We start from the raw sequence: 143697 nt of genomic DNA on the forward strand, positions 1-143697 counted from the left end.
TTCCTGTGCCAAGGGTATGTATGATTGTGAAAGTAAAGCCTCACAAAGTGAAATAAATTCTCTTCTATACCTTTAATGATTTCTAGACTATGCGTTAAAGAAGTCATCCCTAATAGTAAGGGTAACTCATGAGTAATTGACACAGTAGAATTGTTGAGTACATTTTTGTATTTGCCCAGTTGCGTATGGATTAATCTTTATACTTTTTTTTCTTTTTTACTATTTCAGAGTTGATCTGCTTTTCGTGTAAATTATGTATTGTGGCCTAGTATAAATGTTGCCCAACTCGAATGTGAAATAGGAGTTTGGTGCTAGCAATGAGCTATTCTGGTAACTCATGAGAAGTACATGACTCATGATTTCTTTTTTATTATTTCAAAAATATACTTGGAAAAATTTCTTAAAAAACTAGCACTATTCTCTTTTTTCTCCTTAGCTTTCTCATTTCAGTAAAAGGAAGCCCAAGGCAATTTTTTTGCTCTCAGAAACAGAGTAGGTGCAGGAAATGAAGAGTGGCTTGAGTAATGCCGTGGGCCAGCAGTTAGAAACCCCGATACTGGAACTGTCTGAGGACCACCTTTACCACAGCTGCTGCCATGAAAGTTCCAATGAAAAAATATATCACTTCTACAGAATTTATGACTAGAGGTATGGCAAAAGGATGTTAGTGGGAATTGCTGTCATAGGATGAGCTCCCAAGGAGGATGGTGTCATAGAAAGAATTTGGGCTTGACTTATCGAGTAAATAGCTTGTGTTTTCATTTAGGAGTTAAACACTTATGTATCTGTAACCGTTAGCAAATTGCTCAGTTTGTCCAACTCGGAGTTTTTTCTCCAGTACTATACAGTGTGATAGGCAGGATCAAATTAGTGTATTGTCTACTACATTGTAACAAATCACCCCCAGATTTAGTGGCTGAAAATAACACTCACTTAATAGCTCATGGTTTCTCTGGGTCAGGAATTCTGGGGCAGCTTGGCTGGGCAGTTCTGCTCAGTGTTTCTCATGAGGTTGCAATCAATGCCACCTGGGGCTGCAGTTATCTGAAGGTTTCACTGGGGCTGGACCATCCATCTCCAAGATAGCTCACTCACATAGCTGGCAGGTTGATGCTGGCTGTTGGCAGGAGGCCTCAGTTCCCCTCCACCTAGGCCTCTCTACAGGGCTGCCTGAATGAATTCATGACATGATGGCTGACTTCCCCCAGAGCAAATGATCCAAGTGTACAGGCAGAAGCAGCAATACCTCTTTATGATCTAAACTCAAGTTATACACATTCATTTCTGCAATACTCTATTAGTCACACAGAACAGCCTGTTTCATTGTGTGAGGAAACTACACAAGTGCATTAATACCAGAAGGCAAGAATCATTAGGGCCATCTTAGAAGCTGGCTACTACTGGTGTGTGAAAGCGTTTTCTTAATTGTAAAATGCTATACAGATGCTGAATGGTATCTTATATTTATACAGTGCCCTAATGAACCCAGAATATCACTTAAACATTGCCTTTGTTACCCTATTTAAAATGTCCCAATATAGGAATTTACTTGTCAGCAGCATGGTATAATGTGATTATCAATTCATATGCCATGGCACACTTGGGAACCTCAAGCCTCAAATTTAGCTCACTATTTAGCTTGTTTCTACTACAAGTGAGGTTAGATTACTGTTAACAGTGATGTCTTTTAGAAGGAACAATGACCTAAGTCACATGACACCACATATCACTAGGTATGACTTGCCACAATTAAGAGATATAAGTGGTAGAGATTGGGCTTCCCTGGTGGCGCAGTGGTTGAGAATCTGCCTGCTAATGCAGGAGACACGGGTTCGAGCCCTGGTCTGGGAAGATCCCACATGCCACGGAGCAGCTGGGCCCGTGAGCCACAATTGCTGAGCCTGCGCGTCTGGAGCCTGTGCCCCGCGACGGGAGGGGCCGCGATAGAGAAAGGCCCGCGCACCGCGATGAAGAGCGGTCCCCGCACCGCGATGAAGAGTGGCCCCCGCTTGCCGCAACTGGAGAAAGCCCTCGCACGAACCGAAGACCCAACACAGCCAAAAATAAATAAATAAATAAATAAGAAAATCCTTTAAAAAAAAAAAAAAAAAGAGATATAAGTGGTAGAGATGGTATGTTTTCTGCAACATAGGAGAATTTTGCTTAATGAATATATCAACGCTCAATAAAGACCCAAGTAGTGACAAAGATCTGGAAGGTGACCAGTAATAGTTATGTGATGGCTAATATAAACTGCACAGTCAGTATGCTAAGGGTTTCTGACGTGTGCAGTCATTTAAGCCTTACAGCAACCCAGTGAGTAGGTCCTATTACAGAAGAAACTAGCAACAGAAATGTTAAATAATTTGCCCAAATCATAAACCTAGTAAATGAATAGTGGTGGGGCCAGTATTCATATGCAGGTAGCCTAGATCCAGAGTAAGGACTCAGCCTTTACACTGTATTACCTTGAGTAAGTTATGAGTTTTTGTATTTTGCTGCCTTCTTCAACCTAACTCTGAAAATCAGGATTCTCAACTCTTAGAAGCATCAAATGCTCCAGCTCAAAACCTTAGAATTATCCTTTTCTTCCCCCACAACCCATGTCCAGTCTGTCAGCAAATCGTATTGGCTAGAAGCCAAACTGGTACCCTCAATACAACCATCTGGATTCCTGCACTAATTCTTTAACTGGCCTTCTTGGTTTTCCTTGCCCCTCTAAGTTTACAGTGTAATCTCTCACAACAGTCAAAGGGCGAGTTTTAAAACATTAAGTCTGATATCACTTGTCTGCTCAAAACTCTGCAGTGGCTTTTCAGTAATGTCTTTCTGGTACCACCCTATTGAAAATCACAAACCCTACTATCTATCCCCTTTCCCAGCTTTATTATCTCTGTAGCACTTATCACTATGTATTATAGCATATTTTAATTATCTCCTCCCATTGGAAGGCACTGATATTTGTTTTTCCCCTGCTGATTTCTCAGAGTCTGCAACAGAGCCTGGCATATACTAAGCATTCAATATATATTCGTTGAATAAATGAATTAATTGTTTGTTGATTTGTATGAAAACTTATGAGAATCAAAGTTGGGTACTGATCACAGTTAACCATTGAGCACTATGTCTAAACTTTGTGCAAGTTTCATTTAATTCTCGCAACCACCTATGACGTAGTCTGCTAGTTCCACCTTACAGGGTAGAAAACGGATGGCCAGAAGTCTGTTCCACAGCACAAAATTGTTCAGTTGACTTGGAACTTGTTTGCCTAGACGTGCTTCTTCATAAAGGACTAAGAATGCCTCTTGATCAGCCCTTAAGAACTGGGCACTCGCTTAAGTAACCTGAAATTGTCGGCTTAGGCGTCCACAGTAACCATGGTGACAGGACACCCTTGAGCAAAAACTAGAGAGCGAGATCAGAGACAAGGCCGAGCCTTCCGCCCTCATACACACCTATTAAATCGTGAACACAGAGCATCGTATCAGAGCGCTGATCTGTCTTCGATAGTGAAGAAAGTATCTAAGTTAAAACGGTAACAGGGTGACACAGTTAGCCACCACCGAGAGCACCCCGCTTCCGGGACAATCTGCGGTCACGTGGTAGGGCGGGGTGCTGCGCAGAAGAGCCCTCCAGCCCTGCCTCTTGCTCCCTTAGGGCGGGCTCTGGCCGGACCTACTTAACAGCATCCCCGCCCACCCCGGAAGTGGGGCGGAGCTAATGAAGCATCGGTGCTCAGTGGGCGGAAGTGGCTGTGGGAGGCTTTAAGGTGCTTTAAATTCTTGCTGTCTGGGGAGTTCCCCCGCTTTTCAGTTGGAGTCGAGCTCAGCGCGACAGATGGCTGTGGACGTGAAGTCGCGAGCAAAGCGTTATGAAAAACTGGACTTCCTCGGGGAGGGACAGGTGAGATTCTCGGGCGGGGCTCGGAGGGCCCTGAGCAGGGAACGCCGGGCCGCCTCACACCGTCACGGGTTTTCTTGTGGAAGCCAGGGGACGGGCCACGCTACTCGTTCTGCTTGCGGGAGGCTGCCCAGACCCCTCCTGCGGCCCCTCCGTCCACCCTGGACATGAGACCTTGAGCGGCCTTCTCCGAAGGATAGACTGGAACGGGACGTGGACGGCCCCACCACGTTTCAAGCCGCCGCGAGTTTTTTTCCAAGAACCCTGGGTTCCTTGCTTCCCCAAATCTAAAAAAATTAAAAGGCAAACACAAACCAAAAAAACTCTCACCAACTTAACTTTATTCCTCTTCTTCTCTCTAGTTTGCCACGGTTTACAAGGCCAGAGACAAGAACACCAACCAAATTGTCGCCATTAAGAAAGTGAGTTGCAGTTTGTTTTTCCTTGAGTCTCCTTGAAGATTGTGTATATGGGAGCTGGCGCCTGACCGTTTTACTTCTCTTGACCGTGCTCTGCTAGTGAGGAGTTACTTAGGTCATTTTCAAAGAAACTAGAATTTCTTAGTGTCTTGTGTTCCAAGGTGGAACTCGTGTTGAACTTGTGTTTCGTTGCATTCATTGAAATTGAAATGAAGAGGAAGCTGTGTGTTATGTTTGTTTTGTAAACGCAGACATTGGCAAAGGGGACAAATACTGCTCGTCTGTTGGGTCCTCAGAACACCTGACCTTTCCAGGTCCCTATTTCTGCCTCACCTGCATCCACTTTGTATATCTGTATTTCCTGAGTACAGGTTTACCATGAAAGGCTTTTGCCAGCATTAATGACATTGCTGTGGTGCGGGGTTTTTTTTTAATGGTGTTAGTAGCTTTTTTACTCACATTCATTCAAGAAACTTCGGTCATATTTAGCTAACTTTCTATATACAAGCATTTTCACCCTCGTTTTTTCATTTAATCCTCATAAGAGCCCATGAAGTAGGTAAAGTATCTCTATTTTACACTTGAGGTGGCTGAAGCTGAGAGAGATTAGGTGACTCATCAAGATGGCACAGATAGTAATTGCTAGAGCCGGGATTTAGATCCAGGTGTCCTGCTCCCAGGTTGATTGCCTTTTCCCATACTACGGAAATCAGTAACCTTCTCAAGAGAAGCTTGGTTTCTTCACACCTCAGGCCTGTTGGTGGCTTAGGTGACCACCTTCCTTATTATTCCTGTTGCTGCTTTGAACCTTTCTCCTTGAAAATCCCTAATTCCTTTGAAGCACATCCCTCTCATACTCTTAACACCTGCTTCCCACTCTTCCTTTCCACAATCATTCCTGCCATTGTTATCTTTTTTACTTTTTCTGACGTGTCTCATCTCCTTTTCCAGTTTATGTTCTATAAACCAATGCCATAGCTACTCCCTTGTGAAACCCTTAACTTTGTTAATTCTTTCTAAAGTTATTTTTCTGATTCTACCCCTGGTTCACTTTATTCTAGCCACATTGACCTTTCTGTCCCTTGAATACATTAAATTCATCCCAGTCCCAGTATCATTGCATTTGCTCTGCCTTCTGGTTAGTATATTTTTACTCGAAAACTTGAGTAATCATGTAATCAGGAATCATGACTGATTCCTTATCATTTAGATCTCAGTCAAATATCTCCTGTACATACATGCCTTTGCTGGTCATTCTAGCTAAAACAGGTGTGCCTCCCTTCTTACCTGGTGTTCTTTGCATATTTCTCTATTATTATTTCATAGTGTTTATCAAAATCTAAAATCTTTTACCTATGAGTTTATTTTCTATTTACTACCACTTGAATCATATTTAGGACTGTGTCTAGTACATTTGCAGGCACTCATTAAAAATGTATTGACTGATATAGTCTCTTCAAATTGGTATAATCTCATTGAATTCTGTGGTTTTCTGAAAATCCTAGTGGGTTTTCTTGTTTGCTTACTTTTATCATAAACTAGGATTTAGAATTCATCCTATTTCTCAGTGATAGACTTGTACCCCTTTAAAGTGACCCATAATGGAATATTCTTTTTTTTTTAAATTATTTAATTAATTATTTATTTATTTTATGGCTGTGTTGGGTCTTTGTTTCTGTGCGAGGGCTTTCTCCAGTTGTGGCAAGTGGAGGCCACTCTTCATCGCGGTGCGCGGGCCTCTCACTATTGCGGCCTCTCTTGTTGCGGAGCACAGGCTCCAGATGCGCAGGCTCAGTAATTGTGGCTCACGGGCCCAGCTGCTCTGCGGCATGTGGGATCCTCCCAGACCAGGGCTCGAACCCGCATCCCCTGCATTGGCAGGCAGATTCTCAACCACTGCGCCACCAGGGAAGCCCTGGAATATTCTTTTACATTTAATTTTTATTTCAAATAGTACATCTTTGTGGTTTTATGCAATATAACCTTTATATAAATGAATATATAACCTTTAAAAATTGTGAATCACTATGTTGTACACCTGAAACATATAATAGTGTATATCAACTGTACCTCAAAAAAAAAAAAGAAGCAGAAATATTTCTCCTTCTACCAAACCAGTTATTTCTCAAAACATTTTTTTTTTTTTTTAAGGATTTTCTTTTTATTTATTTATTTATTTATTTGTTTATTATTTTTGTCTGTATTGGGTCTTCGGTTCGTGCGAGGGCTTTCTCCAGTTGCGGCAAGCGGGGGCCACTCTTCATCGCGGTGCGGGGACCGCTCTTCATCGCGGTGCGCGGGCCTTTCTCTATCGCGGCCCCTCCCGTTGCGGGGCACAGGCTCCAGACGCGCAGGCTCAGCAATTGTGGCTCACGGGCCCAGTTGCTCCGTGGCATGTGGGATCTTCCCAGACCAGGGCTCGAACCCGTGTCGCCTGCATTAGCAGGCAGATTCTCAACCACTGCGCCACCAGGGAAGCCCTCAAAACATTTTTTTTAAAAAAGTCAGTTACTAGGCCAAGCATGCCTGTCTCCTCTACCCCTGGTTTTCACTCCTTGGAGCAATCACTTTCAACTCCAAAACTGTTTTCTCTGCTATTTACATACATTTCTTTAGATAGTATGCTTATCATTATTTCATGAGTGGTCTCTTTCCCTAGTTTTAGGCATTTTCTATACTTCATACTGTAAACATTGGAGATTTGGTGCTTGTGCACCTTCCTCTCCCAACACTCAATTTCTACTCCCACTCATTTACTGACATGTTTAATTTTACCAAAAAAATGAATAATAAGCTATGTATTCTGTATTCTTTTGCCTATTGTATTTTGGACTTTTAAGACATCATTAATCTACCTTATCCTTTTTAAACAATTGTATTGAATTTATGTTTCCCAATTTATTTAACCAGTCCCCTATGGTAGTTTTTTGGAGCCTTTCTTATTTTTCAGTATTTGTTTTGTGTATCTCAACAATATATATAATATTGCATACTTCTAAACTCTTTCTCTCCCTACACACACACACACAGGCACGCATGCAGGCGATATTCTTCTGCAGCTTGTTTTTCTGAATCAGTATTATTTCTGAAATCTTCCAGATGGACACATGTAGATCTGGTTTATTCATGCTCATCAATGATTAGATTCTATTATGTGGCTACACTAAAATTGGTCTATCCAAACTCTTGTTGATAAACATTTAAGCTTTTTTTTTTTTTTATAGCTACTTTTTATTTATTTATTTCTTTATTTTTTTGGCTGTGTTGGGTCTTCGGTTCGTGCGAGGGCTTTCTCTAGTTAACGGCAAGTGGGGGCCACTCTTCATCGCGGTGCAGGGACCGCTCTTCATCGCGGTGCGCGGGCCTTTCACTATCGCGGCCCCTCCCGTTGCGGGGCACAGGCTCCAGACGCGCAGGCTCAGTAGTTGTGGCTCACGGGCCCAGCTGCTCCGTGGCATGTGGGATCTTCCCAGACCAGGGCTCGAACCCGTGTCCCCTGCATTAGCAGGCAGATTCTCAACCACTGCGCCACCAGGGAAGCCCTAAGCTTTTTTTTTTAATGTTTTACTTTTATACAGTCCTTCTACAGACACTCTTATACATATGTGAGTTTCTCTAGAGAATGTATCTTTAGTTGAAACCAATTATGAATTGTTGCTGCATAGAGAATACACAGCAACGTCGCCAGATATTGTCAAATTGCTCTCCAAAATGGTGGGATAAGTTTAACATCCCACCACATTCTCACCATCTTTGTATTGTCAGACTTTACAACAGTTGTCAGTTAGATGGATCAAAAATGGTATATGGTTGTTTTTTCAATTAATATTTCTCTGATTACCAGCGAGGTTGATCATCTTTTCCTAGATTTATTGGCTTTCTAGACTTTTTCTGTTAGGTTGCCTACCTTTTTTTCTTTCCTGTTGATTTGGTGGGGAATTTCTTATATAGTCTGGATACCGATCCTCTATCAGAAATATGCACTGAAGATACCCTCGTTGCTGTAAACAATCAATAACCGATCTATAATAAGAATAGAAGAGTATTATTCAAACCAAACTGAGGATTATAGCCCAGAAGACAGTCTGTCAGATAGCCCTGAGGAACTGTTCTGAAGAAGTATGGTTTTCAGCATAGTTTATATCTTGTCAGAACAGAAAACACAGAAAACATCAAGCATGACAGGGTACATTCCTTCAAAGTTTCAAAAAAAAAAAAAAAAAAAAAAGATCAGCTGAAGACAGATCACCGAGTACGCAGTGAGTCAGTATGGCCTTGGCCCCTGGGTAGGGAGCCTTATCATCAAAGGAGTACTACTACTGAAGTCCCTGGAAGGGAGGCATTTATCCCTATCTTCAAAATGGACATTCTTTACTTCGGGACAATGCACCCTTTTTTTTTCAGTGGTTAAAAGCAGATGTACAATGTGTGTTTGATAGACCACAAAACAGGCTGTTCTAGTTAGCAAAAAGTTTGTTAAATCATGTATAAACCAGAATGACTTCTCCATACTTCAGTATGTAAAAATTTTTTCCATCATCATCTCCCAGTCTTTGGCTGGGCTTTTAGTTGACTTATGGTATGTTTTGAGGCACAGATATTTAAAATTTTAATCTGGTTAAATTTGTCCATTTTTTCCCTTTATTGGTTCCCTTTTTTGTGTGCTTCCCTACCTCCAGGTTATAAAGAATTCTACTATATTTTCGTCTAAAAATTTTGAAGTATTGCTTTTCACATTTAGGCCTTCATTCCATTTGGAATTAAATTTTCTTTGTTGTGTAGTATGGGGATCCCATATTTTTTCCCCAGCTCTCTCAACACTATTGATAGTATATCCTTTTCCTGGTGAGTTGTAATGCCAAGTTCCAGTTTCCACTTGGATCTGTTTCTGGGCACACTATTCTTTTTTACTGGTTGACTTTTTTTTTTTTTTTTTTTTTTAATGATATTCTTGTCTGCTTACATTCTTTTTATGTATGTATGTATGTATGTATGTATGTATGGCTGTGTTGGGTCTTCGTTTCTGTGCGAGGGCTTTCTCTAGTTGTGGCAAGCGGGGGCCACTCTTCATCGCGGTGCGCGGGCCTCTCACTATCGCGGCCTCTCGTTGCCGCGCACAGGCTCCAGACGCGCAGGCTCAGTAATTGTGGCTCACGGGCCGAGTTGCTCCGCGGCATGTGGGATCTTCCCAGACCAGGGCTCGAACCCGCGTTCTCTGCATTGGCAGGCAGATTCTCAACCACTGCGCCACCAGGGAAGCCCGGTTGACTTTTTTTTTCCCCCATCCCTGCTCCAATACAATAAGTCTATAATTACTATTGCCTTATAAAGTCTTGAAGTCTGGTAAGTCCCACATAGCTGTTTTTCTTCAAAATTATCTTGGCTTACTGTATGGGTCAGTTGAGAAATTTGAAACAGATCAGGAGAATTTGAATATGAACTAGTTATTATATGCTACTTTGGCATTATTATTAATTTTGTTAGGTATGAGAATGGCATTATAGTTATGTAAGAAAATGTCCACGTTGTAGAGGTGCCTACTTAAAGAGTATAGGGATGAAATAACATGAAGTCTGGGACTTGAAAAAGTGTATATTGTAGCCAACAAAAAGGGGAGGATGAATGAATTAAGTATGGCAAAATATTGGTAATTATTGAATCTGGGTGATGAAGTAGATGGCTTCATGAAACTAGTCTATTTTTAATTGTGTTTAGAAAATGTAATAATGTTTTAAATTATCTGTTCTTAGCTCCTTACTTTTCCATATAAAGTTTAGAATCCATTTGTCAATGTCCTTGAAAAATGCTGTTGTACTTTACATTTAGTTCCATTAAAGAGAATTGACATATTTGACATATTTATGATATTGAGTCTTTCTATCCATGAACATACTATCTATGTTTATTTTGATCTCATTTCTTAAGCATGTTTTAAGAGTGCTTTATAGTGTTCATGGAAAGCTTCATACATCTCTTGTTGGCTTTATTCCTAAGTGCCTTATATTTTTTGGTGCTATAATAAATAGCCTACCTTTAAATTAAAAGTTCTGTTTGTAGTATATAGGTGGGGGATATTTTTTAAGGTAGAATAGTTGATTTTCTGGAGTAGGATTTTTTTTTTTGTATTCTTGGTTACACTATCATTGTATAAAGTAGTTAGCTCTTGTTCTTTAACCTGGTACTTGGTTTTGTGTAAGACTGAACCTATTAATGCAGTTTGATGTGCTTATTCACAGTAACAACAGTATAACCATTTTCTATATCCATCGCAATTTGTAATTTTTCTTTTTGGAAAATGTGGTCCCTGGGAGCATATTATTGGACACATTAAGCATCTTATTTTATGTGTTACGTATTTCCTCCCAAGTAGTCTAACTTGAAGTGCTCGTTTTGTTTATTAGCCTCTATGCGTTTAATTATTTGTTCCTCATTTAATCTAACAAAGATGTGTAATTCAAAACTTAAGGGGAAAGGAATGATAGGTACTTGATCCTTTCTTATATTGTTAATTTTGCCTTTCTGATTCATGATTCCCACTCCCTTCTTGCCTACTAATACTAGCTACATATGAGTTGCTATGTATTTTTGCTATAAGTTTTTTTTTTAAGAATTTAAAAAAATTTTTAATTAATTAATTTATTTTTGGCTGCTTTGGGTCTTTGTTGCTGCGCGTGGGCTTTCTCTAGTTGTGGCAAGCGGGGGCTACTCTTTGTTGTGGTACATGGGCTTCTCATTGCAGTGGCTTCTCTTGTCGTGGAGCACAGGCTGTAGGTGCGTGGGCTTCAGTAGTTGTGGCATGCAGGCTCAGTAGTTGTGGCTCGCGGGCTCTAGAGCGCAGGCTCAATAGTTGTGGCGCACGGGCTTAGTTGCTCCACGGCATGTGGGATCTTCCTGAAACAGGGCTCAAATCCATGTCCCCTGCATTGGCAGGTGGATTCTTAACCACTGCGCCACCAGCGAAGTCCTTGAAGAGTTTATATATATGCATTGGTCTAAATAATTTAACATATTTCTAATGTGTTTGTTTTTTCCTCTGCCAGATCAAACTTGGACATAGATCAGAAGCTAAAGATGGTAAGTAACTTATTTCATGTAATCTGACAGAACAGGAAAGGTTCTAATCTCAGTGAGGAAGAGAACAAAGTATTAATTAAAGTTAACAATGGTTCTGGATAGAGTTATTGCAGGGTCCCAGAAGAGTAAAGATAGACTCAGGATAGAGATAGGATATTTGTGATTTTCACCATTTAGGTGTTCAGAAGAATATTCAAGTCATCTAAGTAGATGGAAGACAGCAAGGTTATTAGTGACTTGTCTTGATGTCTTCATTACTGCTTTAGGTGTTGTTACAAGCCATTGTTTCTTCTTCTTCTGAGCTTCTGATTACTTTGAAAATTCAGGATTCATGGAATTATACAAAGCTTACTATAGAATAAATGTATGGGGGTGGGAAGATTTTTTTTATCCCTTCTTCCAAAGCCTTATTTGCTAGAGTGCTAAGTCCTATTTAGTCATCAAGAAATAGTTCCTATATAAAGGATCCATCATCTCTGTAATAACTAGTACCAGATTTTATTTTAAACGTTGAGTTCCATCCTTCACATTGGGCAAGATGGTATCTAATCACTAGTTTGCTGTTAGCTTAAAGAATCTGCCACTGATATTCATAAGGCAAGAGAAGGGAGCCATTAACTTCTCACCTATATGCTACACACTTGTGTACATGTTTTTCCAGCAGTCTTCAGATCTGATATCTCACAGATAAAGTGAATACTTTTTACACCATTTATCATAGTCTGTGCTAAGCTATTTTAAAAATAAAGCAATATAAAATGGAAACAAGTATGTCATAAAAATTGTTATTTTTTTTCCTGAGGAATAGTCATCGCTATTTCGTCAGACTGACCTTTCCCAAAAAATATGTTTACAAGAAGGTTTGAGATTTCAGAATTATTTTTCACTTTTTTCTTTGCCTTTTTATGTAGGTATAAATAGAACAGCTTTAAGAGAGATAAAATTATTACAGGAGCTAAGTCATCCAAATATAATTGGTGTGAGTATGATCTAAGTTGTTTCTGGGATTTGGGACCCTGCCTTTCCTGAATGTGGTAGATGTTGATTGAAGGCTCAGCAAGATAAGTTGTTCTAGATGAGCCTTGCAAAAAGGCTGAAATTTATTTTCTATCCTAATTGTTCTTGTAGTCAGTGTCTTAAAAACTATACAACTGATTAAATAAATATTGGCATGCAGGCTAACTTTGTCAGAGATCATTTTGAAGCCTAGAGAGCTCTAGCATGTGTAAGACCTTTAGCAAGTTCCCTTGAACTCTGTGCCATAGCCCCTACCTCATAGCGTTGTTATGAGACTAGCTCACTGAATACATGTAAAGTACCTGGGATAGTGCCTGGCATAGAGAACACGCTCATTCAATGAATGATAGCTGCTGATGCTATTTGTAGGATATTCTTAAGTACCAAGTTTGGGAATTTTTCTAAATTGGAGACTTAAATGAGGTTTTCATTAATTCATATCTTTATTATAACTCCAAAATTTGGAGGGAGAGGTTAAGTATTTAGTGATTTTTTTTTAATAGTAAGGTTTAATATCTTGTGCTTCAAAGTACTAATTCCTAGCGAAAAAAAAGGATAAATATTAAATTTAATAAAATTATTTAAACTTTACAGAGAATTATCAACAATCCAAATGCTTGTTTAAGTTTTTTAAAATTACTTCAGTTGGTATAATACTGTCAAGTGTTTAATAGAGAATCACATGTTGATTTTTTTTAAATTTTGTTTTGCAGCTCCTTGATGCTTTTGGACATAAATCTAATATTAGCCTTGTCTTTGATTTTATGGAAACTGACCTAGAGGTAAGATTAAAATTCCTGGAGGAATTTTTTTTCTCTATTTATCAAAAGAGAATCTAAATGTTTATTTTCTACCTTTGAAGATACTGGCAGTCAAAAGAATGCTTAATTTTGTTGAAATCTAGATGTGTTCTCAAGTCAAAGATCTTCTGAATCATTTAGCCATATTCCCAGGGTTAAATACAAGAGTTGGATTTCAATAACATTGTGTCTACCAAGTTCCCAATACCTTATTGACATTACTTTTTAGAAAAATGAGTGTTTGGCTTTGGAGGATTTGGAACTTCTTTGTGATATTATCACAGAGTATCCTTTTGAAAGCCAGGTTTCTTTTTGAGAAAAATAAGATTTTATGCTTTTCATTAATATTAATTGAATCTCAATAATGGACATTCCAAGGATGTGGAACAAGTGGAGTTCTCATACACTGCTGATGAGAATGCAAAGTGATGCAGCCACTTTGGAGAACAGTTAAGCAGTTTCTTATACAATTAAATATACACTTAAGGTACAATCTAGTAAATACCACCTCTACGTATTTATTTATCCAAGAGAAACAAAAACATGACTACACAGATGTTTAGCTTTATTTGTCACTACCCAAACTGGAAACAATCCAAATAGCTTTCATTAAGTGAATGTATAATCATAAAGTGGAATACTATTTGAGAATAAAAAGAAACAAACTACTAACATATGCAACAGTATAGGTGAATCTCAAATACATTATACTAAATGAAAGAAGCCAGGCTCAAAAAGCTATTGATATTATATGATTCCATGTATGATTTTTTGGAAAAGGCAAAATTAAAGGAACAGAAATCAGATCAGGGGCTTCCCTGGTGGCGCAGTGGTTGAGGGTCTGCCTGCCAATGCAGGGGACGCGGGTTTGCGCCCTGGTCTGGGAGGATCCCATGTGCCGTGGAGCAACTGGGCCCGTGAGCCACAACTACTGAGCCTGCGCGTCTGGAGCCTGTGCTCCGCAACAAGAGAGGCCGCGACGGTGAAAGGCCCGCGCACCGCGATGAAGAGTGGCCCCGCTTGCCACAACTAGAGAAGGCCCTCGCACAGAAACGAAGACCCAACACAGCCAAAAATAAATAAATAAATAAATAAATAAAAGAAATCAGATCAGTGGTTGCCTGGGTTGGGAATCGAGGGGAGGATTGAGTAGAGAGTGGCCTGGGGAGAGTTTAGGGGGTTATGAAACTATGTCTTGATTATGGTAGTGGTTACACAACTGGATGTGTTTGTTAAAATTCATAGAACTGTGAGATTAAAAGGGTATATTTTACCTATTTTAAAAAAAGAAAATGTGAATTTTTAGCTCATATAACGAAAAGTCTAGGAATAAACTGACTGACTTGAGGCATAGTTCACAAATAATGCTAACGTAACACAGTCTTTCACTTTAACTCAGTGTTTTCTTCTCTGTTGCCTTGTTCATGGGTAGAATTTCTCAATATAGTGGCTCAGGCACTTGCAGGCTTCTATCCTTAGAGTTTAAAAATCCCTGAGGAAAGAAAGTGCTTTGTTCCCTTTGATTCTAGCACAAGTATTTGCCTTGGCTTGGCTCACATATCCATCCCTGAGCTAGTTTGGAAAGCAGGCTGCAGTGTGGTGACTGACCATGCCTGGGTCGTGTGTCTACCTCTGAAGGCTACAGGTAGTGCACAGTCCTGTTTTAACCACGTGGACTAAGCTGGGAACAGATGGAGTGTTGAATGCTGTTGTCAGAAGGGGCTGTGTATCTGGGGGCAAGTGAAAACAACAGATGTTTGCTACATGGATGCCTAAAAACAAAGCAGTAGGACATAAAGCACTACTTTCTTTCCAAACCAAAGATACTTTCCCTAACCGTATAATTGGAGGTTCTGTCAGTACTTCCTAAGGAGAGTTAGGCAATCTCTCTTGAGATTCTCCTCTATGAATAAATCCATTTTATGTCTGTAAATGATTTTATATAGTAGAGTCCATTTGGAATAATAAAGCGTACCTGTATATTGTATGCCTGCTTTACAGGTTATAATAAAAGATAACAGTCTTGTGCTGACACCATCACACATCAAAGCCTACATGTTGATGACTCTTCAAGGATTAGAATATTTACATCAACATTGGATTCTACATAGGGTAAGGTTTTTAACCAAGTAGTATTGCTTCTTCACGTTGTAGTCAGACTTTATGTAGCCAATTTATTACACAAAAGGTCTGAATATGTGAATTGTTACAAGATAGAGCTGGGCCATTTTATCCAACCTTCTTCCTCTGTGTGCTCCCTTCAGTTCCACGACGTGGTGCTGTGAGGACTCTGAATTACTATGTGAAATTTAGAAATGGAAGAGACCTAGTCCTTCGTGTTTTTCATAGTTGAAGAGCTAAGTTGCTGACCAAAGTTACATATTTTTTTTCAAGGTCAGCAGCTGACAACTGACAACAGTATTAGAACCTAGACATTTTGGCCTGAAGTCCAGTGTTCTTTGTGCTATACTGTTGTAATGGGAAAAAAATAAACAAAACCAAAAACAGTGGGAGTCTGGATTAAATTATGCAATGCAAAAATACCTTTGGAAAAATATTTCTAGTAGCTCCAAAATTCTAGGAAATAATGAAATAAAATTTCTGAAATGGCTGAGTCATTGTTAGGAGCATTCAGCTACTAGAACAAGGCTGATAATTTAGACAGGTAGGTGTTCGTAGGCACCCTATTTAGATGAAATAGCTAAAAATATATAAGTTATAGTTAGTAATTCTCATACTTACACTTGGAATCCCTTTTAGGTTATTGCTAATATATTTTTAGCATAGATTGTGAAGACTGTATTCCTCATCCTTATAAATGCCTAATATTTTTATTTACTGAAGTTCATACATAGTGGGGGTTTTTTTGTTTGTTTGTTTTTGTTTTGTTTTTGGCCTCGTGGCTTGTGGGATCTTAGTTCCCCGACCAGGGATTGAACTCGGGCCCTCAGCAGTGAGAGTGCAGAGTCCCTAACCTCTGAACCGCCAGGGAATTCCCCATATATATTGTTACTAAATTAAATAGCAGCAGCTATTTATTGAATGCTTACTATGAGCCAGTCACTACACTAGGGTTTTTACAGGAAATATTAAATTTAATCCTCACGGCAAACCTGTGAAGTAGGTAAATTGAAGTTCAGTGAAATTAAGTATCTTGACCCAATGTCTCACTAAGTAATATGGCCAATCTTATTTTGCTTTGTAGGATTTTTTGTCAATAAAAATAATATTGGTGGTTGTTTACATTTGGGGTGTTAGCCCATTTCTGCTAAGTTTAAATTTAAGCCAACTAAATGTATCATTGTGATATTCTTCTCCACCCTGCTTACTTGTTTGTTTAAAACCTCCATTATATAGGACCTAAAACCAAACAACTTGTTGCTAGATGAAAATGGAGTTCTAAAACTGGCAGATTTTGGCCTGGCCAAATCATTTGGGAGCCCCAATAGAGCTTATACACATCAGGTTGTAACCAGGTAAGGATTCCTTAACTAACTGAAACCTTATATTGTGTAGGATATACACAAATGATTGTGATTACACAAATGAGCATTTGTCTTCTCTGAAATTTTGGCAGAGTTCAGGGATTACTATTGGTATTTTATTAAAAATATAGCCCTTTTTTATATTATGTATATCTTACCACAGTGAAAAAAATATACAGCCCTTCTTTCAAATGGAGTTGAATTTAAGTCTGTCCTCAGAGATTTACCAAGTTATTTTTGGGATTAATTTATACTTCTTATACAGTTTAGTTAGGTAGGTTGGGACTGTAGTCCCTATTCTTGTACATAAGCACATGATTTGGGGGGCCTGTGTTTATTTTATTGGTCAGTCTTGGTTCCACATTTTATATCATTCAGTGTGAATGAAAATTCTCTAAACAAAGCAGTGCATTTTTATTTGGGTTTTGCATATTATTAGTTTCTTCCATTTTCTGTTTATACTTTTTATGTATAAAAACTAAAAATCACATTAAATAGATAGGGATGGTAGATTTTATCTTGTCAAGATGACATTTGTTAATTTCTCTGACTCTTTTAAGGATCTGAGAAGATCATCAGATTCTCTGTCCTTTTAAATTACTTTGTCACCTTCCTCCAGATAGATCTCACTGAGTGTCAATCACCTGAGCCCTGAGTAAAAAGTAAGGGATATAAGTAGTTGTTCATGTAATTTCTGGAAAGATTAAGCCCATCATTCAGGAACACTGGGGACTCAGGAAAACAGGGACCCACATACATGAGTATTGTGTGCCACTGCTTTTCATCTACCCATTTCTCATACTTTCTCTTCTTGCAAATCAAATGCTACTAATAGGTCAAATTAACGTGAGGACTGAGAATTAACAATTTAGATAACCTAGACAAGAGCAGTTTTGGTGGAGCAGTGGGATGAAAGCCTGACTGAAATGGGTTTAAGAGGATGAGAGAAGAGGAAATGGAGACAGTAAGAACAGACAACCAGAGAATGAGGGGTAACTGTTAGGGGAAGTAGGGTCCAAAGAAGTTTTTGTTTTTTGTTTCTTTATATTTTAGTTTATTTTTTAAGGCTAGAAAAAATAATGGTACGTTTGACATTGATGTTAAAAATCTGGTAAGAACAAAAAGTTGATGTAGGAGAAAGAAGAGAGAATTGCAGGAGCAATATCCTTGAAAATAGGCAGGAGAGTGGGGTGTCAGTGCCCAAGTTGAGGGATTGACTTTAAAAACAATCAAGGATAGTTCATCTGTAGTTATGGATGGGAAGGCGGATTGTGAGAATACAAATGACTGAAGGTGAGTCTGTAGAAATTTTTTTTCATTACTTGCATTATTTCAGTGAATTAGGAAATAAGGTCATCAGCTGAGAGGAAGGATGATGTTGAGGGTTCCTGGAGAAAGAAGGTGTTACTCATCTCAAAGTGGGAGAGTGAACGGACTAAGGGTGTATGTAATTTCCTGGCAGCAATATGGAACTTGTTGGTTTTATAGCCAATTTTTCTTGAGTTAATATATCCATAAAAGTGCATTTCATCAGCAGATGATGTTTTGCTGAGGAGTTTTCTCTAAGAAATACTTTAATTCCATCCTAAAATGACAGTATTTCTTTTTGTTCTTCAGGTGGTATCGGGCCCCTGAGCTACTATTTGGAGCTAGAATGTATGGTGTAGGTGTGGACATGTGGGCTGTTGGCTGTATATTAGCAGAGTTGCTCCTAAGGGTAAGTCTGGGATTGATGTACACACTTCAGTATTGTTATAGGAATTTGTTTTTATAATTTGTGTAATAATTATCTTCCCATAGGTAATTCCCAGAGAGGAGTACCATCCTTAAAACAAAAAGCCAACAAACAGGTTAATAAAAAAAAAAACCTCTGCCAAGTACAACCTTTTTATTAATGCTAATGCGAGATGAGATCTCCCATTTAGGACAATAAAGGTTTTATTATAGATCATTCTGTGTTCTGACATGTAACCATAATAAAACTCATTGGGTTGTAATATGGTACTATCTCTACAGTAACTAAAAGTGTTAGGATAAACTTCTGTACTTCTGGTACTTTTTTGTTTGGGCTGTTTAAAAGTACACTTTAAGAGATATGTAATACCAACCACTGCAGATGCAGCTCTGCATAACTTTAAATATTGTGTGAGAGGAGCATTTTAGTTCTGTTCAAGCAGAGCAGATGTGGTGGTCCTATAGCATTTCTCAAACTGAGACCATCTTACAATGAAACATCCTCTCCCTTCCCTCACTGTAGAGAAAGATGCCAACTTGGTAAGTTTTCTTTAGCTATGAAGTTTAGTTTAGCCCTTCTCAATGATGAAGGCAGAGGAATATTGGGAAATCACACTGAGGCTGAGTTTTTTTCCTTCTTACATTCCAGATTCCAGCCTCTACTCCCCCTCTCTTCAAGCCGTGTGTATTTAAAGAAGTGTGAACACAAAACACAAAAATACAGCTATTTATTTCCTTGAACACAGAAAATAGCTTCTGTATGCCAGAGAGAAGATACCTTCTTAAATGTCTTTTTTAGTTTAGTGTGAGTTCTGTGCATCATTTTGAGATGCTCACTCTTCTGAATGCTTGTAGAAGAAACCCTCACATTTAGGCTTTAAGATGATATAAATAATCCCTGTGCTAGTAATGGGTCCTCTGAATCACCTGGTGTGACAACTCTGCTACTCACAAAAACAGAGTTTACTGGAAGGGTACATTTGAGAATGTTAACTCTCAAAAGCCCAGTTCATTCATGACCAAGACAGAAACAGAATTCCATAGCCCCTAGTGTTACGACTGATCATTCCATTTAGAAAGTAAGGAGAGAGAGACAGCAGTTGAGAATAGATGGGTTAGAAATTGTGGACCTGGTTGAAGTCATAGTTGGAGTCTTACTAACCATTGGCATCGTTGTTGGAATTATTATTAAGGTTATGAAGGAGTTGACAGGCAGCCCTATTTGGTGAAGAATTGTACCATTTTTTTTTTTTTAATTAATTATTTATTTATTTATTTATTTATGGCTGTGTTGGGTCTTCGTTTCTGTGCGAGGGCTTTCTCTAGTTGCGGCAAGCAGGGGCCACTCTTCATCGCGGTGCGCGGGCCTCTCACTGTCACGGCCTCTCTTGTTGCGGAGCACAGGCTCCAGACGCGCAGGCTCAGCAATTGTGGCTCACGGGCCTAGTCGCTCCGCGGCATATGGGACCTTCCCAGACCAGGGCTCGAACCCGTGTCCCCTGCATTGGCAGGCAGATTCTCAACCACTGCGCCACCAGGGAAGCCCAAGAATTGTACCATTTTGCCATATATTTTTCCTACACAATTAAAGAAAAATGCTTCCTATTTTAAACTGTCTCTGCTCATTTGAAAATATCCATGGAAATGCTGTCCACACAGTTCTAAATCTGTGGTGAGATTCTGCAGTCCAAATAGATAATAGTTGAAAGCCAGGGTAGTTCAGAAGATTTGCTAATATAAGCGTTTAACTTTTTTAAAGTGTTGTTTTTTTCTATATAAATTTTATAAAAGGTTTAATAACTAGAAAACAGGAGCAATAATAAGTAAGCCTATATCCAACCAAAGTAGTCTATATAGTTTAAAACATTTTAGAAACAAATTGGTCTGCATTCTGACCTCTGAAAAGGAATTGAGAAATATTTATACTAGTGGAGTATTATGTCACTAAATAACACAAATCTACTTTTTAATTTATGATCTGTTTATGTTCTTTTTCCTTAATCATGTTATGAGACATAGTGATTAATAGAAAATCTAAACTTGGATATTACCTACTGAGCAAATGCCACTATCTGGTCTAGATAGTTTCAAAGATAACCCTTTAGTTTGTAAATAAGAAGTAGTTTGGGGGAGACACTTTATGCTTTATAGGAAGGTCACTGGGCATCCTACTGGCCTGCATTAGAGCATTCCTTAGAGATGATGTGGTGATACAAAGATTTGATCAACCAGCAGCTGCCTGCCATACTTTTACTTCATCCAAATGGTGAGTTCCAGAGCTAATGGCTTGGCCTGTGGTTGACCTTCAGCCCTCTGACATTCCAGTACTTCAGTTTGGCTGTATCAGCTCAGAACAGAGCTTCCATCAGTTTTTGCATAGGCTTCTGGATGCACATGGGTGTTAGAGGCTATAGGATATCAGATGTTCAAGAACGTTATTGTTCATGCCTATTGCATAAAAAAACTTGCTGATTTTCTGATATTTGGTTTGTGATCCCTGCCTCTCTGTGAAGACATAAGAAAGAAAAAATAGATTTCTACAATGTCATTGTTCTTAAAAAGATGAATCTCAACACAATTTTAAAAGAGAAGTCATACTGAAAAGAACCAGAGAGGAGTCCCTCTTGTGTTCCTGTACTGTTGAACTCAGTACTTCTCTTCCTTTTAGGATTAATTGGACTCTTTTTCCTAAAACTGAAAAGTTTTCATTCATATGCTTAGTCACAATTGTATTGATTAAATTCTGTTGTCCTCTAAGAAGCTGTTATAGAACAGGATAAAAGAACAATAAAGTTGGTGGCACAGTGGTTGAGAATCCGCCTGCCAATGCAGGGGACACGGGTTTGAGCCCTGGTCCGGGAAGATCCTACGTGCTGCAGAGCAGCTAAGCCAGTGCACCACAACTACTGAGCCTGCGCTCTAGAGCCCGCAAGCCACAACTACTGAGCCCATGCGCCTAGGGCCCATGCTCCACAACAAGAGAAGCCACCGCAATGAGAGGCCCACGCACCGCAACGAAAAGTAGCCCCTGCCCACCACAACTAGAGAAAGCCTGTGTGCAGCAACGAAGACCCAATGCAGTCAAAAATAAACAAACAAATAAATAAATAAATATAAAAATACTGACTAGGACCTGGGAGGCCAAATCATAAAAAAAAAAAAGATTTATTTATTATTTATTTAATTTATTTATTTTTGGCCGCATTGGGTCTTAGTTGCGGCATGCAGGATCTTCGTTGAGGCGTGTGGGATCTCTCATTGTGGCGCGCAGGCTTCTCTCTAGTTGTGGCGTGAGGGTTTTCTCTTCTCTAGTTGTGGCGCACAGGCTCCAGGGCACGTGGGCTCTGTAGTTGTGGCACATGGGTTCCAGAGTGCATGGACTCTGTAGTTTGCTGCATGCGGGCTCTCTACTTGAGGCATGCAAGCTCAGTAGTTGCGGCACGCGGGCTTAGTTTCCCTGCAGCATGTGGGATCTTAGTTCCCTGACCAGGCATCGAACCATCGTCCCCTGCATTGTAAGGCAGATTCTTTACCACTGGACCACCAGGGAAGTCCCAGACAGTGGATTTTTTTTTTTTTTAAACAATTTTATACAATTTTTTTTAATTTATTTATTTTATTTATTTATTTTTTATTTTTGGCTGTGCTGGGTCTTCGGTTCGTGCGAGGGCTTTCTCTAGTTGCGGCAAGTGGGGGCCACTCCTCATCGCGGTGCGGGGACCGCTCTTCATCGCGGTGCGCGGGCCTCTCACCATCGCGGCCCCTCCCGCTGCGGGGCACAGGCTCCAGACGCGCAGGCTCAGCAGCTGTGGCTCACGGGCCCAGCTGCTCCGTGGCATGTGGGATCTTCCCAGACCAGGGCTCGAACCCGTGTCTCCTGCATTAGCAGGCAGATTCTCAACCACTGCGCCACCAGGGAAGCCCGACAGTGGATTTTTTTAGTCAACATTGCATTGATGCTTAATACAATGAAGACATTTTAAAATAAAGTGATAATTATATCTTAAGGATTTTTAAGATGGCAAGGCAAAAATCTCCCCCCCTCAGAAATTATCTCTAAAAAGAAACAAATATAAATGTTTGAAATTAGGAGGTGCCTATAACACTATGCCAGAGGATATGAAACCAGAAATGAAGAAGGCTAAAAGTCTTCAGAAACGGATACCAACTGAAGGCAAATTTTGTTTCTCACACAGAATCCTGGAGTTGCTTAGCAGTGAGAGGCACCAATGATCATTGATGGCAATAATGAGGTGCAGGACTAAAAACAGAAGGGTTGGTTGAAAAACCTGTATATTGAGCACTTAATACCACGGTCCCCAACACAACCAGGTTACTTTCCTTCCCCCAGCTATACTTCCCCCTGACTTATTCCTCCACCAGGGAAAGGTTTATTCTCCAAAGAAACTGAAACAGGAATCTCTAGACATGGGCATCCTTAGACACAGTGGAGGATGGGGGTGAGATGCCAGGGTGAAAACACACAGATTACATGAAAGTCTGTACACTAAACAGTAAAACCTCCAACTTATTTCCCTGTTCAGCTCCCAGAACCCTGGCTGCCAGTGTAAAACTCATTTTAACTCAGGTAAAAGATTAGAGGATCCTTCACTGGAAGAACTGAACGGTCCCAGAGAATAGACCCATAGGTAACTGGCATTAAGCTACCTGTCCAATCTTTCTAGATAAAGGCCATGAGTTAACAAGCTCTTTTCATAGATAGAATGCTTTGAATCAGCTTTTTTAGTACTTTACCTTTAAATATGAATGGTTAGCCAGTGATCAGATAATTATCAAGGATTTTCAGGTATTTAATGACTGCTTCCAACATGTAAGGATCACCAGATAATTGGCAAGGATCATCAGATATTTGATGAAAGTGTCCAACATGAATGACAAACTGAAACAAACTAAAAAAGAAACTTGGAAAAAATAGAAACTATCAGGTAGCAGAAGAAAATTCATCCTCGCCTCCCCACCCACACCAAATCTTCAGAGAACTGAGAGCATATACTGCATACATAAAACAAGAACATGATGCTCTTTTACTAAAGGAACAATCAAAGAATATACTTGAAATTTTTCAAATAGGATAACTAAAAGCAAACAAAAATACTAGAAAAGTAAGCTAAAGAACTCTTTCATTAAATAGAACCAAAAGATAAAAGAGATGGACTGTAGTAGGGAAAAGATAAGAAAATTAGGAGATTGATCCAGGAGTGATCTCAGAATATAGCAAAGGAGAAGAAAGAAAATCGAGGGTAGGACATTCATAAGAAAATAGCGCAGCACTGATGGGTGTGAATAGGTGGGAGGTGCCATAAAGATTGTGCACGATGAGTGAAGGCCGCCCGTGCCCAGACACGTTGTGAAACTGCAGGATACCAGGGGATCCTTAATTAAAAGCCTTTATTTCCACAGAGAGACAAGACATGAAAAGCTTACACGGAAGCCGAAATAAAGGATTAGGGAAAAGATGGCATCAGACTTCTCAAAAGCAACATTGGAAGACAACAGAACACATTGTGAGGGATCCAAAGTCCACACATGAGGCAGCTCATTTTAATTTAAATTTCTTACATCGGACAAAAACAGCCGTCCTTAAAATCTGGTTGAATTGCAAGCTTGCTCACAAAACTCAGGCTATGATGATGAGTGTCCCTGTCTTCAGATCTCATAGTACAATTTACGTTGGTGGTTTGCAAAGTAGCAGAAAATCCTTTGAGGTATAAGAAGAAAATGTGAACATGTCTAAAAAGATTTATGGGGACTTCCCTGGTGGTCCAGTAGTTAAGAATCCGCTTTCCAGTGCAGGGGACGTGGGTTCGATCCCTGGTCAGGGGAACTAAGATCCCACATGCTGCGGGGCAACTGGGCCCGTGAGCCACAATTACTGAGCCTGCGCATCTGGAGCCTGTGCTCCGCAACAAGAGAGGCCACGATAGTGAGAGGCCCGCGCACCGCGATGAAGAGTGGCCCCCGCTTGCCGCAACTAGAGAAAGCCCTCGCACAGAAACGAAGACCCAACACAGCCAAAAATAAATAAATAAATAAATAAATAAATAAAGGAGTTCCTTTAAAAAAAAAAAAAAAGTTGGCCAGTATACCTCTTCAAAGAAAGAATTTGCCAAGAGATTGTTTAAATAATATTGGAATAGAGATGTGTTCTCTTGCCTCCCAGCCTTTGCACCTGCCCTTTTGTTAGGATAGTTTTCTTCTTCCATCTTAGACTTTTCTTCCGGCAACTCTCATCTTTATCTGTCAACTTTCATGGCCACTTCCTGTAGGAAGCCTTCCCTCACCTGTCCACAGAGTGGGTTAGGTGATGTTCCCATATGGGCTAGGATCCTATCCTGTGCTCTCACTGAACACATCATCTTGTAAATGCCACTTTACTGGTATCATCGTTGTTCACCATGTCTACCCCAGGGGAGAGCAGGGACTGTCTTGTTCCCTTGTTTAAATGCCTAGGGCTTAGTACAGTGCCTCTTACATGGTAAGTGTTTATTAAAGATGTGAGGTGTGAATCACATGGACAGTGTGGTACTCTTTACTTGGATAGCAATGGCAGGATCTAATGCCGTATCCAGTATGCCTCAGACTAAATTTTTGTTTAGTGTTTCTTATTAAATTAAATTTATAGTATTATTTGTGTAACAGCTATCAAAAACCATCTTGAAGTGGCTGCCTCTCACTTTCTTTCAGGTTCCTTTTTTGCCAGGAGATTCAGACCTTGATCAACTAACAAGAATATTTGAAACTTTGGGCACACCAACTGAAGAACAGTGGCCTGTAAGCCTTCATACATGTTCTTTGAAATTTAGTTAGAATTCTGTATAGTGTATAACGTGAATATTACTTAAAGAAATGTACTAATTGTCTTAATTTATTAGTAATATATACTCATTGCAAAAGTTATACAAAGTAAAAGTTAAAATTATGATATACCATCCAGCCTTCTGTATACTTATAGCCCTCCCCCATCCCAGTAATTCCCATTCCAGGGTTAATCACTCTTATTTTGTTGTAAAGCCTTGCTATGAGGATGCACACACAAACACATACGCACATATAGACATATAGAGTTGCTTTTTCTTTTGTTCTTTAGCAAAAATGGGATCACACCATACAAATTTTTTTTGCAACCAACTTGCTTTTTACTTAATATTATTGACGTTTTCCTTTTTAAGCCATATAATATTTAATTTTATGGATGTTCCATGTTAGTTTATCAATATCTTGATGGATTTGGGTGTATTTATTGAATTTTCGCTAACACAATAAAGATTTTTTAGTATTATAATTTTGTTGTTGTTGTTGGCCATGCTGCATGGCTTGCGGGATCTCAACTCCCCAACCAGGGATTGAACCTGGGCCACAGCAGTGGAAGCCCAGAATCCTAACCACTAAGCCACCAGGGATCTCCCTATTATTTATTTTTAAACCATTACGTGTCTATGAAAAAGAAATACTAAATCTGTGATAAAATTTAAAACAATATAAATTGCTAAATTTTATATATTACAGTTCAGTGAAATTCTCACTTGTTCATTCTTTTTTCTTATTTATTTATGTATGTATGTATGTATGGCTGTGTTGGGTCTTCATTGCTGTGCGCGGGCTTTCTCTAGTTGTGGCGAGTGGGGGCTACTCTTCGTTGCGGTGCGCGGGCTTCTCATTGCGGTGGCTTCTCTTATGGAGCACAGGCTCTAGGCGCATGGGCTTCAGTAGTTGTGGCTCGCAGGCTTAGTTGCTCTGCGGTATGTGAGGTCTTCCTGGACCAGGGATTGAACCCACGTCCCCTGCATTGGCAGGCGGATTCTTAACCACTGCACCACCAGGGAAGTCCCCATTTGTTCATTCTTAAATTATAATTGAAGACCTTTTTATTTTCCTTTCTGTTATAGCCTCATCTTCTGGGGGGAAAATAAATACTAGAAAAGAGAAATTTTGATCAGTCTCTTTATCGTCTGGTTAAAACTGTAATGAAATTATCTGAAACTGAAATTAAGGAGTTTATTTTGTGCTGTTACTTCCTCAACTTTCTAACTGAAAGTTGGCTGTATGTTCTAATTGTGAAACATGCTCTCATAGCTTTCATTTATTGAACACTTACTGTATGCCATTAATGGTAGGGTTTCATAAATTATATTTAATTCTCCCAGCAATCCTATTAAGGTAGGTACTGTATTCCCATTTTACAGATGAGACAACTGAGGTTTAGTGAGATTAAGTAACTTGCCTGAAGCTACCCAGTGTCAGAGCTAGGACTGCAGTCTGGGTCTTAGTGACTCCAGAGCCATGTTCATAATATTTATTCTGTACTATTTGACATGATTTTCTAAATAATAGTTGCTTACTGATGTTTTCCGTGGATTTTAAAAAATTCTTATTTTGATTTACATGCAGAAGGAAATAATACAGATATATCCCTTGCACCCTTTACCCAGCTTCCCACAGTGGTAACATCTTGCAAAGTTAGGATAAAAATCACAACCAGCATGCTGACATTGATACAGTTAATATACAGGACATCACCACAAAGAGCCCTTTTACAGTCATACCCACTTTCATTCCACTCCTACCCCTTCCTTAACCTCTGGTAATCACTAATATGTTCTCCATTTTTATAACTTTGTCATTTCAAGAATGTTATAAATGGAGTCATATAATATGTAAGCTTTAGGGATTGATTTTTTTTCACATTCAACATAATTCTCTGGCGATTCATCCAGATTGTTGTGTGTATCAATAAGTCATTCCTTTTTATTGATGAGTGATATGAATGTACCACAGTTTGTCTTAACTGTTCACTCATTGAAGCATATCTGCATTGTTTCCAGTTTGGGGCTATTACAAATAAAACTATTATAAACATGCATGTACAAGGGAATTCCCTGGTGGTCCAGTGGTTAGAACTCTGTACTCTCACTGCCGAGGGCCCAGGTTCCATCCCTGGTCGGGGAACTAACATCCCACAAGCTGCACGGCCAAAAAAAAAAAAAAAATGCACATATAGGCTTTTGTGTAAGCATAAACATTTATTTCTACAGGACAGATGACCAGGAGTGCAGTTGCTGAGTCATGGGTTGCACATTTAGCTTAAGAAACTGCCAAACTGCTTTCCAAAGGGGCTGTACCATTTTCTGTTCTCACCAGCAATATATGAGTAATCCATTTTCTCTGCATCCTCTCTAGAATTTGGTGTTGTCACTTTTTTACTTTAAGCATTCTGAGGGATTTTCTCTTCCCTAATGACTAATGAATGGTGTTGAATATCTTTTCATGTACTTATTTGTCATCTGTATAGCTTTAATGAAATGTCTCTTCATGTCTTTTCCTTGTTTTTTAATTGGATTGTTTGTACTTCGGCTGAGTATTGAGCACTTTATATATTTGAGATACTCGTCCTTTGATTGTATATGTGGTTTGCAAATTTTCTCTTACACTGTAGTTTGTCTTTTCATCCTCTTCACAGTGTTTCCAGAGTAAAAGTTTTTAATTTTGATCAAGTCTGTTTTTATCAGTTTTTCTTTTTATGAATAATGCTTTTGATGTCAAGTCAAAGAAGTCTTGTCCTAACAAAAAGATATTCCTGATGATTTTCTTTTTCCTGTAAGTTTCATAGTTTTACATTTAACATTTAAGTCTGTGATCCTTTTTGAGTTAATTTTTATATGAGGTGTGAGATTAAAAATGTCTTTGGAGGGGACGGTGCTGTTTATGATACCTCTCCCTCTGCCAGTACCACAGTCTTAAGTAAGTAGCTGTATATTAAGTCTTGATATCAGGTAGACGGATTCCTCCCACTTGCTGTTCTTTTTCAAAGTTGTTTTAGCTATTTTAGTTCTTTTTCCTTTCCATATGAATTTTAGAATAACCTGTCTATATCTATAATAATTTTGCCAGAATTTTGGTAAGAATTGCATTAAACCTGTATACCAATTTGAGGAGAATAGACATCCTTATGGTGTTGAATCTTCCAATACACGAACATGATAGGTCTCACCATTTATTTAGAGCTTTGATTTATTTCATCAGTGTTGTATAGCTTTCAGTATATGAGTCCTACACATGTTTAGTTAGATTTTCACCAGAGCATTCCATCATTCTTTTTGAGTGATTCTAAATGGCATTGTTCTTCATTTCAGTGTCCACGTGTTCTTTGCTAGTATGGAGAACTACTGTTGATTTTTTTATGTTTGCCTTCCTGTAACCTTGTCTGCTCACTAGTTGTAGGAGTTTTTTAATAGATTTCTTGAGGTTTTCTACATAGGTCCTCATATCATCCGTATGACAGTTTATTTATTCATTTGAGATCTACATGCCTTTCAATCCTTTACTTAAGTTTGAATTATAAAAATATTTTTACAGGACATGTGTAGTCTTCCAGATTTCGTGACATTTAAGAGTTTCCCTGGAATCCCGTTACAGCATATCTTCATTGCAGCAGGAGATGACTTGCTAGATCTTATACAAGGCTTATTCTTATTTAATCCGTGTACTCGAATTACAGCCACACAGGTATTTTAGCATATCTTTAGAATTTCTTAAGATTTTCTAACATTCTTTAGATACTGAAAAGATATGTTTCTGTTTTGTTTTAAGGAGTAACAAATTTTATTTTTTCCCTAAGCTACAAGCACTGTTCAGACTGGTATTAAATTATATGATGCACACAAGTACAGGAGGGTTTATTCTTGCTTAAAAACATATAAATACATTTCTATTTCATAATTAATTTGCTTTCAAATAGTTCACTAGAGAGGAAAAAAAAGGTTTTTGTATTTGTTACAGCACTGGTATATTTCAGTTAAACTCGTATGTATTAACTAAAATTTTGTACTAAAATCAATGCCAAAAGTGTTTTGTTTTTTCCCCATATAATGCAGTTCAAATATGCATTCTGGTCATTGTCACAGTCAGAAAGTGATAATAGGGAGAAAATGGTATAGTCTGATACAACTGTATACTTATAAGAGATTGAAAGGTATTCTAAACAGAAAAACACTGAAACTGAGTTATTTAAAGGAAATAAGAATCAAACTCAAGAAAAATGTGGAAGACCAAGAATATCTGCTCTTATAAAAGAAGAGAGAAATGTTATCCAACACAAAAATATAAGACCTATAGATTTGAAAAGGTTTCTTTTCTTTGTTTTAAAAACAAGCACACAAAACTGGGGCAGGGACAGGCAATGCAAAAACGCAACACGATACAATGATTTGCCTTCATAAAGGAAGAGACCAATTGAAATGTCACAAATCTTCATATCTCACAAAACATATTAATGTACAATATATGAGGGATACAAAGTGGATTTTTTTCGCTTAAGTTTATTGCAGACTATCAAATCATTGTTTAATGCATTTGCTTGTACAAGCCTTCTCTTTGTAGCAGTACATGCCACATTAATACATATATACTAGATATTTTACCATTGGAATTACTCTTCTAATTTCAAACAAGTAACTCATTTTTACCTTTTCACTCATGCATATATGCATATCATCTCCATCATAAGAAACTTGAGACCAGGTCAGATTATCTAGAAAGTTGTTTTCATTAATAGTAAAACTCAAAATATATAGAAAAATACTAGTTGTGATGACTTATTGGGGTTGTATTTTGATAGAATGAATTTCTTTAATGGGTTTTGGCTTGTAGATATCTAAAAGTTGGAATGAGATACTCTTCTTAGATCTCTTTGTAGCTCAAAATTAGTTTAATTTACTTATGGAACTGCTATGATTTGGAAGTAATATTTTATAAATGCAACTCTTCTGAAGTAAGAAATCTCTAAATTATTACTGCAAATAATATTATGTTGGCAAGTAGGGGGAGGTATGCTTGACAAATTTATATGACTTCTTTTTGTTCATAAGAGAATTATCCAAAAGGAAATACCTTTAATTATTGTGGCTATTGAACAGTACTGTGATGCAGATAAAGTATGAACTTGACAACTTTGTCATCTAGAATAAAACTGTTTTTATTGGAATTTTGGAACTAAGTAAAAATATCATATTATAGAACATTGGACTGGTAGTAAATAGAAGTAACCTTGGGCAAGTCCTTCCAAGTAAAATTTCTATTAATTTGTAGTGGATTGTTGGATTTTAATCCATTGTTTCCAACCTATCGCATCTTTTTAAAAGCTTTATTTTTAAGAATTTATGTGATTTGGAATTTGAATACATATAGATGTGACGAATAAACTTGGAAGTTCTTTTTAAGCAAGTCTCTGTGTTTTGAACTACAGAGACTGTAATGTGTAGAGAGATGAATTTTACAATATCTTACTAAGGATATTTTGTACTTAGTATAGGCTATTTAATTGTGGAAAAATTTGAAGGTAGTGTCTTTTTCTTATAGTAATGGAATTATCAGTCAATCTTAGGCTGCTAGATGTTTATTTGTAGTAATCTGCATGTCCAAATACTTGAAATTAAGTTTGCTTGGGGAGGGGGTGTATTCACATAGTATTTTTAATGCTCCTTACAATTTTGGAGGTTAGCTTTTCTTAAACACAGTTCAGATATTCACTTAAAACCTTACTTTCTCTGGTATCTTTTCTTCTGAAAGGCATTGAAAACTAAGTATTTCAGTAATCGGCCAGGGCCAACACCTGGATGTCAGCTGCCAAGACCAAACTGTCCAGTGGATGCTTTAAAGGAGCAGTCCAATCCAGCGATGGCAACAAAACGGAAGAGAACAGAGGCCTTGGAACAAGGTAAAACTCTCATTTTCACAAGAAATGAATTCAGAAAACTCCAGATAGCTAATATATAGCTAGTGACTGAAGGGAAGCTAAGAAATGTAGACTGTGAGCTGTTTACTTGTATAAATTTAAATTGGATAAAGTGGAGTGGAGTGTTTTAGCTATGTTTACTTCCATTGAGAATACTTACATCATGCTTTTTAAAAGGACATGGGCACTTCTGAGTATACCTCAGAGTTACAAGTACTACTATCCATGTGCACCCTACTCTTTTCATAAATTCCTACTGGTACACTGTATGCTTAATGTTTAACTAGTGCTATTGGAAAATCAAAGCGAGTAAAAATAGAGGTAGTTGGAATGCAATGACTGGTTAAAATTGCTATAAGATTGAATGTAAACAACCTCATTTTTCCCCCCAGGAGGATTACCCAAGAAGCTAATTTTTTAGTTACAGAGAACACTGGACAGTATTATACTACTGAAGGAGATAGTGAAAAAGGCAAAATAGTAAACATTAATTAAATGCTTTAAAAGAAATTTGTAAATATTCTATACATGTAAAATATGTAAAACTGGGTTATTTTATTAAATGTATTTTAAAACAAACTTAATTCTGATTTTTCTGATTAGAGTGCAACAGTAAGATAAGTTTAATTCTCTGAAATGTAGAGTTGAAAATGCATTTAAGGAACTCTTAATAAAAATAACTATCAGTTATTTTAGTGATCTGGCCCATATAGCATTACAGATTTGTAGTAAAGGGGGTATTATTTAAAAATAGAAAGATAGTAGTAATATACCAAATACCTGCTACCCTGACTTAACATATGTTAATATACTAAATAGGAAAAAAAAAAAATTACAGATAAAATTGAGCTCCCTTTAATACATCATTCCATTTTATTTTTTCCTTTTTACCCTCCCCAAAAGAGAATGACTCTCAGGAAATGAGTGTGTCCTTCCATGATTTTACACTGCTATTTTATAAGAATGCATGTAGTAGTATACAGTACTGTTTTGGGTCTCAGAATTTCAGTGGTAGACGGTACATCTCATACAGCATTTTTATTCTTACTCAAAACTTTAAAACTTAGTTCCTCGTCCTGTAGGTCAGTTACCTCTCATGGCTCAACTGTGTTTTTTTTGCATAGGCCAATATCAAGGTGTCAGTTGGACTCTGGGCTCTTCTCTGAGGCTCTAGGGAAGAATCTGCTTCCGAGTTCATACAGTTTATGCCATTTTAATGCACATGCCTCCTTATCCTTGCTGGTTGTCGGCCAGGGGCCTCTCTTAGCTTCTTAAGGCAGTCCACTTGCCTTGTTGCATGTCACTCTCCATCTGCAAACCGGCAACAGTGTCAAATCTGTCTGGCTTCCTCATCTGCTGCCAAGAGAGAAAATTCTGCCTTTTTTTTTTTTTTTTTTTTTTTAAGGACTCACCTGATAAATGATGTCAGCTTACTAAGGGCTTAATTATACATCTTAAAAATCCCTTCATAGCAGTTCCTAGATTAGTGCTTGAATAATCGGGACAGGAATCATGAGAGGGCCATCTTTAGAATTCTGTCACATGGACATTTAGGTTATTTAAAAAGGATTGTTTATATGCACATGCAAGCGTTTCTCTAATGTACATACTTAGAATTGTAATCGTGAGGTCATAGTGTGTATTTTCAATTAGTGTTGATATTGCTATATTTCTCCAAAGTAGTTGTATCAGTTTACACCCCCAGTAGCTGTTCAGTAGTTCTTAAAAATGAAGAAGCCCCTTACCTTACACTGTATACAGAAACTAACCAAAATATATCAAAGACCTAAACACCAGGCCTAAAACTGTAAAAATTCTTAGAAAATAACATAGAGGGAAAGCTTCGTGACATCAGATTTGGCAGGGACTTCCTGGATATGACCCCAAAAAGCACAGGCAACAAAAGTAAAAAATAGACCATTTGGACTATATCAAAATTAAAAGCTTGTGTGCATCAAAGGAACATAATCAATAGAATGAAAAGGCAACCCATGGAATGAGAGAAAATATTTGCAAATCATGTATCTGATAAGGGGTTCATATCCAGAATATGTGAATATATGTTGTTATAGCTCAACAACAACAAAATCCAAATAAAAAATGGGCAAAGGACTTAAAATAGACATTTCACCAAAGATGATATAGAAATGGCCCAAAAAGCCCATGAAAAGATGCCCAACATCACTAATCATTAGGGAAATGCAAGTCAAAACCACAGTGAGATTACCACCTTATACCTATTAGGATGGCTACTACCAAAAAAACCCCAGAAAATAACAAGTGTTAGTGAGCATGTGGAGAAATTGGGACCCTTGTAAACTATTGGTGGGAATGTATAAAAACAGTGCAGCAGCTGTGGGAAACTGTGGTGTTTCCTCAGAAAATTTAAAATGGAATTAACATATGATCCAGCAGCTTCACTTCTGAGTATATACACAAAAAAATTGAATGTGAGATCCCAAATGTATGCATATGTTAACCTTTATGTAAGAATCTATTTCACTTCATCATCTCTAGCATTCATAATGTTTGGGGTCTTTGCTAATTTGGTATCTCATTCTAATTTACTTTTCTTTGATTTCTACTGTGTTGCTAATCATATATAATCCGTCCTTTGTGAACTGTTGGTTCAGTTTTTTTTTAATACAATTTTTAAAGGTATTTTCCATTTAGTTATTACAAAATATCAGCTGTATTCCCCATGTTGTACAATACATCTTTGAGCCTATCTCACACCCTATAGTTTGTAGCCCCATTCCCCACCCCTATATGAACCCTCCCCCTGCAACCACTAGTTTGTTCTCTGTATTTGTGAGTCTGCTACTTTGTTGTTAAATTCACTAGTTTGTTGTATTTTTTTAGGTTCTACATATAAGTGATATCATGCAGTATTTGTCTCTGTGATTTATTTCACTTAGCATAATGCCCTCCAAGTCCATCCATGTTGCTGCAAATGGCAAAATTTCGTTCTTTGTTATGACTGAGTAGTATTCCACTGTATGTATATATACAACATCTTTATCCATCATCTGTTTATGGACACTTAGGTTGCTTCCATACCTTGGCAGTTGTGAATAACGCTGCTGTGAACATTGAGGTGCATGTATCTTTATGAATCAATGATTTTGGTTTTTTTGGATATATACCCAGGAGTGGAATTTTTGGGTCATGTGGTAGTTCTAGTTTTAGTTTTCTGAGAAACCTTCATACTGTTTTCCACAGTGGCTGCACCGGTTTACGTTCCCACCAACAGTGTATAAGGGTTCCCTTTTCTCCACATCCTCACCAACATTTGTTATTTGTGTTTTAGATGACAACCATTCTGACAGGTGTGAGGTGATGTCTCATTGTGGTTTTGATTGGCATTTCCCTGATGATTAGCAATGTTGAGCATCTTTTCATGTGCCTGTTGGCCATCTGCATTTCCTCTTTGGAAAAATATCTTTTCAAGACTTCTGCCCATTTTTTAATTGGGTTGTTTGTTTTTTTGATGTTGAGTTGTATGAGCTGTTTATGTATGTTGGACATTAATCCTTTATCATATCATTTGCAAATATTTTCTCCTGTTCAGTAGGTTGTCTTTTCATTTTGTTGGTTTCCTTTGCTGTGCAAAAGCTTTTAAGTTTAATTAGGTCCCATTTGTTTATTTTTGCTTTTGTTTCCTTTACTTGAAGAGACTGATTCAGATTCTTTGTCCATTTATCAATTTGAATATAAATTTTATCAATTTATTTGAGTTTGTTTTATATACACACATACTTCTTTCTAGTTTTTGTAATTTGATTTTTTTTACACTTCCCACTTTGGTATTATTAAATAATCCCAGATCCTTCCTTTCCCTACCTTTTATGTTAAATTATTATATATACTAGGTGTGTATGGTCTTTATCCGATTCTCATTGACCTGCTGTTACACTGTTTTAAATAATGTAGCTTTGTATTACCATCAGGACAATACATTTTTTTTTAATTTAATTTTTGTTTTATATTGGAGTATAGTTGATAGGATAATACATTTTAATATCTGGTTAACAGTAGATCCTCATTATTCCTTTTTTCAAAATGTATTTGCCAATTTTTCAGCTTTTATTATTAATGCCAACCAGTGCTGTTCCTTAACACAACTATAAATGGTTTATATTGTTACCTTATTATCCTACTGTTAGCTATCTAATTAAGTAGTAATTTCTTTTCACTAGAGATCATTTCACTAGAGATTAGATAAGTTTTATAACTGCTGACAAGGTAATGTACTTCCTTTGATATCATTGTGATGCTATTAATATAGTAATATTCCCGAAAGGTATTAAAGATTATTACTATGTAATATTTCTAGAAAGAGAAAATAATTTTAAATGGCCTAAAATTCAGCGTCAAAACCAAGAAGTTAATTCAGAGTGGCCTAAATGCCAGAATTCTGCATAGATCTGGCTACAGAATGTCACCACTCTGACAAAAAGGAAGCTATGAAATAGGTAACTAGCAATGACTTTGAATATATTGCTGCCGAAGTCCCACAATAATAACTTTTTTATTGAAGTGAAGGAAATTATTTTTAAACTTTGTATGGCAAATGAAAAATCCAGAAAAACACAAAACCAGATAAATGTATTCCAAAACTTAATATTCAGTCACTCCTGTTGTTGCTTGAGCCAAAGATCTCTCTAAGTCAATCTAAATAGTTAATTTTCTTATCAAAATCACTATTTGTTTTTAAGATGTTGGCAAATACTGAAAATTTCAAAAATATAGTAATGTAATTTATAAATGAAATATGTCAACACAGAATACTAATAAATTTCTTGTAGAGAACATTTATTTAAGCTGCTTCCCCAAATTTAGAAATACCCGGAAAACATACAACTTCTGAAGATGTAGCAACATTTACACGGTCTGTTTTCAAAGTCTTGATATAAACAGCTCTCAGTTCTAATTTCAGCTGGTTTGTCTTCAGTACATGATATTTGATGGCAAAGAATAGGATCTTTTAAGAGTTCTTGTGTAGTTTTGATCTGTTTGAAAGTGCTGAATTGAACAAATGCAGCCCACAGAATTAAAAATTTGAACACTTGAATGTACAGGATCACGTAAAACAGGGAATTCTGAAGTTTTCTGCCAGGGGTTTTTTAATGGAGAATTGTCTTTCATAGGATTTTTTCCTTTATTCTCTTTTGAGGTGGTGCCTTTGTCTTCCAAAGCCCGAGCAAGCATGTAACTAACTTTTCTTTGATGAGCCAAAGCTTCTTCTTTATCATTTAACTGCATGCACAGAAATTAAAAACGTACCAGTTAGTAAATCACAGAGTACAGAGCTATAGTCAGAAGTATTTCATGAAAATGTTCAATCTCCAATCTAAGCCAGTCAGTATGAATAAATCAATTAGGTGTCCACTGATTCCTAAGCATTAATGCTACATGTTACTGAGGATTTTTTTTTAAAGGAAAAATAGAAAACAGCGTTCTTTCTGTTGAAAAATTTTTTAAGTCATCTGATGAGAGAGGAGAAAGAAGAAAGTATATATTTACATGGTATGTGTGTATATGTGTATATATGTATATATAATACCAACATGTACTTACCTCTGTGAAAGAATGTTGAAGTTATTTATATAAAAATTGTTTTTATATTTTTATATGCAAATAAACTTTAATACTCTTCTATAGATAAGTATGTTCATATAACATGAGTTTCTTTGTATAGTCATCTATGAAATTGAGGATAACAGGACCGATTTCAGGGTTGTGGTAATGATTAAAGGATAGAATGCATGAGGAAGTTCCCTGAACACTTTAAAAATTCCTGAATATATAAGTCTTGTCATGAACTGTATATGTAACTGCAGATGACGGAGATGCCTGGACTTAATTTCAGGGAGCGTCCTCTTTTCAGAGGTGGAGCTTTAAAGCTGCACAGGAAGAACACGGATGGGAGAAGTGGGAAGCATGTGTGGGGTGTTTAAGGAGATGAAGATCATAATTCTGGAAAATGGTACCTGAAATGGGAACAGAGCATAAAAGTCAAGTATAGAGCGATAAAGAGTTGAATTAATAGGAAGGAAAAAGATAAGCTCATCCACAGCCTCTAACAAAAAGCAAAGATACTAACCAAATCTATTAGCATCTTAAAGACTTCCTGAGGATCATGCTGGTCATCAGTACTCTTAGAACTGTTTTCCAAAGGGAGCATACCCAACAGTTTCTGCCCTAAGGTCTTCTTACTCCTTTGTGATGGTAACCCTAAAATGGAACATGAAAATCCAGCTGAGACACAAAAAGACACTCACTGAAGTACTTCCAGAAAAAGAGGTAAGTGTGAACCAAGGCTAATTCATTCCTAAATCAGTCAGGACCTTGTCCTCTTCAGGTGACCTCTAGCACGAGTGAGTCAGGCAGCACAGTGCAGTGGGAAAGCAGACTTTAGAGCCAGGATGGCAAACGCAGGTGAGAGGCCACAGTGTGAGAACCCAGAGCAGCGCCCTGCCACTCTCATTGCTCAGCAGCTGCCCATGGGAGAATGCAGCCTGTGCTACCTGATAATCTCAGTCTTCCAAAGGAGCCAGCAATCCACATTTGCATGTGAAATCTCCCAGTGTGAAGGTGAGCCACCTGCCCACAATATTTGAGAACACTATTCACTCCCAACAAAACATGTCTGCAGACAGGTGGCCTCTGAACCATGCAAACTCTGCTTTAGAGCCAGAAAGACCTGGACTTGAATCCCCATTAACCACTTGCTAATGGTATCATGCTGGACAAGTTCTCTGAGCTGCATGTCCTCACTTCCAGAAGGAGAATAATAGTACCTATGCTCTACTGTTGGGTTGCTGTGCCATTAAACAATAGAGCACGGGCTGGGGGAAGGGAGTGGGCACTTAGTATTGAATGGGGGTACGGAGTTTGTTTGGGAAGATGAAAAAGTTCTGGAGATGGATGGTGGTGGTGATTATACAACAATGTGACTGGACTTCTTGCCGCTTAAAAATGGTTAAAATGGTTCTAAAGAACCCTAGGGGCAGGACAGGAATAAAGACGCAGACGTAGAGAATGGACTTGAGGACACGGGGAGGGGAAGGGTAAGCTGGGACGAAGTGAGAGAGTGGCGTGGACATATACACACTACCAAATGTAAAATAGACAGCTAGTGGGAAGCAGCTGCATAGCACAGGGAGATCAGCTCGGTGCTTTGTGACCACCTAGAGGGGTGGGATAGGGAGGGTGGGAGGGAGACACAAGAGGGAGGGGATATGGGGATATATGTATATGTGTAGCTGATTCACTTTGTTATAAAGCAGAAACTAACACACCATTGTAAAGCAATATACTCCAATAAAGATGTTAAAAAAAAATGTACCTACTTAAAAGAAAAAAGAATGGTAAGTTTTATGCATATTTTATCACAATTAAAAAAAAACAAAACAGTTGTGAAAGCACCTAGCCCAGCTACTGACATAACGCTTAAAGGTCCACATCCTGCAGTATGTACACTGATACTCTTCTTCATCCATAGAAAGGATGCAATTTGTAACAGAAAATAACAAAATGTATAGATTTATACAAAGAAAGTTTCAAGAATGTTTTTAGAATGCTCTGCAAATAGTCTAATGATCAGATAAAGTCTAAAGGGACAATTCCCTTTCCACCCAATCCTGATAAACCCCAGTGACTGGGCCGCACACCTGACCTTCTTCAATAGCAGCTGTGGCCAAGGGGAAAAGCCAGACAAGCTGACCAGCTCGCCAGTTCTGAGAGTGGATAAATCTGTCTCTATTTTCAAGCTAAAACAAACATGCTTACACGCTCTCTCTCGGAACTTGTCTAAGCAGCCATGTCAAGAAGAAAAGTTAACATAGTGTTAACCACAGATAAGAAAATGACCTGTAACAATCATCTTGTACCAGATTACTGAAGTATATTAAAATGAATCAAAGTCTTGTCACTAAGAAACTCACAAAGAGCTACTAAACCTTTTATGGACTTGTAAAGGCTTTTCAGAGATGAACTAGTTATTTTAAATTCTGCTTCCAGTCTCTCTCGGTACCTTAACGGAAAGCAAAGATTGGGAGCTGTACCTCTCAAATCATATTTTCTATGGAAAAGTTCCTGAATTCTGGAAAAAGCTAAGAAAGGCAGGAATTCTGGAATATAAAGTGAGTACAAGTGCTGAACTGAATATGAAATCTACCGCTTCTTTCTCCCTACTCTTCTCTCTACCTTCCATCAAAACAAAATCAGATTTTCAAAGGGATTTGACTTCAGTTAACACAAAACACCTAGGCTGCCCTCTAAGAGTATACCTTTGAAAATTTTGCAATCCAGCTCCTATCAAGGGCCTCACTGAAAGAAGAGGTGCTTGAGGAAGATCACCTACACATTTATTGTTCACGGTAGAACTAGATATTCTTAATGTTTTCCACCAATTCCTCAAAGGCTAAGTACATTGGACTATGTTAGCTTATTCCCCTGGCAAATCACTTACCTTGACATTAAGGTTATACCTTTATCTTTTATCAAGGAATTATTATAGAAAACAGCCACGTAAATACTAATTTTTTATTTATTATAAGTGACTGTTGAGGACTTAGCCATTATATTTGCTCACTGGCCTCTGTAAATCTCATATCAGAAAACACCTTTAGAAGTTAATTTCAGTACAATGTGGAATGCCTGATTAAGAACGAACAAGAGTTGAGGAACATTATTTCCCCCCTTTTGCCCTGACTTCCACCTGACTCTAAATACATAGCTTTTGGGCTTCCCTGGTGGCGCAGTGGTTGAGAGTCCACCTGCCGGTGCAGGGGACACGGGTTCGAGCCCTGGTCTGGGAGGATCCCACATGCCGCGGAGCAACTAGGCCCGTGAGCCACAATTACTGAGCCTGCGCATCTGGAGCCTGTGCTCCGCAACAAGAGAGGCCACGATAGTGAGAGGCCCGCGCACCGCGATGAAGAGTGGCCCCCGCTTGCCACAACTAGAGAAAGCCCTCGCACAGAAACGAAGACCCAACACAGCCATAAATAAATAAATAAATAAATATTTAAAAAAAATAAAAATAAAAAAAATAAAAAATAAATACATAGCTTTTATAATCTGCTTTCACAGTTCTTGTTTACTTCTATTTTTATTATCCCTATAAGCTGTTTCTTAACACTTCAGCAAAGAGATGGGTAAAGTTTAGTTAATGAAGCTAAAATTCACAACACTTGACCCATATACTAATGCTAATATGCACTGTTTGAAAGGAGATATTTCAAACAAAATTAGGTATCTACTATTAAAAGTTTCATTTTTAATACTATAAGATTCTTACTGGTCCTAAATTCATCTGAAAATGAGAGATACTGGAACTAGGATTATAGATTTTGTCAAATTAAAAAAGATTTAGAAACAGGGTCATGTCAGAATTTGAATACTAAAAATTTACACTTCTTAATAAACTTCACTTTAATCTTTCTTGACTGATAAATGGTTTCAAATTGGAATTTTAAATTGAAGCCATATGAAGCCTACTGAATAATACAAATGAAAATTGAGATTGACCATTTAGAGGAACTAAAATTTCTAAAAAACAACAGCTACTTTGTTTACATTGGACAGTCTACATACTTCAATGGCAATTTATTCTCTCATGCCATTTTTATATATTTTGTTTACACTAATACCATAATGACTCCAAAATGGCCATGAACTTTTGATAGGCTTGTGAACCAAAACCTAAACCTTAACTTCTGTTTCACTTTTTATAAGAATATTTTATTAATTTGTCCAATTTAAGATTATTCCTCTACTGCTCAATGTCTCCTTCCAAAGTCACACATTTCAATAAAGTTTAATTAGATAGATAAATTTAATGTTGGGTTCCACTGTTGGGTTCTAGTGCTCTTATTATAAATTTTTTCCACTAAAAATCTCTACTAAAAAAGAGATTATCCTGTTATTTTATGGTTTCATCTGCGTAAGTAACACCCAGTGACTCCTTTTTTCCCATAGTTGTTACATTTTTAGATAAATCCTAACTATATGTGAAATTTCAATTATATTCACCATATTAACTGTGCTTAACTATGATTATAACCAAAAACAACTGAAATTACACCTGATTATTACCATTATAATTCATATTTACCATCATCTTTAAGGTGCTTCCAATTTGTCCCTTTTGTTGCTTTCTTACACATTTTATCCATTTGTGTCAATCTTAGTGCCTGGTCATTTTTCCTCATTAATTGTTGCTCAAATGCAATTCTGAATGCATCTGCCATTATGTAGGCTTCTTCTTTACTCTTCTGCAGAAGTTCCAACTGGTTTTGAAAGAAAGTTTGAGAGGTGTTGGAGGCAAAACCAGAACAATTCTTGCCTGAATGCTGAGTCAGATTAGCAAATGCAGTCTCCCTGCCTAGTAGGAGTCTTCTGCCTGCCCTTGATCTATTGCATCCACTTAATCTAATTAGTACATTAGTACATGCCATTCTCTTCTGCAGTAGCTGCCCACTCTGAACTAGATTACCAGGAGTTTCTCTTGTGCCTGTCAGTTCCCTGGTAATCCTACTCTTAGACCTCATTATCCTAGACGGGCCTTGTGTATGTCCTGCCCAGCGAGGAAGAAGGGAGGATGCCAATGGCTGCATTTCAGTTCTGCCTTGGGCCATGCCAGAAAATACCACTGAAAACAATTATGAATACCATCTTTCAGATACCTCCCACAGCTGACTCTGATCTTTGTAATCTTACGCTTTTCCTGATGAATTGCTAATGTTTAGCTGTTTGCTTTCATATATACTCTGAAGACTAAATTCCAAATCTTCAATAAAAACATTTTAAAAATTATGGTCCATACTGTATTTGTTGTTAAAGCCTAATTATAATGGCAGCTATCATTTGATTAAATGCCAGGCATGGCCCTGTGCTAAACATTATATGTCTACCGTTTTTTATTTTTCACAAAAACCCTCCAAACTAGTTATCAGCCTCCATTTAACATACGCGTCCAAAGCCACAAAGCTGGAAAATGATGGAGCTGAGATTCAAACCTAGGTCTGGCTGGCACAAAGGTTCCTTCCACTGTACCTTGCAGCTTTTCTAATAAGCTTCATGTTTATCTCTCGGCTAATCAGTGTTGCACATACTGGTGATTTTAAGCATGTGTGCCTTTTCCTCTAATATCTAGTAATTTTAGGGCCACGTATAGACAAAAGAAATATGAACTTAGGAAATATTAACTAAAACACAGGCAAACAACTTTTCATGGCTGCAATATCGTGCCAAGTCATGTAAACAAAATCCAGTTTATACATTAATGTTATCATTTAAAACTAAGGATAAGTTCCATAGCCAAAGACTACCAGATTAAGCTAATTATTACACACACTTCCATTTATTCTACTTTGTGTTAATGGAGAAGCAAAACCAAAGTTTTTACTGTTTTGATAACACAATACCTCCTGTTTGACCTGAAGGAGCATTTTCCGAGTAGATGCTGCCAGTCTGGCACAGGTACAGGGGCTCCCTCTGGGACCGTGACAAAGGCAGGCTCCCAGGACTGCAAGCTTTAAATCCAAAAGAATTATCTGTTACTAAGTGTCACATTGCTCAGCCGTACACAAACACGGGGCGCACACACAAACCCATGCACATTTTATTCAAGCACCTAATTCAAAGAAGCTGCAAAGGAAAACAAAAATAGGAAGCTGAGGCCATGATTGCAGGACCCAAGGGGAAATGAACTACAAATGAGGAGAGACTGCTATTACTTGGAACAAAAATACACAGGAATTCTGCATTCCTTCTGCTCACGCTCTGAAACCTTGCACTTGGTACCAGTTTCCTATACTTCCGAGTTCTTGGCAGGAACTAGACCTAACGAAGTAAATATAAACATCCACAATATGGATTTCCTGTGACTGGGTTTGGCCTTGCTACCCAGCGTTCATTACTGTCAGGTCCTGCCAGGAGAGATGCATGCTCAGAAACGATGAGTGAATTTTAAGGAAAACAATCATCCTGCCACTCCTAAAAAAATGGTCTCTGATCATGTAATAAATTCTTATATATTTCTTGGCCCAGCCACTGTTCTGGAATTGCATATGGCCCTGATCCTTCAAAACCTGTCTTTGGATCACAATGAAGAAATGAGTCCATGTGGGTCACTCCTGGTTGACCACTGTAGCCAGAAGAAAAGTAAGAACTGTTGTACTTTTTTTTAAAACCCATTTTGGCAACTAACCACAAGTTGCTTTCCCAAAATACTCCAACAGCTTCCAATTTAATGGAGGCGGTCTATGTAACATATTGTGCCGTATCTTTTAAAGTTTCATGTGGAACATACTACAAAATTATTGTCTAAGCTTCCTGCTGCTATAAATTTCACATGGACTGCCTTAAAATAGAATCTTAGTTTAGAGACTGTTTAGACAGGAAGATTCCACGGTCTCTCTTAATGTAAAGGCTATTTCAGAAAATTCCTTCTCGCATTAATGATAACTGTGAAGTACACAGTGAACTTTCAGTTGACTCAAGTGTACAAATGGCGGCTATGTGCAGATTGGTATCTTCCCTTTTCAACTTCCGGCTCCTGATAATTGTCCCTGCGAAAGTTGCCAAAAGCAACTTAAGACCTGGGTAGGGCCAATATAAACATGCAAGGTTTCTGCAAGGACCTCTGCATCCTAATTCTATGTCCTTACCTCAGTGCTCCTTCATCAACTGGCTCAGGGCCCTTCTTCTTGCCTGCCATAAAGTTACTTAGAGCCTACTCAAGATTATAATAAAGCACGCTTTTTCTGAACTTTCTCTCCGTTCAGTTTCTTTTATTTTTCTTTTTTTTGCTATTACACTAGTTTTCCACCCAGGCAGTAGAGCATGGTGATCAAAAGCACAGACTCTAAACTCTACCTGGGTGTAAATCCCAGCTCCACCACTTAGTAGCTTTGTGACTTTGGGCAAATCACTTAACACTTCTGTGCAAAAATTACCTCATTTGTAAAATAGGGATTTAATTATACTCACCTTATTTGGTAGTTGTGAGAAATTAAATGTGTTAATCTATGTGAAGCACTTAGAACAGTGCCTGGCACTTACTAAGGACTATGTATTTGCTATTATTAGTAGTAGTTGCTTTATTTGAAGTTCTATAATAAGTGAATGGCTACCCCTTCTCACTCCACTGGTATGCTCATTTCTCATGAGTCCCCAGGACACTTGTAAGCCATTTCACACCTCAGCAAGCAATTAGCAATGCATCAGCAGATCTTTGTCCTGGACCTGGCTCAACCCCAGAGTGACTGCATCACTTTGGGAAAGTAACTAAAACTATCTGAGCCTGAGTTTCCTCCTCTGTAAAATGGGGATAATACCTGCTTTGCAGCCCTCACAAGACCGTTACGAAGATCAGCTTAAAAAATGTGTGGGAAAGTACTCTGATGCAGTAAGCCTCTACCCAGGGAAGATACTACTAACATACTTTCTGCTAAAGCTGTAGAAAAAGGAAATAAAAGGGACAGGAAGTGGCTAGCACATCCCCTAATGTCCAAGAATGCTGTGCCTGAAAGGTATGGTACCAGCAAGGCTGAAGAGTGGACCTCGGCCTCTCTCACCCTCAGTCTCAAATTGATAAGTATGGTTCTGTCCTAGAAGTGGAGCTGATGGTGACAGCAGAAAGAAAATGGAAGTGGAAAATTTCCCTCCTACTAAACTTTCATACCTGCTTACCTACCTCAAGACCTGAAACCTCTGTAAAGCCGCTTGTGTCCTGGCACGTGTTTTCCTGAGCCATCTTCTGCTGTTTGATATCAAGCAGGGCGAGGGCCTCCAAATACTGTTGATTCAAAACTAGGAAGGGCCATGTAAGAAAGTGTTAGGAGGTCTAACCCCAGCCTCACCTAATCCAGTTAAACCAACACCACATACTCACTTATTCTAAGCAAGGGATATACAACTACCCACAAAATCTGTCTCCAACCAGAAAATCTGATAGACTAGTGGGTATCAAGTGAGTTAACACTAGATAAAATGTTATTTTTAATGCGGAAATAACTTTGCAACCAAAGTCTGGTCTTCATTTGCTCAAAGAAAATTTGTAGGCTTTTCAAAAAGAACATACAAAGGCTAATTATCCACACTGTGAGACGATCAGATGATGAAATCTCATATATTGTATTAATGTCAACTGTACCAGCTCTCCAAACTCTATCAGACTTTTGAGTTAAGAGTTTTCACAAGAGGCTCTCAACCCAAATATTTAGAACAAGAGGGGTCCTGCTATTTACTGGAAAGCAGAATAACAGTAACTTTCCCCCTCTTCTTGTAGGGTGGAAGGATAGGGAGGAAAGGACAGGAGTAGTGGTTATGAGCAACTTCTGTCCTGGCACCAACCTAACAAGGGGGAAATCACTATCTGCTCAAATCACTGGTGTGGAGAAGCATATCTGTGTGTGCAGTTCTCACCCAGGGCATTGCCACAGTTCACTTACTACACTATGTAAAGTGCCGCTCTCGGGCCCATGACCTGACTGAGCACTCATTTTACGCCTTTCAAGCCACCACTTTAAAATAGTTTCTGCTAGGAATTCCCTGGCGGTCCAGTGGTTAGGGCTCCGGGCTCTCACTGCCAGGGGCCCAGGTTTGATCCCTGGTCAGGGAACTAAGATCCCACATGCCACATGGTGTGGCCAAAAAAAAGACTTCTAAAAAGTTGGTACCACCTTAATACTCTTTCATTAACTTTTGTCATATAGTGACTCATTATATAAAAGATATGCTCTGTGTGTGTGTGTATATGCACATACATCTATAAATTTCAAGTTCTTAATGAGTCAAATGATATTTTGAAAAATATTTGTATTAGTGACAAAGTCACAGAAGACACTTTTATGAGAAAAAATTATGTTGAATAACTATACAATTTTATACTTTTCCTACTAGATTCCCAATAAACATACACCTACTCAGGTTCCTCAAACATCAGGTGCTCTACCATTTTGTTTACACTGAGTATAAAAGCTAAAGGATAAAGGGAGAATCAGGAGAAACTGCTTAATGGGTATAAGGTTTTATTTTGTAGTCATGGAAACGTTTTAGAACTAGATGTTTGTGTTATGAATTGTTCACTTTTAAATGGTTAATTTTAAGTTAAGTGAATTTCACCTCAAATTTTTTTTAAATTCGAAAACCTAACTGATCAAACCCACAGCCAACATCGTTCTCAATGGTGAAAAACTGAAACCATTTCCTCTAAGGTCAGGAACAAGACAAGGTTGCCCACTCTCACCACTATTACTCAACATAGTTTTGGAAGCTTTAGCCACAGCAATCAGAGAAGAAAAAGAAATAAAAGGAATCCAAATCAGAAAAGAAGTAAAACTGTCACTGTTTGCAGATGACATGACACTATACATAGAGAATCCTAAAGATGCTACCAGAAAACTACTAGAGCTAATCAATGAATCTGGTAGAATAGCAGGATACAAAATTAATGCACAGAAACCTCTTGCATTCCTATACACTAATGATGAAAAATCTGAAAGAGAAATTAAGGAAACACTCCCATTTACCATTGCAACAAAAAGAATAAAATACCCAGGAATAAACCTACCTAAGGAGACAAAAGCCCTGTATGCAGAAAACTATAAGACACTGATGAAAGAAATTAAAGATGATACAAACAGATGGAGAGATACACCATGTTCTTGGATTGGAAGAATCAACATTGTGAAAATGACTATACTACCCAAAGCAATCTACAGATTCAATGCAATCCCTATCAAACTACCAGTGGCATTTTTCACAGAACTAGAACAAAAAATTGCACAATTTGTATGGAAACACAAAAGACCCCAAATAGCCAAAGCAATCTTGAGAAACAAAAACAGAGCTGGGGGAATCAGGCTCCCTGACTTCAGACTATACTACAAAGTTACAGTAATCAAGACACTATGGTACTGGCACAAAAACAGAAATTTAGATTAATGGAACAGGACAGAAAGCCCAGAGATAAACCCATGCACCTATGGTCACCTTATCTTTGATAAGGAGGCAAGAGTATACAATGGAGAAAAGACAGCCTCTTCAATAAGTGGTGCTGGGAAAACTGGACAGCTACATGTAAAAGAATGAAATTAGAACACTTCCTAACACCATACACAAAAATAAACTCAAAATGGATTAAAGACCTAAATGTAAGGCCAGACACTATCAAACTCTTAGAGGAAAACATAGGCAGAATGCTCTGACATAAGTCGCAGCAAGATCCTTTTTGACCCACCTCCTAGAAAAATGGAAATAAACATAAACAAATGGGACCTAATGAAACTTAAAAGCTTTTGCACAGCAAAGGAAACCACAAACAAGACAAAAAGGCAACCCTCAGAATGCGAGAAAATATTTACAAACAAAGCTACTGACAAAGGATTAATCTCCAAAAAATATACAAGCAGCTCATGCAGCTCAATATCAAAAAAACAAACAACCTGGACTTCCCTGGTGGTGCAGTGGTTAAGAATCTGCCTGCCAATGCAGGGGACACGGGTTTGATCCCTGGGCCGGGAAGATCCCACATGCCACAGAGCAACTAAGCCCGTGCGCCACAACTACTGAGCCTGTGCTCTAGAGCCCGCGCGCCTAGAGCCCGTGCTCCGCAACAAGAGAAGCCACTGCAAGTGAGAAGCCCGTGCACTGCAACAAAGACCCAATGCAGCCAAATTAATTAATTAATTAATTAATTAATTTTTTAAAAAAAATCCAAAAATGGGCAGAAGACCTAGATAGACATTTCTCCAAAGAAGATATACAGATTGCCAACAAACACATGAAAGGATGCTCAACATCACTAACCATTAGAGAAATGCAAGTCAAAACTACAATGAGGTATCACCTCACACCAGTCAGAATGGCCATCATCAAAAAATCTACAAACAATAAATGGTGAAGAGGGTGTGGAGAAAAGGGAACCCTCTTGCACTGTTGGTGGGAATGTAAATTGATACAGCCACTATGGAGAACAGTATGGAGGTTCCTTAAAAAACTAAAAATAGAACTACCAGATGACCCAGCAATCCCACTACTGGGCATATACCCTGAGAAAACCATAATTCAAAAAGAGTCATGTACCACAATGTTCACTGCAGCTCTATTTACAACAGCCAGGACATGGAAGCAACCTAAGTATCCATCGACAGATGAATGGATAAAGATGTGGCACATATATACAATGGAGTATTACTCAGCCAGAAAAAGAAATGAAATTGAGTTATTTGTAGTGAGGTGGATGGACCTAGAGTCTGTCATACAGAGTGAAGTCAGTCAGAAAGAGAAAAACAAATACCGTATACTAATACATATATATGGAATCTAAAAAAAAAAAAAGTTCTGATGAACCTAGGGGCAGGACAGGAATAAAGACACAGACATAAGAGCATGGACTTGAAGACACGGGGAGGGAGAAGGGTAAGCTGGGGCGAAGTGAGAGAGTGGCATGGACATATATACACTACCAAATGTAAAACAGATAGCTAGTGGGAAGCAGCTGCACAGCACAGTGAGATCAGCTCGGTGCTTTGCAACCACCTAGAGGGGTGGGAGGGAGATGCAAGAGGGAGAGGATATGGGGATATATGTATACATATAGCTGATTCACTTTGTTATACAGTAGAAACGAACACAACATTGTAAAGCAATTATACTCCAATAAAGATGTTAAAAAAAAAAACCTAACTGATGCATTTCTTCTCTTTTATCCTTAAAATATGTTACTTCAAAATATTAGCACTTTGTCTATTGATATTGTGTTCTTAACATAGGACATTCTATATAAAACTGATCTTTTAACATAGTATTTTTAAAGAATTATCAAAATACCACTCTACTTACTTGTATTTTTAGACTTGAGCATTTTATTATCTTCTGTTTTCAGTTTCAAAGTTTCTTTGAGGACTGCATTTTCACAGCTTAGCCTGGAAAAAAGTACCCCCTAAATAACTAAAACATTAATACTTTGTAGGTGAATGAGAACATTTACTCCCATAATTAGAACACGAAAACCATAATATAATTTTTCTTACATCAAAACAGTCTAGAATTTATATATTTAATAAAATAAAAATTTAAAGGAGTGTGGTTAGACTTTGAACTTACTCTTAACCCTTCTGTATACTCAGCTGAGAAAGTATCAGAACCAGAAAGACCTCTAAGTCATCTATTTTGAACACTCATTCTCTTTACTAAAGTTTCAGTCAAGTTAATAACCATTTGAACACCAACTACATGCTTAGGCCACCTTCCAAAATTTGCATAAAAAGATACATAGGGGGGCTTCCCTGGTGGCGCAGTGGTTGAGAATCTGCCTGCTAATGCAGGGGACGCGGGTTCGAGCCCTGGTCTGGGAAGATCCCACATGCCGCGGAGCAACTGGGCCCGTGAGCCACAGCTACTGAGCCTGCGCATCTGAAGCCTGTGCTCCGCAACAAGAGAGGCCACGATAGTGAGAGGCCCGCGCACCGCGATGAAGAGTGGCCCCCGCTTGCTGCAACTGGAGAAAGCCCTCGCACAGAAACGAAGACCCAACACAGCCAAAAATAAATATAAAACTAACTAAATAAATAAGACCCGGTGCAACCAAATAAATAAATAAATAATTAAGAAAAAAAAAAAAGATACATAGGGAGGTACAAACTTCCAGTTGTAAAATAAGTAAGTCCTGGGGACACAATGTACAGCATGAAGACTGTAGCTAACAATTATTGTACAGTATTTGAAAGCTGCTAAGAGAGTAGACCTTAAAAGTTCTCAACATAAGAAAAAAACTGTAATGATGTACGGCAATGAATGTTAACTAGATTTATTGTGATGATCATTTTGCAACATATACAAATATCAAGTCATTATATTGTATACCTGAAACTAATACACTGTTATATGTCAATTATACCTCAATTTAAGAAAAATATACATAGGGAGCTTTATCTATTGAATGAAAATTGGAATTACTTACAAGAGTTCCTAAATTGCCCAGCATCAGGACTTCCCTTGTGGCACAGTGGTTAAGAATCCGCCTGCCAATGCAGGTGACACGTTCGAGCCCTGGTCCGGGAAGATCCCACATGCCACAGAGCAACTAAGCCCACAAGCCACAGCTACTGAGTCCGCGAGCCACAACTAGTGAGCCCACGTACCACAACTACTGAAGCCTGCGTGCCTGGAGCCCATTCTCCGCAACAAGAAAAGCCACCATAATGAGAAATGAGAAGCGTGCGCACCACAACAAAGAGTAGCCCCCACTCGCCGCGACTAGAGAAAGCCCGCATGCAGCAACGAAGACCCAACGCAGCCAAAAATAAGTAAATAAATAAATTTATTTTTAAAATAAATAAATAAATTTGTTTTAAAAAATAAATAAATAGCCCAGTATCAGAGGCTTAAAAAATTGCGCTTTTGTAATTAAAAACAGTCGCCAGATCATCTGGTCTAATTTATAACTTTAAATAAAATACCTATCAAGACATGATATTCCTAGGGAATATTAAATGCTGTGCTTGGGACAGGCCTCATATCATTAAAACAGTGGTCATGAAGTTAAAGTTTCTCAATTAAAAGTGAAATGTGGTTCACATCACAAGAAAAAAAATTCTGTAACCATGTATGGTGACGGATGTTGACTGTATTGTGGTGAACATTTTGTGATATGTACAGGTGTTGAGTCATTGTGTTGTACACCTGAACTAATGTAATATGTCAGTTATATCTAAAAAACAAGAAATGTAAATCTAAGACATTCCCTTTCCATGAATTACCTACAAATTAATAAAACGTGAAATCAGTTTCTCAAGCAATGTCTATAGCCCTTGAGGAATAAAGCACTTTTTTTTCCTTTATAAATTTATTTATTTATTTATGTATTTATTTTTGGCTGTGTTGGGTCTTCATTGCTGCGTGCGGGCTTTCTCTAGTTGTGGCAAGTGGGGGCTACCTTTGGTTGTGGTGCATGGGCTTCTCATTGCGGTGGCTTCTCTTGTTGTGGAGCATGGACTCTAGGCATGCGGGCTTCAGTAGTTGTGGCTTGTGGGCTCTAGAGTGCAGGCTCAGTAGTTGTGGCGCACGGGCTTAGTTGCTCTGTGGCATGTGGGATCTTCCCGGCCCAGGGATCAAACCCGTGTCCCCTGCATTGGCAGGCAGATTCTTAACCACTGCGCCACCAGGGAAGTCCTACAGCACCTTTCTTAGCACAACCTCTTCCTAGGACTCTAGGTCTGTGATTCTCAAACTGAACTCTGAATAATTCTAAGCTTATGAGGACGTTCAGATGCTCACAAACATTTTATGAGATGCATGCAAACTACTTTATAAATTAATTTTAAAAAACAACCTACTCAGGGACTTCCCTGGTGGTCCAGTGGTTAAGACTCCACGCTCCCAATGCAGGGGGCCAAGGTTTGATCCCTGGTCAGGGAACTAGATTCCACGTGCCACAACTAAGAGCCTGCATGCCACAACTAAAGATCCCGCATGCCGCAATGAAGATCTCATATGCTGCAACTAAGACCCGGCCCAGCTAAATAAATAAATAAATATTTTAAAAAACCAAAAAACCAAAAAAAAAATCACAACCTACTCAGTCAAATGCATTAACTTTGCTGTCTGGTTAACTATTTTTGTGCAGACCTCACTATAAAGCATCCTCTGCTAGTTCTGCCTAACTGAAGAGCATCCTAAGAGATAACCTGTTGACTAAGTGTAAATCTGTGTTATGTGAATCAGAATTTTCTGGGTTCTGTGCAGCCAAAACAAAATACAAAAGAAAAAATTGGGTAAACAACACTATCACACTGGCAAATATCATAACGTATGACACATTCTCTTGATGAGGCTAGGGGGAAACAAGCAGTCTCATGAGTTACCGTTAGGAATGCAAATTGGTACAAGCCTCATAGAGAGGAATTAGGCAACGTCTAATAAATCTACATATGTATCTACCTTTTGACCCAGCAATTCTACTTCTAAGAATTTACCTTGAAAATACATCTCCAGCAACACAAAAGTATATGTCAAGGCTATTTATTCCAGCATTGTTTATAATAGCAAAATAATGGAAACAATCTAAGTGCCTATATGTAGGAGAGAGGTTGAGTAACTATTTCACAGCCACACAGTGGAGTGATTTCCAGGATATACTGTTAAACAGAAAAAGCACAAAAGAGTATCTACAGTAAACTATCTTTGATGTAAGAAAGGGGAAATAAAAAAACATACATATACCTGCCTATTTGTGTAAACAGAAACAGAGGAAGGATAAATCAAAAAATAGTAAGATTGATTATGTACAGACAGTGAGGGAAGGAGGAATGGCAGGACACTGGGAATGGGGTAGAGGGGCGAAGGACACTTCTCTGAATGTACCTGTCTGAATACTTCTGACTGTTGGAAGCATGTCAATGTTTCACAAAGTCAAAAGTAGACAAACAAAATAAATAAGTAAATTAATAAGGATAGTGAAAAACTCTAAAACAGAATACAAATGCAAACAAATGAACTTAAATGAAGAGAATAACCATACTGAAGATAAGAAAGAGGAAACTAACCAAGTAAGTTTTAAACACCGTATTTTGACCATATACCTTCAGGCTAAAAACAAAACTGTAAACAAATATGGAACTCTAGTTAATGGGTTTGATTTTACAATGGTATGTATTAGCAGTTCTAAAGTTACCTTCTGTATAGTCTGTGATGGAACAAATAAGTAAACATACAGGGTAACAGGAGCCAGGTTTCTCCTTGTGGGACTTACAAATGCAGAGAGGGGCAAGGCTAAGATGAACCCTGTGGTGGTGCTCTGCAATTGGAGATATGAGTATGATCTCATTGATATGTGACAGATACATACATACATAAATGATAAAGAGACAGGTAGATAGATGATAAATCGATGACACAGACAGACAGATAGATAGATGTATATATATGCGTGTCTGCATCTGTGTATTTTCCAACTCTGTCCTCTGAGAGGAACTCCACGCAGTGAACCCTCAGTAGTACTGAGCACACCTAGCACTCAGATCTTGATTTCTAAACACCATTCCCCATTAAAAGGAACTGCTGCTCCTTGCAGAAATACCTAATATTGTAGGCATACTGGCCTAGAATATCTTGTACCAGAACGCAAGAAAGTGCTCAAAGAAAAAGAGATGTCAAAAAGTCACAGGAAGGACTTCCCTGGTGGCACAGTGGTTTAGAATCCGCCTGCCAATGCAGGGGACACGGGTTCAATCCCTGGTTCGGGAAGATCCCACATGCCACAGCTAAGCCCGTGCACCACAACTACTGAAGCCTGCGTGCCTAGAGCCCGTGCTTTGCAACAAGAGAAGCCACCACAATGAGAAGCCCATGCACCACAATGAAGAGTAGCCCCCGCTCACTGCAACTAGAGAAAGCCCACAGGCAGCAACAAAAACCAATGCAGCCAAAAATAATTAAATAAATAAATTTATTTAAAAAAAAAAAAAAGCCACAGGAACACCTGTGCTTGATGGGGCTCCCACTGACCGAAGTTGGAAAATTTTAAACATCAAAAGAAATTATGGTAGTAATAGCTTTTAACCCACTGAATAATGCAAGAATCCTTGAATCCGTATTGGTATAAACAAACAAACGAGAAGGAAAAACCCTTTTTTACAGTAAAATGCCAACATACAAATGTAGAAGGAATAAGGGAATTAGAAAATTACCATTTGGCAACCATTGTAGTAATAATTGCTTCAGGTAGAATATCAGTGGATATAAAAACGAGTGGGTGAAAAGTCTGATGAGTCACAGTATACTTACATAATTTTCAAGTATTTCTCCACAAGATGCTTATTAATTACAAGGGGAAAAATAGTGACTTAATAGTGGAGAATGAGGGCAGACACCATACCTTAACCAAGTGATCAAGATTCACATCCTAGGAATAGGACAAATCAGCATCACATGCCTCCTGATATGATGCACTAAGAATACATTGCTTCAGTGGTAATATTGCCCAAAATGCATAACCCAATTCAATCCAGAAGCATCAGATACCCTCATTGTAGGATATTCTATAAAATAATGGGCCTGTCCGCCTCAAAAAAAATGTAAAGGTTATAAAAGATAAACACTGAAGAACTGTTTCAGATTAAAGGAGACTAAAATTTAGACATGACAACCAAATGCAACATGTGGTTCTGGACTGGTCCTGAACAGGGGAAATTGTTTTTTCTCTTTTGCTCTAAGAACATTATTAAGATAGTTGGTAATATAAAGAAGGTCTGCACATTAAATAATAGTATTGGGTTAAGGTCTTGATTTTTATAACTATATTATGGTTATAAATGAGAACGTCTCTTTTAAAAAAATACAAACTGAAGTATTTAGAGTAATGGGACCCTATATATGCAAAATGGTTCAGAAAATATTACCTCTATATTTATGTATTTAACTACAAAGAGAGAGAAAGAAAGGAAAAAAGAATGATAAAGTAAATGTGGTAAAGAGTTAAAATTTGGAGAATCTTGGTGAAAGATATATAGGAGTTGTTCTATTCTTACAACTTTTCTGTAAGTCTTCAATCATCTCAAATTAAAAGTTAAGAAGTAATAAATTTAAAAATTAGGTACTAAAGCCATCTATAACCCCAGATACCAAATCAATTTCTCAGTGATTAAATTATAGCATATTCATAAAGTCAAAGTTATTAAATAAATTCACACTAATACAAGAGTTGCTCAAAAGACTTTGAAAAAACAGTGCAAGGCTAAAATAACTTGAGAAACATGGCTCTTAAACTGTATTTTTTTTTTCTGTATTTTAATATACAGTTTATACTAGTTTTTAAAGAAAGAAAATTAACAGTAACGGTAAAATATGGAACTGGTAAGTGGGTAAACAATATGAATCTTATTTTATTTTATTTATTTTTTGGCTGTGCCACGTGGCTTGCAGGATCTTAGTTCCCCGACCAGGGATCGAACCCGGGCCATGGCAATGAAAGCACCAAGTCCTAACCACTGGACAACCAGGGAATTCCCTGAATTTTATACTTAGTGTGCTCAAAAAAGAAGAAAGCCTAAGCTACATTTGAATTATACACAGTTTAAAAATTTCCAAAGAAAAATTATGGAATAATAATATACAAACCTGTCATATTTTTGGATCCAAGATTCCTCTATATTTTTAAATCTATTGCGATCAAATTCTATTTCCCACTGCAAGACATTTATTTCCTATAGAAAAAAATTAGCACTTTCAAGGAAATTACTACAAATAAATCATTTCATGACTTATGAATATCTGAAATAAATCATTTAGTCACTTCACAGAAATAGGTTAAAGACAAAAAACTAATTACTGCTCAAAAAGAGTCTATGACATTTGTAAACACATATGACATGCCTCTTTAGCACTCAAAAAGCTTTGCTGAAGTTTACTTATTATAGGGAACATTTCAAATTTGCTGGCCTGAACCTAGATTTCTCACTGCCCACAACCCATGCAGACCCCAACATATACTCCTGGAAGTCTGAGCCCAGGACACTCCCACCAAGGGAGAGTAAAACAGGAACAGGAATATGACCATCTAGGGTGATTCCTAACTACCTTTTTAGTGAAGATGAGATGGTCAGAAAGAGGCAGGCTCTGCAGGGCAAGCAGAAGAAGAAAAATAGGAAAAGAAAAACAGGAAGTGTCAATTTGGCAGGCTTAGCCCATGTGACAATCTGTTTTGGATTATAAGCTCCAAAAGGGAAGGGACTGTATGAAGTTGAAGTACACCTAGCAGAGGGTATGCACAAATGACATATCCACTGGTACGGTGATTTTTAAGGGAATTCTGTTTGAAAGCTTATTGAATTGAACAAGTCTACGCTATATGCTATATGTGGTCAAATACCTTCTCCAAGGATCTCTTTTGTTCCACAGTTTTTTGAAGCACTGCCTGGGTATGACTTGTGGCTTTGCCAAATATTGCCTAAGAAAAATAAAAGATTGTATCAGTATAAATTAAATTTCCAATCACCCTTATATGCAAGGTGAAGTTCACATTTTTATTTTAAGACAGTAGAAAATTACCTTGAGATGAGATTCCCACAGAGACCTTTTGTATAGCGTTTGATAGTTCAAAAGTCAGAAGATCTTGGTTTGGTTCTTTCCCAGTGAATGTGAGAATGAATGAATGGATTTCGCACACAAAGACATGTACATGAACATTCATAGCAGTATTATTCATAATAGCCCAAAATAACTATCAAGTGGTAAATGGATAAACAAAATGTGGCATATCTATACAATGGAATATTATTTGGCAATAAAAAAGGAAGAAAGCCCTGACACATGCTACAACATGCATGAACCTTAAAAATATGCTAACTGTAAGAATCCAGAGGCAAAAGAATCTAGACATATACTGTATGATTCTATTTATGAAATAGAAAAGGCAAAGCTATAAAACAGAAAGTAGATTAGTGGTGGCTGGGGATGGGAATGGGAATAACTGCTAATGGGTAAGAGGTTCCTTTTTTGGGGTGATGGAAATGTTCTAAATTAAGTTGTGATGACAGTTACACAATTCTAAGTTTAGTAAAAATAAATTGTATGCTTAAAACGAGAGAAATTCACGACGTTAAGTTACATCTTAATAAAGCTGTTTTAAAAATCTATAGCTCAAAAAAAAAAAACTATATTAAACACTGATGCTTTTATTTTAAAAGCTAAAACCAGGGAGTTCCCTGGTGGTCTAGTGGTTAGGATTCGGCACTTTCACTGCCATGGCCCGGGTTCAATCCCTGGTTGGGGAACTGAGATCCGGCAAGCCATGCAGCATGGCCAAAAATATAAAAATTAAATTAAATTAAAAAGATACAACCATACTACCTATCATTGGAATGTGTACCTGATGAAAGTGTAAAAGTAACTTCTTACATTGCTTTGAAGAATTCTCAATGCTTCCTCTTTACCTTCAAGTTGTCTTTGAGATGCCTCAAGTTCAGTTTTCAAAATTTCTACCTCCTGAGGAGAAAAACACAATTAGTCTTCCTATCTGCGAGATATGCAACCCCAAATGATCAGTTTAGACACTTTACATTTAAGCTCAACATTCACTTTGACTCAAAGTGCTCTGACCTTACAAAATGAGGTTGGAAATTCCTCCAGGCTTTATAAGTGGACCAGAGAGGCTAAAACTGAGATGCTCACTGTCAGGTGCCAGTTATGACTAAAAGCCCAAATCTTCTGCTTTTACCCATCTAGGCCACACACACAGTTAATAATTTGGAGAAAAAGCTTTAGACCACATAAAATAAGAACATGATCGGCTACACAGTTACAGTAGCTATTATGGGTAGAACTGTGCCCCCCACCCCAAAAGATATGTTCAAGTCCTAACCCCTGGTACCATAAATTCGACCTTAATCGGAAATAGGGCCTTTGCAGATGTAATTAATGTCATACTAGATTAGAGTAGGCCTCAATCCAATGACTGGTGTGACGCAGCTACAAGCCAAAGGTCGTTGGCGGCAACCACCAGAAGCTAGGAGGTGGCAAAGGATTCTCCTGTAGACCCTTCAGAGGGAACACAGCCCACCCACATCTTGATTTCAGACCTCTAGCTTCCATAGCTGAGAGAGAATCGATCTGCTCTTTTAAGACACCAGTTTGTCAGGGCAGCCCTAGGAAACTAGTAGAGTAGCGATCACCAGAAGAGACACAAATGCACACTAAGGGACTTCCCTGGAGGTCCAGTGGTTAAGACCCCATGCGTCCACTGCAGGGGGCCTGAGGTTTGATCTCTGCTCGGGAAACTAAGATCCCACATGCTGCGGCCAAAAAAACCCAAAAAACAAACAAACAAAAAAACAAATGCACACTAAGATGGGCTTTCTGTTCCTGAAAGGACAAGCACCCTCATAGAAACTCCAACTCCCAGCAAGATGGATGGCCTCCTCAGACCACCTGGGGTACTTTCTAGTCCTCTGACTTCAAAGAGGTTAAATTAAGTCAGGTTATTCCAAGTCACACATACTGGGAAGACAGATGGAAGGGAGTGATTATTTTCTCCAGGAGGAGTTAGAGAAATAAGTTGGAAAGGAGAACAGGAGGGCATGTTTATACAAACAGCCTTTCTGAGAGATGAGGAGACGAAGCCACCGAGAGGAGGAGGCCAGTTGGAAGTTATGAGCTTGACAGTGTGGCTCAAGAATATCTGGAAAGCCAACAGTTGCCTTCCATACCATGTTAGTAATACTTACACAAAATATCTATCAGTGGACTTTATTCACATAAGAGTTTGTATGTTAGCCAGAGTACCTACCTCTAAAGTTTCATGAAGACGTTGCCTTAATTCCACATTTGACAACTCTGAATTAGAATCTATTAGAGGGAAAAAAAATTAAATATTTTCTTTAACTAGTTAAATATGGGACATTTGTTTACAAAATATCAAATACAGCCTTTCCCTAAATTGAAACAAGAAAATAACTGTAATAACCAAACGATGATAAAAACAGATAGCATAAAACATTCCACAAATGAAACAACACATACTTTTGAATCAAAAGACTCTTAAAAAAAAGGACTCTAAAATAAAACTGTTGTTAATGAATTGGTTACTTACTACATCCAAACACAGTATTAATGAATGTTGGTGAGTAAAGTAAATAAATTTTGGTGTTTGGCTTAAGCCTGATCAATATCATGATATGAATATCTAAGAAATAACCTGAATTTAATTTCTTTCCAAGGAGAATCACTAGAAGTCTCCAGTAACTTCAATTATTCTCTCCTTAATGGGATCGATCAACTGAGACATTAAACTGGGCTTCCCAGGAACTTCATTTACATTGCAGTTTCACTGGCAATAGAAAAACATTGAAGTGATAAATTACAGCAAGAGAACAGGAAGTAAAAAGAAGCAAAAAAATTTAGAAAGAATATTTTGAGGGACATTAAAAATTTCTCAAAACAATTCTTTGCTATTCTGAACTTTCATCAACATGATAGTAACCAAGGGAAAACCTAAGTCATGTTTTTACTCTGATAATTCAGGGTTCCAATGAGGGACAAAAGTGACATTGGGGAACTTCCTTGGCGGTCCAGTGCAGGGGGCATGGGTTCAGTCCCTGGTCGGGGAACTAAGATCCTGCATGCAACATGGTGTGGCCAAAAATTAAAAAATAAATAAAATTTTTAAAAAAGTAACACTGGGTTGACAATGACAAGTTCTATTCTATTAACACCTGTGGTAGGCAGAATAGTGGCCCCCAAAGATGTCCACATCTTAATCCCAGAACCTGTGAATACCTAGCAAAAAGAATTTTGCAGGTGTGATTAAATACTTGGAGATGGGAGATTATTCTGGATTACCCAAGTGGGCCTGATGTAATCACAAGGGCCCTTATAAATGAAAGGAGGCAGGGGAGTCAGTATCAGCATGAGGCAGAGGGAGAAGTGGCTATGAAGACAGAGGAAGGGTACCACGGCCAGGGAAGGCAGCCTCTAGAAGGTGGAAAAGGCAAGAGAGTGGGTTCTCCCCTAGAGCCTCCCTTCTGGAGGGGCTATGCCAACACCGCGATTTTAGTCCAGTGAAACCTGTTTCGGATTTTTGACCTACAGAACTGTAAGAGAATAAAATTTATGTTGTTTTAAACCATTAAATTTCTGGTAATTTGGAAACTGCCTATTAGCAAGAGGAAACTAACACAATATTCTTACCTAGGATCAAGTCAACTTTGATAAAAAGACAAAAGTCCATAACTCAAAAAAAATAGGAGCTCATACCATTACTATTACTTCTTGTTTCTATCCCAGTAGTTTCCTCACATTTTTGTAAAGGCATCTTAGCATAATGTTCAATTTTCAACATCTTGCTTGCAAAACAGTATCCATCCTCTATGCATGATAAGGACTTGGAAGAAAAATATATAAATAATCCCATCCTAATTTCAAGAAGGATTTTGAAGGACAGAGATCGATCCCCAGATGCACCATGTTTTCATAAATCTGAAATGTTTCTTAAATTATTTTCATGTTGTTCTAATTGTGTTTGTTCCACTTTGGTGGGGAAGTTTTACAATGTGGATTACAAAAGATTCAGCCACATCTGAGCTGTACCACAGTGCAGGCTGGGACTCATCCGCCAGTTCCGGGTCACTTCGCAGTTGTAACATTCTATCACAATAAGATTCTGAATTTTATTCTCTCCTTAGTGTACAGCACAATTTATTTTTACTTATGATAAATTAATTTTGTTTTGAGAATTTTATGACATCCCTAAAATAACCTGAAGCCTGTGTGTTCTGCCTGTAACACTCCTTCCCCAGATGAGCATCAGGCTTGCAGTGTTCCAATGTCACCTCCTTAGAGAGGCCTCTCTTGACCTGTGCCTCAAAGAGCAGCGCCCCAGGCCCTCCACTCACTCACTGTCTTTTCACTTACCACTGCCTGATGTTACATAGCTGTTGATTTGCAGGTTTATTTTCTGTCTGCTCTACCAGAATGTGAACTCCATGACATTAGGGCCTTTGACTATTTTATTTACTGATGTGATTCCCAGAGCCTGGTACTGTCCTGGGCACCTAATAGGTACCCAATAAATGTTTGTTGAATAAGACAAAAAAAGAACAAATGAAGTATACCACTACTTCACAAGAAAAGCAAGGTAAGTAATTACTTATTGATATAACTAACATATATGTATTGATGCAGAATAATTACTGTGCTTTACAATTTGTATAATACGTGGACACAGAAACATCAATTACTTTTACCATCACCAATCAACCTCTAGAGGTGAATAAAGATAAATTTCTAAAATCCACGATGGTGACCCATCTTCATGTGTTGGGAGGCTGACAGCATTGATAAAATCCACAGGGCAGAAAAGAGGAGGAGAAAGGATGCTAGGCATTCTTACCAGTGCTACTTTGTCGGCCGTGATAGGGAATTTGGGGTCCTTCTGGGTATGTATCATGCAAGCTCTTATGCTTGGAATACTGAAAAACGGCACTGTTTCTTTCTTCCCCATTTCTTGAAAATGGGGGAGGACTAAAGGTCTTTCCATCTGATCTTCTTCTAGATGTAAATAAATGTGAAACTTGCACTTCATAAATGCCGCCGGGCCTTCTTCTGAGGCCATACCCTAAATCGCCTTCTGCCATGTCATCGTCCTCTGCTTCCCAGGCCTGCCCCTCTGCCTCACTCTGCGGCCTCGCCTCCCTGCTCATCAGCCACGTGCCTTCTTTACCGTAGGGATAAACAAGTTATCTGCAGTTAAGAGAAAACAGTAGTTAAAAAGCCGTCAGTATAATCAAAGTTGGGTTTGCCAGGGAAGAAAAGTTCCTTCCTATATTTTGCAGGCACAGCCAGCAATGCACAAGCACACAGATGCCCCTTGCAATCCAACTGAAGCTGTTTAACATTTCAGGACTTTTCGGGTAAGAAAAGATCTGACTCCTTATTTCCAAGGAAATAGGGAAGATTTTTACTGAATCCAATAATCTACTGATCAGGATAAAGCAGATCAGGCTTTGCCAAGGAAAAAGAACACACCTGACAAACGAGCTTACAAAGGAAAGGGATCAGTTTTCACAAGCCGAAGAGCTGTATAAAATTCAGAAGAGTCTCTGAAAACCCAGCTTCCAATGACTAAGACCGTCTTGCCTCTGTTCCTCACAACGCTTTATCTACTTCAGGTGCTCAGGGCCCTTACGCTCTCTCCTACAGCTCTACTTGGTTCATTTTCTATTTCTGTGCAGATATGATTAGGAGAGGTTTTGTCGGGACAGTGACAGATGGGAGGGAAGAAGGTCCCCCCATCGTCCCTCCCTCTCTCTAACCACGCCACACCTGTGTTCAAAACCCTCCAGTGTTTCTCAGCACAGAGTAAAAGTCAAAGCCCTTCCAGTGGCGAGGGGCCCCAAGCTCACCTCTGCCCCATACCCTCACCCTGGGCCGGCTGCCCTGGCCTCCCCAGCCTCCCTGGTATTACTGACCGAGCCAGGCATTCCTGCCCCAGAGCTTTGAGTTCCCTCTGCCTGGAACATTCTTCCCCCAGCCAGATGCACAGCTGGTTCCTCACCTCCTTGGGTCTTTCCTGCAGTGTCACCTTCTCAGTGTGGCCTTTCCTGGCACCCTGCCTAAAACTGCCAACTCCTCTTCCCTATCCCACTTCTCTGCTTGATTTTTCTTCTTGGCATTTATGACCTTCTAACACACCCCTCCATATTTTACTCATTTTTCAAAGCACACCATTCAAAGGGGGAAGGCAATACAAATGGGAGCCTCGGGAAGCAGAAGGTGGCTCTGGCCTGCCTGTTACGCTTCTCAAAAGGTAGTGCAACCTGGACATTTCCTCTACCAGAGCCCAAACCTGCTCCCGAGGGCCCGAAGTGGAATGCAAGCTCCACAGGGCAGAGATTTTGGTCTGTTTGGGTCACACTGCATGCCCAGTGCCTACACAGTTATCTAAGACATGATCAGTGCTCGACAGTACTTTTAAATAAATGGATAAAGGGAGAAAGGAATAAACAAACAAACTGAGGGACTTCCCTGGCGGTCCAGTGGTTAAGACTCTGTGCTTCCACTGCAAAGGGCGCAGGTTTGATTCCTGGTAGGGGAACTAAGATCCTGCATGCCTCGCAGTGCAGCCAAAATAAATAGATAGATAGACAGATAAATCAATTAATTAAATAAATAAAACCAATAAACTGAAATACTTGCCTGGGGCGAAAAACAACACAGCCACCTCTGTAAGGCTCCACACCGGATAACCTGGGGCTAACTCTGGGTAAAAATGCCCTACAGAGAAATGCCCATCACTGAGCCCCCTGCCATGTGGAGCCCACTGTGGGCACCCACCTGGTGACAGTGGCCACCTGTTGGCTGGAGAGCACCGGAAATGCTCAGCCTTGTCCCTCCAGTACAAGGGCAGTGAAGAGGGACTTTCACCACCAGGCATTTCAAAACAGCTGCTTTGCTGAAGGTATTTAGAAATATTTCATCCTTTTCTCAAGACATTTTTTTTTTAAAAAAAAGGAAAATAAACACATCTGAAATCCTTTCTAAATATCCTGCTCTTTAAGTAATTGCTTACCAGGACATTCAAAAATAATTAAATCTCAGTCTTGTATTTTTGCTTAAGTCTCTCTCTTAGTCTCCCACTTTTAAAACCACACAAAGATGCCAAATAAATCTATCATGTTTGAAGGGGTTTCTGTTATTTTTAGGGTCAAGGTACCATACATTTTCAATGTTTAAAAACAAAGGCCCTTAAAAAATTAAAAAACAAAACAAAACAAAACAAACAAAGGCCCTTAAAAATTTTAGAGAGATACATCATAAAAGAAGATACCTGGAGAGTTCCCCAGTGGCCTAGTGGTTAGGATTCCAGACTTTCACTGCCGGGGCCCGGGTTCGATCCCTGGTCGGGGAACTGAGATCCAGCCACAGGGCGCAGCCAAAAAAAAAAAAAAAAAGAAGAAGAAGAAGATACATAGATGGAAAGAGGCTCAACATCATTCATCAAGGAATTACAGATTACAATTACAAAAAACTACAATGAAATTCCACCACATACCACTGTCAATTCCAGGTGTTGCCAAGGATGTGGACACCCAAATACACTGATGGCAGGAGTATAAGATGGTACAACCACTGTGAAAAAGTTTGACAGTTTCTTTCAAACAAGTGACCCAACAACTGCATTCTTAAGCTTTACCCATGAGAAATGAAAACATGTGTTCATACAAAGATGTGTGCATGAATGTTCAGAGTATTATTCAAATTAGCCAAAAAACTGAAAACAACCCAAATGTCCATCAACAAGAAAATGGACAAATTGTGGCAGTCCACACACAGAATATATTCAGTAATAAATAATAAATTTCTGATATATGCAATAATGTGGATGAATCTTACATTATGCTAACAGAAGAACCGTGTATTGTATGAAATCCAGGCAAAACTAATGTACATGACAGACAACAGATCAATGGTTACCTGGGGTGGGAACCCTGGGGAGGGAACTTTTCTGGGGTGATGAAAAAGTCTTGTATCTTGACTGGAATGATGGTTTGTCAAAACTCATCAAACCATATACTTACAATGGTACATTTTATTATATGTAAATTATACCTCAATAATATGATATTAAAATTTTTTTTAAAAAACAGAAAAAAAAATAAGAGACCTTTTAACTGGATTAGGGGAAAAGACGAGAAGTGTGTTAATCAGCTGTGTCCTCCTAGAAAAGAAAATGATTAAACTGGATGCCTTAAATTGGCAACAACTTGGGCTTCCCTGGTGGCGCAGTGGCTGGGAATCCGCCTGCCAATGCAGGGGACACGGGTTCAAGCCCTGGTCCGGGAAGATCCCACATGCCGCGGAGCAACTAAGCCCGTGCACCACAACTACTGAGCCTGCGCTCTAGAGCCTGCGAGCCACAGCTACTGAGCCCACACGCCTAGAGCCCGTGCTCCGCAACAAGAGAAGCCATCGCAATGAGAAGCCCGTGCACTGCAACGAAGAGCAGCCCCCACTCACCACAACTAGAGAAAGCCCGTGTGCAACAAGGAAGACCCAACACGGCCAAAAATAAATAATAAATAAATTAGTTAATTAAAAAAAAATCGGCAACAACTTTTAAGCCATGATCTAATAACAGCTAGCACTTGTTGCTTGCTTTCTGTGTGCTAGGCACTATTCTAAGTGCTCTACTTAGATTATTCTATTTAATCTTCACAAACACTTTACAAGACAATACTATTATTGTTTAAGTCTAGACAATTACACTGAAGTACAGAGAGGTTAAATAACATAGCTAAAAAGAGATAGAGCCAGATTCTGAATCTAGACCCTCACACCAGAGATACTGTTAGACTCTTAGCCACTGCTTTCTATCTTTCAGAGAACTTCAATGAGATTAACATCAGAGTAAACCAAGTTTCTATTATTTATGATATCAAGTAAAACTGAGAGTAAAAGTCTAAAATAGCTAGTTTGGCAACACTCAACAAAGTATATTGGACCCATTTTTTCCCAAAATTTTTATGAAATCATCTTGGTTCCTTTACAAGTTTATTTCCTAAATAAGTTTGTCTAGGGACTTCCCTGGTGGCCCAGTGGGTAGGACTCTGTGCTCCCAAAGCAGGGGGCCTGGGTTCGATCCCGGGTCGGGGAACTAGATCCCGCACATATGCTGCAACCAAGAGTTCGCATGCTGCAACTAAGAAGTCTGCATGCTGCAACTAAGAAGCCCTCACGCCGCAAGAAGATCCCACGTGTTGCAACTAAGACCCGGCGCAGCCAAAATAAATAAATACATAAATAAATAATTTTTAAAAAATGTTCATCTATTTTTATTTGTCAAGGTAGATAGGATATTACTTACTGAATCAAAGACTAATCCCTAAGAGGCTGTATGTTACCTCTAGTGCAGATTCCTGCTTATAAATGCAGCCTCCTGCCTCTGTTAAGAAGGGTGTGGTCAGGGTCTGGTAGCCAACAGTGAAGAAAATAGAATTGGTCAATGCAAAGGAAAAAAGCAATAAGAGGAAAGAGTAAGCAATCACAGGATCAGCTAAGAATATTTTTCAATGTGCCACATATATTCAGGCATCACAGGTACACCTTCCCACTGTGCAGAGTTGAACAAAATGAACTTTCACATGGTCTAATGCTCTAGTGTTTTTTAAAATGTAACTTTGGGGGGCTTCCCTGGTGGCGCAGTGGTTGAGAATCTGCCTGCCAATGCAGGGGACACGGGTTCGAGCCCTGGTCTGGGAAGATCCCACATGCCGCAGAGCAACTGGGCCCGTGAGCCACAATTACTGAGCCTGCGCGTCTGGAGCCTGTGCTCTGCAACAAGAGAGGCCGCGATGGTGAGAGGCCCGCGCACCGCGATGAAGAGTGGTCCCCACTTGCCACTAGAGAAAGCCCTCGCACAGAAATGAAGACCCAACACAGTCATAAATAAATAAATAAATAAATAAATAAATAAATAAAAGAACATGAATTTCTAAAAAAAAAAACCATTTAAAATATAACTTTGGGAATTGTTGGCTGTGTACTCTCCCACTTTTATATACTAATTATATAGTAATATTAATATGTAATGCAGTTGGGACTTCCCTGGTGGTCCAGTGGTTAAGACTTGACTTTTGGAACACATTTCTTCTAAGAAAGGGGAAAAAAGTTGAAGTTACTAACATTCCATTCAACCAGTTTTAAATGCATTCAAGACTGACAACCAAGGAGGCAGCAGGATGTGTGACAGAGAAGGGCCCTGACCCAGAAGGCCTGGGTTCAAATCTCACACCACCACGTGCTGCTCTGTGATCCTGGGCAAGTCATTTAATCTCTCAGAGCCTATTTTAGGATTTCCAAAATGGCTTTAAGCATAACTACTTTATAGGGGTATTTTGGACACTACCAATATATTTGAAATCAATGTTCATTAATATGAATTTGAGTATTAGTCTCTTCATTTGTCAAGTCAGGGGACTGGATAAGATTCTTTCGTTCTTTAGACCTCTAAAATTCTAGCTCTATAGCAGCATTTTCCAAAGTGTGCCCCATGGAACCCTGGCTCTATGGACTATTAGGTGTTGCTAGAAATAAAAAGGTCCTTTTGGTCTTATTATGGGTGTCTTCTTATGCCAGCCCAAGCATACATGACTTGCCCAAAATTACACAGGCAGTGGCAGGGCCAGAACTAGAATCCATATCCCTGGCTCCTGGCCCCCTTGGGAATGGCGACTGAATGAACAGACTACAGACTGTGAGCACACAATCTACTCTTCCATTAAAACAACTCTGAAAGTGACGTGTATCTTCCTAATTGCTAAATCTAAGATCTAGCCTCATTCCTCAGGCTCCCGCACCTCTGCAGAAGCTGTGATACTACTGACTCACCAGGTCCAAGTCCCCTGGTCCACCCTGGCTCCTCAACCCCATACGGATCCCTGACTGGCTCCTACCTGCCCACTCAGACTCTTTTGCCTCTTCCTGTCCCTTCTGTATATGTCTGGCTTCCACTCCTGAACACTCTTAAAATACACATCTCCAGCTCGATATCCTGCCAGCAATTCAAACACAGCTTGTTCAAAAACAAATGCACTACCCTCCCCACTGCCACCCCAGGTCTCCTGCTGAGTCCTCTGTTTCCACAAACCCATCAATCACGCCCCAAAACATCCAGGACCAAAACTTTGGGATTTGGGGTTTTTTTCCTTTTTCTTCTTTTCAGTGCCTTCAGTTGCCAAGTCCTCTAGGTCCACAAAATCTCCCCAACCCATGTCCTTCTTTGCACATCAACTTCACAGGCCCGGATGAACTTCTTTTACCTCTCCTGGGCTAAATCAATACTTCCCTAACTGATCCACTCCAAGCCATTGCTGCCAACTCAGTCATCTGCAAGCACAGATCCAATGATGCCCCTCTCCTGCCCAAAAACATTCCATAGCGCCCACGGTATATATGATTAAAGTAGGTGTCACCTTGTTTTCTATAATGTAACCAGTTTTCACTTCCTGTGCCATTTGCCAGTACTCCCTGGGCATGCTCTGTGCTTCCGTGGAAAAGGGATTGTACCTGCTGCTCCCAGGCCCCCTCAGCCTGGTCTCTTTAAAGCCTCTGCTGGAGCCATTCTCCACCCAGAATGCTTTCTCCTCTCAGGCCCCCCTCAGTTCATGACAGCCACTCCCTCCAGCAGCCCTCCTGACTCCCCTGGGCCAGATGTGCTTTCTTCTACCTCTGAGCCCTCCTAGCTCTGCATTGTATCTTTCTAATAGTCTGTATTTCCTACCTGACTTGCTTTTTTATCACACGCGGCCCTACTGGAGGGAATGAGTGTGTCTCATTTACTTGTGCATAACAGGTGTTCCAGAGACACTTAATGGATGGAATTGAAAAAGAAAACAGATTCCTGCCCGGAAAACTTGAACTAGAAGCATCCACACCCACTAGCCGGACAACTACTTCCTCAGCAAACAAGTTGATCAAACAGACACCTAATTCCAGTCAGGCTTGGCAAAAAAGGAACTGACTTCAGCCCTTTCTGTAAACAGTGATCTGTGGCATACCGCTGTAGGATTTTGCTTAAATTTTAATGTTAAAATAATTTTAGATTTACAGTAAGTTGCAAAGATAGTACAGTGAGCTCCTGTATGCCCTCTACCCAAATTCCTCTAATGCAATATTAGAGTACATTTATCAAAAATAAGAACTTAACATTAATACACGCACTTACCAAATACTTTATCAGGATTTCCCCAGTTTCTCTACTGATGTCCTTTTTCTGTTCTAGGATCCAATCCAGGATACCACATTGCATTCAGTGCGCTGTAGTTTTAAGGCTCATAATTAGCAGAAAAATATAGAAAAAAATAATAATAAAGGAGGAGATGAGAGAGGTAGAAAGAGTCTTTCAAATCTATTCCTTATTTCTACAATATCAGATGAGGTCATTCAACTAGCAAGAGGGGAAGGAGCCAGTTTACCAGCTTGCGCATAACCTGCCGAGTTTCTCGAATTTGCGCAGCCCCGGACCCTCTCCACTGTCCTTGGCGGGTGAGGAACCAAGAGCGGGGCTACGAGAGCTGGACCCCAGCCGCCTCGCGCCGCCCCCGTCCCTCCGCCCCCTTAGCGCGCTCACCGGACGCCGAGACTCCACGCCGCGCGAGCCGCCGCTCCTCCAGCCACGTGACCGCGCTGCGCTGCCCCAACCGGAAAGGCGGGCGTGGCGGCCCGGGTCCCGGCACCGCCCCCTGGCTCTGCGCCAGAGCCGGAGCTCACGTGATTAGGGGGCGGCGCTGGTAGCTCTGTCTGACTTAGACGCCGGTAACGTCACCAGCTGTGCGCAACGGAGTTATAAATAATAGCGCGAGACCTAGAAAAACAGGGTGAGGCCGTGCGTGCGTCAATGAAGGTAAAATTAGCTGGTTCAAATATTAAGCGTCTAGGAATCGAGTAAGAGAAAGATGGAGCTGAGCTGGAGCGGCGGCTCTTGAAAAGCAGGCTTTCAGAGCTAAGGAATGAGGGGGCCTTGTAGGCCAGCGGAACTGCTGGGGCAAAGGCCAGGCGGTGGGAAGGAGCCAGAGGGCAGGGCCTGGTGGGCCTGGGAAGCTGCTATACGGGTCACCCATTCCTGTGAATATACGGCGAAAGGCCCGACCTCCTTTTAACCTCTCCCAAAACGTGCTGGGTCATTAGCTTCACCTGGTGCAGTGATTTTGGTACTATTCCCTAATACCCAACATCCTTGAAATAACTGAAGGAATTTTGTAGTAGTCAAAAACTTGACCAGATTTAATGATTACTCTGGATTAGAAATAAACTAATGCCAAAGAATATTCAGTTAACAATGACATTAAGAAGAAAAATAGGGAATTTTATTGGAGCCAAACTGAGGATTATAACCCAGAAGACAGACTCTCAGAAAGCCCTGAGAACTGTTCCACCTGTTAGAAGTCCAAGACACAATTATATGCATTTTCAAGACGGAGGATCTTACATGGAAATGACATACTGATATTTTACATAAAGTTCACCAAAGATACATAGCCCAGGTAAGCACGTGCAAAGCGAGCAGCAAGGCACTATGACCCCCTACAGAGCTGCTTTTCTTTTAGGAAGTTACATGGCTAGCATCAGAAGAAAGGGAAAAAATTGATCTCTGCGGTGGAGCTTGCGCTCCCATCTTTGAGGAGCTCTGGTTAATGTTTAATGCAGATGCACGTGCACATTAGGGAGGGAGGAGGCCCAAAGGGACACACAGAGAGAATTTTATGTTTAATTTTTCTTGTCCTGCCTTAAAGTATACATTTTATTTCATCACTAGTAAACCCTTTTCTCGCAGTAACAAGCTTCTTAATCTTCCTCTTCTGCAAATCCATAACCATCCATTTCCCCAAAGTAAAGATACCTAGATATGAGGAAAACGAGACTTAGAACTGAGGCTTTAATTTCTCCTGATTATGAGCATACTAGAAGCTCAGGGATTTAGATTACCATAAAAGATCAATATGTTTATAACTTTAAAGCCAGTTTGCCTGCTGTCTTGTTTAGTGTGATGAGCATATTCAGTAGCTTTACAAACTGCAAATAATTTTTCTTCACTTAAAACTGTGACTTAACTATTTAAAATAGCAGTCTTTAAAATTTTTCAAGTCTCTCCCCCTAAAAAAAAAACTTAAATAACTCTGTTTTCTTTGTCAGAACTTCTCCAGAATGCAGAACTTTGATTGCATGCATATAAAATTTATTATGAAACATTTTGAACTAATGTGGTATGCAGTTAAGTTTGTGGTTTATTTTTTGTGTATGGAGGTACATCATTTGTTGAAAGATTATTATTTCCCCCATTGATTTGTCTTTGCACCTCCATCAAAAATTGCCCCTATGGGCTTCCCTGGTGGAGCAGTGGTTGAGAATCTGCCTGCCAATGCAGGGGACACGGGTTCGAGCCCTGGTCTGGGAGGATCCCACATGCCGCGGAGCAACTAGGCCTGTGAGCCACAATTACTGAGCCTGCGCGTCTGGAGCCTGTGCTCCGCAACAACAGAGGCCACGATAGTGAGAGGCCCGTGCACCGCGATGAAGAGTGGCCCCCGCTTGCCGCAACTAGAGAAAGCCCTCGCACAGAAACGAAGACCCAACACAGCCAAAAATAAATTAATTAATTAAAAAAAAAAATTGCCCCTATATGCGTGGGTTTATTTCTGGACTCTATTCTGTTCCATTGATATGTGTTCATCCTTCCACCAATACCACACTGACTTACTTTACTCTTTATAGCATATCTTTAAATCAGTTACTGTAAGTCTTTTAACTTTGTTCTTTTTCATCATTGGTTATTCTAGTTCCTATATGTTTCCATATAAATTTTAGAATCAGCTTATCAATTTTTACTTTAAAAGAGTATGCTGGAACCTAAGTGTCCATCGACAGATGAATGGATAAAGAAGATGTGGCACATATATACAATGGAATATTACTAGCCATAAAAAGAAATGAAATTGAGTTATTTGTAATGAGGTGGATGGACCTAGAGTCTGTCATACACAGTGAAGTAAGTCAGAAAAACAAATACCGTATGCTAACATATATATATATGGAACCAAAAAAAAAAATGGTTTTGAAGAACCTAGGGGCAGGATAGGAATAAAGACGCAGATGTAGAGAATGGACTTGAGGACATGGGGAGGGGGAAGGGTAAGCTGGGACGAAGTGAGAGAGTGGCATGGACTTATAAATACTACCAAATGGAAAATAGCTAGTGGGGAAGCAGCTGCATAGCACAGGGAGATCAGCTCAGTGCTTTGTGACCACCTAGAGGGGTGGGATAGGGAGGGTGGGAGGGAGATGCAAGAGGGAGGAGATGTGGGGATATATGTATATGTATAGCTGATTCACTTTGTTATAAAGCAGAAACTAACACACCATTGTAAAGCAATTATACTCCAATAAAGATGTTAAAAAAAAAAGTATGCTGTGATTTTGCTTGGGATTGAATTTATAGATCAGTTTGGAGAAAACTGACATGTTAATAATATTTATGAGTCTTGAAATTCATGAACATGGTATAGCCATCCGTTTGGATCTTTGATTTCTCTCATTTGAATTTTCTGCATGCAGATCTTGCACATATTTTGTTAGATTTATACCTAAGTATGTAATGCTTTTTGGTACTATTGTAAATGGTATTGTTGTTTTAATTTTAATTTCCAGTTGTTTGTCACTACTATATGGAAATGCAATTGATTTTTGTGTATTGGTCTTGTATCCTGCGACCTTGCTAAAGTCAGTTATTCAAGTAGCTTTTGTGTGGTTTCTCTTTGGAATTTCTGCATAAATAATCATGTTAATTGAGAATAGCTTATTTATTCCTTTCAGCTCTTTTATTTATTTTCTTGCTTAATGCACTGGCTAGGACTTCCAGGAAGACCAATTTGCTTTTTATTTGCTAGTCTTGCTTAACAAATTATATTTTTCTAATCTCCCCTTCCATAAAAATAAATCCCTTAAAAAATAAACCTCTAGATGGATTTCAGGGACCTGTGAATCTTTGAAAAATATAAGCAACATTTTATGTTAGTATGTATATCTGTATTTCCTTGGAGGAAGTGGGTTCATAGCTTACATCACACTGCCATAGGGATTTATGTCATCAAAAGGATTAAGGAATAAATTTTAAGTAAAAGCATAGGTATAATTTTCATGATCTTGTTTTTCACATATGCAGCAACCAAAGTTATTAAGAACAGTGCTTTTTGTTTTTGTTTTTACTTTGCCCTCTCCCCCGTTGATAGGAAAGAATAAATAGTTCTCTGCAGTTTTGACCCTTATCACTTTTGTGTTAAAGATAAACACAGATTTAAATGTTGGTAGAGATTGGTGGTAGGACATGCTTAGAATGCAGAAGAAATATAGCTCAAGTAGGGCCAATACCTTATTTCAAAGCCCGCAAAAATAAAAATATACCAAGAAGGGCATGAGGGGAAAAAATGACTAGTTATCCACATATCAAAGCTTATTATCTTAAGACACTCTTGAGAAACTGAATAAATCATGTTAAGAAGTCTCATTTAAAGAAATATAAAATGATTTAAAATTTGCCACACTTTTATCTCCTTAAGTTTGGTTTAAATCAGCCTATTTAAACAAAAAGTTAACAAGTAGGTTTGGATAAAACCAGAGACAAACAGTAAATAGGATTATTTTTAAGACCTTTTTCAAGCAACTATAAGATGTTAAAGCATTGTCACTAGTTTCACATGAAAACCTAGGGCTGAAATTAATAAGTATATTAATATTTTTAAGATTCTCATAATGTATTAGATTCCATTATTTCCTTTCTGTTGAAGGAAAATCTTTATTATTATGAGCCAATGTTAGTGTTAGGATGGATAATTATTAGCAATCAGTTGACAAGCAAGAGAATTTAGTGAATCCCAGTAGTGAAAAGAATATTGTCTTTTCAAAACAGCCATTAGTGGGAATTCCCTGGCAGTCCATTGGTTAGGACTCCATGCTTCCACTGCAGGGTGGGTGGGTTTGATCCCTTGTCAGGGAACTAAGATCCCACAAGCCACGTGGCCAAAAAAAAAAAAAAAAAAAGCAGCCTAGTACTACTAAAAATAACAAACACATATATGGTACTTAGTATGTGCAAAACACTGTTTGTTTCGTCCTTATAGTAGTCCTCTGAAGTAGTAGTTGTCCTCATTCTATATATGATTTGATCCCACGTAGTACTGGTAAAACCTTTGTGATAGTAACTACTAGTCTGGGTAAGCTTTCTTCTCCATACCCATCCTTCAAGGACCTGCATCCTACGTCATGTATCCTTAATTTTTTTCTTTTATTCTCTTACTATGTTAGAACCTCCAGAAGGGCATGTATCACAATCTACTGTTTGTTTAAAGTGTCCATTTGAGTGTTTATCTTCTTTGTGTACTAGATTAAGATCATCTGGAGGTCAAGAATTTATCTTAGGAGAACTTCCGCACCACAGTGATTTGCATGGAGTCTACATTATAGGTAATCTGTGTTTATTAAAATGAACCTTTTAAATGTTATACTTGCATACAGTTTATCTTCCAGGAATTTACTTGATAAACCTGCTCATGTGCAAAGTTGCATACGCATTAGGCAGCACAACTCAGTGGGTAAGAGCCTAAGATGGAATCCTAACTCTGATAACTTTGCTGTGATCTTGAGTTAAGTCACTTAATCCTTCTGTGCCTTGGTTCCATCACCTGTAATGGCAATAATAATAATACCTACACCTCAGACAGTAGTCATGTGAATTAAGAGTTCACTTTTGAAATGTGTTTAAAACAGTGCCTGCCACATAGTAATATATGTGCTATTCTTTTTTTTATATTTTTTTATTGAAGTATAGTTGATTTACAATGTTAATTTTTGCTGTACAGCAAAGTGATTCAGTTATACATATATATACATTCTTTTTTGTATTCTTTTCCATTATGGTTCATCACAAGATATTAAATATAGTTCCCTATGCTATTCTTTCTTATTATTCTTGCACCATTTGTAATAGTAAAAAGCTGGAAACAACCTAAATGTCCATCAATAGGGGACTCAAACAATGCAAAGACGCTCAACATCATTAATCATTAGAGAAATGTAAATCAAAACCAAAATGAAATATGACTGTACATCTACAGGATGGCTATTAGATGAACAGTAGCAAGTGTTGGCAAGGATATGGAGAAATTAGATCCCTAATACATGGATGGTAAGAATATAAAGTAGTGCAACCACTCTGGAAAAGTTTGGCATTTCCTCAAAATGTTAAACTCAGTTGCAATATGACCCAGCAGTTTCCTTCTTAGCTAAATCCAAGAGTTGAAAACATACATCCACACAAAAACTTTAACACAAATGTTCATAATTCATAATACCCAAAGTGGATGCAACCCAACTCTGCCACTGATGGAATGTATAAACAAACTGTGGAATAGCCATACAGTGGAATATTATTCAGCCATATAAAGGAACGAGGTATTCGTAAAGCTTCAACATGGATGATCTTGAAAACACTACGCTAATTGAAAGAAGCCAGACACAAAAGACCACATATTGTATGATTCCATTTATATAAAATGTCCAGAATATGCAAATCTATAGCAACAAAGTAGATTAGTGATAGCAAGGGGCTAGAAGGGAAGAATGGGAAGCGACTGCTAATAGGTATGGGATGTCTTTTGGGTGGGGTGATGAAAGTGTTACAGAATGGGATAGTTGCACAATCTTGTGAATACGATTTTTAAAATGGATTGTACACTTTAAAATGGTGAATTTTATGATATGTGAATTACACCTTAATAAAGTGGATGAAGAATTGGAAGGTCTGTATGTTCTAAGATGGTATAATATCCAAAATATATTCAATGAAAAAGAAATTACAGAAGTTTGCATGGTATGCTACCATATGCTTTAAAAAAAAAAGTACACACACACACATGCTTTGCAGGCATAAAATCTCTGAAAAGATACACAGGAAACAAGTAACATTATTTCCTAAAGGGAGGGAATCTAGTGGTAATTGAAGAACAGGGTGGCCTGGAAGGGAAACCTACCTTTCCGGTACACATCTTCCTTGACTTACGACGGGGTTACTTCCCGATAAACGCATTATAAGTTGAAAATATCCGAAGTCAAAAATGCGTTCAGGGCTTCCCTGGTGGCGCAGTGGTTGAGAATCTGCCTGCCAATGCAGGGGACGCGGGTTTGAGCCCTGGTCTGGGAAGATCCCGCATGCCGCGGAGCGACTGGGCCTGTGAGCCACAACTACTGAGCCTGCGCGTCTGGAGCCTGTGCTCCGCTACAAGAGAGGCCGCGATAATGAGAAGCCCGCGCACTGCGATGAAGAGTGGCCCCCCCCCAAAAAAAGTGGCCCCCACTCGCCGCAACTAGAGAAAGCCCTCACGCAGAAACGAAAACCCAACACAGCCATAAATATAAATAAATAAATAAATAAATAAAATTTAAATGAAAATTTAAAAAAAAATTCTATCAACTTATAAAAAAAAAAAAATGCGTTCAATACACCTGACCTGCCAAACATCACATCTTAGCCTAGCTTACTTTAAAAAAAATTTTTTTGGCTGCGCCGCGCAGCGTGTGGGATCTTAGTTCCGAGACCAGGGATGGAACTCGCACCTCCTGAAGTGGAAGCATGGAGTCCTAACGACTGGACCACCAGGGAAGTCCCCAGCCTAGCTTACCTTAAACATGCTCAGAATACTTTCATTAACTTACACCTGGGCAAAATCATCTTAACATAAAGCCTATTTTATAATAAAGTATTAACTATCTCTTGTAATTTATTGACTACTGTACTGAAAGTGAAAAATAGAATGGTTGCATGGGTACAGAATGGTTGTGTTTATCAGCTGTTTACTCTCACGATCACCTGGCTGGCTGGGAGCCGCGGCTCCCTGCTGCTGCGCAGCGTCACAGGTATTGTGCTGCATGTTGCCAGCCCAGGAAAAATCAAAATTCAAAGTATGGTTTCTAGTGAACACGTACCGCTTTTGCACCATAGTAAAGTCGAAAAATCCTAAGTTGAACCACTGTAAGTCGGGCACCGTCTGTATACGCTTTTGTACCTTTTGAATTTTATACAGAGTGCAAGTATTACCACTTCATTTTTTTTAATTTAAAGAAAGAAATAAAAATGAAAGACTGATGCTTTATCTTTAGTCTAAGTTTTATTTTAAGAGATCATCTTCAATTTCTTCTGTAATAAAAGATATCCAACCATTTGATCAGATTTATTTATTCTTTAGCAACTGAAGCATTAAACAATTACAGTTTTAACTCTCAATCCTTAATAATACTATTCATTATATTTGAGATTGTTTAGCTTTCTCATGGAGAAAAAAACTAAACATAAACCTTTATACTATCCACCTATGAGTCCAATAGTACAATTTCAATAAGGAAGTTGTACTGATACTGATAATTGAACAATTTATATGATGTAAGCAGAGAGGTATCAAGAGTGATTGTAAAGTGGCATTCTTGTTAAGTCAAGAGCTATGATCTTTGACCCACTGCTCTATCCATTTCAATATCTGATTGATATTATCCTCTAGATCTTCTGGTTTATTGCTTGGCAGCGGATGCACTATTTCTTCCTTGTAGGATTCCAAGGCTTCTTCATAAAGAACTTGAAAAATTTCACACTGAATATTGTCTTTTAGTTTCTTCTGATTATAACCCCTAGAAGGGAAAGAGAAGATAAACAAACTGAATGGCATTAACTGGAGTTTTAGGAACAAACTAGAAACTGGACACTTTTGAACACATGAAAAATCACGCAAAAATACTTCTTGTAGGCTCTTTACCTAGAGAAAACAGATTGGCATCTGTGAATATGAGAGACTTCTTGGACAAGAGAGAGGGTTAAACTAAGGACCAAAGTTTAGCTTTGTCTGAGACTTTTTTCCCTACAATCTGTCAGCCACTCAATTAGCAAACATCTACCTACCTCAAGCCAGATGCCAAGCTATGAGATATATAGTCTATAGATATGTTCCTAAATTTGAAAAGAGTTAAGGAGTTAAGATATAGACACATAAAACAAATAGATGGCATATAATAAAATAAAATGCATATGATAAGGAATAGTATATACTGATTGGGTACTTGATCACACGGATGTATCTGTACTTTACCAATTCCAAAGACACTGAAAAAATTATATAATCTTTATGCGGATGTAAATTAGCCAACTAATTAGCTAGTGAAAAAAGATAAGGAAAATTCAAACTCAAATTAGTTAAACTTTGTAACAATCAAAATTAAATTGAAGTACTTAAAAGAGGATTAACTTTATGAAAAAACCCACAGAATGGGAGAAAATTTCTGCAAATCTTATATCTGATAAGGGACTTACATCTAAAATACATAAAGAACTCTTGTAGCTTAATAAAAAAAGGACAAATAACCAAATTAAAAATTGGGCAAAAGATCTGAATAGATATTTCTCCCAAAAAGATATACAAATGGCCAATAAGCACATGAAAAGATGCTCAACATCATTAGCCACCAAGGAAATGCAAATGAAAACCACAATGTGATACTACTTCACATCCAGTAGGATGGCTACAATCAAAAAGATAACAAGGATGTGAAAATACTGGCGGCTTCATACACTACTCTTGGGAATGTGAAGTGGTGCAGCCACTCTGGAAAATGGTCTGACAGTTCCCCAAAAGGTTATGTAGTTAACATATGACCTAGCAATCCTATTCCTAAAGAAATTCAATACCCAAGATAAATGAATGAACATGTAATGTTCACACAAAAACACATGTATGATGTTCATGGCAGCATTATTCATAACTGCCAAAAATTGCAAACAATCCAAATGTCTATAATCTGATAAATGGATAAATAAAATATGGTACATCCATATAATGGAATATTATTTGGCAATAAAGAGAAATGAAGTACTGGTACATGCCATAACACAGATGAACCTTGAAAACGTTATACTAAGTAAAAGCAGCCAGACACAAAAGATCACATTTTGTATGATTTCATTTATATAAAAAGTCCAGAACAGGCAAATCCACAGAGATAGAAGGTAAATTACTGGTTGCTTAGGACTGGGGACTGAGGGGAAATAGGGAGTGACTGCCAATGGGTATGGGTTTTTTGGTGGGGGAGGGGTGATGAACATTTTAAAAAATTGGTTATAGTAATGGATATATAACTCTGTGAATATACTCAAAACCGCTTAATTGTACACTTCAAATGGGTGTACAATTCACATGGTATGTGAATTTATCTCAATAATGCTTTTTTTAAGAAGATGATTAACTTTGTAAGTTTTTTCAACGGTTAAAACAAGACTACTTTCTCTTAGTTTTTTCATACTTTAGTCTTTAGTTATTTACATAAAATAGTAATTTTTAATAAAAATGTTAAATGGTCTTTGAGAAAACACATATGTACTGTATTGTCTCTATTACTGCTCTGTTCAAATATTTTTAATGGCTTTTCCCTGACTAAAGAAAGATGATGAAAGTTTTAGGTATAGCTCCAACCTAACTTTCCCTATATATTTGCCACTATACTTTTTTGTGCAAGAATTTGCGAGTATCCCATCCAATGGTGCTTAGTCAGAGCTGACTATAGTCAGTGAGAACCACAAATTCTGAACCTGAAGTTAGGCAAACTTCTGGAGTTTTCCTTCTGGAGACTGCTTTCTAAATTCCTGTAAAATCCCCTTTTTTCCACAGCTTGAATCAAAAGACAGTGGGAAAATGTCTTCCATAAAATTTTGCTTTTCTGGTTATTCTGGATTAAGTTTGATGCTCTCTTGAAGGGATGAACTCAAATATATTGTGAAATGTTAATTTATCTTGTTAAAGGTTGTAAAATGTTCATTTAGCTTTAGTTTTTCATAAGCTTTCCCATTTCTGTTGGGAGGATGATTTGAGTGGGTAATGTTCATTCCATAGCAAAGAGTATGTTATTGGCTTGGCTGTTTTCCTATAAAAGTTTTACATTAAGGAAAAAGCATGACTAAGTAGGGTTGATACATAGTACATTTTACTGAATCAGACCGTCAGTTGAGGTATTCATTTACTCAGAAACTACTGCTTGTGTTTTACGAATGCATCTTTTTCCGTTAGGTTCAGAATGTTGGTACCGTACAGACTTGGTTTATAATTAAGACCAAAATAAAGTAGTCACGTTTTCAAATAGAACCTTTTATGATGTTCAAGTTGGCCAACTTCAGGAATCTGAGTAAAAGTTTATATAATACTTTAAGGATTCAGTGTTCTTCCTTCCTTACCTAGTTTCAAGTCTTTTGTACAAAACACTGTTATCTGTTTTCAGCACAAATACTATATGAAACCAGCGTTCAGGGAAGAAATCACAACCATGGTAATCAACAATAACTCCACCTTCACTCATTTGGTTTTCTAACTCATCAACTACCTGTAAGAAAGGGGAGGAAAAAAAAAAGATGAATGCTTTTTTAAAAAACTGAGGTCAACTTTCCTATAAAATTTTTTTAAATGTATACTGTATAAAAAAGATTGTACTTACTCTGTCTTCATCTAAAATGGGACAATCATACTCTTCATCATAGCCATCATATAACTGCCCTAAAAGAGATTTACATTGGCATATTAAAGTAGTATTTTCTAAGTAACTTTCAGTAATTTTCAATTACTCTTAGAGACAAGGGAGGGCACTAACACAATAGATGTCACATGGACAGCAAATATAAAGAGCAGTATTGATAAATTAGAATTTTGTCTAGAAGGAAACCTGGATAACAAAATACCTGAAAAAGAATGAATAACAGCCAACTTCAGAATTTGTGGGGCTATTAGTAGAAGAGAACTAGTTTCATTGAGCTACAGATTGGTGCGAAGAGGAGACACATGGATACAAACACTCATACACACACTAACAGATTAAGTTCCAAATTTATTAGGCCAAGGATATGAAACTTATTAAAAGGAACAGCAGGTTCTCGATTCCAGAAATGAACCCTTTGTCACTGAGGTCACATCTTCATGGGGTTTGGGGAAGAAGAGTCAGTACCCAGATGCTCCTTTACTTCTAGAATTCCAGCATCCCCAAAAGCCAAGGGTTGAATATCTTATTTCAGAAGGTAAAACAGGAATGATGGGGGCAGGCATAAAGAAGGCAGATTTAAATCTAACATAAGAACTTTTCAACAAATTAAAGCTTCCTTTCAAAGGAAGTGTGCCTTAAGGAGGTGAGCCGTACCAATCCCACCCTCACCCTGAATCCCTAGGAGGTATATACCCTAAGGCAGGCTTAGATCATTCTTTCAGCCATCTCGAAGAGCATGCTATAGTCTTCCCACCTCTTTCCCCTTAATATTTTGGCACAGGTTGAAATGAGCTTCAAAGGAGCATGAGTTCTGAAGTGACGAAGCGGTGGTCCTGAGGGTTAGTGGAAGGCACAGAGGCAGTTTTAACTGTCTTCCTGGAGGGTCTGTGGGCTGATTCTGGGCACATGAACCACTTCTCTAGCACCCCAGTGTGGCCTCTGACTTCTTGGGTTACAGTTCAGTTACCAGAAACTCTTACCAGCTAAAAAGTTAAACTGTCTTGGTATGGGGAAAATTGGTTAACAATACAGAAAATAATCTAAACCCTTACTTTACACCACAAACCCTAGGTGAATTAAAGAGCTAATTTCTTAATTCCAAAGATAACTAATGGAAAATTAAACCTACAAAGGTATGATACATTTGAGTTTGTGAAAAAAATAAAATAATTGAAACATATAAAATGTTATATCTCTGTTCGATGAAAAATAATATAATTTTTAAAAAATGAAAAATGGCAGGGAGAAATACTAGGACAAAGGACTGAAATATAGATTATATAAATACCTGAAATTCAAAATAACAATAAGTAGCTTAACAAAGAATAAGAAAAACATTCACACAGGATGGAAAAGATAATTAGTAAACAATACATGAAAAAATACTGTAGTTTCCCAGCTACTAAAGAGATGAAAATTTAAATGAGGCTTTTGATACCTGTTATATTAGTTATACATGCATTTAGTAAACTGACTCTGGAAACGTATAATTTTTAAAAGAAAAACGTCATACCCGTTCAGAGATTTCTTTTGACCATTGAATTTCTAACCAGAAAAAAATTTAAAAAGATGCTTTAAAATGTTCAACAATAGCAAATTAGTTAAATCTTGTTTACTAACTTGCTAAAATATTATGTAATTAAACTTAAGTAAAATATTAGGTTGTTAAATTTCTATTATTTTTACAATACTATATATATATATATATATATATATTTTTTTTTTTTTTACAATGACACAAAATCTAAGAATACCTACAGCTGATTTTGTACTATGTGGGAATCTGGAGTAGATAAATGTTCCTTCATATTTTAAATCCAGACTAGTTAAATCTTTAAAAATATATGCTGTCTAAAACACAGACAACTATAGCAGTATTAACTTTTAGAATTAAAGTCTTTATATACTGCAATGCTGAAATGCAGGATTTCTTAAGTCATGTTAATACATATTAATAAAATAGTGTAATCCAAGCTTTCCAACATTCATTTCAAAAAACATTTATCAAACACCATGTACCAGTAATTACAGAGGTAAGGAATATATAATAGTGAACAAATTGAACAAGAAGACCGACTCAGTCCTTCCCTCGAAGAGTTCACAATAAAATGGGAGATGACAGACAAGTAACCTGGAAATTGTAATATTTAATGCTGTGGATCATGGTGCTCTGGGAGCAATAACATGGGGACCTTTTAGGTTAGGAACATAAACTTGGGATATTAGGGGAGGCTTCCTGAAGCAGGTAACTTCTAAGTGGAAACTTGAAGCAGTTAGTTCAGGAAAAAAAGGTAGGTAAGACGATTCTTTTTTTTTTTTTTTTTTAAAGATCGTTTTGTGATCTCAGATTAACATCTTATTGATTGATTGATTGATTGATTGATTGCTGTGTTGGGTCCTCATTTCTGCGCGAGGGCCTTCTCTAGTTGCAGCAAGCGGGGGCCACCCCTCATCGCGGTGCGCGGGCCTCCCATTATCGCAGCCTCTCCCGTTGCGGAGCACAGGCTCCAGACGCGCAGGCTCAGTAATCGTGGCTCACGGGCCTAGTTGCTCCGCGGCATGTGGGATCTTCCCAGACCAGGCCTCGAACCCGTGTCCCCTAGCATTGGCAGACAGACCCTCAACCACTGCGCCACCAGGGAAGCCCGGTAAGACGATTCTTAACAGAGAAAACAAGATATTCAAAGGCAGAGAGACTAAGGAGGGCAAGCCTTTCAAGGGAGGAAAAGTCTTTCAGAATAGTTAAAGTAAGTGATAAGGGGTCAGGGGGATTAAGGCCAGATTAAAAAATACCTTGAGGGACTTCCCTGGTGGCGCCAATGCAGGGCACACGGGTTTGAGCCCTGGTCCGGGAAGATCCCACATGCCGCGGAGCAACGAAGCCCGTGCGCCACAACTACTGAGCCTGCGCTCTAGAGCCCGCGAGCCACAATTACTGAGCCTGAGTGCCACAACAACTGAAGCCCGCGCGCCTACAGCCCGCGCTCCACAACAAAGAGAAGCCACTGCAATGAGGAGACCGCGCACCGCAACCAAGAGTAGCCCCCGCTCACCGCTGCTAGAGAAAGCTCCCACGCAGCAACGAAGACCCAACACAGCCAAAAAAATAAAATAAATTAAAAAAAAAAAAAAGACCTTTAAGGCTGCACTGAGTTTAGACTTTATCCCAAAGCAAAGGAAAATTAAGGCATTTTAAGCATGAAATGACATGATTAATTTCAAATTTTTAAAAATCATTCTGATTTCTGTGTGGAGTTGGAAGGAAGCAAGTACAGAAAAAGCATGGATACCATATAAAAGCTACTGCAGAATTTTAGGTGAGTGATAATTATAACCTGTACTACAGGGAACGGAGAGAGATGAATTCTAAACTTTGTTTCAAATTTCCAAAAAGAGGAAAAATTTGTGCTACTTTAGAAACTTCAACTGGTAGTCACATTCATAATTGTCTATACAGTGGATCTTCATATGGCAAAGCTTGATTTCATCAAATTATCGAAACTTAGAAAATTAAATCAGTTTCCTAAACAAAGTTTTATGATTTACTTAAATTACTTGCAGAAAAAAATCGATTGTGGAGCCGGTTAAAAGGCTTAAAAGACCTTCTTACCTTAAAAAGACCTTCCCAGGGCTTCCCTGGTGGCGCAGTGGTTGAGAGTCTGCCTGCCAATGCAGGACACGGGTTCGAGGCCTGGTCTGGGAAGATCCCACATGCTGCGGAGCAACTAGGCCCGTGAGCCACAATTACTGAGCATGCGCGTCTGGAGCCTGTGCTCCGCAACAAGAGAGGCCGCGATAGTGAGAGGCTGGCGCACCGCGATGAAGAGTGGCCCCCACTTGCCGCAACTAGAGAAAGCCCTCGCACAGAAACGAAGACCCAACACAGCCATAAATAAATAAATAAATAAATAAATTTTAAAAAAAAATTAGAAAAAAAAAGACCTTCCCAGCTGTCGTTAGTCAAGCTATAAAAACATGACCTTTCCTTTAACTGCCATCCTATCATTTATACACTTATGTGAAAGCCGTTCTTTAAAGCTAACGATATAGGGATGCTAGTCATCTATTTTGATGCTGCTGCCAGTACTTAAAAACATTTTCAAGATTTCCTCCTTCGGAAACATATTTATCTCAATCCAACAAGAAGCTTATAACTGTAATGCAATTAGTATAAGAAGTTAATTGGTTTAGAAGGATTGGGAGCTTTGATACCTGGCCTTTTATGCAGAGAAGAGAGCAATGAATTCTGCCAAGAGAAGTTAGCACCAAAAGATGTGGCATTCGAGTAGGGCCTTTTAAGGAACTGTTTATAAGACAGATGAGGAAGGGCATGTACAGGTAAAGGGAATAGCATGTAAAAGGACATGGAGATGGAAGACTCCCCATGCGTTTGAAGAACAATAGTGCACTGTGGGTAGAGTTAAGGGGACATAGGGCATAGTGGCTACAGGGAAGGCTGAAGGTAAACTGTGGCCAGTTCATTACTTCATTAAGGTGGATGGCCTTTATCATTAAAAAGTTCAAGTAATTTCATCCCCTCTCCCCGCCCGCCCCTTTTTAAAGGACGTAATGATGGTGTACAGAAGAGGGAGGGAAGAGATACTGAAGAAGAGATTCAGCATGAATGGTCTTGAGAATGGTATAGCGGTACCAAAGGGACACAGCGTTAATGGTCTCAGGAATGGGATAGGGGTATCAAAGGGATTTTTTTAAACTATCAAGATTAGGAGACAAGTGCATCTGTGTAGTGTGTAAATGGGTTTGTAATGTGTGGGTGACAGGAATCAGGAATGGGCAAGCAGAGTCAGGGATGATTTCAGAACATGTGCTTTTTAAACATTAATTTGGAAATATCTGGGAACTATCCAAATTCTTAAATCTAGTAGATGTCTAGATATTGGGCTAAGTGTTAATTATAAATTAAGAGTTATAAGCAAAAAGGACTAACTAGTCCTGAGTCAATGAAATTACCAGAGGGAGGGGCAGGATTACAAGATGGCTGCAATGAGTTCACAGGGGAAAGAGGTATATGGTGGGAAGGAGAGAATCAGATGAAAAGATTGGGAGAGCAGTGTTGGAGAGAGGACAACGGCGAAGTTAGTTTCAAAGGCTTCCAGTGGTAGTTGATTCAAGTGAGGGAAAAAAATGCGATACACATAGGTTAGAGCGGGAATGGCAAACTTCTGTAAAGGGCCAGACAATAAATACTTCAGGATTTGCAGCCTAGTCTTTAGCTAGTGGCTCCTACAAAAACAGCTGCAGCTTGCCAACCCCTGCATTAGAAACACATCAAGATTTTAAGTGTTGAGGGCCAGACATTTGAAATGCATCCAATGTCTAGACGTATGAGCATCCTGGGGTTAGGCACAGAGGCTGAAGACTGATAAAACTGGTGGCAGGAAAATTAAGGATGCTGGTAAAAGTTTAATTAAATGATTGCATATGGGAAAGGACATCAAGTGAGGAATGCGAGACTGGAAGAACAGGGATAAGAAAAGCATTCTTAGTCACTCCACATTCAGGACTCTCCATAGTTTTATTAAGCTGAATTCCCCACCTAATTTTTCCTGCTTTAGTTCTAAATGTCATAAAGAAGGTCTGTTACAAATACAGCCATTCAACATGACTACTAGGATGGCAATAAACTCCATTGAGACACAGTTGTTTAAAACCAGTTTTGTTTTTTGTCTCATTACTTATAGCAGGGTTTCTAAACCTGAAATACTACTGAACTTTTGAGCTTGGTAATTGTTATGGGAGTGGAGGGCTGTCCTGTGAGTTGTAGGATGTTCAGCAGAATCCCTAGACTCTACCCATTAGAGGTCAGTAGCAACCCCCCCACCCCCGTTATGACTACCAAAATATCTCAGAAGCTGCCATATGTCCCCTGGAGGGCAAAATCACCCTCTGTTGAGACCACTGCTTTATAGAAGATTGCGTGGTTTCCCTTAAAACACATTACCATTTGGAAAAAATGAGGAGGCTGAATGTCTCAGACTATTTCCTGGTAAGATTTTCAGATACACTCAGATGGCATCTGGGGGAAAAAATCTGGTACATTTTGAAAAACACTATAAAGCACCTCATCTAACACATGTCAAATCAGATCAGAAATCCTTTATCTGGCATAATGGGAGGGAAAAAAGCTCCACTTTTCCTTTAAGGCAGATTCTCATGAAATAATCTCATCAATAAAATACAAAGAGGATGGTCAGGACCGTGCACCATCAAGTGTACACACATGGTTTGAGTACAAGTAGAGACTCAGTGAAGAGGAAGAGGAGTGTCTCACCGTGGATTATCCTTGGTCTGGTGTTACTGTTGCTCTCAGTGCTATTCATGACAGATTATATAGTAATTTCATTAAGTTTAGAAATATTGAGTGGGTGAGATGAGAACTGGAAGACATGACTGAAATTGACTGATGTATGTGACTCTGAAATCACCTGTCAAAAATAGTAAAGTTCAACAGGCAAAGGAACAAAACCAGATTTCATATAGGTATAAAATGGAGAATGACAAGCTATGCACAGTAGCAAATAAAGACCTAAGTTTTATTAACTATAATTTGAATGCCAAACCTGGATTAAAAATATAAGCATGATACTAGTTTATAGTATCAAGAATATGACAAGCAAAGATGCACAAAAAGTGATCTGCTAAAAGGGATAATGGGAAAAAAACTTCAAAAATTTTTAAGTGGTAAGATACTGGGAGCCACACCAAGGGTCCTTAAATATATCCAAAGGGATAGAAAAATGGGACCTAGGAAGAAGTCTGGCAATTGGCTGAAGATTCACTATAAATAAAAATCCTGACCAAGTGGTCTCTCTAAAAAACAGACATGGTATACTTCAGCAATCTGAAAGAATGGCCGGTAAGAGTGACTTATACACCAGAGATCATAGTATGACCTAAATATCTGAAGACAGTAGAAGTGACTCTATTGGTAAGGAACAGACTGCAACAACTTCAAGCTTTTGCAACTGTTATTTCTGTTGGTGATAATGAGGCAGAAAATTGCATCTAAAAATGTAAAAACATTATCGCCAAAGTACCAACAATCAAATGGATGAATTACAACTTTATTTTTTACACTTAAAGGCTGATGAAAAACGATTACTAATCCTATTAAAGAAAATCCAACACAACATCTCAATTGAAAAGTACGGTAACCATATTTACTCATTAAATACTATTTTTCTAAAACACAACATGGAAACATCTAGCATGCATGTTTAATCTCAGTACAATGGATTCAAAACCAAGCATACATGTTACATGCATCAAGGCTAAATTACAAATTATCATAGTCATCATCATCATCGTCATCATCATCATCATCATCTTCACGTTTTCTTTTCAATGCATTTGATGCTTCATTGGCAGTATTCTGTGATGACACCATGTTAGTGGTAATAAGAATATTTTTGGACCCAATTAGTGATGGATTAATTAGAACATTCTGAACTGCTGATGTTGCAGGAATTGATGCTTTTACAGCTGGGGATTGTGAAGTGGGCATCTGTACTGTGAACCTTTGCCCTGTGAGGGACACTGGAGTCCCTACTTTAGTTGAAACAGACATGGTTTGTGGGGTTGGTGTGCCAAGCGTGGGAGTACTTGGTCTGCTAGTAACTGAACCAACACTTAACCGTGGAACTGTTATTCTTCCCGCAGAAGTAGATGCCTTTTTTTGTAAGGATTTAAGTCTATAATTTGGAGCAGTCAAGCAATATCTATCAGGTGGCAATCTAGGACCTGAATATGGCTTGATTAATGGCAAAGGGGTTTGATTCCTTTGCCTTGCAATATCTAATAAAAAATCTCTTGGGGGAGGAGAGGTAAAAGACTGGTCAGCACGACACTGGATTGCCAATCGCACATCATCTGCATCAACAGTAGCCTTCTTAGCATGACTTGAATAAATTTTTGCATCATCTAGAATTGTGGTCACATATCGGAAGGCGAACTCCAACATCTGATTTATAACTCTTGGCTCATAGTCTGTAATCCCCATATCCTTCAGGATTTGTGCCATCACCTGTGCATCTTTCGGCATGCTCTTGGGAGAAGCCATCTTGCCAGACTCCATGATACCCGGTGATCAGACTTTAGATCATTTGAAAAAAATACGTACATTAGATCAAACCTGAAATAGTTACTTTAGTAGCAACTGTCAGGAACTTTAAAATTTTAAAATACATGTTAAATTTTTAAAAATTTGAATTAAAAAAATACGTTAAATCTTTTTAATTTTAATGAGGCACATTTAAAGTTCCCTTCACTTAAATTTATTGAGTTTCTACCCATTAGAGAATATAAAAAGATGAAGACACAAATAAGGGAGTGATAAAAGATTGGGGAAAAACCGGGTAAAATAACCAAAAACATACATCACTTTAAAATATGTGCAGTTGCTTACAGGCATGCACCTATAAACTAATCTAAGAAAAGACCACAGGACAGCCATGTCCTACGGCCTGAGTTCAAAATCATGTCCTTCCAGTGAGCTCATATACTCACTGTCTCCATAGATATATATGCTTAGCACCACCCTGACCTTTACGTGTTCGCCCAAAATACTCTCCCTCTTCCTCATATTCAAACTGTCCTAAGTCCAATCTTCGTGGAAGCTATCCCACTTATTACTGTCCACAAGAACTGCTAGCCAACTGCAGAGGGGATGTAGTGGTCAAAATAACTAGGACACAGCATGAGACAATATGTTCTATTTCTATGGGTCCCCCACAGAGCATAAATTCCTTCATGGCAATTTTTCTCTGCTTTTTGTACCTTCTCACAAGTACAGTACTAATACTCCATTATTTCTCTCACTTTTTTAAACAAATCTAACACCAAAGTGCCCCTTACCTTCTCGAGCTAAATCACCCACATTAACGTATTTCAGTCCTGATCTTGATGCAAGTTCTTTGCCTAGCGTGGTTTTTCCAACCCCTGGTGTACCTGCAAGACAAGCCACAGAAAAATACTGTTCATGAAATACTAATTAGACTTTAGCCACCAATGTGCCCTTAAGGTTCTTAACAACTGAAAAGTTTCCTAATTAGCAATCCTGTATAAAATTACACACACCATAATCTAATCAAAACTACCCAAAGCCTGCTGAATATCAGAATTTCACCCAGTGTATCTGATTTTACCAGGAGTGGTGCTTGGGAGAATCTGATGACAACTACAGACTGTCTGCCACCACCATGGAAATTCCCAGAATAAAACTAGCCACCTCAAATAAACTGCCATCATTTATTTGCTTTAATTTAAAAATATTAAATTGTTCATGGAAAAAAGTTAAGCAGTATGAAAGAATATCCACTATACTCTTCCCTAGAGTCAACCAGTGTAAACCACTTTCTTACGTATCTCTCCAAATAAGTCATATACATATGTTTGTGTATACATCCATATATATGCATACATATGGTAGCATAGTACATACATGTACATATACACACATTGCGTGCATACATACATACACACACCATATATTTCCTTCTACATAAATGGCCATACTATACATTGTTCTTCACCTTCCCTTTTTTATATTTATTGTTTCAAGATAAATAATCAAACACTTAATTTTCAGCTTGAACTAATGCCACTGAAATTATAAAACCTGATCATTATAATTAAAGATAAAAGGAATAAGTCAACTCTACCTATAAGGGCAATAACATTTTTACCTCCAGTCCACTATAATACACCAAGTCTGAATCCTCAACTCACCATGTTCTCAATAAAACGCTCACATTTAGACTTTTGACGATATGGCTTAATATTAAAAAACCAAGACACTGTCTGACCCAAACAAATCCGATGTTGTAAAATCTTCCCCTTAAGGACGCTTAAAGGCTAAATATTAATCTGTTGAGGTTAATCTGCTGCTCTCAGAAACAGACAGGACTTGTGCGCTGCCAATATGCTTACGTTTTGTTAAAGGATAAAACTTGGCTTTGTTCCACAAATAGCGCCTCAAATTTTATTGTGCTGCAACAGCATCTACACCCATTAGATTTTTCCAGGAATGCCCTATGATGCTATTAAATGCTACAATTTAGTAAACATTTTCAGATTTAAACGACCAGAAATAATATTTTTTAAAGTCGGTATGCGGCATTTTACTACCCCTCACATGTAACAAGCGCCCTGAGTATGGATCCAAAGACCCAGAAAAAAACCCACGAACAGCCCGGAAATTTTACAGCATCTCTACGAGAAACGACCAGAGATACTCGGTAGATGCCTTTGCTTCTTAAAACACAAAGAAAAAGCCCCTGATGCTAACTCCGCGAGCGTATACAGCAAATTCATCACCCCACACGGCAAACATCCGAACCCCTTCATCGAAACGTGACTCTCAGATACAAAGAGAAAATAAGAGACGGCCCTAGAGGCCTAAGGACTAAAACATCCACCATTAACGGATCTACTAAGGGCCAAATACTGCCTTACCTTATCTCGCTAATAACCCAAAGACAGCTCTGCCAAGTAAAGAAGCAACAGCCATTTTACAGACAAAAACCTGATTACGAAAGATTAGGCAGCTTGCCAAAAAAGGGAGCTGGATATTATCTACCTCTCTCCGCCTCACCGAGGAGCCAACCTCTGAGCAAAAGAATTAACGTCCGTCGTCCCCTCCCCCCCCCCGCCTCCTGCAAAACCTTCGCGAGGGCCGGGAGTACAGGCCCTGACAACTACAACGCCACGCGACCCTCGCCGAGCCCCGCAATAGACCACTAAGCGACCCCACTTCGGACTTTCCAGGCCGCAGAGCACTCCGCGCCCCGCGCCAGCCCCGCCGCCCACCACCACCCCCAGCGCGCCCCCTGACCAGTGAGCAGGATGTTCGGAAGCAACATGGTCTTCGCCGCGCTGGCTCCCGACGCCTCAGCACAGGCGCCCTACACGCGACAGGGAGGGGCCGGAAGGGGAGGGTAACGGAAAGCGCCAGTGGCGCCGGGGTACTCGAGGCCTGGAGTGGCGCTCGCGACCCACCTCCGCCGCCTCGTCACCCACCATTGGGTTATCTGGCTTTCTATGACACGCTTCCATCGCAGTGTCCGAAGTACGAGCACAGGTCGGGTCGGCACTTCGGGTCAGGCAATGCGCTGGATGCCTAAGACAGTAGCTCCTTAGGAGGCCCCGCCTTTCGGGCTGTGTCGCGGAAGCGCCCACCGACCTGGAAGGTCCCCGGGAGGCGGGACCTCCAAGAGGGTTCCGCGCTGAGCCCGGGTGGGGCTGGGTGGTTTCCCTTGCACCTGGAGCTGAGCCTGGGCTCCACCGCTCCTCTCGGCCCACGAGGGGATGCAGCTACCGGAAGGTAAGGCTGCCGTGGCTGCGGCTGCGGTGTATATATGTCCTAGAGACGCGAGTCCATCTCTGCCTTCACGCCTTCCCAGACTCTCATGGCTCCTCCTCCCGACCTGCCCATCCCATCTGGGGATGAGACGGGTCGGGGTGCAGAGCTCTGGCCTGGAGCCGGGGCACGCGAGCTCATCTCGGCTTTCCCTTGACTAGCAGTATTAACGTTGGACAAATGTGTGAGCTTAGTATCCCCAGTGCAGTGTGTAGGATGGTGGCGGGTTTGCTAGAAATACTCTTCAGGTTCTCTTCTATCTCTGACGTCTCATTTCAGAAACCTGGTACCATCAAGGACAGTTGCCTGCTTTTTAAAGGAGGTAACTGTCAGTCTTGCTTTCAAAGAGCGAGTAGAATCCTGACTATGACAACAGTCTGCGTCTTTTATTTCGACCTGCCAACTCTGTGTTTTCCACCTATGTAACTCTTTGAAACCGCAAAGCAAAAACTTCTCTAGTCGTGAACAATTTCTATGTGTGTGTGTATGATTTGTTTTCTAGTGTGTGGAAGTATTTACACATAAATTATGTGTGACTCCAAACTATAAAGCTCAGTTTACAGGTTTGTAGACCTTAAAAAACTTTCTTTCTGGCTAACTTAAAACTGGTGAGTTCACTAGTTTGTGTAAACATTGAAGAACTATGAAAGTCAGAAAACAGTGTTGCCAAAAAATTTCGTAATAACGTATTCAAATAACAGTTATAGAAAAAGTTTACAGTAAGATATAAAGTCTTTGTCCAAAGTAAGTGATAAGTCTGAATTCATTGTATGGTGCTTTTTTTTGTTATTATTTTTGAAATTTTGGAAAATTTTTTGAAATTTTATAATTTGAAATGTGGGGAATTTTAATTTTCAGTATGAAAACTACACAAATAAAATTGTTTAATTTTTCTTAATGACAAAAGGTAGGTACACAAATGTGTAGTTTTTCTGTTTTCTCTAATACATTATTGAGTTCGTAGGAAAAACGTTACATCATCACTACAGATAATTTGACAGTTATAGTCATTAAAAGTAAAATTTATTTTAGCATTTTGATTTTTTGCTGCATGTATGTTTGCTGTGTTCTCTTTCACTAGTTCTTGAGCCTTAACTTTATTATGTCCTTGATTTTTATCAATATATATTAATTACTTCTGTTTTACAGTTTTTCTTAATTTGAGATTTTTTTTCGTCTTTTTTTCCCCTAGGTGAATTATACTTTAATGTACTACAGGTTGTATGCTACGGATGGGAACTATTAAAGTTTATAATGTCAAAAACTTTTCTTAGACCAAAGGTATCTTCCACAAAGGTATGATACACTAAAATGGCCATTTGATAACTGCCAAAAGGAGTTATGAATTTTTATATGTGTTCCCAATGACTTATTACTGCTGTGAGAGTAATGGTGCCCAGTATTTGTTGTAATTAGTGATCTAAAAAGTTCAATAATAAATTGTGAAACAACTGTACACTGAAAACACAACCTTAATTTTGAAAAAATGTTTATTTACAGTCCTGGTCACAAAGAAAAGGCTGAAAACTCTTGAATGAAAGAGCAATAGAAGAAAAATACATGAGCTGTAGTTGGTGTTATAGCTTAACAACAAGCCCTGCTTCTTAGAAATTATGTGGTTCAGTGTGCCAGTTCTCAACAAGGCTAGCGGGTGGGTAGGATGGGTATCAGACAGTATACTGAAAGTTAGCTGTTTTCCTAGTGGTGGATCTGATTTTTCTTTTACTGTAAGTGAATTATTTAACTTTGCTGTTTCTCTTCCTCTTCCTCTTTTTTTTTTTTTAAGTAAATGGAAATCCACATTTACCTAAGAAATAAAACTGTAAAATGTATAAGTAACATGGAGATTGGAATCGCTAGATCAGAGTTGCTATCAAGAGTTTTACTACTACTACTATTTTTATGTACTCTTAAAAATAGAGGAAAGGGGCCAAAATTGTAATACTAGTAATAGTCTTTTTAAAGAGGAGGAAATGAATTGGGTAGCTATGACTAAAATTTTTTTCCCAAAACGTCTTCATTTCTTTACCCACTGCTGATCATAATCCTAGATTCTGTTTATAAGAGGAATGAAGTTTGATTTCACATTCATAAAATACTTGTAAGTATTGCTTCTCCCGAGCCTACTTTCAGCTCCAACCTCTGTTTTTTGTTTTGTTTGTCTCCCAGAAAGGAACACTGTCAAATAAATCGTTCACAACTATGGCTGAGTATTCTTTAAGGAAAATATAATCTTGTTAGTCAGGAAGGGAATTACAAAAGTCAGATACTAAGCTAGATTTTTTTAGATTTATACTGTTGGAATGTTAAGAAAAAGTCCACTTTTAAAATTCTAATTATTAAAAAAAGAACGCTTTTTAATACTCCTAAATATTTTTAGGTTAAAATTGCTTAACTTAGCATTTTTCTCTATGCATTCTTGCAAAGGATTTTAAAGAAAAGGAAATGTTGGAGGGAAACGTAGAGGGGTTAATAGTTTCTATAGACCAGAAGACCATGAAATAGAACTCACTGATTTTCCTGCTCTATTAAACCAGTACTCTTTTTCCTAAACAAATCTGGCAAATCACCCTCCCTGGAAAGCCTGCCTCCCTTTCATAAATATATTAGTTGCTTCATGAGCTGAAGAAAAACATAATCAAGTCATAATTACAAACTGTTCATAGCTTCAGTATTCTTAGACCTATCTTCACATCTCTTAAAGCCAGTAGGGATTATTTGAATGTATAAAATGGTTCTTAGTTTGTGAATGTATTAACCTGGTCAAGGCAGAAGTGTTACTTTTCTACTGCTCTACATGGTTAAAATAATGCCTTTTTTTCTTTATTCTGTTTTACTTCTTTTTTGGTAGGTAATTTTAATATTTGTGTTTCAGGGCTACAAATGAGTTTTTAAAGTATCAGTCTAATCTTTATTCTGGGAAGATTATAATTAATAAAAGGAATTAAGTTTGTATTCTCTATTCATTTATATGACATCCATCATTACCATGGTCAAGTAGATAAGTATACACTTATGCTTATTGTAAAGTACAAAAATGACTAATACAGAGTCAATTTTATTTAAAAAGTTAATTTGTGAGATTTTTCTTTTAAATGTTACAAGTATAAGAATTTTTTTAATAGAGTAGTTTAGTTATATAGGGAATAGATGCAAAAAAAATGTAATAGTGTTTACGTGGTTTTTTTTTCAGACAACAAACTGGGTAGACTCATCATTTGATGATTTTTCGGAGACTACAAGCATCTCTACTATTACTGCCACATCATTAGGTGTGAATAACTCAAGTCTTAGAAGAAAAAAGGTGTCTTCCACACTAGAAAGTAGCAAATTTCCAGCTAGAAAAAGAGGAAACCTATCTTCCTCAAAGCAGATTTATGGTCTAGAAAATTCAAAAGAATATCTGTCAGAAAATGAACCATGGGTGGATAAATACAAACCAGAAACGCAGGTAATAAATGGCATACAAACAAGTCTACGTAATTTAGTTTCAGGAAGGAGAGGGATGTGCATTTTCAGATACTATTCATAAAAATCTTTCTGCCTAAATGAATTAGAAAAAAAATAATAGTTTCTAGGTTTTTTATATTCCAAGGCTCAAATTTTCCCAACAGTTATTTAGAAGGTATACCATTGGTTATTTGTCTTCGATTTAATTTAACCCCCAACATAGACTTGATCCATTTAATTTTTTGCTAAATGTAATACCCCTCCCTATTAATCCTCTTCCCAAAATGTATTACAGGATTTTAAAATATTTTATAATTGCATAGGTGCCTCAAATTTTCATATACTGGGGTCAGTTTAAGAATAGAATTTTTCCATATCAATATAAAAAATTGAATTAAGTATAATCAAAAGGACCTTTTTATTACTATATCATGTTACTTGTTTCTAGTTTTTTTCATTAAAAATGTGTAGATTAACCTGTGCTGATGTATCAAAAATTTTTGAGTTAAAATGTTTTATTTGAAACTTGAAAATTTTAGCATGAACTTGCTGTGCATAAAAAGAAAATTGAAGAAGTTGAAACCTGGTTAAAAGCTGAAGTCTTAGAAAGGCAGCCAAAGCAGGTAACTAAATAAGAAATGTGTTTAAAAACATTTGGCCTCAGATGTTTCTCTGGCTTATAGTTGGTTATAAGAAGTTAAAAACTTTCATGTTGACTTTGTTCTCATAAGTCCAGATCACCTGCAGTAGAAAGCTGTCTTACCTTACTACTTCTTCCTCATTAAAACACTCGAGAGACTTTGCGTTTCCCCCTTGACTTATACCTCTTTTTCCCTCTTATATATAAAGCATAGTAAACCATTAGGGTGCTAATATATTTAGCATATCAGATTATCTCACACTAAAGCAAGTAGGCAAATTGCATATTAGTTTTTGTATTAAATATAGCCTAAAATAGTCATTCATCTTACGCTTATGTTTTTCACTTCCTAATTCCATAATTACCCTTGGCCCCCAAGCTAGAATATTCTCTCTCTCTCTTTTTAAACTTTTTTAATTTTGAGATTCTTGAAACATAAAGAAAAAATAGAATAGTAAAAATAGAATAGTAAGTGAATATTCATGTACCTGTAAAAATACCCATCATTTTCTCCCATGAGTATTTTTTTTTTTAAAGAAATTCATGTTCTTTTATTTATTTATTTATTTATTTATGACTGTGTTGAGTCTTCGTTTCTGTGCGAGGGCTCTCTCCAGTTGTGGCAAGTGGGGACCACTCTTCATCGCGGTGCGCGGGCTTCTCACCATCGCGGCCTCTCTTGTTGCGGAGCACAGGCTCCAGATGCACAGGCTCAGTAATTGTGGCTCACGGGCCCAGTTGCTCCGTGGCATGTGGGATCCTCCCAGACCAGGGCTCGAACCCATGTCCCCTGCATTGGCAGGCTGACTCTTAACCACTGCGCCACCAGGGAAGCCCTCCCATGAGTATTTTAACGTAAATTATAAATGTTTGGCATTTAATTCTCTAATGTTATCTAATGCTTAGTTCATACTCACATTTTTCCAGTTGTCTTTTATATCTGGTTTGTTACAACCAGTATCTAATCAAGGACCACCCGTTACATTTGATTGTTCTATCTCTTAGGGCTTTTAAAATCTAGTACAGTTGCCTTCACCTTCTCTTTCCACAAGCCGCACAGCATGACCAAAAAATAAATAAATAAATAATAAAATTAAAGTGTAACTGGCTCTTCTCTGGGTCCAGGTATACAGGCCCTTATTTACTGTAGTTAATAAGGGTAAACAAATGAGCAAGAATTACAGCCCACCATTATATGTAGGACATCTTCCCCTGATAATTTTTCAGTTTTAACTTTTTTATCAGATATACTGAATGAGGGAATGTTACTGGTAGCTGCATCTTCTAGTCTGTCTTTAGAGTCCTGTCTCTGGTAATGTATTTCTTAATGTACATTTCTTAAAGAATCTGATATCTAAACTGAGGTTTTTCCATAAGAATATTATACTTATATAATATTGAAGTATATAATCCAAAGAGAGGTCTGTATTAAGGTTGAATTTTATGAGTTCAGGTAACTCCTAAAAATACTTGTTTCAGACATTACCTCTTTAATCTAGCTGAAGTTTTAATTTGGCTACTGAGTAGTCCTTGGGAGGAACATAATGCAAGAATTGAGGAATTATCAGAAGCTATGCTTAGAAGTTCAGGAAATAAGATTCTCTTATCTAAAGCTGGTTTATTCCAGCTAGCATCGTGAAATTTAGTCTGCTTATACCCAACATTCAGTAAATATCTGTAGAGGTAATTAATATTTAGAAAGAATATTCAAACATAATATTCTAGCTTTCCAATGATTTTGATTTTTTATTCATGTTTATATTTGGTTTTAGGGTGGATCTATTTTATTAATAACAGGACCCCCTGGATGTGGAAAAACAACAACTATAAAAATACTATCAAAGGAGCATGGTATTCAAGTACAAGAGTGGATTAATCCAGTTTTACCACAATTCCAAAATGATGATTTCAAGGAGATATTTAATCCTGGTAAGGTTTGCTCTGAAGGTAGTGGAAATAGTGGGGAAAGTCTGGTTTACAGGAGGTTTATAACAAGCCCCCCATCTATATCTTTAAGATTTCTAAGACCCTATTGGGTATATGGGTTTTTTTGTTTGTTTGTTTATTTTTAAAATTTATTTATTTATTTTTGGCTGCATTGGGTCTTCGTTGCTGTGCGCGGGCTTTCTCTAGTTGCAGCAAGCAGGGGCTACTCTTCGTTGCCATGCACAGGCTTCTCATTGCGGTGGCTTCTCTTGTTGCAGAGCACGGGCTCTAGGCACGCGGGCTTCAGTAGTTGTGGCACACGGGCTCAGTAGTTGTGGCTCGCGGGCTCTAGAGCACAGGCTCAGTAGTTGTGGCGCATGGGCTTAGTTGCTCCACGGCATGTGGGATCTTCCCAGACCCGGGCTTGAACCTGTGTCCCCTGCATTGGCAGGCGGATTCTTAACCACTGCGCCACCAGGGAAGCCCAAAACTTATTATTAAATTAAATTAAAACTTACTGTTATTGAAAACAGCTCATTTATAGTCATGCACTAATTGGGAGAATCTTCAATGTGTAGGCAGAGTCATAAATATTTTTACCAATTGTATGACTTTTATACTAACAGCTGTGTTCTGAAATCAGTTAACTCCATATTACCTTCATTGGTACAGAAAAGTTACTGTTGTTCATAGTGACTTTTGTCTTTTGAAATGAATATTCTATTTTAAATTTGAACAGTTTTGCCTAGTTAAAAAAGTCTACAATATTGTGTGCTCCTTCATGTATATGTAAATGTATTCATTAATGTATATGTATATTATGTACATATGTATAATATTGGTGTGTATATTTGGTTGAAAATAAAAGTATTAAATATGTTTCCTTTCAGAATCAAGCTTCCATGTATTTCCTTATCAGTCTCAGATAGCAGTTTTTAAAGAGTTTCTACTAAGAGCGACAAAATATAACAAACTACAAATGCTTGGAGATGATCTGAGAACTGATAAGAAGATAATTCTAGTTGAAGTAAGGACAGCTTTTGAAATTCTGCTATAACTATTGAGTAAACAATTGTAAGATATATTTTATGTGATAATGACATTTACTCTCTCCATAGTATTAGTACTGGTAAAATATAACATAAAGGCTTTGTGTAATAGAAGAATCCTAAAGTTTTTTGCAGTAAACTTGGATAGAGTAGCTACAGGTTAATGAACTTTAAGAATTTAATGGCCTAAGTATAGAAAGGCAAAAAACATTTGGAAAGTGACGTCTTAGTAAAAATGTTATAATCTGTAGTGACCCTAAGGAATTTGCTATCAAAATCCCATTGATGTGTATTACTATTTAGGATATCAGCTATCTGATGTCTCCCTTAATTTCTACAAAAGTTCTGGTTACAGTATATTGAATAGATAACATTTTTCCTGTTTTGGTAAATATAAATCTGAAAATAAATTTACATGGGAATAAAACTGAGCTAATATTTCTCCTTTGTTTTGGGTAGGATTTACCTAACCAGTTTTATCGAGATTCTCATACTTTACATGAAGTTCTGAGGTGAGTTTCAGTGAACTTTTCTAAAACTCCAGATTAAATGGCAGGTGGTTTAAATTTCAACCTTGCTTGCTATCTTTTTTCTTTTTTTAACATCTTTATTGGAGTATAATTGCTTTACAATCGTGTGTTTCTGCTTTATAACAAAGTGAATCAGTTATACATATACATATGTTCCCATATCTCTTCCCTCTTGCATCTCCCTCCCTCCCACCCTCCCTATCCCACCCCTCTAGGTGGTCACAAAGCACCGAGCTGATCTCCCTGTGCTATGTGGCTGCTTCCCACTAGCTATCTATTTTACATTTGGTAGTGTATATATGTCCATGCCACTCTCTCACTTGGTCACAGCTTAGCCTTCCCCCTCCCCATATCCTCAAGTCCATTCTCTAGTAGGTCTGTGTCTTTATTCCCATCTTGCCCCTAGGTTCTTCATGACCTTTTTTTTTTTTTTCCTTAGATTCCATATATATGTGTTAGCATATGGTATTTGTTTCTCTCTTTCTGACTTACTTCACTCTGTATGACAGACTCTAGGTCCATCCACCTCACTACAAATAACTCACTTTTGTTTCTTTTTATGGCTGAGTAATATTCCATTGTATATATGTGCCACATCTTCTTTATCCATTCATCTGTTGATGGGCACTTAGGTTGCTTCCATGTCCTGGCTACTGTAAATAGAGCTGCAATGAACACTGTGGTACATGACTCTTTTTGAATTATGGTTTTCTCAGGGTATATGCCCAGTAGTGGGATTGCTGGGTCGTATGGTAGTTCTATTTTTAGTTTTTTAAGGAACCTCCATACTGTTCTCCATAGTGGCTGTATCAATTTACATTCCCACCAACAGTGCAAGAGGGTTCCCTTTTCTCCACACCCTCTCCAGCATTTATTGTTTGTAGATTTTTTGATGATGGCCATTCTGACCAGTGTGAGATGATATCTCATTGTAGTTTTGATTTGCATTTCTCTAATGATTAATGATGTTGAGCATTCTTTCATGTGTTTTTGGCAATCTGTATATCTCCTTTGGAGAAATGTCTATTTAGGTCTTCTGCCCATTTTTGGATTGGGTTTTTTGTTTTTTTGATATTGAGCTGCATGAGCTGCTTGTAAAGTTTGGAGATTAGTCCTTTGTCAGTTGCTTCATTTGCAAATATTTTCTCCCATTCTGAGGGTTGTCTTTTGGTCTTGTTTATGGTTTCCTTTGCTGTGCAAAAGCGTTTAAGTTTCATTAGGTCCCATTTGTTTATTTGCTTGCTCTCTTTTGTTATTTTAGGAAGTACGTGCAGATTGGTCGATGTCCTCTAATATTTATAATCTCTGACAGTCTCAGTGGAGGTAATAATCAAAGGTTACTGTTTCCCAAAGAAATTCAGGAAGAGTGTGCTATATCAAATATTAGGTAAGAATGAAATTTCTGCTTAAAATTTCATATACATACTGTATTTTTTAATTAATCACGTAACCACTATCTTTCTTTATAAAACTTTGACAGTTTCAACCCTGTGGCACCAACAATTATGATGAAATTTCTTAATCGAATAGTGACAAAAGAAGCTAATAAGGTAAGTCTTTTAATAACTGATTAATTTGAATCTTACATTGTAATTATAGAAAGCCAAACTTAAGTAGTATTATATAAACTTGAGGAGTTAGAGATACAAACTATTTCAGTTTTTAAAATTAAAGAATTTTAATTACACTCATAAAGCACGTCATTTTAGAAAATGTAGGAAATACTAATTTTAAAAATCCTTAACCTTTTTCTACTTTTAAACTTAATTTTCTTTTTCACATTGAGGTAAATTTCCCTTTGCTTGGCTTAGTGTTCTAAATTGTATCTGTTATCAAGAAGCTGTTTTCTGGCATCTAGGTCCATTAGTCAGCAACAGTCCAACTCTACTTTTGTCCTGTTGTCACTTTTTAAAGATTTAATGTATTTTTTATTTTGATAAAAATACATATCATAAAATTTACCATCTTAACCATTTTATTCCAGCTTTATTGAGATATAACTGACATATAACATCATGTAAGTTTAAGTTGTATGACACATTGATTTGATAAACTTATGTAATGAAAAATGATTACCACCATAGGGTTATCTAACACCTCCATCATGTCATGTAATTACCATTTCTTTTTTGTGGTGAGAACATTTAAGATTTTTTTCTCTTAGCAATTTTCAAATATGTAATACAGTATTATTAGCTGTATTATGTATTAGAAATATCTTAACCATTTTTAACCATCCAGTTCAATAGTGTTAAGTATACTAACATTGTTCTGAAATAGCTGTACTTTTTTTTTTTTTTTTTAATTTGGTTGCGCGGGGTCTTAGTTGCGGCAGGTAGGCTCCTTAGTTGTGGCATGCGAAATCTTAGTTGTGGCATGCATGTGGAATCTAGTTCCCTGATCAGGGATTGAACCCGGGCCCCCTGCATTGGGAGCACAGAGTCTTATCCACTGTGCCATCAGTGAAGTCCTTGAAATAGCTGTTACCTTTTCCCCTCATAAATTTATTTTAGTTATTTATTTATTTATTTGGCTGCTTTGGGTCTTCGTTGCTGCATGGGGGGGGGGCTTTCTCTAGTTGCGGCCAGCAGGGGCTACTCTTCGTTGCGTGCATAGACCTCTCGTTGCAGTGGCCTCTCCTGTTGCAGAGCACGGGCTCCAGGAGCGCGGGCTTCAGTAGTTGTGGCACGCGGGCTCAGTAGTTGTGGCTTGCGGGCTCTAGAGCACAGGCTCAGTAGTTGTGGCGCACGGGCTTAGTTGCTCCGCGGCATGTGGGATCTTCCCAGACCAGGGCTTGAACCCGTGTCCCCTGCATTGGCAGGCGGATTCTTAACCACTGCGCCACAGGGAAGTCCCATAGCTGTTAGTTTTAACGCATCATTTTTTTCTATCTTTCAAATCAAGATGATGTTAAAATAAATTGATGAAACTTCTACTCCCAGTAGCATGGTTCTAGGGGGCCCTACTGCTATAAATCAACTGGATCTTACATCATAATATATTTGGAGTGCTGGATCACAGGAACTGAGGGAATTCTCCAAGGGAGAGGTTATTTTGAGGATTAAACAAAATAATGTATGTATGTAGAGCACTTAGCTGAATAAGTACAAGTATTAATAGTGAAATATTAGAAACACCCTGAGTCCAGTAATAGAGGGAGCAGTTACTGTGGTGAACTATTATGTCATTAATTAGCGTTTTGAAAATATTCAGTGACATGGGGAAATACAATTTAATGTCAAGTTAAAAATAACAAGATGCGAAGTTATATGATAATTCTAACAATAGAAATGGTGTTTCCAGCCCTTGATATATCTGTCAAGCCCTATGCAAAGTATTTTTACGTACCTGATCTTATTAAACCCTCACCACAACCATACAGAATTATCCCCATTTTATAGGTAAGGAAGCTGAACTTTTGAGGGAAATAACTCGAATAATATTCCATGACTATTAAGTATCAGATGAGTTTAAGTTTTGTTCTGACTCCAGTTCACTGTGCTAAAACAAAACATACAGTTGTCAATGACAACACAATGCACATATATACATAAACCTATACATACTAGAAGAAATACATAAAAATGCTAAGTGTGATTCTGGATGGTAGGATTACTTGTGATTTTTTTATTGTCTTTTTGAAAAAAATCTGTTTTCTACTATAAGCATGATAATTATAAACTATATTTAAATATTTATTAAACATTGAAGAAATAAAAATAGTCAGCATCATACTACTGTATCACATTACTTACAACTTCTTTTAAGACTAAGTCATTAAATTGCAAATGGCATTTACTCTAGCAAGTTAGTAAAAGGAGATACCATAACTTCTTTGTTATGTGGTTAATGTGCTTTACCTTAAATAGTTGACCTGCAAGAATTTTAGAACTAGTATACTTTTGATATCATCATTGATATGTTACATAAAAGGAGCAGCAACAAGCACAATATTTACATATAAATATAAATCAAATATAAAATCAAATGTTATGATACTGTCTGGAGTCTCCAAGGATGATAATGATAGTATAAGAAGATTTAAAGGAGAGTTTAATCTCTGGTATTCTGTGGCTTAGTTAATTATATTAGGGAAGAGTGTTGACATCTTAAGTGAATGAGTTATAATAAGAAAGAGTGTTGAATATCTTAAGTGTTTTTCTTTAAGTTTAAATAAATGTTTCTCTGTATTCATAGGAAGAAAGATCTTTAGTCTTTTCTGATATCATGAGGTATATAAAGTGTGGAAGGAACTGCTGATCATACATCTTAGCCATATTTGCCATGTGCACAGTAATTAACATCCATAGTATTTTCTTCAGCTACCAAGGATTATAATTTCAAATTATATTTCCTTACTGGCAAGTAATCCATATCTAGAATTTTTCAAAAACAAGTACTCCTCTCAAAACAATTTTTAAGGTAAATATAGTCCCAATAAAAATAAAGTTAATCTGGAAGAGAAGGCATGAGCAAGAAAATTTTGTAAAAGAGTGATGAAGAGAGACTTGCTGTCTAGGTATTGGAACATAATATGATGAAACTATAGGAAGTACAGCAGTGTGGTATTAGCACAGTAATAGACAAATGGAAGAATAAAATGAGAAGACAGCACAGAAATAGATCAGTATGTGTAAATGGGAATTTTTTATATAATGGAAGTGGTATTTTATATCACTGGGGAAGGAAAGTAGACTATTACAGTTAACAACTGGTGTTGGAACAATTGGATATTCATATAGAAAAACATAAGGTTGCCTCTTTAGTTCATACTATGCACAAAAATAATTTAAACCTTGATTAAAGATTTGAATACAAAAATTAGAAGAGTATTAGGAAAAAATACTGACTTTGGGTTGGGGGAAAGTCTTCTAAGCAAGAAACAAAAACCTGAAAGCCATGGATTTACTTCAGAAAAAATGGAAAACTTAGGAAATGACAGAAGGCATGGTAAACAAAGATAAAAAACAAGCATGAGAATGAAAGAAAATATTTGTAGTTTTTTAACAGAAAAGCATTAATACCTGAATATATTTTTTATTTTTTATTTATTTTATTTTTGGCTGTGTTGGGTCTTCGTTGCCGTGTGTGGGCTTTCTCTACTTGCGGCAAGGGGGAGCTACTCTTCATTGTGGTGCGCGGACTTATTGCGGTGGCTTCTTTTGTTGCGGAGCATGGGTTCTAGAGCACAGGCTTCAGTAGTTGTGGCTTGCAGGCTCTAGAGCTGCGGCGCACGGGCTTAGCTGTTCCACGGCATGTGGGATCTTCCCAGACTAGGGCTCGAACCCATGTCCCTTGCACTGGCAGACGGATTCTTAACCAATGCACCACCAGGGAAGCCCCACTAATACCTGAATACATAAAAATATGCCTACAAAAAAAAAGGCTAAGAACAGAAGCCAGTACACAAAGAAATACAAATGGATAGTAAACATGAGAGGTGTTCAGCCCTACATAGTAATCAGAGAAATTCATATTTAAACCAGGTAACATTTTTCACATATCAGAGTACAAAAAATTTAAGATTTATATACAGGGTTGCCAAAGATACGGAAAAATGAACACTCTCACCTACCATTGCTAAGAAAAATAAAACTGGTAAATGTTACAGACACTTTGAAGGGCACTCTGCTTCTACAGAAATGTTCATGCATGTTGGCAAAGGTATACAGTTGACCCTTGAGCAACATGGGTTTGAACTGCATGGGCCACATATATGTGCATTTCTTTCAGTAGTGAATGCTGCAGTACTACTGATCCATGATTGGTTGAATCCGAGGATGCAGAACCACGGCTACAGAGGGCAAACTATAAGTTACACTTGGATTTTCGACTGTGAGGAGGGCTGGCGTCCCTAACCCCACGTTATTCAAGGGTCAGCTGTATATATAGTATATATATAGGTCTGGAATAGTAAAAAAGTGGAAACAATGTAAATGTCCCTTCATTTGGGGAAATATTAGTTAAATTACTGTCTACCCATAATATTTTTTTTAAATTATGTAGACTTAAAGGTACTAACATAGAAGGATCACAAAGAATGGTGTTAATTCATAGAATAATACATATGATATAATCCCACTTACGTTTAAAAAATTAACTCTGAATATACTTACAGATACTATATATACTTACAGATACTATATTTACTTACAGATATGTGTGCACAAAAAGTGGTCTGGAAAGGCTCCTCCTAAAGTGGTAACAAATGTTACAAAGTTGGGATCTGTGGAGCAAAAGGATAACTTTCATAAAGAACTTTTGAAACAGCTTTGGTTAATAAAGTTAAAAATATATTGAAGATCGTAGCACAGTACTGTTTTTCTGTCAAGAGCTGAAATGGGATCATCTATGAACAATCACATGAATTCAGCTTAAGTTATGTTGTCAGTAACTATTAAGAGTTTCTGAGGGGGAAGAGAGGATAAGTTTTTCTTGTCTTATACTTGATCTACCAAGGGTGTGATAGGTGATATATCGTATTCACGTATTTATGCATTTGTGTGTGAGTGTGTGTGTGTGTTTATATATATTTGTATATATGTATGTATATAGTGAAAGAGAGAGAACTTCAAAATATAACCTAGTCCAAGTAAAAAAGTAAAACAATATTTTATAACCTTGAAATTTTACCTTAAACTGTGATGTCATTGACACTTGTACCTTCATAAGCAGACTGTTGTTTAACATGTAGGCTTTTTAGCATTCAAATTGGAAAGATTCTATTATACTTCCATTAAGTTTAGAAAATAGGTGGTTTTGTTTGTTTTTTGCTTAGAAAATAGCTTTTTTAATTTTAATTTTTTCATTTTAGGATGGAGGAAAGATTGTTGTCCCTGATAAAACTTCTCTAGAGTTGCTCTGTCAAGGATGTTCTGGTGATATCAGAAGTGCAATAAACAGCCTCCAGTTTTCTTCTTCAACAGGTAACTGGAAAAGATACACTCTTATGGTATTTTATAGGTGACTAACTTTTTCTTAATGGTTCATGAAATGAAATTAAACTAAACATTTTAACTTAAAATTGGTATATACCTATCTCCACTTACTATTTTTTTATTGAGACAGTGTAATAAAATTACGTATGTACACATGCATACACACACCACTATGAATGTGTCACCATATATATTTATATATCTGAGACAAAAGCTGATTTATTTACGTGGTTTGCCACTTTACCCTTCAAAGTTAATTTGGAATGAGACTTCCTGGGAGAAAATCCTGGCTCTGCCACTTCTCAGTGACTGAATCTTGCAAGTTACTTAATCTTTCCATGCCTTTATTTTTTCACCTTTTATATGAGAACCTGTCTGATCGAGATGTGTGAAGAGTGAGGTAATCCTTGTAGAGTGTTTATTCCAGTGCTTGACACACATTCAGTGCTCAAATGGCCAGCTGTTAATGAATTTAATAATAGTTCGTATATGATATGTTTAACAAATGCATTTACACTTGTTAATATATAAAAAGGGGTCCCTAGCCATGCTATAGTAAAGAGATAGCCCCACTAATAGCAATGAGTTAATTTTTGCACTTAATGATCATAATTTACTGCATACAGTCTTCATCAGAAAACATTTAACAAGTGACCTACTTGATGCTTAACATTGAGGAATTGACCTTAAAGAATTAAAAGCTCTTTGGAGATCTCAAAATCCACCTGAAATCCTAGTTTCTACCCACAAGTGTAACCTGTTCATTTAGTTACATCTTTGTTTTTCCAAATAACTCTACAGAAATAGACATCCTAACACAACTGAAACAAGAATTCTGCTTCTTGCTGTAGAAACATAAATGTAAATTGTGCTTAGGTTCACTACTAGAATTAGGGATGGGTCAGTTTGGGATCCTAACTACCATTTATAACGTTATTGCTCTGAGCTCAGAAATTTCAGAGGGAAGAAAATAATAGTGGGTCAGGAACTGTATTAGCAATTATGTTTTTTCATTTAATTCTCAGACCAGCCTAATGAGATAGACAATAGTAGGATTCAAACCTAGATCCTGTGTTTTTCTAGTACTCCAGGCTGGTTTTCTGAAGTCATGCATTCTGAGTTGTTTTTGTTTTGTTATAAATTTATTTATTTATTTATTTCTGGCTGCGTTGGGTCTTTGTTGCTGCGCAGGGGCTTTCTCTAGTTGCGGCGAGCAGGGGCTACTCTTCATTGCGGTGCGCAGGCTTCTTATTGCGGTGGCTTCTCTTGTTGCGGAGCATGGGCTCTAGGCACCCGGGCTTCAGTAGTTGTGGCACACGGGCTCAGTTCCTCCGCAGCATATGAGGTCTTCCCGGACCAGGGATCGAACCCGTGCGTTGGCAGGCAGATTCTTAACCACTGTACCACCAGGGAGTCCCTGAGTTTTAAAAAGTAGATTTCCCAGTGAAATTTGAACACGGGCTTATTCATAAATTGGAGACTGCCCAAATCAGTAAAGAAGTAATATAGCATCGTCGGTAAGCATGGATTGCAGAACCAGACTGTCTGGATTCAAATCACTTACTAGCTGCTGACCTTTAGCCAGTTACTTAACCTCTTTTTTTTTTTTTTTTTTTTTTTTTTACTTAACCTCTTTATGTCTCATTTCTTTACTCTGTATAATAATAGTTCTCCTCTGATAGGGTTGTTATGAGGACTAAATTAGTTAGTACATACCATGCACCAAGAATAGTACCTTGCCATTAACACTGTGAGAAACCAAGGTGATATGACTATGTTACGAGTATGTCATTGTGTATGTGAAAATTTGAAGTCTGTGTCATGACATACTTTTAGATGACATTTAATTTCGTTTTAATAGTTTAGTAACTGAAAGAGGACTCTGTATACTTCATAATTATTTATTAGAAAAACATTTAAATTAGAACACTTAGTGTAGCTATATCTGAAATGTTCTCTGTTTTAATTTTCATATTTTAATTTTATTTTAAATGTTGTTTCTTGGGTGTATATTATTTAGGAAAGAACAATTTATGGCCAAGGAAAAAACGAATGTCTTCATTAAAATCAGATGCTGTGCTGTCAAAATCAAAAGGAAGACAAAAACCTGATAGGATATTTGAAAATCAAGAGGTCCAAGCTATTGGTGGCAAAGATGTTTCTCTTTTTCTCTTCAGAGCTTTGGGGAAAATACTATATTGTAAACGTAAGAAAACCTTATACATTTTTTAAAAATCTGTTATTATCTTACAATTGAAATAAAATACATTTTTTTAAAATGTCATATATTTGGTTCAGTTACAAGAAAGAGCTAGGACTAGGTCAGATATTCTTTGGCAGGGCCTAAGAAAGGCATAGCAGAAAAATGTATTTAGATAGAGTATTTTTGGATTATGAGTGGGATTAAACATTAAAACCAACTGTTGAAAAACCTTCAAATGAGAGGTGCTATATAATTATAAAGCTGGTGTTATTTTTAATAACTCCAGACATTTTTTTTAATAGGAGCATCTGTAACAGAATTAGACTCACCTCGATTGCCTTCTCATTTATCAGAGTATGAGCGGGATACATTGCTTGTTCAACCTGAGGTAAAGTCTTTAATAACACTTAATACTATTTACAGGCTGTATACTATTAATATTAAATACGTGTCCATATAAATTTGACCACTGAATTTTTACCAAAATTATATATACTTCTTTTTATAGGAAGTAGTAGAAATGTCACACATGCCAGGAGAATTATTTAATTTATATCTTCACCAGAACTACGTAGATTTCTTCACAGAAGTGGATGATCTTGTGAGAGCCAGTGAATTTCTGAGTTTTGCAGATATCCTCAGTGGTGACTGGAATGTAAGACCATTTGACTTAAATGTTTTTGTTTATGACTATTTCCTCAGAATTGAGAAAGAAAGTTTACTTTTATTCATACTGATTTGACATTATTTTAAGTAACTTCTTAATAATGATGACAAAATTAATTCATCCAACCCAGTGAAACTTCAGCAGTGAATCTGATTTTTCGATGATAATATACACTAATTTTTTCTAAAGTTATTTTCTGATTATAAAACTAATACATAGTCGGAAAACTTGACAACCATTGAAAAGTAGACAGAAGGAAAGGAACTGTGCCTCTATCTTTTCTCTTTTTTTTTTTGGCCACACTGCGTGGCATGCGCTCTTAGTTCCCCGACCAGGGATCGAACCCATGCTCCTTCCAGTGGAAGCGTGGAATCTTAATCACTGAACCTCCAGGGAAGTCCCCTGTGCTTCTTGCTATACTTTCTGATGGTTTTTAAACTTATTTATTTATTTATTTGCACATTTGAAATTATTCACTATAAAGTTTGTATTTTTTCTTAACAGTTTAACTCTGCTCTGACTGGTATAGTAGTTACTAGACACTTGTGGCTATTTAAATTAAATTAAAAATTCAGGGATTTCCCTGGTGGTCCAGTGGGTAAGACCCTGTGCTCCCAATACAGGGGGCCCCAGGTTCGATCCCTGGTCGGGGAACTAGATCCCACATGCATGCCACAACTAAGAAGCCCGCATGCTGCAACTAAAGATCCCACATGCCGCAACTAAGACCCAGCACAGCCAAAATAAAAATTTAAAAAAAAATTCAGTTCCCTGGTCACACTAGCCATATTTCCATCATTTAAACAGTTATGATACAGTTTCTGTTATATATTTAGAGTTTCATTATTCAGCGGTTGCATTTGCTTAATTTTTTTATATTGCTTCTTTTTTATTTTGAAATTTTCCAACCTGTTGACAAATAGAAAGAATACACAGTGACTACCTGAATACCTTTAACTTTTGTTCACCAGTTTTTCACATTTTTCCACATTTGCTTAATCTGTATTGACACACTTGTTTTGGCTGAATAATTGGAAAGTAATTGTAGCATCACAACACTTAACACTTAAGCATGCATAAGGACATTGCTTTATTACAACCACAATAGCATTATCATACCTAAGAAAATAAACATAAATTCAGTAATATAATGTCCTTATTCCTGTTTCCCCAGCTATCTCAAAAATGTGTTTAAAGTTATTTCCACCACCTCCATCCAACATCCAGTTAATATTCACGCATAGCGTTTGATGATTATGTCACAGTTGAATTTTCTTCAAAATCTTGTAGCACTCTTATTTTTAGGGCTGTGGTGAGGTTGAAAAAAATGAACATACAGTAACTAAATATGATTAGCCTTTTTTGGGGGTCAGTAGTACCAATAAGTACTGTTTTATAAATCTCTTATTTTCTTTATTTCACATCTTGTCTCCTTCTCTAGACGCGCTCTTTACTCAGGGAATATAGTACATCTATAGCTACGAGAGGTGTGATACATTCCAACAAAGCCCGAGGATTTGCTCATTGCCAAGGAGGAGGAACAAGTTTTCGACCCTTGCATAAACCCCAATGGTTTCTAATAAATAAAAAGGTAAAAAAAAAGAATTGTACATTTTCGAAGAGTGAACTATTTATGGTATGTGAATTATATCTCAATAAAGTTGGTTTTTTCTTTTAATTGAAAAAGAAAAATGATCTTTCATTCTTAATGAGAAATAGTTGCTAAGGCCCACAGTTTTCTTAGAATTATGATAAAACATAAAAAGGACAGTCTTCTTAAATGCTTAGTCATTTTTTTAAGGAAAAAGCACTCAAAAATTGAAAGCATATACCTATTTTATTGGCATCAAAGTATACAGGCCTACCTCGTTTTATAGCACTTTTAAAGCGTTTCACAGATAATGTGTTTTTTACAAATTGAAGGTTTGTGGCAATTCTGCATCAAGCAAGTCTATCAGCACCATTTTTCCAACCGCATTTGCTCACCTCGTGTCTCTGTGTCACATTTTGATAATTCTAGCAATATTTCAAACCCTCTACCAGCAAAAAGAGTATGACTGGATGACGGCTCAGGTGATAGTTAGCATTTTTTAGCAATGAAGTATTTTTTAATTAAAGTATGTACATTGTTTTTTTAGACATAATGCTATTGCACGCTTAGGAGACTATAGTCTAGTGTGAGCATACCTTTTTTTTTTTTTTGCCACACCGAATGGCATGCAGGATCTTAGTTCCCCGACCAGAGATTGAACCCGTGCCCCCCTGCAGTGGGAGCGCAGTCTTAACCACTGGACCACCAGGGAAGTCCCAAGCGTAACTTTTATATGCACTGGGAAACCACAAAATTTGTGTGACTTGCTTTATTGTGATATTCACTTTATTGTCGTGGTCTGGAACTAAACCCACAGTATCTCTGAGGTATGCCTGTAGTTATAATTATATTTTCGTTTCAGTTGAAAATAAATCCTGGCTTTACCTCTAACCATCTACACAAGTTATTTCACTTAATATGCCATTAGTTTCCACAGCTATAAATATGGAGGACTGAATTATTTAGAGGTCAAAAACAGGTGGCTCACAAGTTGAATACAACCCACACACAGATTTTTTTAAATGAATTGCCAATCTTTAAAAACTAGTATAATAGTTAAAACTCAGGTAAGGATTTCTGGCTTCAGAATTTCTGCGATCTCCTGAAAAAAAAAATTGGAAGTAAGGCAACACTGGTCCATGTTTTACATGGCAGCGGTCTGCTCAAGCCAAGTATAATCTTCCCCTTGGTGATGGGAGTGGTCAGTACCACCTCCCCAAGCTGTTCCACTGCACTGATTTCTATTAACTGCCTGACTCCTATAGCATCTGAATTTGTGACCCCCAGACTAGGTCATCTCTAAGATGTCTTCCAGTTTTAAATTCATATGGCTACATATGAACCTATCATTCATTACCTAAGAAAATTTTCATTGGATTTCTTGGAGAATTTCATTACTTTTAAGCAATTTATGTCCCTTATTGACTTGCTTTGTGCTTTATAGCATGTATATTAATTTTGCATTTGTTACATATAAATGATCTAAGACTGTGAGCGCCCGAAAGGCAGAGATCATACTTCTCTTATCATCACTGTAGCATAGTGCCTCTCTTAACTGAAGAAAATACCTTCTTTCATTGAGAAACAATATCCTCACATAATTTGTGATATGTGTATGCTCGTAAACAGAAGTCCTTTAATTTTTAAGTTTGTTTTTCTTCTACCTTAAGTCTTGTTCTTATTGCTGTTATATCAAGTGTGAAATAGTTGTGTAGATAAAATGCTTTGTTAGATAATGCTAGGACAGTTATAAAGGACTAATCAAGCTGCCCAGCGTGGCCAAAAAAAAAAAAAAAAGGGACTGATCAGATAAACTCTTAGAGTATATTTGTAGCATATAAACCCACATACTTTGTGATATAATAAACTTAGTCTAGGAATAAATATCCATATTTAAATTTTTATTTTTCATTTCACCATTTTTTTCCTTCTCTGCAGTATCGGGAAAATTGCCTGGCAGCAAAAGCACTTTTTTCTGACTTCTGCTTACCAGCTTTATGCCTCCAAATTCAGCTGTTGCCATACCTTGCTTTGCTAACCATTCCAATGAGAAATCAAGGTAATAACATGGGTTTTCCTTATCCCCAAGAAGTAGTGTTTTATAACATTATGTTTTTGTGGATCAACTTATTCCTGTGTACCAGTGACACTAAGTTTTTTTCCCCTTTATTTTTTGAATCAGAATTAATACATGCTTTTTGATTAAAAAAGAAAGAAATTAAATAATAAAGAAGTACATAAAGTAAAAATTGAAAGTCCCCTATAACCATGCCTAATTCCTTTTGACAGATTGGTGTAAACTCTTCTAGACTTTTTCCTGTGCATATACAAATGTTAGATGTAAACTTTAATTTTTTTTGTCACTTATCATGCATAGCGCTCCATATTTTATAATTCGGGCAAAGGAGCTCTAGAGGCTGGGAAGTCCAAAATCAAGGTGCCATCAGATCCAGTGTCTCGTGAGGGCCTGCTTCCTAGTTTTCAGATGGCCATCTTCTCATTGTATTCTCACGTGGTAAAGAGCAGAGTAAAAGAGAGCTCTCTCTGGGTTCTGTTATATAAAGGCACTAATCCCATTCCTGAGGGCTCTACCCTCATGACCTAAGCACCTCCCAAGGCTCCATCTCCTAATAACATCACTTCAGGGGTTAGGATTTCAAAATATGAATTTGGGGTGACAGAAGCATTTAGTCTATAACAGCAGCAATGCAAAAGTATATTCAAATCTAACTCATATTTTTTCAAAATTTATAATAATTTTATTCAACCTCATTGATAGGTATTTTGGTTGATTTCAATATTACAAGCAGTATTCATTAATAGTATGTTTACATTGTCTTTCCAAGTTTTGAAATTATAAATAATGCTAAAAAAATTAGTATGCCTTTGGCAATACACATTTGCCTAGTTTATGTCTACTGAGGTTTGCCTTTTTTTGAACTTTACCAATTTTTCCATCAGTTGTTTCTCTTTTTTAATGTGTGTCTTAAGGGCCACATTTCATTAACAGTCCTAGGTCACATGTCTGTGGTGCTGATCTTCAAGGTAGAACAGAGAATTTGTGTAACATTGAAAATATTGCTAATCTACTACATAACTCATCAAACTTCTCAAGTTTTTTTTAAACTTTCAAATTTTTTTTTTTTTTAATTATTTTTGGCTGTGTTGGGTCTTTGTTGCTGCACACGGGCTTTCTCTAGTTGCGGCAAGCGGAGGCTACTCTTCATTGCTGTGGGCAGTCTTCTCATTGCGGTGGCTTCTCTTGTTGCGGAACACGGGCTCTAGGTGTGCGGGCTTCAGTAGTTGTGGCACGTTGGCTCAGTAGTTGTGGCTCACGGGCTTAGTTGCTCCGCGGCATGTGGGATCTTCCCAGACCAGGGCTCAAACCCATGTCCCCTGCACTGGTAGGTGGATTCTTAACCACTGCGCCATGAGGAAAGTCCAAAACTTCTCAAATTTTAAAGATAGGGTTTGCCTTATGAATTATCAGAAGAGAGGATAATAGAGTAAATGTCTGCCTTCATACAATGAGAGTCTCATCTTTTAAGAATATTGATACTTAAAGATTTAAAATATTCTATATTTACAGGCAGAAGTGAGATGACTTTTGAGCAATGGGAATGATTAATCTGTGAGTCAGAATCCAGAGAGTTCCCTATCCTTGACTATTATTTTTAGATTATACTAGTTTTTATTTATTTATCGTTTTGGCTGTGCTGCATGGCTTGTGGGATCTTAGTTCCCCGACCAGGGATTGAACCCGGGCCCTCAGCAGTGAAGGTATGGAGTCCTAACCACTGGACCACCAGGGAACTCCCAGGTTATACTAGTTTTTAAACTTTATCTTGAAGTAATTTCAAACTTAGAAATTAGAAGAATGGACAAAGAAGTTCTTGTATATCCTTCACCAAGATTCCTCAGTGTTTCATTTTTTACCATATTTGCCTTTTATTCTTTTTCTTTATACATACATGTACACAAATATATGTATTTTTTTCTGAACCATGTGTGAGTAAAGTGCAGACATTATGCCCATTATTCTTAAACACTTCAGCATGTACTTCCTGAAAACAAGGACATTCTCCTACATAACCACAGTATATACATCCAAATCGGGAAATCAACATTGATATATTACTGTTAATTTATAGTTTAATTATTAGACTCCATTTGTAATTTACAGACTCCATTCAAATTTTGCCAATTGTCCTAATAATGCCCCTTGTGAAATAACAACAAAAACTTGTTCTCTTGTCTAGAAATCCAATGCAAGATCACATGATACATTTAGTTACTTAATTGCTATCTCTTTAGTCTCCTTTGATTTAGAATAGTACTGTGGTCTTTCTTCATCAATTACATTTTTGAAGCAGATTGTTATAACATGGACTGCCCCTCAATTTGGGTTTATCTGAGGATTCCTCATGAGTGGATTCAGGATATATATTTTGGGCAGGAATACCACAGAAGTGATGCTGTGTTCTTCTCAGTGCATCACATCAGGGGAATATGATGTCTACTTATACCATGCTGGTGAAGTTAACTTTTATTATTTGGTAAGATAACATCTCTCAGGTTCTCCAATGTAAAGTTATTAAGTGTTTTGTGGGGAGACACTTTGAGACTATGTAAATATCCTATTTCCCATTAAAATTTCACCCACTAGTTATAGCATCTTTTGATAATTATTTCCTGAATCCGTCATGGTTGGCAAGTGATTTTCTAATGGCATTATTCCTTCTGTACTTGTGTTAATAAATTCTGCTGTAAGGTATTGCTTCGCCTTCTTCCCCATTTGTTTGTTTGTTTGTTTATATTTGTATGGACTCTGGAGCTTTTTCAGCTGTTGTTTCTATCATTATTTATTTTGGACTTAAATTCTCCAGATTTGGGCAGTGCAAGCTGCTTTAAGGTAACTCTGTGCCTTTACTTTTTTTTTTTTTTTTTTTTAGCTGTTGGGTCTTCGTTTCTGTGCGAGGGCTTTCTCTAGTTGCGGCGAGCGGGGGTCACTCTTCATTGTGGTGCGCGGGCCTCTCACTATCGCGGCCTCTCTTGTTGCGGAGCACAGGCTCCAGACGCTCAGGCTCAGTAGTTGTGGCTCACGGGCCCAGTTGCTCCGTGGCATGTGGGATCTTCCCAGACCAGGGCTCGAACCCGTGTCCCCTGCATTGGCAGGCAGATTCTCAACCACTGCGCCACCAGGGAAGCCCTGTGCCTTTACTCTTAGAGTACTTTCTTTCCGATACAAAGTGTTCCCGGATTATTTCATACTCTCCCTACATGGACTTAGAAATCTCAGTGAGTCCTGGTTCCTTTTAGTGGATATGGACCCATCTCCCACTTTGCTAAATATATTCACTTGTTTACTTAATCCCTATGTCTATAACCTATCTCCTGACAATGCAGGCTGCTCCTTCAGTCCCAGCCCTACTGCCACCAACTTACATTGGCACAGCCATTCACATTCTTTGTCCCACTCCTAGCTGTGGGACAATGAATCGGTTTGATTAGTAAGAGTCTCCTTGGACCAGAATCATCAGCATCACCTGGAAGCTTGAGAAAAATGCAGAATCTCAGCCTCAACCAAGACCTACTGAATTGATCTGCAAGATCAATTAGCAAGATTCTCCAGGTGATTCTTATGCAGGAGATGTTTGAGGAGTTTGAGAAGTATTGGTTTGGATTACTCACATTGGAATCATCTAGAGAATCATTATATCCACTAGAAAGTTCAGATTACAGGATCACAACTCTTAAGTTTTCCTTATCAAAAAGCTGTTTTTTAAAAATCCTAATTGTATTGTGTAGTGGATTTTTAAAAAGGTAAGGTAGTGTTTGATTTGCAAACTTTAGAAGGTTTATAAAATTTAGTCAAAAATAGGATGTTTTGGCTTTTTTTTTTTTAAGTCTTGTGGTCTGACTTTTTTTTTTTTTTTTTTTGGCTGTGTTGGGTCTTTGCTGCGCGTGGGCTTTCTCTAGTTGTGGTGAGCAGTGGCTACTCTTCCTTGTGGTGTGCGGGCTTCTCATTGCGGTGGCTTCTCTTGTTGTGGAACACGGGCTCTAGGTGCGCGGGCTTCAGTAGTTGTGGCACGTGGGCTCAGTAGTTGTGGCTTGCGGGCTCTAGAGCACAGGCTTAGTAGTTGTGGCACATGGGCTTGGTTGCTCCGAGGCATGTGGGATCTTCCCTCACCAGGGCTCAAACCTGTGTCCCCTGCATTAGCAGGCAGATTCTTAGCCACTGTGCCACTAGGGAAGCCCTTGGCTTTTCTTTTTATTCATCAATTTTTATCCCATTTCTTTCACTTTACTATGTCATTTCAGACATTTTCTCTTTATGTTTCTTCTGCTCATTTCTCTCTGTCCTCTTTTCTAGTCCTCCATTAGTGTTTGTTGGAATGCTTACAGGTATCTCACGTTTCATTCTGTTTTCTCTTTGATTGCATAATCTCTATCAGTCTGTGTTCCAGGTTACTGATTATTTCTTCTCCCAGTTCATATCTACTGTTGAGCCCCTGTAGTGGACTTTTCATTTTGGTTATTGTACTTTTCAAGTCCAGAATTTCCATTTGGTTCTTTTTTGCAATTTCCTTCTCTTTACTGATATTCCCTATTTGATGAGTCATTGTCATTATAGCTCCCTTTACTTCTTTTTTTCATTTTATTTTTTAAATTTATTTATTTCATTTATTTATTTTTGACTGTGTTTGGTCTTCATTGCTACACATGGGCTTTCTCTAGTTGCGGCGAGCAGGGGCTACTCTTTGTTGTGATGCATGGGCTTCTCATTGTGGTGGCTTCTTTGCTGTGGAGCACAGGCTCTAGGCACATGGACTTCAGTAGTTGTGGCACGTGGGCTCAGTAGTTGTGGCTTGCGGGCTCTAGAGCACAGGCTCAGTAGTTGTGGCACACGGGCTTAGTTGCTCCGTGGCATGTGGGATCTTCCCAGACCAGGGCTTGAACCTGTGTCCTCTGCATTGGCAGATGGATTCTTAACCACTGTGCCACCAGGGAAGTCCAACACTACCTACCTTCTGTCTATGAATTTGACCACCCTAGGTACCCACTTAAGTGCAACCATACAATATTTGTCTTTTTGTGACTGGTTTATTTCATTTAGCATGTCATCAGGGTTTATTCATGTTATAGCATGTGTCAGAATTTCCTTCCTTTTTAAGGCTGGATAATATTACATTGTATATATTTACCACATTTTGTTTATCTGTTCATCTGTTTTTGGACACTTAAGTTTCTTCCACTTTTTTTTTTTTTAAACACCATTATTGGAGTATAATTGCTTTACAATGGTGTGTTAGTTTCTGCTGTATAACAAAGTGAATCAGCTATATGTATACATATATGCTTCCATTTTTTGACTGTTATGAATAATGTTGTTATAAATATGGATATATAGATGTTTCTTCGAGATCTTGCTTTCAGTTCTTTTGGGTGTATACCCAGAAGTGGAATTGCTAGATCATATAGTAATTCTGTTTTTAATTTTTTGAGGAACTGCCTTACCATTTTCCACAGCAGCTACACCATTTTATATTTCTACAGCTTTCTCCACGTCCTTGTCAAACCTTGTTGTTTTATGGGGTGTTTTGATAATAGCCATCTTAAGGGGTATGAAATAGTATCTCATGGTTTTGGTTTGCATTTTCCTAACAATTTGTGACTTTAAGCATCTTTTCATGTGCTTTTTGGCCATTCTTCTTTGGAGAAATGTCTATTTAAAGCTTTTTAAAAATCTCTTTTAGCTCAGATTTCTTTTATCCAAGATATTGGAAGACTTCCTCTGAAGCGACACTTTGGAAGGTAAGCTGATCATTTTAATTTTCAAAGAGCTGTTACTGAAATAACCACCAAATACCTTATGTATTTATTCATTATACAGTCAATAAATGTTATCTGTAAAGGCCAAGAAATACATGTTGTACCAGTGATCAGAGACCATGTGATTGCATTGTAGACCATCTATTATATATATTACATGTAACAGCTATTTTCACCATCTCAGAATGGACTATTAGGCTAAATAGAATCATTGAATCACAGAGGCAGAGGAATCTTTAAAATCCTTGAGTTCAAATTTTGCATAGCTGAAAACCCCTTTTCAGCTTTCATGCCAAGAGGTGTTCTTAGCCTATATTTGGAGACTGCAGTAATCAGGAACTACCTCAAAAGAGCACTGTCTTTTTTATTTCTTTATCACAGAAAATTCAGACAAGTAAAAAAATATATAGATATAGAGAGATAAATCTACGTCTGTACTGTTCATTCCATTGCAAAATGGCTTCTGGCCTAACATCAGTGATTAACACAGTGCTTATAGTTCATTTCTACTTGGCTTATTTGTAAGGTCAAATTATGCACTCAGGTATTCTAAAAAAGGTTAAAAAGTGCTTGCTTCCTGGTTGCAAGGATAAAAGTAAATGATAGAAATGGCATCTATTACCCCTTCTACTAGTTCTCCTATTCCTGGTCCCAAATGGAAAACTTGCTTATCTGGGCTTTTTTTTCCTCTGCCTTCATAGGTTCAGTAAAGGCCTTTGTAGTGTTAATGGTTTCTTCCTTATAATGACTTAGCTATTGGGAGCCCGTCTTTCCTTTTACAGAAATACAGTGATGGATGGATCTTACAGCATCGTCCCACTGGGATGTGATCAGGGCTCAGACCTTTTATAAACTTCCCTTTTCTCCTCACTTCCCTCTGAATCAAAGAAGGACCAGCTGTTTTCACTGGCTCCTTTCCCCACAAGATTATGACATCAAAATCAAGGGAAGACCATTGTCTTCTATTGTCTTTTTTCTCCTAAGATGTAATTAAAAGAATGGGAGTCACTGTTTTATTATTGGTTCAGCTACTTGATCTGAATTGGGAGGCAGGATTTGTCTGCTACTTATTACAATGACTAATACTGTTGTCTTTCATTTATAGTGACCATTTTAACATTAGTGACCATTTTAACATTATCTTTGATTTATATTGATAATATTGAGTATTAACTTAAACTTAACATTTAATATTGCTATTTAATAGCTGCATAATTTCCTATAATTGAACCTACACCTTGTTTTCTTTTGTTTATTTATTATTTTTGGCTGTGTTGGGTCTTAGTTGTGGCACATAGGATCTTTCGTTAACAGCGCGAGGGCTTCTCTCTAGTTGTGGCACGTGGGCTTCTCTCTAGTTGTGGCGCACAGGCTTAGTTGCCCCGTGGCATCTTAGTTCCCCGACTAGGGTTCAAACCCACATCCCCTGTGTTGGAAGGCTGATTATTAACCACTGGACCACAAGGGAAGTCCTCCTACACCTTGGTTTTGTACATTTAGCTTGTTTCCAGCTTTTGTTGTCACAGCCTTCCTTGAAGCTAAATCATCATGCATATCAAATACTATTTATGTAGGATGAATTCCTAGAAATAAAATTGCTGGATCAATGGATATACACCTTTGCTCTGTATTGCCAGATTGCTTCCAAGAATATTTTGCCAATCTTATGCCCATTAAACAGTGTTTCAGCATGTTCTTTTCTCCTCTTACCACCACTGGGTTTTATTATTTTAAAAGGTCTTTACCAGTTTGAAAGATGACAATATTATTTTAAATTCCATTTTAAAATTACAAATTAGGTTGAGAAATTTATTTAGTAACCATTCTTCTGTAAGCTATCTGTACATGTTTTATGTCTGTTTTCCTATTCCATTTAATTCTTTTTTTAAGAACTCTTTACTAAAGATATTAATTAACTTGGTTGTGTTATAAGTTGTAATGATTTATTCAGTTTGTCATTTACTTTTTAGTTTTGTTTATATTGTTAAATAAACCGGACCACCTGGCTAAACAGCACAAGGAAGGTAACTGAGAGACTACAGGAGAGGGCTTCATAAACACCACACTCATGGTGTAATTTAAAGGAATCCCCTCCTTTGATTATTATTAATGCCTGTGTTATGAATCTGGCAGATTGAAAATGGAAGCCCTGACTGACAGGGAGCATGGAATGATAGACCTGGACAGTGGAGATGAAGCCCAGCTTAGTGGAGGGCAGCCTGCAAAGGAAGCGCTGGGTGAACGCACTCAAACAGCTGAACCTGAAACCTGGTCTCTTCCTTTGAGTCAGGATAGTGGGAGTGAACTGCCTGCCAGCCAGCCTCAGCCCTTTTCAGCCCAGAGAGACATGGAAGAAGAAAACATGATAATAGAAGACTATGAGAGTGATGAGACATAGAAAGCAGCCTGCCCATGAGATTGTTACTTGACAGATTCATATTCATTTTATTCAGTGGTACTTGAACAGAGATAATAGACTTTTCAGGTGAATTAGTTTGTTAATTCTTCACTCTTGTAGTATTTCAGCACAGAGAACTGATTTCTGTCATGTTGAAGTAAATAGAAGATCAAACCTTCAAATAATCTCTTAATCTTTTTCTCTAGTATTTATTTAGTCTTGTGAGTGGTGTTGGGAGAGGTCAGTGTGTATGAAATGTGTTTGAACATTATGCCAAATATCAGAAGATGTGACGGAATAATTCAGAATACAGAAACTCTGTGGGTTGTAAATAAGAATTATAAAACAGTTTAGGATGCAATTAAGAGTGTAAATAAACTTTGTGCCTTATTCACAATTTCTCTCTGGTCTCTAGCTTCTTCAGATACCATTTTTATATGTTGTACAGTGGAATATTTTAGATACTTTCTGGAAACTATTTACATAATTTATATCAAAATTAAAATGTTGAATTTGTTTTGTTTTGTTTTGTTTCTCCTGTCTTTCAATGATTCTTAACACGCACGGTCTGCCATGTGTCACTGGGCATAGTACGCAAGTCTCCTTCATCCAGTGCCAAACTTTTTCAAAAACAGGAAGGGGATTGCAACCTTGCGAAGAAAACTCTCCGGAGGGTTTGCTCTCACCCTTAACGACCTTTCCAGAGCTCTCCTAGCTGTTGCCCTGAGGTGCGGTGGGGGTGAGGGAACCGACCCGCCCGGGCCCCAGGCGGGAGTCCGGGCCTGAGAAAGCCGGACAGGGCGAAGTTCAGCTCGGCCCGGCCCCGCCCCCGGCGCCCAATCCTGGTTTCAGAGCCGCGGGCGGCGGGCGCGCACTTCCCGGCGGCTGCGCAGGTGAGCGGAGCGCCAGGGGTGGGGCCCACGTGACCGGGACGTGGGCGGGGAGGGGCCGGCGGACCCCGGGGAGGGGTCGGCGGACCTCAGGCAGGCGTGCGGCGGGGAGGGAGCCCTCGGCGTCCCTCGGCCCCTAGGAGCGGCGCGCTCGCTGCGCGGCCGGCCACTACCTGCACCCGAGGCCGGGCGCCGGCGCGGTAAGGGGTGCGGGGCCCCGGGGAGAGCGGGAGCCTGGGAGGCCGGAGGGCCCCTCGGCCAACCAGGTTTCATTCGGCGGACACAGGTGCCGGGCGAGACGCGCCCACCCCAAGCCGCGAAGCCGCGGTCCTTCCGGGCGCGGGGTTATCCAGACCTGGGCACGTCCGGCCCGATTTAGTTCCGGCCACTTTGGGGACAGTCTCGGGAGACGAAGAGTGTATTTTCCCTCTGACGCGGAGACGCGCACCTGGGTGGGCAGAGCTGAGGACTGAGCGAGGTTGGTGGGTCGGGGGCGTAGCGCCGAGCCGCGGCCTGGGGAGGGACCCCCGACGAGGATGCTCTGTATTCCCGGGCACTCGCTCGAGGGTTCAGGTCAGAGCGCAGGGGATTTCCCATCCCCCTGGAAACCCAGAAACGTATGAAATCGGCCCCTTTCTCGGAGCCAGCAAAACTTTAAAGCCAGCTTAGGTGGTGATTCTGTTGGTGTAAAGGTGACCAACTGGATTCCTATAACACTTCGCTGGGGAGAACCATTTCTCCTCCCACCGCTTTGACTTTTCGGAGATTTGTGTGCCAACAGAATGGAGTCGGGCCCCGGGGGCTGGAACAAAACAAAGACTCTCTCTGCCTCAGCGTGCTGATTCTAAGTGGACTCTCAGTGACACCCTGAGAGATGCTAGGGGTATCCAGACATTGAAATGTGGTAAAATACAACTATTATTCCTTTCCAAAATTACATAATTTGCTATTCCACAATTCTTCAAATTTGTAATTTTGGCTTTTTATTTAAACACTGATAAGGTGATCTAATTCAAATAAGCCACATTTCACAGGTGAGCATGAATTAAATCCATTATAGTGAAGCATACTTTTGCCAGTGAGTTAAATTAAGCAACCGGTATCCTTTAAATGCCTGTATATCAAAGAGATTGAAGGATATGTAAAACTTGCTAAAGTTATTTGTTGTGCTTTTGCCTCTACTATTTTTAGGAAAATGTATTTCAAGAATTATACTAGTACTATGCATTCCTAGAATTTAAATGTTTTTAGACAACAGATAAAGCGATGAAAGACAAAAAAATAACTGCTAATTGCTATCATTGTAGAATTTTTTTTCTACACTAAATTTTGTCTCCTACTTTGCATTGGGCACCATGCTGGGACTCACAGTTAATTCTCTAAAATTGGAGTGGCCCATTAGAAGACCCTAGAATTTAGACCTCTTCTCCATCTCCACCCAGTACCCAGGTGACTGTATTTAGTCTGTGGTAGTATATACCCTTCTGTGGGTAGACTGCCTACTTGGTATCTTTACCTGGACTTCTAACAGGTATCTCAGGCTCTCTTCAGGCTGCTTCTCCTAGGACTAAGCTGGAGGGTTGGAGAAATGTTGCAGATGAAATGATCTGGTGTCTGGGATTTGCTTTAAAGTAATCTATTGACAAAAGGAATAAGGTAGAGGGTATAGACGAAACAAGATTGGTCATAAATTGATAATTATTGAAAGTGGTTGATGGGCACATAAGGGCTCATAATACTGTTCTTTCCACTTTTTATTGTGTTTGGAAATTTCTAAAATAAAAATTTTTAATTCCCTGAACATAGAGTTTAACCTCTTCTTGCTATCTTCATTGCTACCACCATGGTCCATTGGATTACAGTTGGACAACACAGGTTTGAACCACAGGGGTCCACTTACATGCGTTGTTTTTTTTTTTTTTTCAATAAATATGTACTGCAGTGCTGCGTGGTCTGCAATTGGTTGAATCCGTGGATTTGGGACCACAACTACATATTACCGACTATAAAGTTACACTTGGGTTTTTGACTGTGAAGAGAGTTGGTGCCCCTAACCCCTATGTTGGTCAAGGGTCAACTGTATTTCAGTGGCCTTCTAGCCAGTCTCTCTCTTTTCACCCTTTTCTTCTGGAATGTACTCTTAACAGAGCACCCAGGGTGATCCGGTTAAAATAAGTCATATCATGTCAGACCTCTACTGAAAATTTTCCAATGGCTTCTCACTCCCAATAGAAGCCTAAATCTTTCTAATGATTTTTATTTATTTATTTATTTTTAAAATTTATTTATTTGTTTATTTTTGGCTGCATTGGGTCTTCATTGCTGCACGTGGGCTTTCTCTAGTTGGGGTGAGCAGGAGCTACTCTTCGTTGAGGTGCGCGGGCTTCTTATTGTGGTGTCTTCCCTTGTTGCGGACCACGGGCTCTAGGTGTGTGGGCTTCAGTAGTTGTGGCACGTAGGCTCAGGAGTTGTGGCTCAAGGGCTCTAGAGCACAGGCTCAGTAGTTGTGGCGCACGGGCTTAGTTGCTCCGCGCATGTGGTATCTTCCCAGTCCAGGGCTCAAACCCATGTCCCCTGTGTTGGCAGGCGGATTCTTAACCACTGCACCACCAGGGAAGTCCCTCTAATGATTTTTAAGCCCTAACGATTCAGATGGCCTCAATTCTACTACTCACCCTCTCACTCACCCTGCTGCTGCCTCCATTCCTTAACAGTGCTCGAACATGCCAGGCACTCCCACTTTAAGGCTTTTACACTAGCTGTTCCATCTGTGTGGAACACTTACCCCTTATACCTGCCTGGCTTCCTCTCTCATCTCCTTCATTTCTATATTCAGATGTCATGTTCTCTCTGAAGACTTCCCTCGTCACTCTGTTTAAAATTATAACACCCTGTCCACACTGCACTTCTTATCCTCTTTCTTAACTTTGTTCCTTGGCATCCGATATATTTCACTTGATTTATCTATCATCTGTCACCCCCGCCCACCCACTGGAATTTAAGCTCCATGAAGGCAAGGATTTCCATTGGCTTTGTTCACTGATACATCTTCAGCAAGCCTGGTGCATGGCAGGCACTCGGTAAATACTTGTTGAGTGATAGATCTCCATTTTACAAAGTAAAACACAACAAAGCCTTAGGAATTTCTAAATTGTTCAACACCGTAAAGGTGGGATTACCAGCTTTAATTTTGAGACCTTTACAGTGCCAAGTACAATACCATGTGTCCAGCGAGTCTTCAGTAAATACTCATGAGCAATTTGAGGGAGAAAATCATTGTGCCTTAAACCTAGTAGTTACATTAGCAAATAGTTTCCTTTTTACATACATGTCCAGGTCATTGATTTCATGAAGGAAATCAACAGGTTTGATAAAAAGTGCTTTTTCTATGCTTTATTTTTCAGGTGGATTGAATACCCTGTAAGATACTTTTTGAGCCTTTCCATGGCAACAGCAAGTCACCTTTAAACAATTGCTCTGGAAAGAGTGATGTCCATGGCCATTGCTGCCGCTCTGTGCTGTACTTTCAGGGAATCTTAGCCTTTGGCGATTTTTTTTTTCTGAGAATTCAATTTTTTATATCTAGCATCAAGTGTTATACTATTAGAGTGGAAGAAGCAACTCCTGTAACGTGACTTCCCGAGTTAGAAAAGAAAGGGACTCTCCACTCCCTGTGTTTATCAGACTGCTTCTCCTGGGCCATTCCAAAGCAGACTTCAGTTAATGAAAGTGAAGAATATTTGCTGACCAATCACATTTTGGTATGTTCAAACTCTTAAATATGTTGATTTAGATATTTGAGGAAAGGACTCTACTTGGAATGTGTTAGCATCCTGTATTATTAAAATTTAGTCTCATTTTTGGATTTTTGCATTTTGTTGTTTATAGGGCTCATAGGTAAATTCAACTTATGTTTTAATCAAGAACTAAGATTTAAAATTTTGATTGCCCTTAAAATCTCATAGAATGATTAGTAGATCCCTGGCTAACATAATTGTTACACATGTTTAAAGTGTACATGATTTATGTTGTCATTTTTATATATCATGATAATTAGATATGATCATGTTGGTTTCCTGAATATGATCATTTGCTACTAAGTGAATAAAACCGGCATCATTGAAAGGATAAATAACTAAGCATAAGTGATAACTTTAATCTTGGCCCCAGGTGTGAACATCACAAATGTTGTCAAGTGACGGGAGATCCAGGAATCGGGACAGGCGCTACGATGAGGTCCCAAGGGACTCAGACTATCAAGATGGCACCGTAAGAACCTTCCAGACTCTTCACGACAGTGAGCTGGCTGTGAGCGCTGATCCGTTGCCACCACCCCCTCTCCCATTACAGCCACCATTCGGCCCCGAATTCTACTCAAGTGACACAGAGGAACCGGCCGTAGCGCCAGATCTCAAGCCTGTAAGGCGCTTTGTCCCTGAGTCCTGGAAGAACTTCTTCAGAGGGAAGAAAAAGGACCCAGAGTGGGATAAGCCGGTGTCAGACATCAGATACATCTCCGATGGAGTGCAGTGTTCACCTCCAGCCTCTCCCGCAAGACCAAACCACTGTTCACCCCCCAACTCCTGCGAAGATCCTCAGGGCGGGTCAGAAGGCAGCTGTCGTTCCCGGAAAGAGGCCGAGGCAGTGTTTCCCCACGATCCCTACGGATCCCTAGGCCGACGCACACACACAGCCCAAACCTACAGTGAGAAGGTGGAGGAGTATCACCTGAGGTATTCCTACATGAAGTCATGGGCAGGCCTGCTGCGGATTCTGGGTGTGGTGGAGCTGCTTCTGGGGGCCGGCGTCTTCGCTTGTGTCACGGCGTACATTCACAAGGACAGCGAGTGGTATAACCTGTTCGGATATTCACAGCCCTATGGCATGGGAGGCGTTGGCGGCCTGGGCAGTATGTATGGGGGCTATTACTATAGTGGCCCCAAAACCCCTTTTGTGCTTGTGGTTGCTGGATTGGCTTGGATCACCACCATTATTATTCTGGTGCTTGGCATGTCCATGTATTATCGGACCATTCTTTTGGACTCAAATTGGTGGCCCCTAACTGAATTTGGGATTAACGTCTCCTTGTTTATCTTGTACATGGCCGCAGCCATAGTCTATGTGAACGATACCAACCGAGGTGGACTCTGCTACTATCCATTATTTAACACGCCAGTGAATGCAGCGTTCTGCCGGGTGGAAGGAGGACAGATAGCAGCGATGATCTTCCTCTTTGTCACCATGATTGTTTATCTCATTGGAGCTTTGGTTTGCCTGAAGTTATGGAGGCACGAGGCGGCTCGGAGACACAGGGAATACATGGAGCAACAGGAGGTAAGGGATTTCACCATCTTTCTTCTTTCTTTCTGTTTACTCCCTCCTTAAATATGTATAGTTCTCAAAACAAAGCTGTTGTTGTCTTTAAGGGTCTGAAGTTCAAAAGGCCCCACTCAGCATCTGACATGCTCTGACCAGGATAACGCACTCTGGTGTGTCATTTGTAGAATGTTGCAGGTAGACCCCAGATGTGTAATACAATATATAGTTTGTCGGTTGCAGTATTGTCTGTCCGATACTTAAGGGGAAAACAACTACTGAATTTCTACAAAGAAGAAATGATGATAATACCTGCATAAGATTATATAAAAGCCCTATTAAAAATATTTTCTTTGGAATGGTAGCAAAAGTGTTAGAGTATGTTCTGCTAACTTCATTATTCCCTGAAATAAGTTGATGTTTTGCTTTCTTCTTCTAAGGAGGAGTGTATAGTAGAATTTCCTGTGCCTCTGAAAATGTCAGTATTACCTTAAATATTTTCTTAATTTTAAGTCAACTATACCATGCATTTTTTTTCCCCACTTTTCCAAAGACTTCCTAGGTACAATGGCACATGGTGTATATTGGGCAAAACTATAGCTAAAAATAAAATCCTTCCTTATATACTCAATAACCTAAGTATTTACTCACTGACCTATGTATTTTTTTTAATCTTATTCATAACAACAGCAAAAAACTTGACTAACTTTATAATAGGTACCTTATGTGTTCTACACAGAACCCCATACTCTAGTGTCATAAATATATTTATCTTACTAGAACTTGACATAGATTCAAGTTGTTTCTAAAAATTTATCTAAGCACTGTAAGCATATTTTTTTTAAATTTATTTATTTAATTTATTTATTTTTGGCTGCATTGGGTCTTCGTTGCTGCGCTCAGGCTTCCGCTAGTTGAGTTGAGCGGGGGCTACTCTTTGTTGCAGTATGTGGGCTTCTCATTGTGGTGGCTTCTCTTGTTGTGGAGCGCGGGCTCAGTAGTTGTGGCTCGTGGGCTCTAGAGCACAGGCTCAGTAGTTGTGGTGCACGGACTTAGTTGCTCCACAGCATGTGGGATCTTCCCGGACCAGGGCTCAAAGCTGTGTCCCCTGCATTGGTAGGCGGATTCTTAACCACTGAGCCACCTATTTTTTAAATTTACATCTGTGTATACAAAGTAAGGAACTTTAAATTCTAATCAGTGTGAAATCCAGATAGTGAAGCACACACTTCTTTATAATTTTATGTAAATTTAATAACAACGGAGTTCTTAATATTATTTCAAATTCTACATGAATATGACTGTTATCAACAGTACTTTTATTTCTTTTCCTTTTCTCAACAAAAATTTGTTTTTATAAGACTTCGCATAACGGTTAATTAAACTTGAGTCACCTATGATTCCTGTTTGTGTGTTGCTATAACTTCCTAAATGTTAAAAGACATAATGGCATATAGCTTTTTTCTATTAATTTTATAATTTAACCATCCCAAACTCTTTAATCGTTCAAGGTAACAGGAACCAAGAATAAATAAAATCTCTAGGTAATTCAAAGCAACTCACATAAGAGTCACCACCATCTCCGTATTTCCAACTCTGCTCTCTGCTCCTGATTGACAGGGAATCACAGTTATCCCTCCTCCTCTGGTTCTCCACTGGCCCATCAAAACGTGGCCAAAAGAGTAGGAGGATCATCTGTACAGCAGAGAATCAACATCTGTAAAATTGAGATTGGGCTACAGGTACAAATGGACAAAAATATTTGCAAAGTAGCTTCACACACCTCTGAAAAGTCATTTTAACTCTTTTTGTTCCAGATAAGTGAGCCATCATTGCCATCGAAAAGGAAAATGGTAAGAATAAAGTTCACGTTATATTTTATCTCTAGATTTGTTAAATAATTTTCTCTCTTATCTGTTTATCTATAGAGTAGATCATCTGTCTGTAAAAGTGTATCTATCGCATTAAGTTCATAATAGGACTTTCAGCTTTTTTCTTTCCTTTTTTTTTCAATTCTTTTTAAAATTTTATTTATTTACATTTTGGCTGCGTTGGGTCTTCGTTGCTTGCGTGGGCTTTCTTTAGTTGCGGCGAGTGGGGGCTACTCTTCGTTGCGGTGTGCGGGCTTCTCATTGCGATGGCTTCTCTTGTTGTGCAGCACGGGCTCTAGGCATGCCAGCTTCAGTAGTTGTGGCACACGGGCTTAGTAGTTCTGGCTCGTGGGCTCTAGAGTGCAGGCTCAGTAGTTGTGGCGCACAGGCTTAGTTGCTCCACGGCATGTGGGATCTTCCCGGCCCAGGGATCAAACCTGTGTCCCCTGCATTGGTAGGCGGATTCTTAATTGCCACCAGGGATGTCCCTCAGCTTTTTTCTAATACTAAGAGGAGCAGATCAGACAAGGCTATTTGTAGCATCTTTTAATTTTGTTAGATGAAGCTTCTACAAGTGAACCTAGTTGGTTCTCCTTACATATTTAAATGTAATTTTTAAAAAATTTTATTATTTATTTATTTATTTTTGGCTGCTTTGGGTCTTCGTTGCTGCATGCGGGCTTTCTCTAGTTGCGGTGAGTGGGGGCTACTCTTCATTGTGGTGCACAGGCTTCTCATTGCGGTGGCTTCTCTTGTTGCAGAGCACAGGCTCTAGGCACACGGGCTTCAGTAGTTGTGGCACGTGGGTCTAGAGCACGGGCTCAGTAGTTGTGGTGCACGGGCTTAGTTGCTCTGCGGCATGTGGGATCTTCCTGGACCAGAGCTTGAACCCATGTCCCCTGCATTGACAGGCAGATCCTTAACCACTGCGCCACCAGGGAAGTCCCATTCAGCCCATTTTTAATTTGAAAACCTTAGTAATTATATCCATAGCATTACTTACCCCATGGCTTAATTACTTTCTCTTGCTTCATAGTAAAGCTTTTCTTATATGTGCTGACAAGGCTAGTTTTTGCTAGATGCAAAGAAAGGTCCTATGAAATCTGGGGCCGTGTGTTTGTAATCAGGAGTACTGTTTGAAAGTGGTGTGTCCCAGGGCTGGAGCCCAACTACCTCCTTCCCGTGAAAGACCGAAGAGATTTTAATTTTTTGAGTCATATCTAGTTCTAGATATTTTTTCCCCAGTAAGGTTTTCTGCACTGATGATCAGTGAGGTTCACCCAAAAAGAGTGAAAGAAAATTTTAAGAGCATAAAAACAGAAAAAAAAAAGTAAAGCAGGTGAAATAGTCTGTGTGGAAATATTATGACTTCTTAGAACTCCCTTTTTATATTAAAAGGTGAATCTTGGAATTAGAGATGGGCAAGTAAGGAAAATGAATAATTTCTGCTTGAAAAAACTTTACCTGAGGGGGGAGAAAACTCATATGGACTCTCCTCCCCAACGTGACTACCTGGGTAGAATTCGTGATTTTGACCAGGAAAACCGAGCCTGACGCCTGGGGCTGCTGACCAGGGAGTCAATGTGCTCCCTGGCCACTCCTCAGGCAGCCGGATGGTTAAATACTTAGAAGCTAAAAAGGGATGCCATGAAATGGAAATCCACTTATTTAAGCCAAAAAAGTTTCCCCTAATTTTAATACCATGATGGATTTTCAAGAGTAAACATAAAAGAATTCATTAGGATGAAGAAATAACATCCCGACCAGCGAGGAACAAAGTGAGATAGATACTGACCTCAGAATATGTTTCCTGAAATACTCCTGTTTGATCTCCTTTCCTCTGGGTTTTCTGCTCCCCACTCATGTTCTTGCTGTTCAGGGCCGATGGCTGGGCGTCCTTTCTGGCCGAGGGGACCTGGCTCCCCTTCCACCCAGCGCCTCGGGTGCAAGCTTCCCCTCTTGGTAGCCCTACCCCAGGGCAGGTCAGCAGCCTGCACATCTAATCCGACTAACCCACTAATCCGTGGGCTGAGCTATTTGGTGAGTTAACAGCTGGTAGTTTCTAGAATGAGCTAATGTTAAACCAGACCTCAAAGGCAGCCTCAGAGATAGAGAAATCAGGAAACAAAGGATTTTCAAAGCTGCCTGACAAGGTAAAGAGCAAGGTTTTTTAAAATCTTGTTTTATATTTTGTTTTCAATGGAGTCGGGTCGCTCCCGAGCAACCCTCGGTTAGTTCGGCGAGTTTAATTCAGCAAGCGTGGACTAAAGCCCCAAGGGGTGAGTGGAGGGAGCTTTCTTCTGTGTCATGGGATCAACATGCTCAAGCGGTATGGCTTTGCCCACCCCCCTCCCCATCACAAACTCATTTCTAGCTTTAGGATTGAGCAGTATACATTTAAGTAAACCTGTTTCCTCGTGTTGCTCATTTAAAGAATCAACGAGCCAAAAAAGTGCTGGCTTGTTTGGTTGGTTGGTTGGGTTTTGGTTTTTAGGTGTGTTTTTTTTTGGCCGTGCCATGCAGCTTATAGGACCCAGGCCCTCGGCCGTAAGAGCGAGGAGTTGTAACCGCTGGACTGCCAGGGAATTCCCGGAAGAGTGCTGGGTTTTCATTGCGGCTTTTCCACTCAGAGCCTTGAGACCTTGGAGAATTTACTGAACCTCTCTGAACCTTGCTCCTTTATGTGTAACATGGAAACCCCTCTCCTGGCATCCACCAGCCTCACCAATTTGGTTGGTGTTCTGGGCGCTGCCCAGTGGGGCCCCCAAGCACTCTTTTCCTAACCCCAAAGCTACACATCCACCTCACCCTGCCCATTCTGGAGTGGGCTCCCCTGGGTCTTCCACTAATACGTCCCTCCTGTTAGCTATTTTAGCTCTTTTTTTTTTTTTTAATAAATTTATTTATTTATTTATTTTTATTTTTGGCTGCATTGGGTCTTCATTGCTGTGTGCCGGCTTTCTCTAGTTGCAGCGAGAGGGGGCTATTCTTCTTTGTGGTGCACAGGCTTCTCATTGCGGTGGCTTCTCTTGCTGCGGAGCACAGGCTCTAGACACATGGGCTCAGCAGTTGTGGCATGTGGGCTCTAGAGCGTGGGCTTCAGTAGTTGCGGCACGCAGGCTCAGTAGTTGTGGCTCGTGGGCTCTAGGGCGCAGGCTCAGTAGTTGTGGCACACGGGCCCAGTTGCTCCGCACGTGTGGGATCTTCCCGGACCAGGGCTCAAACCCGTGTCCCCTGCATTGGTAGGTGGACTCTTATTAACCACTGTACCACCAGGGAAGCCCTATTTTAGCTCTTAAGGTCTGTCCCCATGCTTCCTCCTTGGGCATTTCTGTCTCATGTTCTTTCCCCCTCTTTAAATGGATCCTTTTCCTACAGAGACCTCTAGGAGCTCTCCAGTGTAGAAGCCAGGTGACTTAAACCACTATCTCCAGCATTCTCATGGACCTCTTCAAGGAACCGCAGGTTAAGAACACCTGGGAAAGTAAAGACATCCACCGCCCTTCCCTTGGTTTTGCTTGCTCTCCTTTTCAGATGATGAAGCAACGTGACTCGTCCCCCATTCTGACCTACTCAGTGGCTACTTGTAATTGATTCATCTCAAGTTGCTGGTGTCATTTTTTTCTCTTTCCATTTAAGTCGACTTGTTCCATTTTTATCGCTGAATTTCTTATTTTGAACTACATTTTCTGTTCTTTTACAGTTAGTTGGGGTATTAATCTTAAAAGTACTTAAGACACATTTACCATTTCATCATCCACCTTTGATGATCCCACGATTGGGATTGGAGGGTGTTTTATTTATTATATACTCTCATAGGTCACTGTGTTTCCCTTAACTGTTACAAAAGTGTTCAGAACAACTATGTGACTATAAAACACGTAATTCTGAAGGGAAATTGTTGATTGCTGTCTCTACTTTTCTTCCTCCTACTCCCACCCCCCAGTTTCCTTCTAAGAATAAAGTTGGGATTTTTTTTTTTTTCTTCTGCCTTCATTTATAATTAAATCCTCTTTTTCTCTCTAACTGTAGTGTGACATGGCCACCGGTTGTGACAGACAGAGAGACCAAGAAGTTAATTTTAAAGAACTGAGAGCAACAAAAATGAAACCTGAGCGACTGAGTGGACATATCCCCCCTGGCCACATCCCGAAACCGATCGTGATGCCAGATTATGTGGCGTGAGTATCTACCTAAGTCCTTCTTCAAGGTAAAAATAGAGAGGTTCCATTTGGGTTTTCTCTCGTCTGTTTGTCTACAAGTTAATGCTCTGCTTAAAGTCAATTATATTTGAACAGTTGTTTGTTTCCTGAGAGGTAGTATATTGAATTGAAGGTACAGTATGGTCGTTGAGGAATAAGCTAATAAGCTGATTTCCTATTCCTCTTGTTTTAGTGAAAAAGTTGTCACTTCACCTTATTTTTTTTCTTCCAGTTTTATTGAGATATAATTGACCTATAGCACTGTATAAGTTTGAAGTGTGCAGCGTAATGGTTTGACTTACATGCATCCTGAAATGATTATCACAGTAGGTTTAGTGAGCACCCGTCATCTCATATAGATACAAAATTAAAGAAATAGAAAAAAATTTTTTCCTTGTGATGAGGACTCTTAGGATTTACTCTCTTAACTTTCATATGTAACATACAGCAGTGTTAATTATATTTATCATGTTGTACATTACATCACTAATACTTATTTATCTTATAACTGGAAGTTTATAGGTTTTGACTACCTTCATCCAATTCCCTCTCCCCCTACTTCCTCCCCCCGCCTCTGGTAACCACAAATCTGATCTCTTTTTCTATGAGTTTGTCTGTTTGTTTTTGAAGTATAATTGACCTACAGCACTGTTAGTTCCTGGTGCACAACATAGTGAAATGTATATTTCTATACATTTCAAAATCATCCCCAGGATAACTCTGGTTATTATCTGTCACAGTACAAAGATATTACATAGTTATTGACTGTATTCCCCATACTGTACATGTTGTACCTGTGACTCATTTATTTTGCATCTGGAAGTTTTTACCTCTTAATCTCCTTCACCTGTTTCTTCACTTCCCCCACCCCCCTCCCCTCTGGCAACCACCTGTTTGTTCTCTGTACCTATGAGTCTGTTTCTGTTTCGTTATGTTTGTTCAGTTGTTTTGTTTTCTAGATTCCTCATGTAAGTGAAATCATACAGTATTTGTCTTTCTCTGTTTGACTTATTTCAGTAAGCATGATAACCCTCTAGGTCAAGCATGATAACCCTCTAGGTCCATCCATGTTGTTGCAAATGGCAAGATTTCATTCCTTTTTTTTTTTTAACTTTTTATTTTATATTGGAGTATAGCCGATTAACAATGTTGTGATAGTTTCAGGTGCACAGCAAAGGGACTCAGCCATACATATGCATGTATCCATTCTCCCCCAAACTCCCCTCCCATCCAGGCTGCCACATAACTAACGTTCATTCTTTTTTATGGCTCAGTAATATTCCTTTCAAGCATTCTGTGTCTTTTGATTGGAGCATTTAGTCCATTTACATTTAAAATAATTATTCATAGGTGTGTACATATTGCCATTTTGTTAATTGTTTGGGAGTTGTTTTTATGGTTCTTTTTTGTTCCTTTCTTCTTCTTTTGCTCTCTTTCCTTACGATTTGATGACTATCATTAGTGTTATGTTTGGATTTCTTGCTCTTTTTTGTGTGTGTATCTATTATAGATTTTTTAAAAATATTTTTTTATTTATTTGGCCACACCAGGTCTTAGTTGCGGCATGTGGTATCTTCATTGTGGCATGCGGGATCTTTAGTTGCCACACATGAACTCTGAGTTGCAGCATGCATGTGAGATCTAGTTCGCTGACCAGAGATTGAACCTGGCCCTCCTGCATTGGGAGCGTGGAGTGTTAGCTACTGGACCACCAGAGAAGTCCCCTCCATTATAGATTTTTGGTTTGGGTTACCATGAGGTTTATATATAGCAAACTGTATATATATATATATATATATATATATATATATATATATATATATATCTGTGATTATTTTAAGTTGCTGATCTCTTAAGTTTGAACACATTTTAACAACCCTATATTTTGCTCTCCATCCCCAGCGTTTACTGTTTTTGACATCAAATTTTACATCTTTTTGTTTTGTGTCTCCCTTAACTACTTATTGGGGATATAGATGACTTTATGACTTTTGTCTTTTAACCTTCCTACTGGCTTTATAGCAGGGCTGATTTACTACCTTTACTGTATATTTGCCTTTGCCAGTAAGATTTTTCCTTTTGTAATTTTCAGATTTCTAGCTGTGGCCTTTTCTTTTCTACTTAGAGAAGTTCCTTTAACATTTCTTGTAAAGCTGGTTTGGTGGTGCTGACTCTTTTATCTTTTGCTTGTCTGTAAAACTTTTGATCTCTCCAACAAATCTGAACGAAAGCCTTGCCAGGTAGAGCAGGGGTCCCCAACCCCAGGGCTGCGGACCAGTACCAATCCCTGTTAGGAACTGGGCCGCACAGCAGGAGGTGAGGGGTGGGCAAGCGAGCGAAGCTTCATCTGCTGCTCTCCATCGCTCCCCATCACTCGCATTACCACCTGACCCATCGCACACCCCCACCCCGTCCATGGAAAAATTGTCTTCCATGAAACTGGTCCCTAGTGCCAAAAAGGGTGGGGACCACTGAGGTGGAGTATTCTTGGTTGTAGGTGTTTCCTTATCATCACTTTAAATATATTATGTCACTCCTTTCTGGCCTGCAGAGTTTCTACTGAAAAGTCATGTGATAGCCTTATGCCAGTTCCCTTGTAGTAAATTGTTGCTTTTCCCTTGCTGCTGAGGTTAGGGAAGTTTTCAGCTATTATGTCTCCAAATATGTTCTCTGCCCCTTTCTCTCTCTCTTCGCCTTCTGGGACCCCTATAATGTGAATGTTAGTATGCATGATGTTGTCCCAGAGGTCTCTTAAACTGTTCTCCTTTTTTGTTTTTCTTTTCTTTTTTCCGTTCAGCTTGAGTCATTTCCACTGCTCTGTCTTCCAGTTAGCTGATCCGTTGCTCTGTATCATCTAATCTACTGTTGATTACTTTTAGTATATTTTTCATTTTAGTTACTGTATTCTTCAGCTGTGCTTAATATGTCTTTTTATTTTTTCACTCTTTGTTTGAAACTTCTAACTTCTCACTCTGTTCATCCATTCCTCTCCCAAGTTCTTTGAACACCTTTACGAGTATTATTGGGTAGTTTGCCTATTTCCACTTTACTTGGTTTTTCTGGAGATTTATCGTGTTGCTTCATTTGGAACATAATTGCCTGTAGCCTAATTTTGCCTAATTTGCTGTTTTATTTCTGTGTATTTGGTAGGTTGGTTTTGTTTCTCAACCTTGGAGAAGTGGCCTTTTGTAGAAGACGTCCTGTGTGTCCCAGCAGTGCACTCCCTTCTGGTCACCAGGGCTATATGCTCTAAGGGTGTCCCCTATGTGGGCTGCGTGGGTCCTTCTGTTGTGGCAGGCTGACTACTGTGGGTGGTCTGATAGGCATGGCCAGCCCCCAGTCCTGTTGGTTGCCAGGCCCTGCCTGTGTGGAGGCTGCCGGCCACTGGTGGGTGGAGCTGGGTCATAAGGTTGCTGTCTGTGGAGTCCTGAGGGGTCCCAGGGCTAGTGCTGGTCCATGGATGGGCAGAGCTGGTTTCCAGGGTTGGTGGTTGCAGGCCTGGGAGTCCCATATCTAGTGTCAGCCTGCTTGAGTGAGACCGATTCCTGACATGGCTGGCTGTGTGGGGTCCAGCGTGTCTCAAAGCTGGTGTCAGATCCCAGGGCAGCTGGCTTAGGGACCCAGAGTGTCTCAGCGCTGATGCTGGCCTTCTGGTGGGTGTGCTGGGGTCTGGGGGTCCCATGACTTCAGCCTGCTGGTAGACAGGGCTGGGACCCAGGGGATCCTGGGGCTAGTACCAGCCCGCTGGTCAATGGGGCCAGGTCCTGGGGCTAGTGCTGGCCCACTGGTGGGCAGAGCTGGGTCCTGGGGTCTCTGGCTGCAGGGCCCAGGCGTCCCAGAGCTGGTGTTGGTCCTCTGGTGGATGGGATCCTGGCCCCATCCACCAGGGGATCAGGGGATCTTAAGACAGCTGGCCTGTTGGTGGGCGGCACTGTGTCCCCACCTGGCTAGCTGCTTGGCCTGAGGCATCCCAGTCCCGGTGCTGACAGGCTGGTGGGCAGGGCCCAGTCCCTTTGCTGACAAGCTAGAGGGAGGGTTACAGAATGGCGCCTGCCAGCACCAGTGTCCTCGTGGTAGAATGAGCTCCCCAGCATAGCTGCTGTCAGTGTCTGTGTCCCCAGGGTGAGCTCCAGTGGCCTCCTGCCTCTGCGGGAGGCTCTCCAGGATCAGCAGGTGGGTCTGACCCAGGCTCCTTTCAGATCACTGCTTCTGCTTTGGGTCCTGGAGCGTGTGAGATTTTGTGCGTGCCCTGTAAGGGTGGAGTCCCTATTTCCCACAGCCCTCAGAGTCCCGAAAGTCAGCCCTGATGACCTTCAAAACCAGACATTCTCGGGGCTTGTCTTCCCAGTGCTGGGGAGCCCAATGTGGGGCTTAGACACCTCATTCATTGGGGAGACCCTCTGCACTTGCAATTATCCTCCCATTTGTGGGTCACCCACCCAAGGGTATGGGTCCTGACTATACCGTGTCTCTACCCTCCTATCCATCTGGGGGTGCCTACTTTATATCTTTAATCGTAGAAGATATCTTCTGCGAGTCGTCCAGTCTTTTTCATCAGTAGTCGCTCTGTAAATAGTTGTAACTTAGGCATGCCCGTGGGAGGAGGTGAGCTCAGGGTCTTCCTCCTCCGCCATCTTGGCCACACCTCAACTTTGGTTTATTTTTTTTTCCTCAGGAAATACCCTATGATTCAGACGGATGATGAACGAGAACGCTATAAAGCTGTGTTCCAGGACCAGTTTTCAGAGTACAAGGAGCTCTCTGCAGAAGTTCAGGCCGTCTTGAAGAAGTTTGATGAGCTGGGTGCAGTGATGAGCAGGTTGCCGCATCGTCCAGAAAACCAGCAGGTGCGTGCCTGCAGCTGCCGGGGAGGGGTTCTGGTAGCGGAGGGGTGAACTCCGACCTCGCGTGAAGGGTAGAGAAGGCATAACCGTCTGCATCTGCTGTCTCGGAAGCTCACTTGAGATCTTCAGGGTGACAGGTCAAAATATGTCATTTAATGTCTTTTGCCTTCAATTATTAAACAGTATTTTATTTTCTTACTTAAGTAAAATATAAATTTGCCTAAGATACACACCAGGTCAATCAGGGTCCCAGAGGAGACAGATAGCACACTGTAAGGTAACTTGAGGAAGGTTTATTCACAGACGGTGGCCGGGGGTGTAGAGGAGGTGCCGGTGGCCATGCATTCTCCAGGGTAAGTCACAGCCGAGCAGCTAGCACCCCAAGCCCAGGGAGCACAGTGGGTAGGGATGGAGAGGGGATCTGAAGCTGCATACATGAGCTATAGGCTCATGCTTCCGACCAATAACCGTGATTATGGCAGAGAGGAAAACCAGGGTGGAGATGGCAGTCATAGGGGACAGAAGTGTTTTCTCTAATGTTCTGTCTTTTTTTTTTTTCTTCACATCTTACTATCTGGGAAATCAGGATGCCCTCATAATCAATGGCATTTTTTACCTGACATATATTTTTTCATTGAGAAATAATTCACATACCATAAAATTCACTGCTTTTAAGTGTACAATTCAGTGGGTTTTAGTATTTTCGCAAAGGGGTATAACCATTACCACTGTAATTCCAGAACATTTTCATCACCCCCCAAGAAATAACCCATACCCATTAGCACTTTTTCCCCATTTCCCCCCTCTCCAACCACTGACAACTACTAATGTACTTTCTGTCTGTACGGGTAAATGCAGCGATATAATGTGTGGCCTCACGTCTGGCTTCTTTTGCTTAGCATCATGTTTTCAAGGTTCATCTGTGTGTCGAGAATCAATATTTCATTATTTTTTGTGGTGGACTAATAATATTCCATTGTGTGAATATACCACATTTTCTTTATCCATTTATCAGATGATGGACAGTGGGTTGTTTCCACTTTTTGGCTATTATAAATAATGCTGCTATGACCATTTGTGTGTAATATCCTGTCCTTTTTAAAGAGAATGTATTAATCTAATCTATTTGTGTAATTGAAATTTTAAAAACATACAGCATTTTTTAGTAAATGTCAAGTGTATGTATATATAATATATACACACATTTTTTATATAGATAGATAGATAGATTCTTCTCCTGAGACCTGCATTAGTTGGACATCTTTGTTTTGACCAGACCTTTAAGTGTACATTTAAATGAGTTGTAATTACAAGTCCTCTAAGCCAAATGTATAGAGTAGTGACATTTTCCCAGTCTTGGAGTGATGGAAGGGTGTTGGCTAAGAGATGCCAGTAACAGGAAGCAGGAGAAATCCAGAATACTGCAGGTTCAGGGTCAGTTAGTACCATTTGGAGAACAAGCAAGGTCCACAGGTCCAAAAAGGGTGACCAGGTTTAGATGCCCTGAAAGGAGTGCAGGAAGGAAGGAGCAGGCACCAAGCGTCTGGATCACCGCAGGTCGGGAAGAGCAAGCTGATTAACAGACATAACGCTGAGAAACCTGAATGTGACATGTGGCCTTTGAGCCCAGGCCCAGTGGCGTCGGGTGTGTAGGCTGTGTATGCGTGGGCAAGGGCTCAGGCTTGTGGGTGTGCGATTGAGGGTGGGAGGGTCCTGATGACAGCAGGTGCTGAGAAACTGAGTCCTCCCACAGTACTCGTACACAGTCTCGACAATAGTCATTTCCTTTGGTTTTCAGCATGGCTTGGCAAGTAAGTAGCCAAATGACAGGGCCGCAGTTAGTTAGTGTCTCCTCCAGGCCTTATCTAAAGTGGAGATACCAATTGCATCACAAAAGTGAACTTCTTCTCAGCCACAGGCTGAGCTTTGCCGTGGGCAAGAGTCTGTTGGCCAGGCTCACTTGTCCCCTAGCGCCGTCCCCAGGGAGGCGTCTCTGTGCCCAGCGGGCCTGCTGGGGGCATGGGTTCTCACACACACCTGCTCATGCACCCGTGAAAAATTAAACCATCACATGACTTTTCTAAGCCCATCAAATAGGAGTTTTGCTCAAAATAATCTCTCCGGTCCTCACCCTCCTAATTCAGTCTCTCTGACCGACTCTAGGATAGATTTTAATACTCTCATCTCTGCCTGCGTCTCCAGCACAGCACTCCTGCCCCCCAGGCAGCTAGTTCAGTCCCAGGCCAGGACCTGTTCATGTAGATGACAAATGAATAACCAGGTTCATCTCACTGATGGCAAGCAGTCAAAACACAAACAATACTCATGATCTTAGTATGTAAAAAACATCTTAGTATGTAAAAAACATTTACATACATGTATGTAAAAAACATGTAATTATTACATTTTATTTTGTATTTATTAGGTTTACAGTGTTTCACAATCTCCAAAGCATAGGTTTACCTGGATAAATGAGGGCATTGCTCTAGTAACCTATTTCCTTTGGATAGACTATTCAACCCTTTAACAAATTTCGTATTTATTATTAAACTTAGAATAAAGTTGGAAGGAACCTCATATTAGCTATTTTCAAAAGTTGAATAGTCTCAACTTGCCAAAGGGGATGAAAATGCTACCTAATTATAGCTAATGTGGTTATTATGTGCCAAGCACTTTAGAAGGATCATTTCAAATAAATGAACCTTCTCACAAGACTATGAGATAGTTATGGTTATTATTCCCATTTTACTAATAAGGAAACCAAGTCTTACGGTAAGGAGCTTGCCCAAGTCACACTGCCGGCAAGCAGTGGCCCTGGGACTCGGTCCAGGTTTTACACGAGCAGGGGCCTCGCCCTACTGTTCATCCCTGGATCCCAGGGCCTGGCCAAGAGTAAGACCTCAAATATTTATCCAGTGAGTTGAATTTGTTCGTGTATGAATATTTTCATTATAGTCTTAGGTAAAAATTGTTTTCTGTTCCTATGCCCACTGTACTCTTGAGACATTCTTGAGATATGATTTGAGTAACTACAAGTATTTTCATTCACATATACAGTATATTATTTTTAGGAACATGAGAGAATTTCAAGAATCCATGAAGAGTTTAAGAAAAAAAGGAATGTGAGTAAAACCATTTTCTTCTTTAAAGTGTATTCTTATCCAGGTACAGTGGTGACAACTGACAGATTTTAGATTCTTGCAGCTAAAGTAGTTCTTTTTTTGTATTTCTTAAGATGCTACTTGTTAGGGACCATGGGTGGCTGCTGGGTGCCTTTTTTGTTTTTAATTTACCTTTTGGCTACGTTGGGTGTTCTTTGCTCTGCGCACAGGCTTTCTCTAGTTGCAGCGAGTGGGGTCTACTCTTCGTTGCGGTGCACGGGCTTCTCATTGCAGTGGCTTTTCTTGTTGCAGAGCGCAGGCTTCAGTAGTTGCAGCACACAGGCTCAGTAGTTATGACACGTGGGCCCTAGAGCTCACAGGTTTCAGTAGTTGCGGCGTGTGGGCTCAGTAGTTGTGGCGCATGGGCTTAGTTGCTCCACGGCATGTGGGATCTTCCTGGACCAGGGCCGAACCCATGTCCTCTGCATTGGCAGGCGGATTCTTAAACACTGAGCCACCAGGGAAGCCCCTGGGTGCCTTTTCTTCTCGTCTCTGTCCTGAATACATTCTGCTGTGTCCTGATTTAGGAACCCAGGGAAATGAGCACCCATATAGAGCTCTTCACCCACATTTCATTCACAAAGATTAAGTTCTTTTACAGGTTTCTAATTCCATCCTTAACTTAATTGCACAAATTAATAGAGGATGGAGAGAGCTTTTATTAATCCATTAATTACTTTTTAATGTATTTTAATACTCAAGGGTGCCTCAGCTCTCTACTTCGACTCAATTTCGCTGTGAACCAAAAGCTTCTAAGAAATAAAATCCACTGAAAAAAATGTAGAGAGCTTACCTGTTATTCTTGTTAGGCAGATTTTCAAATCTGCTGCAGGAAAATCTACTATGAAAGGTCATTTTCTGGGTGATAATGTGTGTTTCTGTGTTTTTCGCTGAGGAAGCCAGAGGCTGAGATAATAGCTATGTTTCTTTTCTAGGATCCTACATTTCTGGAAAAAAAAGAACGCTGTGATTATCTGAAGAATAAACTTTCTCACATAAAGCAAAGGATTCAAGAATATGATAAAGTAATGAATTGGGATGTACAGGGTTATTCTTAAAACTTATTTGAAACCACTTTTTTATATCAAGCTTCATATTTATTTACTGTCTTTTTTTATGCTCGTCTCTGTGATAGAGAAGCAAATGCCTCCTGAATCAGCTTGTAGTTGATTTAGCTGGTATGTCAAGTTAAAACAGTATGTGATTGCATTTCAGACATTTCAAAACAAATTCAAATTTACTAAGGGCCTTTACTAAGAGTGGAAGAAATTCTGGATTCATCTGTGTACAATTTATATTTATCTTGTTAAAATTGATTTAAGCATTGTGTCCTTGTGGTGTGATGATCGAGTGGAGTATCAATTCTGGTGCTGCTTTTTCCTTTTTTACTTAGGCCAGTTCCTGGGATTCTTTTAGGACAAATTTCTCTTCCTAGCCAAAGATGTCATTTCTGCCCTTGAAAGGGGTTTGAATTCAACATTTTGAAGCCTTATGATCTTGGGCAAGTTGCTTAATCTGCCTGTGCCTATTTCCTCATCTGTAAAATGGGGCTAATCATAGGACCTACCTCCTAGGGTTGTTATGAGGATTAAATGAGTTAATATTCGTAAAGCACTTAGAACAGAGCCTGGCACATTTGTAAGCACTGCATTAGGGTTTGTGAACTATATAGACGTGTTTGTGGAATGAATAAACTACATAGAATAAGTCTCAAGGAAAGGACCTTAACGAGCAGGTCCAGCCAGCTAACCCAAGGCCATGGCCTCATGACTTTCTTTTTTTTGTGCTGTAAATAAATCTTAGGCACGTCGCCTTAAGCACATGCTTCCCTGTGGCCCTGTGCCTACTGGGGTCCAGGGCAGCCTTCTTATCTTTAATCAGCATCACTGTGCACATCTCTCAACGTCCCCACAGCCCAGCCCTTCCTGTAAACCTCGAAAACAAGGATTGTGTGAATATTGTTGCCGTTTCTATCCTGTTTAGATGTCCATCCTAAGGCCCCATGATGTTGCATCTGCTTAGAATCTCCCTTTGATTTATTGGAATGCTTCATTGTCCCAAGAATTATCTTGGCTTTGAGGCTTTATTCATGAGAAATGTTTTATTTTTATTAATGTGAACAAGAGACTGCTTTAAAAATGTTTTAAAAAATCATTGTTATTGGTTCCTCTTCAGCAGCATCTATCTTGTAGATAATTTCCCAGGTGTAGAAATACAATTTCTGCTTCATATAGTTGCCATTCAAACAATTAATACTGGAGGAATTTTCTAAGTGATGAAACCAAAGAAAAGAATTTGGAAAAGCAAAGGCTTACGAAGTATTGATTACTGAATAAACTTCCTAGTTCTTCTTTGTCAATGATATCTTATTTAGTGTATATTGTTACTATTTTCAATCCATGGTTCTCAGACTATGTTTAGGGTGCTAAGAGTCTTAAGAGGTGATACCGAGGAAAGTGTGAGGCTAGGCTCCCTCTGGACGCCCCCCAAACTAGAACAGCTGCACTTTCTGTTTTACATATTGGGACCCCATGTTAACATTTCGCTTAAGAAGAGCACCCATGCTTTAAAAAAAAAAGAAAGATGAAATAATACCATTTTGATGAACTGTAAAGAGATTAATATTGAAATGAAGTGTTAAGGAAATTTTAGTTTGTGAAACTTTATTTTACTACAGTTGTAAATGTTAATCTTTGAAAACCAGTGTTGTAATGCTGATTTTTACAGTTTTTATGTGAATACCTAGGCATATTAAAATTTCAGTCACCTGTTGTTTTGTGTGTATCCTTTATTGTTTACTTTTCTAGCGTTCCTGAGTTGACTGGACATATTCTCCATTATCAGAAAATAAACTGGAAAGTCATTGAAAACTTGCGGATCATGGTGCTCAGGTGACTATTTCCTCCTCCCCCATTATTTGCAAGAATTCAAAGTCAAGGCCACTGTTGGTTTCCTCGGGCTGCCTGCCGTAACCAAGTACCACAAGCTTAAAACAACAGAAATGTATTGT

The 143697-nt window shown here is 38.8% G+C and overlaps 6 protein-coding genes across 20 annotated transcripts; 3 read left to right on the plus strand and 3 right to left on the minus strand.

Moving 5' to 3' along the window:
* Nucleotides 1-3235: 3235 nt before the first annotated feature.
* On the plus strand, nt 3236-38357 carry CDK7 (cyclin dependent kinase 7). 5 transcript variants are annotated; one of them, XM_057540251.1, is made up of 12 exons: nt 3238-3903; nt 4263-4322; nt 11360-11393; nt 12305-12372; nt 13124-13192; nt 15212-15322; nt 16568-16686; nt 18313-18412; nt 25135-25221; nt 28804-28953; nt 31015-31162; nt 37053-38357. In XM_057540251.1, exons 1-12 carry the CDS (start codon nt 3838-3840, stop codon nt 37082-37084), a joined length of 1044 nt encoding a protein of 347 aa, XP_057396234.1. In that variant the 5' UTR covers nt 3238-3837; the 3' UTR covers nt 37085-38357. The 5 variants fall into 5 exon arrangements, with proteins under 5 accessions (XP_057396235.1, XP_057396234.1, XP_057396233.1 ...); XM_057540250.1 differs by lacking the exon at nt 37053-38357 and adding an exon at nt 34491-35995; XM_007175984.2 differs by lacking the exon at nt 37053-38357 and adding an exon at nt 31573-32572 and having other exon boundaries at nt 3241-3903.
* Nucleotides 35979-68876, minus strand: CCDC125 (coiled-coil domain containing 125). 3 transcript variants are annotated; one of them, XM_007175982.3, is made up of 14 exons: nt 68820-68876; nt 68415-68506; nt 63519-63599; nt 61083-61432; nt 58482-58540; nt 57095-57181; nt 56067-56144; nt 55316-55401; nt 49040-49122; nt 44889-45004; nt 42616-42723; nt 41304-41478; nt 37287-37417; nt 35979-36439 (listed from the first exon to the last, which is right to left on the minus strand). In XM_007175982.3, exons 4-14 carry the CDS (start codon nt 61390-61392, stop codon nt 36131-36133), a joined length of 1542 nt encoding a protein of 513 aa, XP_007176044.2. In that variant the 5' UTR covers nt 61393-61432; nt 63519-63599; nt 68415-68506; nt 68820-68876; the 3' UTR covers nt 35979-36130. The 3 variants fall into 3 exon arrangements, with proteins under 3 accessions (XP_007176044.2, XP_057396231.1, XP_057396232.1); XM_057540248.1 differs by lacking the exon at nt 68820-68876 and adding an exon at nt 68665-68807; XM_057540249.1 differs by lacking the exons at nt 55316-55401; nt 68820-68876 and having other exon boundaries at nt 57066-57181; nt 68415-68811.
* Nucleotides 68877-76385: 7509 nt separating this feature from the next.
* On the minus strand, nt 76386-90780 carry AK6 (adenylate kinase 6). Its single transcript, XM_007175981.2, has 5 exons — nt 90654-90780; nt 88676-88768; nt 79763-79821; nt 79506-79651; nt 76386-76918 (listed from the first exon to the last, which is right to left on the minus strand). The coding sequence occupies exons 1-5, from the start codon at nt 90679-90681 to the stop codon at nt 76726-76728; spliced, it is 519 nt and encodes a 172-aa protein (XP_007176043.1). The 5' UTR covers nt 90682-90780; the 3' UTR covers nt 76386-76725.
* On the minus strand, nt 86871-90701 carry TAF9 (TATA-box binding protein associated factor 9). Its single transcript, XM_007175980.3, has 3 exons — nt 90654-90701; nt 88676-88768; nt 86871-87913 (listed from the first exon to the last, which is right to left on the minus strand). Exon 3 carries the CDS (start codon nt 87894-87896, stop codon nt 87099-87101), a length of 798 nt encoding a protein of 265 aa, XP_007176042.1. The 5' UTR covers nt 87897-87913; nt 88676-88768; nt 90654-90701; the 3' UTR covers nt 86871-87098.
* A 56-nt stretch (nt 90781-90836) lies between the features above and the next one.
* On the plus strand, nt 90837-120919 carry RAD17 (RAD17 checkpoint clamp loader component). Of its 5 annotated transcripts, none has more exons than XM_007175978.3 (18): nt 90837-91142; nt 92371-92474; nt 94372-94629; nt 95168-95251; nt 97041-97197; nt 98085-98221; nt 98703-98755; nt 100035-100160; nt 100254-100323; nt 104930-104974; nt 105588-105699; nt 107732-107917; nt 108217-108302; nt 108423-108569; nt 110023-110172; nt 112111-112231; nt 117930-117987; nt 120139-120919. In XM_007175978.3, exons 1-18 carry the CDS (start codon nt 91127-91129, stop codon nt 120401-120403), a joined length of 2175 nt encoding a protein of 724 aa, XP_007176040.2. In that variant the 5' UTR covers nt 90837-91126; the 3' UTR covers nt 120404-120919. The 5 variants fall into 5 exon arrangements, with proteins under 5 accessions (XP_007176040.2, XP_007176041.1, XP_007176039.2 ...); XM_007175977.2 differs by lacking the exon at nt 90837-91142 and adding an exon at nt 91269-91500 and having other exon boundaries at nt 108480-108569; XM_007175975.2 differs by lacking the exon at nt 90837-91142 and adding an exon at nt 91271-91500.
* A 280-nt stretch (nt 120920-121199) lies between these two features.
* On the plus strand, nt 121200-143581 carry MARVELD2 (MARVEL domain containing 2). 5 transcript variants are annotated; one of them, XM_028164951.2, is made up of 9 exons: nt 121360-121493; nt 124698-125054; nt 125464-126627; nt 128427-128462; nt 132513-132661; nt 137358-137529; nt 140598-140648; nt 141623-141712; nt 143495-143581. In XM_028164951.2, exons 3-9 carry the CDS (start codon nt 125479-125481, stop codon nt 143501-143503), a joined length of 1656 nt encoding a protein of 551 aa, XP_028020752.1. In that variant the 5' UTR covers nt 121360-121493; nt 124698-125054; nt 125464-125478; the 3' UTR covers nt 143504-143581. The 5 variants fall into 5 exon arrangements, with proteins under 5 accessions (XP_007176032.1, XP_028020752.1, XP_028020750.1 ...); XM_007175970.3 differs by lacking the exons at nt 121360-121493; nt 143495-143581 and adding an exon at nt 121200-121296 and having other exon boundaries at nt 141623-143459; XM_028164949.2 differs by lacking the exon at nt 143495-143581 and having other exon boundaries at nt 141623-143459.
* Nucleotides 143582-143697: the final 116 nt, after the last annotated feature.

Source organism: Balaenoptera acutorostrata, chromosome 2, assembly GCF_949987535.1.
Source record: "Balaenoptera acutorostrata chromosome 2, mBalAcu1.1, whole genome shotgun sequence".
Lineage (NCBI taxonomy): Eukaryota > Metazoa > Chordata > Mammalia > Artiodactyla > Balaenopteridae > Balaenoptera > Balaenoptera acutorostrata.

What these genes read in the sequence shown, in the direction of transcription:
- MARVELD2 (XM_007175970.3), top strand. Translation starts at nt 125,479, where the DNA reads ATGTTGTCAAGTGACGGGAGATCCAGGAATCGGGACAGGCGCTACGAT. An exon ending in GTGATGCCAGATTATGTGGC is followed by an intron (nt 132,662 to 137,357) that starts GTGAGTATCTAC and finishes TTTTTTCCTCAG; the next exon opens with GAAATACCCTATGATTCAGA. An exon ending in ATCGTCCAGAAAACCAGCAG is followed by an intron (nt 137,530 to 140,597) that starts GTGCGTGCCTGC and finishes TATTATTTTTAG; the next exon opens with GAACATGAGAGAATTTCAAG.
- AK6 (XM_007175981.2), bottom strand. Translation starts at nt 90,681, where the DNA reads ATGTTGCTTCCGAACATCCTGCTCACTG. An exon ending in CCATTTTAGATGAAGACAGA is followed by an intron (nt 79,652 to 79,762) that starts GTAAGTACAATC and finishes CCTTTCTTACAG; the next exon opens with GTAGTTGATGAGTTAGAAAA. An exon ending in TACAAAAGACTTGAAACTAG is followed by an intron (nt 76,919 to 79,505) that starts GTAAGGAAGGAA and finishes TTTCCCTTCTAG; the next exon opens with GGGTTATAATCAGAAGAAAC.
- RAD17 (XM_007175975.2), top strand. Translation starts at nt 91,359, where the DNA reads ATGTGTGAGCTTAGTATCCCCAGTGCAGTGTGTAGGATGGTGGCGGGT. An exon ending in TGACAAAAGAAGCTAATAAG is followed by an intron (nt 100,324 to 104,929) that starts GTAAGTCTTTTA and finishes ATTTACTTACAG; the next exon opens with ATATGTGTGCACAAAAAGTG. An exon ending in CCAGTTTTCTTCTTCAACAG is followed by an intron (nt 105,700 to 107,731) that starts GTAACTGGAAAA and finishes TATATTATTTAG; the next exon opens with GAAAGAACAATTTATGGCCA.
- CDK7 (XM_057540250.1), top strand. Translation starts at nt 3,838, where the DNA reads ATGGCTGTGGACGTGAAGTCGCGAGCAAAGCGTTATGAAAAACTGGAC. An exon ending in ACACATCAGGTTGTAACCAG is followed by an intron (nt 16,687 to 18,312) that starts GTAAGGATTCCT and finishes TTTGTTCTTCAG; the next exon opens with GTGGTATCGGGCCCCTGAGC. An exon ending in AACAGAGGCCTTGGAACAAG is followed by an intron (nt 31,163 to 34,490) that starts GTAAAACTCTCA and finishes TTTGTGTTTTAG; the next exon opens with ATGACAACCATTCTGACAGG.
- CCDC125 (XM_007175982.3), bottom strand. Translation starts at nt 61,392, where the DNA reads ATGAGCAGGGAGGCGAGGCCGCAGAGTGAGGCAGAGGGGCAGGCCTGG. An exon ending in TGGATCCAAAAATATGACAG is followed by an intron (nt 49,123 to 55,315) that starts GTTTGTATATTA and finishes ACTTTTTTCCAG; the next exon opens with GCTAAGCTGTGAAAATGCAG. An exon ending in CAGAGGTTTCAGGTCTTGAG is followed by an intron (nt 42,724 to 44,888) that starts GTAGGTAAGCAG and finishes TTGGATTTAAAG; the next exon opens with CTTGCAGTCCTGGGAGCCTG.
- TAF9 (XM_007175980.3), bottom strand. Translation starts at nt 87,896, where the DNA reads ATGGAGTCTGGCAAGATGGCTTCTCCCAAGAGCATGCCGAAAGATGCA.